Source organism: Pagrus major, chromosome 19 (genome assembly GCF_040436345.1).
Source record: "Pagrus major chromosome 19, Pma_NU_1.0".
NCBI classification, from domain to species: domain Eukaryota; kingdom Metazoa; phylum Chordata; class Actinopteri; order Spariformes; family Sparidae; genus Pagrus; species Pagrus major.
The window spans coordinates 19,421,887-19,538,464 of NC_133233.1; the positions used below are offsets into that span (position 1 = coordinate 19,421,887).

The 116,578-nt window shown below is 40.5% G+C and overlaps 7 protein-coding genes and 2 non-coding genes across 13 annotated transcripts; 5 read left to right on the plus strand and 4 right to left on the minus strand.

Annotated features, from left to right (window-relative positions):
• The first annotated feature begins 3,736 nt into the window (after positions 1-3,736).
• On the plus strand, positions 3,737-71,509 carry cacnb2a (calcium channel, voltage-dependent, beta 2a). The gene is made up of 14 exons (XM_073488168.1): positions 3,737-3,803; positions 6,478-6,570; positions 51,048-51,167; positions 58,149-58,271; positions 58,386-58,522; positions 58,625-58,701; positions 59,008-59,141; positions 62,596-62,676; positions 62,790-62,848; positions 64,495-64,604; positions 66,123-66,274; positions 68,741-68,836; positions 69,304-69,486; positions 70,454-71,509. Exons 1-14 carry the CDS (start codon positions 3,774-3,776, stop codon positions 71,225-71,227), a joined length of 2,169 nt encoding a protein of 722 aa, XP_073344269.1. The 5' UTR covers positions 3,737-3,773; the 3' UTR covers positions 71,228-71,509.
• trnae-uuc (transfer RNA glutamic acid (anticodon UUC)) lies at positions 7,426-7,497 on the minus strand. Its single transcript has one exon. It is a non-coding gene; the product is annotated as a tRNA-Glu (tRNA).
• Positions 71,510-75,047: 3,538 nt separating the features above from the next.
• nsun6 (NOP2/Sun RNA methyltransferase 6) lies at positions 75,048-81,341 on the minus strand. Of its 3 annotated transcripts, none has more exons than XM_073488172.1 (12): positions 81,313-81,341; positions 80,291-80,374; positions 79,939-80,094; positions 79,743-79,837; positions 79,330-79,436; positions 79,080-79,233; positions 78,210-78,291; positions 77,987-78,106; positions 76,950-77,094; positions 76,694-76,839; positions 75,409-75,534; positions 75,048-75,318 (listed from the first exon to the last, which is right to left on the minus strand). In XM_073488172.1, exons 1-12 carry the CDS (start codon positions 81,325-81,327, stop codon positions 75,139-75,141), a joined length of 1,410 nt encoding a protein of 469 aa, XP_073344273.1. In that variant the 5' UTR covers positions 81,328-81,341; the 3' UTR covers positions 75,048-75,138. The 3 variants fall into 3 exon arrangements, with proteins under 3 accessions (XP_073344273.1, XP_073344271.1, XP_073344270.1); XM_073488170.1 differs by having other exon boundaries at positions 79,743-79,840; XM_073488169.1 differs by having other exon boundaries at positions 79,743-79,843.
• An 877-nt stretch (positions 81,342-82,218) lies between these two features.
• arl8 (ADP-ribosylation factor-like 8) lies at positions 82,219-91,343 on the plus strand. Its single transcript, XM_073487880.1, has 6 exons — positions 82,219-82,638; positions 85,093-85,153; positions 85,242-85,389; positions 87,539-87,622; positions 87,775-87,926; positions 89,366-91,343. The coding sequence occupies exons 1-6, from the start codon at positions 82,593-82,595 to the stop codon at positions 89,412-89,414; spliced, it is 540 nt and encodes a 179-aa protein (XP_073343981.1). The 5' UTR covers positions 82,219-82,592; the 3' UTR covers positions 89,415-91,343.
• Positions 91,344-91,878: 535 nt separating this feature from the next.
• maf1b (MAF1 homolog, negative regulator of RNA polymerase III b) lies at positions 91,879-98,683 on the minus strand. Of its 2 annotated transcripts, none has more exons than XM_073487877.1 (8): positions 98,113-98,683; positions 97,682-97,770; positions 94,405-94,536; positions 94,149-94,311; positions 93,917-94,038; positions 93,686-93,805; positions 93,152-93,244; positions 91,879-93,036 (listed from the first exon to the last, which is right to left on the minus strand). In XM_073487877.1, exons 2-8 carry the CDS (start codon positions 97,762-97,764, stop codon positions 93,012-93,014), a joined length of 738 nt encoding a protein of 245 aa, XP_073343978.1. In that variant the 5' UTR covers positions 97,765-97,770; positions 98,113-98,683; the 3' UTR covers positions 91,879-93,011. The 2 variants fall into 2 exon arrangements, with proteins under 2 accessions (XP_073343978.1, XP_073343979.1); XM_073487878.1 differs by having other exon boundaries at positions 97,682-97,766; positions 98,113-98,194.
• A 744-nt stretch (positions 98,684-99,427) lies between these two features.
• Positions 99,428-99,500, plus strand: trnar-ccg (transfer RNA arginine (anticodon CCG)). The gene has a single exon. It is a non-coding gene; the product is annotated as a tRNA-Arg (tRNA).
• Positions 99,501-99,654: 154 nt separating this feature from the next.
• zfand1 (zinc finger, AN1-type domain 1) lies at positions 99,655-103,472 on the minus strand. The gene is made up of 8 exons (XM_073488412.1): positions 103,390-103,472; positions 102,883-102,925; positions 101,980-102,019; positions 101,733-101,860; positions 101,479-101,570; positions 101,163-101,281; positions 100,852-101,007; positions 99,655-99,914 (listed from the first exon to the last, which is right to left on the minus strand). Exons 1-8 carry the CDS (start codon positions 103,442-103,444, stop codon positions 99,738-99,740), a joined length of 810 nt encoding a protein of 269 aa, XP_073344513.1. The 5' UTR covers positions 103,445-103,472; the 3' UTR covers positions 99,655-99,737.
• A 356-nt stretch (positions 103,473-103,828) lies between these two features.
• On the plus strand, positions 103,829-106,325 carry chmp4c (charged multivesicular body protein 4C). The gene is made up of 5 exons (XM_073488445.1): positions 103,829-104,216; positions 104,716-104,893; positions 105,152-105,260; positions 105,425-105,551; positions 105,791-106,325. The coding sequence occupies exons 1-5, from the start codon at positions 103,994-103,996 to the stop codon at positions 105,853-105,855; spliced, it is 702 nt and encodes a 233-aa protein (XP_073344546.1). The 5' UTR covers positions 103,829-103,993; the 3' UTR covers positions 105,856-106,325.
• Positions 106,326-107,063: 738 nt separating this feature from the next.
• On the plus strand, positions 107,064-112,339 carry gimap4 (GTPase IMAP family member 4). 2 transcript variants are annotated; one of them, XM_073488775.1, is made up of 3 exons: positions 107,064-107,181; positions 108,332-109,099; positions 109,649-112,339. In XM_073488775.1, exons 1-3 carry the CDS (start codon positions 107,151-107,153, stop codon positions 109,651-109,653), a joined length of 804 nt encoding a protein of 267 aa, XP_073344876.1. In that variant the 5' UTR covers positions 107,064-107,150; the 3' UTR covers positions 109,654-112,339. The 2 variants fall into 2 exon arrangements, with proteins under 2 accessions (XP_073344876.1, XP_073344875.1); XM_073488774.1 differs by lacking the exon at positions 109,649-112,339 and having other exon boundaries at positions 108,332-109,107.
• Positions 112,340-116,578: the final 4,239 nt, after the last annotated feature.

Genomic DNA, 116,578 nt, shown 5'->3' on the forward strand with positions numbered 1-116,578 from the left:
TATCAACATATTTCTATAAATTTTGAACAAACAGCTGTCAAGCACTTGCCTTATTTGTGTTGGTGATTAGATGCATGTTGGTTATATTCATTTGCAATTCAGCGCTCACTATCCAAGTGCAAAGTCAGTCGTATTGACAGTGTCATGAGATTATTTGACTATCACATCAGAAAAAAGCTGACACCATTTATTGTGACTTCCCGAGTAATGTTCAAACAATAGCAGGAAGTCTGTGCGTTTTCTCTTATTCTAGCATTTTTGCTGTTTTTTTTGAAATGCCAACCCCCTTTGGCATTTCCAGGAAAGCTTCAGGCCTACTGGTTTGTGTGTGTAAATCTGCTCTTTTGCACCAAAGAGGCATTTTTTGGCACATGTGCGTCTTTTCAAGGCAACTGCTGCCAGGATGGAGGAAGGAAGGGCTCTTTATCTGGGCATGCTGGTGTGAACACTGAGTATCCTCATTTGCTCATCAGAGAGCTGTCAGAAGAAGAGTTCAGCTCCAGGGTCATCAGGGCAGCAGAACACACAGAAACAATGGGAGAAGACCAAACAGGAAATATAAAAGTGTTTTCCCTTTGATTCGACTGAAAATAATTCCATGCACCTGTTATTGTTGTCACACAAAACCACATGGGAGCAAATTATAGGTAATGGTAGTGTAGCATTTTTGTTACATTGCAATCAAAGTACTTGTGGTTTAACATACTCAATATTTCATTATGGAAAGCAGCAATCTTAAGTTCAAGTGAGTCTTGGTGAGTATTGGTGAGTATTATCTCTACTAAAAAACTGCTGCTCAGCTGGGCAGCCTTGTGCAATTAAGTCTCTAGTTAAAAGGGGAAGTTCATTAAATTAGGAACACTGGATCCTACATCTCCCATATCTCCCACAACATAAGACCATCCGTGCCTGGTGAATACCCACATCTTTCAAACTCCACATAGTCTGTAACATCAGCTTTCTGTAAAAAAAATGTACCTCCAACCCAAGATAAATCTGATGACATCAACATGACATCATCTGGGTTGATTTTTTTTTTCCAACTTTGGAGGGTCCCTCCAGAGCCATAGAGGAAACTATACCACTGTTTTCATAGGCTGAGAAGTACTAAGCTGTAAACTGACTTTGATGTGTGAAATCAGTGGATTGGCCCTATAAATGCAAATGCACACAAACCCACTAGAGGGCAATAATGAATAACAAACCTTTGGAGCTCTTTGTGGCTAAAACTGGTCTGAGGAAGGGGCTCACTTGAGCTGCAGCTTTGCATCAGAGCATGTAAAAATCAAAGTGGCTGTTCCTCGCTGCAGAGGACTATTTGCCTGAATGCCAAAGAAGCACTAAGTAGGTGCAGTACCTTTCATTCACCTCTGTGGTGAATTCACCTGAGGAGGTACAAACAGCCACCAGGAAGATATTCTGTTTTAGTAAATATCCCACTTTGATCTAGAGCCGAAACAATGAGCTGATTAATTGATTAGTTGACTGACAGAAAACAGTAAACTCATCCTGGTTGAATGTGAAGATTTGCTGTTTCGTTCTGCTTTATATCAGTATAAACAGAATGTCATTTGATTTGTGACTATCATAACAATCGTAAAACTATCTAGAATGATTAATAATGAAAATACGTCCTTTAATCCAGTGGTTTTCAAACTCTTTGTGTCCAAGGTACACCAGAGGGCAAGTCAAAATCTCAAGGCACACCTGTCTTCTTATCTGTGCAAAAATGCCTCTATAACACGTTATCCAATTTCTTTGTATATGTTTATTTTTAGTTTAGTTTAGGGTTTTTATAGGATTTAAAAGGGTATAGATTTTGCCTCTGTATTAGGAAGTGAATATGTACAAGAAAGGATATAGTAAACTAAATGCTCATTCATCACTTGCTGTATAGTTGTATATTTCAATAATAATCTATGGTTTTAACAAATTCCCGAGGCACACCTGGACAGTGTGCCTCGGCGCATCATATGGGAACCACTGCTATAATCCATTCATTCATAATGTAAATCAGTGTTTCGTAACCTTTTTCACATCAGGGACCCCTAAACTGACACACACATAGTCATATGTTCCACCTTTGCGTTACTCATGGATGGAATTATAGTGAAAACAAATTATTCCCCTTTATGCTTGGGACCCTGTCAGGGACCCCTAGGGGTCTCCAGACCGCCCCTTTGAGAACCACTGCTGTGATGACCCAGTTTGCAAACCGCCAAATGGTATACAGTCTAAAACTGTGTAGACGCATCAGGCTCAACAATAAAAAATATATCAAAGTGTACCAGTATCACTATCATCTTCAGCTGTTTTTTCTCAGCTCTTCTATACCTGGTTCACATTTTGACTTGTTGTAGTTGCACAGGTGTTACTACTTTTAATAACGGCTACAGTCACAAGTGTTCCAGTAAAAATAGTTTTCTCCTACAGTGAGATGTAAAACAAGCCCAGTATAGGAACCATCAAATGGTCAACATCTACCTGATTTATTTTAGCCTCAAAAGAGTTCCAGCTTCTCATTTTGGGTTTAAACGTCAGCCACAGATATTGACGATTTGGCAGCAGCCTCACTGTGATCCTTAAATGACAAAAAAATTAATTGGGTTCAATTTACACTTCAGTTCTTCATCAGTTTCTCAATTTGTATTAACTGATTCCAGAAAATTCTTGAAAAAAATTTGCAGTGGTGGAGGAAATTATTCAGATCCTTGACTTAAGTAAAAGTACAACTAACTTTTTCTTGACTAAAAGTAGGTATAAACAGGAAAATCTACCTAAAGTTATGAAAGTAAAATAACTCAGCGCATAATAATGTCCCCTTGGAGCTCATTTCAAACTACTTTGTACAGGATTTCCACTAAGAATTATTCTCATTATGGATTAATCTTAAATTATCTGAAAATATTGAGATGTGCGGTCACAATAACCCAGATCCCAAAGTGACGCCTTCATAATGTTTGTTTTGTCCAACTAATAGCCTAGAAGGGCCTCCAAAATTCAACATGATTGAAAAGAAAAGCAGCAAATCCTCACATATGTGGACAAATGAAATGTTTCTGGATGTAAAGTGCAAAAATAGCTTTTGGTCAATCGACTAATTATTTCAGCTGCGCTTGTATAAAACATTCCAGTTTACATGCTCTTCATATGTTTTGCATTATTTTTAAGTATTTTCCTACTTAGTTACATTCCACTACTGTAAATATATTCATGTTTGTCACCCTTAATGAGAAAAGGCTTTAAAACCCATCCATTTTTATTTTCAGACTGTTTATCTGCTGTGAAGCTGTTATTCATCTCCATCCTTTGTGCTGTGTGAAGGCAGAGGTGTTGGCGTTGGATGAGGGCGCATATGGAGCAGGAGAGCTCTCAGCCAGTGTGGGTAGGAGGGCACTGATGAGGAGGCTCTGTGATGCTGAAGGCTATAATATCCGAGAATACAAACTCATCATCATCTGAACTGGAGGAAAACTGCTTCACGAACCTCTTCCGCTCAGGCTCCTCCTTTAACGCTCCTGTCTCAAAACTTGAAGATTGGCGGTGCCGGCTGCCCCAGCAGCGGCTCCTCGCTCCTTCTTTCTTCTCACGTTAACCGGGTTAAAAAAAAACAAAAAACAAAAAAACAAAATGAGCTTCAGCTTCTATCTTCGACACAGGTGGAGCTCCTGTCCGAGCCGAGAGGTCTTGTTTAAGTTTTCCTTTTATAAAATGGTGTAATGTTCGTTGATAATACTCCAGAAACGAGAGAGACGGCACCTCCGGACAAACACATGGATTCGCTGGAACATCCGATGTTGCAAGTGAGTTGTTAACTTTAAATGACACCGACATGTTTTTTCTTGTCACAGCCTGTTATAGTCGAAGTTATAGTTATGTTATATAGCCAAAGAAACAGGTCTTCACCTTTAATCTGAACTCACCTGCCCTGAACCTGAACCTGTCCTCTTCCTCTTCCTCTTCCTCTTCCTCTCGGTGGCTGCTAGCTTAAATTAACGTCCGATTACGTCTACGTCACCAGCCCCGCGTGCGCCCCACAGCCACTTTTTGAATTTAAACGGTCGATTTTTGATCCAAAATGTCGTCGACGCTGTTTCCATTGAATGTTACTTCAGGTTGGTGTAAGTCAGGTTGTATCTCAATATTTTTGGTCTGGTTAGCCAGTTTTTTAATGTTTTAATCTTAAATCTGCCAAATTGCTCATGTGCAAACCAATAACGTTAATGTTACATCGATTATAAGAAAAGTTCTGTGGACTTTTTACGTTTTTTCACATGTAACGTCAACCATTTTGGTCCAGTCCAAGAAGTATTCAGTGTTGTACAAAGTACCCAACAGTCAGACATGAGTAAATGTAAAGATATTATGTTACAATATTACTTTGCTAAAAGAGTAAAAGTTTTAAGGTATCTGATTTTAAATGTACTCAAGTATCTCATTAGGCTACATCCTCTACACTATATTTTTTGGAAATGTAGTCAATAGTTACTTTGTCGATTCATATTATTTTATTGTTATTGTTGTTGTTGTTATTAATTGTGAAGTGTTACCAGTAGCACATTTTAAAATCAGTTTATTTTATTGGCAATCTGATAGAAAATCACCAATAATAGGAAAAATGCTGAATATCGGCCCCTATAATTGGCCAGGCAGATAATCGATCTACCCCAAGTGTGTATACACTATATACTATGTGTCGACTGATTATTGGCCCGGCTGATTATCGGATCCGATAATCATCATTATTCTGATCATCAGAATCAGTAGAAATACACCATTACAAGCAAACGCCTGTCTGTCATTCAAAATTGTTCTTACTCACCCATCAAAAAATGCATGAGGTATCAAAATTAAAAGCAGACTTTCTTCTTTCAGAGGTGTTATATTGTTAGTTATATATTGGATTATTGGTATTTTGACATGCAAACAGCTCCTTAATGATGTGACTGGTCAAAGAAACGCTAATTTTATATACTTTTGGGTAGTTTAAATTATAATAATACGTCAGATTTGAATAACTGGTCAGATATTTTGAATGAAAAATCATAATCTCCAAAGTAACTGTAGCTGTTTGCTAATGTAGTGGTGTAAAAAATAGCCTACTATATTCCCCTCTGAGATGCTGCGAAGTAGAGTAATGAACTAGCATAAAATATCAGTGAAGTACTTCAAAATGGCACCTGGGTAAAAAGTGTACGTAGTTACTTCCACTTGAATCATAATCTGCAAAGTAGCTGCTGCTAATACATGTAATAGAGTAAAAGTACTATACTGTATATCCCTCCAGAAGGGTAAAGACCAGAATTATAAAACTAGCATAAAATATAAATAAATTACTTAAAAATGGTATTTGGTGAATAAAAATGTACTTAGTTACTTCCACCACTGTGCCACTTCCAGTTCAGAAAGCCTCAGGTAAAATATTACAGAATGGATTATACATTATCTTTCTCATGCAGCGAAGTGTATTTGTCCAACATATTTCTGTTTGGCTTTATCGGGGTTAATTAAACCTCATCCTGTTCCTCCAGACTCTCTCTGGGCAGCTCAAACTGTTCTACATGACCGGCTCCTCAGAAACAGTCAGAATAGCGCTCTCTCTCTCTCTCTCTCTCTCTCTCTCTCTCTCTCTCTCTCTCTCTCTCTCTCTCTCTTTTTATATGCATGATTAACATGTCCCGAGGGAACGGGCTGGAATAAAAGGCAGATTTCAAATGAATTTCTGTTTTTCAGTTGCTACTGGCAACACATGCTGTATGAACACTTCAGCTAAGTACATTACTTTTCCAGCCCTACACCATATCAGCTTGCATATTCGAGACCACCCACATAATTATCATCGTTTTTCATGATACCTGTCATAATAATAGACTTCAAATAAAACACTGAAGGCTGTACTTAACTAATTGAACTAGCAGTCAGGCTCTGTGTCTACACTAAAAGGATAGCTTCATATTTTCATCAAACGTGTGTTTAAAAAATACTCACTTGCCTTACATCTTAATGCGATTACAATGTCAGAGATGGGGGACAGATCCACAGTGAAAAAAAACATGCATTTTAAAGATCAGCTTCAACAATGCATTGGAAAATATCTTTCAAATTATTTAGTGTTTTTAGTATGAAAATTCCAAAGGAAGCTTTCTGGGAAAGTGCAAAGGAGGTTTATATTAGATAAGACTCACTGAAAGTAGAGCTGAAAAACTTTCCTTTATTTGATTAGTGTGCTAACCGAAAATAATCCGTAACTATATTTGGTTGCTGATAAAGAAGTCAAACAAATGTCCATCAGATTTTCTCAGAGTCTTTGTTGAATGAACAGTCCACATAAACTCAGATTCTGGAGGCTGGTATGAAAATTGCTCTATCATTGTGAACTCAATATCTTTGTGTTTTAGACTGTTGGGAGGAACTAAAACGTACATATTGTTCATGCATGTATGGTAATATCACTCTTTCCTTTTTGGCTCTCTGCAGTCTCACGGCAAAGGAGCTCGAAGAAAAGGCAGATTTAAAGGTTCGGATGGCAGCACCTCCTCAGACACCACAACCAACAGCCTTGTTCGCCAGGTAGGGATCGCAGTTCACTTTTAACCACAAGTTGTCCTTGTTGAATCCGGACCTTCGTTCCATGTCACTCCCTGTCTCTCTCTTGCTTATTTATTGAAATATTTCTAGTATCAGTAGTCTGATAAATTTAAGGAAAAAATAGAGATCATCTTGTGATGGGATCACCCCAACCACAATGACCATCAACATGTTCACGTTCTGACCCATGACTACTAAGTAGTCATTTCTACATTAGTATATGAGTACTCAGTACTTGTGAGTTGGACACACCAATCTTCAGACTTGGCCCTCATTTATTTCTCAGTAACACAGCTGTAAAGTTTTGTGATTGCATCTTGCACAGTTGTGACAGTGTTGTGTCGACCAAATCTGTCCACAGACAGACAAATAGATGGACATATAAACACCTGGCAAAGTACTCGAAAAAGTGTTAGTTCCTGCAACAATATATGTCTGCATGGCCGTGAATGTGTGGGGGGGGGGGCACCCCTACTTCCGACCCCCTTGCTTGAACCATACCCATCTTTGAACTTGACCTTCATTTTGATCTCACATACACACCTGTGAAGTTTCATGACTGCATCATGGAAAGTTGTGACACTATCTATACTATACTATAATTCACAGACAGACAGATAAACACCTGGCAAAGTACTCAAATTCGCTTCTGTGGTACACCCCAACTACAATAGGTTTCTCCAGGACCACATTTTGCCATCATCACATATACACACACACAAGGTGAATACATCACCAGCCGACCCTCTCACAATTGAAGTTCTCTGTACTTAAGTACAGAGATAGAAGATTAGTAACTTTATTTACCCCCTATATGGGACAATCAATAAACAGTAATTCCCATACCGGGAGTTGAACCCGGGCCGCCTGGGTGAAAACCAGGAATCCTAACCGCTAGACCATATGGGATGTATCAGCACCTAGGGCTGAACTCACATCATTTTTTTCATCATTGATTCAACTGCAGATTATTTTTTTGATAATCATTTATTTATTAAAATGTGAAAAAAAATTGCTTATCATCACAGTTTTCCAGAGCCCAGAGTGACGTCCTCAAATTGCTTCTTTTGTTCAGAAAAAAACCCAAAACCAAAAAACACTATCATAAATGAAAAAAAAGCAGCAAATCCTTACATTTAAGAAGATGGAAAAAGAAAATGTTTGATAATCTTGCTTGAAAAATGATTACTCGATTGACAAAGTAGCTGGTGATTAATTCTCTTACGACTGACTCATCGATCAATTGACTGTTCGTTGCAGCTCTACTAGGAACGTAGTTCTGTTTATGACAAGGTACAAGGAAGATATATCTGATTATTTTGTGCACCATACAAGAATATCTTCAAGAGTTATTCCTGGATCCTGGCTTCAGTCGCTTCATTCAGGAATGTAACACTTTGTGTGTGTGTTTGTGTCTGTCTCTGTGTCTGTGTCTTGAGTGTATGTTAATCCCTGACAGTAAACGCAAACTGGCATAAGAGCCCAGCTTCAGTCATCATCATCCATCAGGGATGAGATGTGCATCGCAGTGAAAGCCGTCTGTAAACACTGTTGGGTACAGTATGTTAAGTGGAGCTGCATCCTCTGTTGTGAGTGCAGCAGCAACACAGTGGCCTTGTTATAAAGCAGACCCTGCAAGGTACAAACTCGACGTGTCTGGTCTTTGTTGAGCAGACCTGCGAGGGACAGGACAGGCCGGGTTAAGGATGCGCGCCCCTGCCTAAATGTTTCTGCCTTTTTTGGAGGAGGCACACATCACCTCGTCTTTGGCACGGCAGCGGCAGGGCGACGGGAAGCTGGATGAGATCAGAGCAAGACGGCACCTCCTGGCCTGCTGTCTGCGTCAAGGCCACGGAGAACTTCTGAATGAGCTGCTATTGTCAGTGTTAGAGCTCATTGGGAGCTGCTTAGTGAGAAATTGCCTGATTTTACCATCACCCTTGGGAGCTCATGCCCATTCCCACAGTCTTGTCCCCAAATGAGGAGTTCCCCTCCACTGAGTCATCACACATAAACTCAATAAGGCTGAGAGTGAGCATCTATCTGCAACATAACACCACATCGTACAGAAACGAGAGGCCATTAAAGTAAGGTTTTAGTAGAGGGATGTGGGGAGAGTGGAGGAGTGATGTGTTTCAGGGTCAGCGAGGCCCTTGCATGCCGAGCAGAAATATCTTCTTTGAGAAATTTGCCGCAAGAGGGCCCCAGGAATAGCAGACCTTCCAGTAACTTCTCCCCTGTTTGGAGACTAATGTAAATACTGTTTTTCATTTGTGTTATCATAACAGCAGTTTTGATCTGACCTTATTTTCTTCACCCTTGTGCTCAATCATCCTGCCTGTGATTATTTTCACTTATCACAGAAGAATGAGGACGTAGTATTGAGATGGCTAAACCAACACCATCCTGGGGAAAGTATGAAACTAATCTTTTGTGTGGTTATCTCAGTGCCTATTCATCAATCTGTCATCCAGTTTTCATGGTGTCCTCGGCTCTCTTTGTTTTAGCATTTCTCTCCCTGCCATCAACAGCCAAAGTTGCTGTTTACTGAAGAATGTTTGCATGACTGGATTTCACATTTTGAAATGATCCTTTGTATATTGTGCTTTGCTCTCCCTCTTGTCTGACCTGTTGTTTTAGTGCCTCATAGTCCTGGCATTTCTGTAGGCGCCTTAAGAATAACTAGTCAAGGTCACTCACTGTGTGATCGATCCACCACAGCTTTGAGCATCATAAAAATGACTTTCCAGTAACTGCATATAAACAGCTCCTAAAAGACAGAGTTACTCATGCTGCTACAGATAGAGGGGCAGAGGGCAGACAGTGAGTAGGTTGAGAGAGAAAGGATGAGAGACGTTCCCTGTGGTCATGGCCCGATGCCCGGGGGAGTATGGAGGAGGCTGGGAAGGGTGGAGGTCCAGGCCAGACCAGACCGCTCAGCCGTGGGAGTAGCGAAGTCAGTGTTGGAACCGGAGCTCAGCTCTCCATTGAGAAGGAAGAAGGGCAGAACTGTTAAAGATTTGTCGGCAAACTTCAACATCAGGTGGATGGTTTATTTTTATGTATGTGGAGGTGGTCTGGTTCTGCAGCGTAAGCAAAGAAAACATTTTGTGATTTGTGGTGCATCCTCCATCTGTCATGGTTTTGACCCTTTATCATTGTTTCAGCATTTCTTTTTACAGTCCAGACATTTACATCAAACCATTTCTCATGAGGTAGAAAAACAGATGTTTCAGCATCAAGCTGGACCTAGCAGCCGTTTAGTTTGCAGCATAAAGACTGACAATGGGGGGAAACGGCTGGTCTGGCTCAGGGCAAAGGTAGCAAAATCTGCTCACCAAACAGTCTTGGTTGGTCTTTCCACTTCACTGCTAACGGTACCTAGCTACAGCCAAGACTAGCTTGCAAAGTACTCTGTCACTATGGTGATATGCCACCCCCAATATTTTCGGAGCTACCATGAAATTATGCCAAAATTCTACAAATAGCACCTTTTATTGAAAGTGTAAATATGACAATTTGCATATTTTAGAGCTATTTCTTGGCCAGGAGCAGCTTCGACGTGACTGGTGGAGATTCCAAGAAGTTACTGCTCCTATCCAAGCACAAACCACCTGTAAGAATGGAAATTGCCATTTTTACACTTTGATTATGATTAAACAAAATCAATATATAACATGTTAGGTGATAGTCTGACTCACCATATGTAGACTGTGTGTATAAGCCTGCCACTGGCCGACTATTTCATTCAGCATTTTCCTCCCTTCTATCTGTGTTAGCGTTTTTTCAGAAACGGCTGTTCCCAAAAATGCAAATTAAGTGTATTTTCCCAAATTTTGAACAATATCTTTCAAGTTGTTTGTTTTCAATAGACAATATAGTCGTCTTTTAGTGTCCACAACTGTTTTTTGTTGAAACACACTACATGGAGCCTGGTGTCCTGTTTTTCCTGATCACAATGGAAACGGAAAACAGGCCATAGGTGTAAATGTGAGTGATTGTCCTTTCTTCGACTGGCAGTGTGTTTAGAGAGTCAGCCTCGTGCCTAATGCATCCTGGGAAACAATCCAGCCCCACATGACCCTGAATAATAATAAACTTTCTTTATATAGCCCTACTCTAAAAACAGAGTAACAAAGTGCTTTACAGAGAGTGAGAAACAAAGCTCAGAGCAAACAACAGGATTAAACACGAGGAGAAGAACTGCTCAAAAGCAAACCTACAAAAGTGGGTCCTAAGTGGTGGATTTAAAAAAAGACTGACTTTGCAAGCGTAATTTCTTCTGTCAGGCTGTTCTCAAAAGTAGAATCTCTAATGACGAATGTCTGATCATGTTTCCTTTTATTCATGGCTGAGTCTGATGAGCTCCGATTGAGGATGTCAGTTTGCCCTCTGGCTCTTGTAGAGATAGAAGATATGAAACACCAGGCGTACAGTAAATAGCCTTCAAAGTGTTCACTAAAGTCATGAAGTCATCTCTGTAACTGACAGGTAACACATTAAGAACAGCGAAGGAAACCAAATACAACAACAATGGAATAAGCGCGATCAATTTGATAACAAAAGACCTATTAAAAAAGGATTTCAGGCGCTCAGTGGAGGGTAACTAGAACGAGACTTTTGTTGAGATACAAGCAACATACAGTCACAAAGAGGATTTCATGTACAATAGTTCAAACTGTGGTTTTACATAACTCACGGGGCATTATGTCATAATTAACCTCCTGCTGCTTCCCACACTCGTTATGTTTATGTAAATGGTTGCACCAGGCTCTGTATCGCCCACCTCCCTCTGTCTCTTTCACCTCCATCTCTCTATAACACCGTCTCCCCCACTGCAGCAGCCGTTTTTTCCACGTCACATTCTTGCAGTTCGACCCTCTCTGTCTGCTCCGTCTGTATGTTCAGGCTGGAGAACTGGATTTGGTGATGAAAGGCTGTCTGAGAGGGCGTGGTGAGGGCAGGAAACCCCTTCTCACACTCTCCCTGATTGCAAATATTTTCCCTTTTCATCATCCTCGAGATTATTTTGTCCTCTGCTTAATGGAGTGTAGGGGTGACGCAGAGCGCTTATTACTGACTGTTATCAGATCTGGCAACTCTTGACTTTTTATGTAACAGATTCCAGTGCCATACTGTAGACGTATGGAGAAGCTGCCACTGGAAATGTTGGAGGGTGAAGTGTAAGATGAATCCTGCAGACCTTCATCTGAACTTTGAGCAACGTATGTCATAGTTTTCCAATAGTAGGTATTTCTGGAGAGCCATATGTGTTTTCTGGCATCAAACTGCAGTAATGATGCATGAGTTTGGATACTGTAAATGTGGAAGCCACTGCTGCTCTGTCAAGCATTATAGAAGCACCAGGCTGCCATCTAGTGGTGCAATGAATGAATACAGGTATTTAACCTGGTGGTAATTCATAGTATCTGTACCACAGTAACCACATCAATCTAGAGAATCTGCTTTTGGGCATTTTCAGAATTTGTACCTGTTATTTGACAAACCACCTAGGAAGTCTCTTCTTTCTACAGACGTATTATTGGTTTTCTTTTGTAGGTAAAAAACAAAAGTAAAAAATAAAGAGAGAAAAGCACATACAATAAAAAGGGTTTGCCAAAAAAACTCTTTGGCAGTGAATACATTGCATTCACAGTGACCTAATTCCAAGTTTCTCTGCCTTGATCATGAGTCCCACCCTGCTGTTTTACTGGCTAAATTAATTTGGCACTGTGTTGATGCACTACCCCCCTGGTGGACAAGGTCAATACGTGCTTTTATTATGAGAGTAATCAAAGTCTTCCCTCTGAAAATTGCCCATCAAAATGCTAAATCAGGCATCGTATGAGGTTATAAAGATGGATGCAGCATATCATAATCCTTTTCTAAACCACTAAATTGAAGAAAAGTGCTGCTGATAGTTCACACTTTGTGAATTTTTATTCATAATCACTCATATTTTCAGTAGTAGTAGTGTGTTAGCCAAACAATGAGATGCATACAAGTACTGCTGGGGACTTTATGGAGCTGTTTTGTTCATATATAGGGCTTCATAAAAGGGCTGGACAAAAATTTCTTTTTCATTATTGTTTGTTATCCATCAGAAGAGGCTTGTTTTGTCAATTTAAGACCACAGACAAACAAAAACAGGAAATCCTTACAGTGGGGATGCTGAAACTTTGCATTTTTGCCTTAAAAATGACTAATACAGTTATTCAGAATATTGCATTTTTTATTTTAATCAAGATTGATGCATTTAATTAGCTTCCTCTCATGCCTTGGAAGCTTGCTCTTGTCTGCAGGTTGATTGATAGTGTCTTCTTGGTAGTGATGGAGGCCCACGGAAAGAATGATAAAAACTCTGTTGCCTTTCTTGCTTTATCACACTTTTGCTTCTGGATTATATTATTGTGTGTGTGCTAATTTAGGTACAATAGCAAGAAGGCATGCAGTTTTTTTGACCTGAGTGACTTCAGGTGTAGCTTTGAAGGTGTGTTCAGAAAGCATAATGAACCAAAATTAGAAATGCAGCATTTGAGTTTCATTTTAGCGTGCAGACATGATCTCCTGCAATATTTTTCATGGCGTCAGCTGCTGCTGAGTGATGATTACTTCTCAAAGGGGAACAGGGTCTGACAGACCTGATTGATAGGACTCTCTTCTGACTGTAAGGTGCACCTCTCTCTGTTTATAATGATGCCTTTCCATCACAGCAGACACTTGTCAACTGGTGAATTATTGGCAGTAAACTAAAGAAGCTTCAGTGTTGATGAAAGATGGTGCCAGATTTACGTTGGGCAGAGTGTGTGTCAAGCCAGAGGAGGAGATATATGGATGCTGATACTATCACTGATGAGCACAACGCTTTACAACAGGTTACACACCACCTGTACAGGGCCACTTGAGTCCAGAAATGCTGCCTGTATCCACTAAATCAACACTGTGATCCATAGACCTTATACTAAATACTGCAGTATGGTGTGAGGGTGGGAAAAATAAAAAAGAGGCCTGTGGGGTGTTGTGGATGCACAAACAAAGTGTTTTGCTTGTAAGGCAGCTTTAGGACGACAGAACTTCCTTTTTTTGCGTGTTCGTCCGCTATGATGTTTTACAAAATGGAATCACATTACACACACACTCTCTCTCTCTCTCTGTAACATATTTAACATATTTTCAAACCTGCTGTTCTTATTTGGTTGGATTTGATTGTCGTGCTGCATAACATTGGAAGTAAGACTGGGGTTCATTAGCATTATACTGGTATTGAATCATCTGGTTTTGGTACAGATTGGTAAACAAACAAGATATAAGTGTCGTTTAGTGAACTTCAGAGGTGTAGGTAGTTGGATTTTGTCCGTCTCTTTGACTTTGCACAGAGCCAGGCTAGATGCTTCCCTCCTGTTTCAAGGCTCCATGTTAAGCTTAAAGTAGTAGGTGTAAAAATCTATGTCTAAGTTAAATCCTACAACATTGTGGTGCAGTTTAAAAAAAAAGGAATCAAATCGATGCAGCACGACCAGAGATTGCATCTTTATTATTCCATGCATTCTTCTTCCTTGTCAAAACCTGGAACCTGCATTACCCACAATGCAACTAGGCAGCTAATAGTTTGATCAGAGATTCAGGTGTGTTCTGCCTGCAGCAGCTAATGAGCAGCTAGGTTTAAATACAAATGTGGAGGCTGCAGAGGTCTGGTAAGATCACTTCTTTTAGCTTCACACACTCTCACCCCGGATTATTTTCATCTTTAGACTTGTAGCCCAACCGAGGCTGACTCAAGTAAAAACGCTTGAGTAAATTATTCAGATTTATCAGATCTACAAAACACTTACAACTTACTGTTGATACATGTAGAGTAGTGCTAAAAAAAAAAAACCCTGTAAACAGACTTTGATGTTTCCCTTAAGTGTAAGTTTTGACAAATTACATATTTAGTCAATGAATAACAAAATTAATTGTGTGATTCTCTTGTATAAAAAAAATAAAATACCATTTTTAAGACATTAATTTGACTCTAGTGCTAATTAATCCATATTAGTTGCTTGAAAACAGTTCATAAAAAGAGCCAGCTTTAGTTACCTCTTTGATATATCTTGCAATACCTTCTTATTAAATCCCTGTGTACTTAAAAATGTAATGTGATATACTGGACATTCTGTCTCCATAAAGACTGCCAATCTGCTTGGCAAACACAATGACTATCAATTCTGCAGAGACTGACAGTTGAGTTTGTCTTTATCTGAATATAGCTCTGTCTGACAGCAGAAATGATGTCGTTATTTTCCTGGTGGCAAACCACAGAGAAACAACACTGATAGAGTGCGTTGCTGCAGATGAGACAAGCTGCCCTTTGCTTTATGAGACAAGTTTGGATTCTCCAGCATCAAAGTCAGCTCGGCACAATATAAAGATGAAGTACACGCAACATGAAGCTGCAATAAAAGAGGGTGACAATAAGGGTGTTATGGAGCACAGAGAGATACCAATCATCAATATGACTTTTAAGCATTAATGTGCCACCTTTATCATGTTAATATCTCAACAACAGTCATTAATTTCAAATACCAAATGAAATGGCACTACTTAACATTTTGAGTAAATCCTTTAATAATAACTTGCTTAAAAAAATATTTCTAAGTTCTTATTTCTTAGTTTTTGAGTTATGCATATTTGATGAGCAGAATGTGAAGTCATTTTGATACTTTCATCTGCAATTTCCCCAGTGTCTGCACTGGTATGTTTTACTTATTGTGATGTCATTTTCTAGATGATTTTAAAATGCTTTATACCCATAAAATCTGCACAAGACAATAAGTCAATAAACAATATGTACTGATAGGATCGTTGGAACTGTGTTGTGAAAATCAACCTGCTCCTCTTCTCCTGGCGTCACTTTACTGTGCCACAGGTCCTTTTTCACAGGCATTTGGGAATATTGCCAGCTGTTTCGCCATCAAATTGTGCAGATTTTATTGAACTGAGTTAAATTAGGCTTCATGTTTAAAGCAACCCAACTGAATGATGCAGTTTGTGTTGATTGAAAGCCATGATGTGTTTACAGTGATGAGTCCTGATTAACTTCTGTCACAAACACCTGTAATTTCAACGACTGTTGACTATTATCTTGACATTCCTTCATCATTGACAAAATAAATTATAACCAGTTTGCAAGTGTTGCAGAAAAGAAATAAAGGGCACTGTTTAATCATTGAAATTCTGTGCATCACTCACGAATGTGTTCTCGTGCTGTCCTTGATGCCAGATTAGATTCGTCCACAGTCAAGCTGTGTGTACGAATATTACCTCTGCAGCTCCACCCACCACATGTGCATCTTTCATTGAACACAGAGCGAGAGAATACGTGCACTTCTGGCTGACACAGCAGTTACGACGCAGCAGTGAGGCTGCCTGTCGGTCTGGACTCAATCACCTGAACGCAATGGGGAAGGGCAAGACCATAGAGGAGGTGTGCGAGGGGAAGAAACAATCACACCAGCCCTGTGTTCACACTCGGCAGTCTAGCATGACCGAACTGTGCAAGCGACTTCCCTCTGCACCACGGGCAGAGTTGTGCTGCTGCTCGGCTCTCAGCACGAGACACACACTCTCTCTGTAACATTAAAGCAGAGTGCAGTCTCTTCAGCAACCAGTAGCTGTCTCAACCTCTGTCCTAACCACTCACACAGAGACAGTATGAAGGGTAATGCAATGCAAATGAGGAGTGAATCATAAGGAAAAAAATGAGGGAAAGAATGAAGAGACAATCAGGTCTGAGATAGAAGAGAGGGCAGAAAGTCAAGAAGAAAACCAGAGTGTGTGTGTGTGTGTGTGTGTGTGTGTGTGTGTGTGTGTGTGTGTGTATGTGTGTGTGTGTGACAGGCTTTTAGAGCAGATTGAACCTTGGATGACAGGAGGGGGAAGAGGCGGAGAGTATAAAGGCGGCGTCCTCCATTAAGAAGCAAGGGACAGCGGTCAATAAAGGACACTGAGAGCTCCACCTCCTTCCCATGCTGAGAGGGAACTTGAGTGTGATGATGAGTGTGTCTAAATCCACCAGCAGCTGAACCAGTGTGCCAGCCTGCAACTATTCCTCTCTGCCACAGCACACACAGCAGCACTGCAGAGGATTTGGCAGCCCAGAGGATCTGTCGGAGCGCTTACAGATTTCGGGGTGGGGTAAACAGTCAGCTCAGACGTGCACCTCACTGTCAGCTCGTGGACACTCTGCAACAGTCTGGAGATGGGTGAAAGATGAGGAGGAAGAGGGGGGTATCTAAATCTGACTTTTTGAATCCTGTGAGTTTCTGAGTCAGGGGGGGATTTGGCGTGCACGTGGGGGGTGGGTGGACAGAAGTAGGGGGCTGGTGTGGAAACGTCAGTCCTCCATCTAGGACCTCCGTCCTGTCATCTCCTCTGCGTCTTTTGGTGGTCTGCACCCGTGCGGGCCAAGTGTGCAGGCATGGACCGAGGCTGAACGGATGCTGCTGCCTGACAGGGAGCCTGTGAGACGGCCGTCCGTTCCTCCCCGCCCGGGTCCCCTTCATGCCGTGCTGTGGGCTGGGCCATCGCCGGAGAGCACAGCTTCCATATGTGAGTTTTTGGCTCTGATGCTGATTTATCACAGGGGTTAGAGGAGCGAATGTGCGTGAGTAGAGGGAGATTAAGAGGAGCTGATGGAGCAAACAGTCGGCAGCATGTGCAGACTAATGTGCTTTATTATAATTGTTTCATGATGGGATGAATAATTCAGAGACGATTTGTGCAGGTGTCACATCAAAACACGCACAACTTTACTGAAAATGTCTTTGTTGCTTCAAAGCAGCAGACTGAATGGTCAGTGGACACCTGCCAGCTTTCTTCCTCGATGTTGATCACTGTTCCCATCTAGATCTCTATCCAGAACCAATCCTGAATGCTGCAGGGTTTAGCTGAGATATTTCAGTTTCTCTGGCCTGGCAGTTTTCTGCAGAGCTCCGTTCTCGCCATGCATGCTGCCAGACACAATAAATCTTTAATTTCATATTTATTCCGGGTTTTGGACAGCGAGCTGAGGTTGTAATGTTTTTGAACACACTGCAGGCACATGCACGGTTGACACTTGACAGACTTTGTTGGGCTCTGCTGGTTTATCTCATATGTAATGAAATGCAGTGAGATGAAAATGTGAATGTATTTCTGCTAACAGGTATGGCTTCAGATGGGGAATTTGATGAGACATGCATTTTTTTGGGACTGTCCTTTTGCATCCTTGATTCTGTCATTCAGGTGTGGTTGGTTTCTGTAGACTCTCTTGTATATAGCTCAAAGGAAGGTGAATATTTTGGCTCTATTAAAGTGTTCACTAATAGAGCTGTGCAAAAAATATGGTTGTTTTTCCCTCATCTACACAGTCATCAAAGTACTGCAGATAAAGATGGTCCTCCCTAATTGAGTCTTACCACTAGATGGCCATGTTACACTTACTGTACTCTCACTCACACACAACCACACATACTCTCACATAAATGCATAAACGCACCATTTCTATGCAGAGAGAAAATGCTTTAATGCCCTCAAGGCTCAGAAATAAAGTTTTCATGAGGTGTGATTTTTCTTTTTTTATTTCATTGTCTAAAATGAGTTATGATGTCATTACCAAATGCAAGATGGAACGTCATTGGACAAAATGTTCTGAGCTCAGTGAGACACAGCAACTTTAGATCCAAAACAGTGATATCAATACAGAAAGGTCTGTGTATTTTAATAGCGTGGGGATTTATCTAATCTGAGATAACTACAGGTAGTATGGCTTGTTTAATGGTACATTTGCAGTCACCACTATGCAAACTTTGTATGAAGTGCAGCTAGAGCTCAAACCATTAGTCAATTAGAAGATTAATCAGCTTCTTTTGTGATAATTCAACAATCATTTCAGTAATTTTTTAAAGCAAAAATGCCAAACATTTGCTTCTTAATTGTGAGGATTTGCTGCTTTGTTTTATCTCAGGTGATTATACACTAAATATCGTCACAAAAAAGCCATTTAGGAAATTGTGATAGGAATTTTTTAAAACTATTTTCTTGAATGATTAATCGAAAGAATAATCAGCAGATTAATGACAAAAATAATCATTATTTGCAGCCCTAAGTGTAGCCTTGATGTACATTGTGATTTATGCTTCGCCCCAATTCAGCTGTTGGAACTTCCAAAAGACACGGACTGCTAACCTGGATCCCTTCCAAGACAAAAAGAGAAACTACATCAGCCCAATAAACATCAGTTGACCTGAAGGTTAGGCTGAACCTGTGCCACCTGCCTAAATGAGACTGTCTGCCCTCACCCTAAAACTAATGCTGTTTCAAAGCAGCCTGCTTCAATTTGTAAAGACAGACATTTCAAAATTCATCACCATGAAGTGGAACTATTAGTAGGAACTAATTCATGACATGTGAGTTTACTGTTGTGATATTTAAAGTGGCACTATGTAGTTTTTCCATAACTGAATAAACAAGCTGTTCTCAGAGGAAATTAAGGTCCCCATAACACTGTTTCAAGCTAGAAAGGTGGCAGGGTCCACCAAATATAAACAAATGAAAAGAGTACGAAAAACTACATAGTGCTCCTTTAACTTCAACACATGATGGACAACTTACAATTAATGTACTTGCAAATAATAATGATAACTAATGTCTTTTTTAATCAATTGATAGTTTGGTTTGTAGAATGTCATAAAATGGTTAAAAATATCCATCATAATCTCCTAAATGCCAAGATGGCATCATAAAATTTCTTCTTTTGTCCAACCCACAGTCTTAAACTGGAATATATTCAGTTTACCATCAAATTAGACAAAAAAAGAAGGGAAAAAAGGAGAAAATCCACACAATTTAGAAGCTGGAAACTGGGATGTTTGGCATTTATACTAAATCATAATATACGGACATCAGGCCACAACAAACAGCTTAAACCAACATGCTCATGTTAAGTTTCCTGACTTTATTAGATAACAAGGATCCCCTCAGAACAACTGATTATGTGATACTGAAGTCTACAAGTGGTACACCAGTTGTGTCCTACAAATTCAGCCAAAAGACGGCTGTTTTTCTTTGGAAGAGCCTTTGAAAAAGGACCAAGACTTGTGAGCCCATTATGACGTATTATGTCTAGAAATGTGGACTTTGGAGGGTCCAGCTTCTCAAATGGGACGCCAACTTTATCCCAGATGTTGTAGAGAAGAAAAAACACTAGCGCTCCTGTGTAGCCTGCTGTAGCTTGGTTACACAATCTGGTTTCGTGTGACACACGCTGCAGTAGGCTGAACCAACATTTACTGTACAACTGAGTAAGCTTTAATTTAACTGATGAGTGGATTAGTGGAGGACCAGCTGTTGATACTCCACACCGGACGATCTAAGCCCCATGTGTAAGGTGTTTGCATGAAAACAAACCATTCAGCGGGATGGAGTATCACTGGCAACATGTGTTTGTGTTTAATTACTGTGTGCAAACTCAGCATGCTGAAATTAATATAATGAGCACAGTTAAACCAGAGGAGAGTACAGTAACTATAGCCAGAGCTGACCTTGAGAGGACCCTAGCTGCCGTGACTCGCCACTCTCTCTATGACACTGCTCTCACATGTTTCCAATATGGAGCACCAAACCAGCGTTTTACGTCTGAAATGGGGCGGAACACAATTCCGCTCTGGATGGAATGTGGAGCACGGAGACCCGGCCGGATGGGACTCCGTCTGACAGACTGAGTGGCCAGTCTAAGACACTCCTCACGGAAACTCAGCTAATTGAAGACAGCAGGCCGTACTCCATTCCCCACTTTGTTTTCTTGGCTTCCCTGCTGTACTTGCCATGATGCAGCAGTAGTAGCCAGTTACTACCTGTGAACTCGGGGAAGTCAGTTAAGCCTCACAGCAGAGAGCTAAAGAAGTTTATGGTATAGAAGTCAGAAAACTCTTGGAATGCATCACAAAATGCAATACACTTAACGTTCTATGACCAGTAATATTTTGAAGATGGATTATAAATATGTGGTTTACCAATCAACTAATTGTTATTTACATTCAAAGCATTTAACCCTGCATATCCCCTAATATATATATTTTATGTACATGTGTACACAATGTAATGCCTCCTGAGGGACACATTAAAACCAATCTTATCTGATCTAAATATCTAGTTGTAGGCTGCAGTAAAAACAAGTCATGGCAGATCACAGCGAGGCGTGTCGCCAGCAAAACCATTGTTTTCCTACGGTATGGCTTGCGCTCCTCTCTTGTGTCATGCACAAGTTTTTTGAAGTTGAATTATTATCAACTTTTTAGCACACGGCTTAGAGTTGCACTGCTTTTTCCATTAATTACATTAAATGGCCAGTTCTTTCTTTTCTTCTTGCTATCGGCTATGCAAAACTTTACTTAGATGTAGTGGTGCTGTGAGCTGAATGCTAACGTTGCAAGCATTGACAATGCTCACATTCTCCATGTTTAGCAGGTACAACTTTTTACCATATTCACCATTTTAGTATAGAGTGTTGGCATGCTAACATTTGCTAATTAGCACCAAACTCAAATTGCAATTGAGGATGATGGGAGCAATTGAAATTTGCTGGTATTGGTCATAAACCAAAGTATAGACTGAATCACTGTGACATCGCGCTAACAACAGCAGTCTCTTCTGGGTAGACAGCTCACAGTTGTTATGCAACATTGTAAAGAGTTGCCAAATTGGCAGACTTGTTTATTTCTGTTGCCATATTCAGCTGTAACTGTAACATGTAAAGATATATAGTAAAACACAGTAGTCCTGACATTTTTGATGTGCTTATTTGTATGTGTAGTGTTGCTTTGCGAGTGTCTTTGATCAACCAAATCTACCCAACAATGACATCCCACCACCAGTCAACTGAGTTTTGAGCTGACATTTTCTTTAGTCTGTGGCCCAACAAGTAAATTAGGGCTCCAACCTAGATGTATACACTTTGAAATAACATCATGATAAAAGTTATTGTAAACAAACATTGTGATTAGTTCGATTAGATCTTTGAAATTATGACCTGATGGTGGCACAATGATAAGAATTCATCCTGAGGGGTACATGAATGTCTGTACCAAATTTAATGGCAAACCATTCCGAGAGGAAAAGTCAGAGGATCATCAAAACCAGTTGGATTGATCCTTTAAGGATCTTGAATATCTGCAGCAAATGTCGTGCCAATCTATTGATTAGATGTTGATGTTATTCTATGTGACAAGTGGAAACTTTGACCTGCTGTGGGGAGCTAAAGTTAACACACAAAGAATGAGAAATGGCAGACACTGGAGTATTACACAGAAGACTGTAATTATCCTCAGACAATACTGAGCTTTTGTGTGCTAGTGGTGAGCTAATTTCCCATGGTGAAAAGTGTGACCTGGAATTCCCAGTTTTCCAGGCTTCGGGATGCACGCCCAGGGAGGAGTGTCGGCCAGCGCAGAGCAGACTGGAGCAGGGTTTCCTTGGCAGCAGTTGTGCGTTCTTTTGCCTTTCCAGAGAATATGGAAATGTCCGGAAACTGAGCAGCTAATTGGCCACAGAGGCCCTTAGGAATGTCTCGGATTTAGGTGGATTTTTACTGCTTTTACATAATCCATCACCTCACCGTGGGACTGGAAAGTGTGATATATATCTGTGAAGGCCTATGTAGAGCATAGCTTCACTCCAGCCTGGAAACACTGATGTCAGTGACACTGTGTGCTGAATCTGTGCGCACTGACCCCGGATCAGTTACGACTGGGCTGCGACAGTCTTAAGTTTTAAAACCCTCGCTTGTCTGGAAATGGTGAAGTCATGGGGGGAAAGATGCTGCTCACTCCTCACAAAATATACAGATTATTATGTGGAAGGTGATTGATGAGGATATTCCATCATGTAATGTCATGCTACGATGAATCACTATATCACAACGGCTGTGCTCTCGGCTTCTTTGTGTGCTTGAATAAATCTCATGGTTACTAGACTTTCTCACCCAAATGTTCCTCCAAGTCTTTCAAAAACATCTGAAAATTCACAGTTAAAAAATATGATATCCATGACTCTTCAACTGTATTTCAAAATGAACAGCTACTTTATGGCCAGTGTCTGCAAATATATTTTGGGAAGAATCTTTAAGTGTCTGCGGTTTGCAGCTGGCTGCAGGAGACCCATACATATGAAGTAATTTGCTCCCTCTGGTGAATGTTAATTTTAGCCGTGTCTCACTCCTCCAGCACGTCATATTGGCTGCTTCACTACTATCAGTGGAAAGCAGCTGCTTTGAGGGCTGGAGTGCCGTCATCCATTTTTGTGAGGCTTGCAGTTTCTGGCACCATCTATTTAGTAATTCCATTTATTAGCGGTACGTTAGACTACAACACATGCTTTTAGGAAGAAATATGTATGTAGTAGATTCTCTGTGGTTGGTGGAGCTGTTGTATTTATTCGCTGTCTATGAGACATAAGGTTTAGGTTAAGGCTCACTTTAGTTCAATTTGACAACATAAATCCCCACATAATACTTTCACTCATCTTTATTTTCCACTGCGTCTCTAATACACCTCTTGCTGATTGTATATTGTGCCGGTTCCTTCCAGTAACAGCCTATACAAGGTATAACATCTGCGGAAAAAATGGACAATCATGCTATCATTAGCCAGATGAAGGAGCTGTGGGCTCGGCTCATGCCCATTAAACTGGCACCTCAGACAGCGAGGGCAGCCAGGCCAAACCAAGCATCACTTAAAACAGGAGCAGATGTTCTTTGAGGCCAATTAACAGGGGAGAGATGCAGACAACCTTGTGCACCAGAGGAGGGCTGCTGGCCCATATGGATACTAGAGACAATTAATTAGAGCGACAGACGTTAAAAATGGATCAGGAGCTGTATAAAGTCTTGCTTTAAATCCCTGAACTCCACAGATTGGGGTTTAATTATATGGTTGTTATTTGGTGGTTTGGAAGTTTAGAGCCGAAACGATAAGTGGATTGACAGAAAATTAATCAGCAACTGTTTTGATAATTGATTAATAGTTTGTCTTTTTTCAAGCCAAAATACCAGCAAACATTCAGTGGTTGCGGCTTCTTAAATGTGAGATTTTGCTGTTATTCTGTCTAAGATATGATAAGAAGTTGATATGTTAAGGTTTAAGACTGTCAGACAAAAAAAGCAAATCGAAGACATTGCCGGATGCCGTTTTTCACTATTTTTCAACATTTTACAAACTAATCAAGAAAGTAATAAGCAAATTAATGGATGATGAAAGTGATGTTAGTTCAGCCCTAATAAAATTGTTTGAACACTTAAGTTTTTCGGTCACCTGCTATAGATATTCGCCAAATCAACTGCTTTACAAAAGGACATAAACAACAAAAATTAGACCAAGTAAAATAAGATAAAATTGTAATAAATTTAAGGTATCATACGAGACACAAAAAATATAAATAACCACTGGTTGTTTGTGTACAGTCTAGTCTTTTCTGTTGGCTGATCTCGACATCTGTACCTTATCCGTGGTCCAATTCGACTTAAGTGCAGCCACTCAAATCAGCAAGGATAGCCTCAAAAGTCTTCACTGATCTTTTACAAGTAATCCGGATCAACTCATTCAAACAGACGGAAACAAGTAAAGGAGAAAGGAAGATAAGCGAAAAAGTGAGTTAGGTTGTGGAAGTTGAGAGTAAAAGGTGAGAAGGACAGGGCAACAATTAGAGGCTGAATTGTGGCCAGAGAGAGTAGATTTATTTTTGAGCCAGCGAGCAATGAATAAAAGAGATGAAAGAAAGAGAGAGAGATCTGTCACACCACTAGTCTCTTAGCAAAGAAGTGCCATGACAACAGGTACCAGCCGGGTGAGGAGACGCACCCCTGAGAGGGAGAAAGAGGGAGGGAGGGAGGGAGGGAAGAGTGTAGAGGAAGGAAAGTGAGATTAAGTGGGTGGAGAGGAAGGGAGAATAAATGGAACAGAGAAGTGGAGGAGACATCTACAGTAGATGAAGACGAGATCAGTTTAACTTTTCCTCTGCTACTCCGTGTTTTTGTGGTTTCTGGAGGTTTCAGTGACCTGTCAGTCAGAGGAAGCCCCGACCTCTCCTCCGGAGAATCAGTACGTTCATCCTAATGCTTCTATAAGCTCACCCTCGGGAGCCGGCCACAAAGATCTGTTTCGCGATTGGGTGCGCGCTGAGGCTCAGCAGGGCGGGGTTAAACCTGCTGGGATGTTTCATATTCATACTCAGCGTGAATACATAATCAGTCCATCAGGTCACTGTGTGCTGTCAGGAGGAAGAGACTCTGACTTTGCTCTGCTTGGATGAATCTTGTGTGACTTTTTCACCACGTGGAGGAAAACTTTGTCATCGTGAAGTGTGGTCCAATCCTGCTGACAGATGCTGGATTCAGTCAGAGCAGGTGATCTGGGCTCGCAGGTTTGCAGGGCAGATGATGACCTATGGCTGAGCGCAGCGTGCCCTCTGGCCATCACCCCTGATCCTGCTCTGACCTGCCCACACAACAGGCTGCGGGGCTGAAATCTGCTGAGGACGGAGCTCCTCACTCCACGCTACCGGCCTGCTCTCGTTGCCATGATCAAACACGCCAAGAATAAAAATGTCTCATGGGTAAGTGAGGCGTGTTGGTGGAGTTTTCTTACCTATTCTTCCTCCTTCATGTGCAGCTTTTGATATCTGTGCAGGACTCTTTGCAAAACAACTGGAAGCCATGTAACATTTTTACATCACTATTGATAAGATTTTCTGGTTTAACAGATTATGTAGAGACTATTATAGTGTATTCCCATTGGTTTTTGATGCTCCTGTGCCCAGTGGCTACTCCAAAGAGAGGCTTAGAGATTTAGGTATTATATAACTACAAGCTACTACATGCCCACTTTATGAAATCTGGTTATCAGTCTGCCAACTCTGCCTGTGTTACAAGGAATGTGACTCTTGTTGATGAGTTGAAATTATAGAAAAGGGCAAATCAAGGCTAAATCTCCAAGAAAATACATTGCTCTTTGATTATAATCATAATAATCACAGTAGGTAATTGTGTGTTTTCTGTTATGTTTTCCCAGGTTTTTCAATGTGTGTGAGTTTGATATCTGATTCTTTGCCAGTGCAGACGGATCAGGGGAGATTAGAGTGAGAGTGGCTTTGCGAGGATGAAATCAGCTACTTGGGGAAAAGGGGGGTGGGGCAGGGAGGAGGGGATGTGATGGAGTTATGGTTTACTATAGACTCTACTTTCTGTCTGTCTGTGGACTTTAAAACATTTTCTCTCTCTGACTTGCATGACCTCCAGCCAGTCAGCTCAGCCTCTTTGTTATGTAATCTATTAACTGGAGTTACTGTACATCAGGTGCAGGTGAGACAATCATGGTGTGATGAACCTGAGGCTTAATCATCCTCCATATACACCATATGTTCTGTTCTCGCTAAACAGGCATTCATTTTTGCCATAACTTTGTACTTTTGTCCGGTATATTGTACATGTGCACGTGTGCATAAACAGAGATGTACTTATGTGCTTCCCTCCGGAGGGAAACACTGCTCCACTTTTTCTCAACTCACCCATATGGTGCATATGTCACACTGCTGCTCTCTGTAGCCCCCCTCTATGTCTCTATGTCTCATAATGAACCTGATCATTCCTGCACACACAGAGCTGGAGAGAAGACTACCTTAAACTACCTTAGTGGCTGGTGAAACAATGTCACGGTGCTGCGTGTCAAATTTAGGCTAATTAAATGTAGCCTACTAAAATCAATAGAGCCTTAAAACAGTTGCAGAGTTTTAATTTAGATACATTTTAATTTCATGAATGCTGTTTTCGTACAAATACACGTGTATAACATTCAGATGATCTACAGATCAGCTGTGTAGATAATTAGAAAACGTGATTGATTCTGTAATGTCAGAAGGATCTAAACGGGTAGATGTTTAAGTCAGGTTGCTGCATGCTGGCAGTCACCCACTGAGAAAAAACATCCAAAAGACATCTTTTCAACATTCACTATTGAGGTCCAAGTGACCCCTGAATGAGGCATGCACTTTACCAGGAGAGCTATTTATCAGCTTTAATAAGAACCATGTTTTGGTCATCCAACCTTCATCAAGTAGGCAAATGTTCCCAGGTTGAATGACAAAATGTGGTGCGTAATATAGAGCTGATAAATAACTCTCCTGGTAAAGTGCGTGCCTCATGCAGGCTAATGAGGTTGAGGCTCAGGTTTCAAATCCACCCTGTAGCCTTTGGTGCATGGAGTTTTAGGTGCCAAGCTTACATGAAGGTGGCAATATAGAAGATATTTCGTCCAAAAGTGTCCTCTGGGGAGCCTGAGTGTGAATTGAATATTGATTTTGTGTGGAAGTGGAAAATAGACATGATGGTGGTACTGGTGGCAACATCAGGGTGTCATCAGAAACCTTCTGACTGTTGGTGCCATCATTTAAGGAACACTTTTTCAATGCTAGAGTTAGTTGCACTGCCTTGTTCTCATGTCAGTCTCCACAGTTACATTGTGGTTGAATGTAGAAGACCCGGATACAAGGGCGCTGCTCAGCCTACCTTCCAATTTTGCCTAGTGGCCACTCATGGTACTGCAGCACAAAATTCTATGTGTGGCCCATAAAGCATTTTCCCCATAGAGCACCATTATAAAAGAGACGTCTGTAAAACTCTTGACAAGACAGCTCGAACTGCAAACAAGGTTAATTATGAGTCATCCTATTATGAATTTATGATCCTTGCTGGTTATATATGAATACAACTTTCCTCTAGCTGAGGCTAGAAATCTTCTTTGGTATATGCTCCAGGTGAGCAATTCTCATTGGACTGAATGGGCGCCATCTTTGGATTCACAGTCTTGTCCTATTCAAAATCTATGGGCTTACAGCTGCACTGACAGCGTGCAGTTTCTTGTCGATGTTTGTCTTGTTCCTCTGCAGTACCTCGTTTCTGCCATTTTCTCCTACACCGCCTAACAAAACACACAGTCGGCTAGATAATGTATATTTAATGAAAGAATGAGGAAGCAAGTACAAAAAGAATGTTGATTTGCAGCCTCTGTGAAAGTTTTAACAGAAAAATGTGACATGCAACTTTTCCTGCTTCCTTCACTTCAACAGTCTTTACATGTGTGCTTGCCATAGATTTGTCCACAGCCCCCACTACAGTGTCGGAGAGCAATGACAACTCTCTAAAGCAGGAGAGTGCGACGTGCAAGAATGTGTACATATAGGTTGTGGCTGACAGATTGGGGCTTTGACGATTCTGGGACCTTTTAGATAACATCTGTGTGTCGACAAAACCTTTACAAATCATCCTGCTAGGATGATGTTGAGAGGCTTGAGAGAAGTGTTGGATGGAAACAGTTGCCATCGTCAGATCCTAGTAGAGTAAATGTCTCCATATACATTATGTTTCTTTATTCTTATCCATCTATTACAGAGATCAGTCTGCAGAAAATCCAGATTTGTTCGATGCAGTTGCAGTGCTTCTGCAGTCCACTGATCCCAGGTATCTATTTGTCTATCCAATAAGCCTAATGACTTTTGAGAGCCACATTCATAATCACAGAAGTGGGCAGTACCAGGCGGATTAGGACTCCAGATGGTGCTGTTACTGCCCGACTGTCTGTCTGGCCATGGACGTACAGCTGCAAGAGGTCACATGTTTTACTACAGCGGTCAGCTCTGACACTGCAGCCCGGCAGCTCCGCTTCACATAGACTCATCAGTAACACTAAAGCTGACTATCACAGCACCAAGTATCTGTTGCTGGAGTTTTAAGGTATGTTTGTGTATGCGGTGTGTATTTCCGTCCGCTTCTTTTACGTCATGTCGTAGAGTTGACCATGCAACAGATGTCACACTATCAAATTAAAGCTTAATGCCCGGCCAGCTGAAGAAAAACACTTCAGAGCTAACCATGACACCGCAGAGCTTAAACACTCAACTGTGTGTGTGTGTGTGTTCACTCGTGCATTTCGGCGTGTGTGATCTGCCGGAGAGACTCTTCACTCCACATGAGGCATGACACTTGCTGTTGGAAGAGCTCTTGAGAATGACCACATCTCATTTTTCCACTAGATATCTCCCTGGTAGTGACACCGGTTGTATTTAAGAGCAACTTGCCAGGTAGCACAGCAGTCAGTGTGATCCCTTTTTGACTGAGGCAGAGAGGTTGGCTTTTTTTTTTTTATGCCAGGCGTCAGCTGCTTGCACCCCTGGGTCATGGTACTCTGAACAAAACCAGGGGATTTGCATAATTCATTACAGTCGCTGTGGAACGGAGAGGCGACACAGGTGTCCCGGGCATTGTGGGAGAACGAGCATGTCTAAGAAGCCAAAGGTAAAAAAAGAACAACACACAACCTGTTCTTGTTTTTCTGTAAATCGGCAGCTTACCTCTCTATCCAGAGCTTGTTCTATTAGTTGTAGCAGTTGCTTGTTCTCTGAGTGCTTTTTGCCGTGTTTGTGGATTCTTTGCTGTGCACAATTCTGCTTGTGACAACATCAAGAGGGTCACGATCTATAGCCTGTCTGGGAGGTGTTTACATGGGCCTATACCGTCGGAAATGCACCTATAAGTAGAGCTTAGTTTTTAATCATGGATTCATGCAGGACTGTGTCTGCCTTTTAGTCCCGTAGAGAGGCATTGATGCCCACAGGGCTTTACAGTGGGTGAAAGACAATCTGCAGGGTCATCTTTCTCTTTCCACGTGTAGATGTATCCGACATGTCGAGTGAAAGATTCTGTTCATTTGGCTAAATCCTATAGTTGAAAACTGATTTTGAGCAGAATGATATAATCTTTGCCACGTTACACAATGCTGGGCAGTGTTCTCGAATCTCTTGACTTGTGATTCCTGTGTGACTAGTTAGACAAAAGTGACTTTATGTTTTCCTTTTTTATTCTAAGAATTAAATCTATCACAAAAATGCATTGTTTGTGTATATATGAAGCTTGACAAATGCGCTGAGTGCATTTCCATATCATCAAATACTGTTTGGGATTTTTTTTTAAAGGGACTCTGTGTAACAATTTGTATTAATTCACATGTATTGATCACTTTTTACAGTAGCTAACGTTTAGAAAGGGAGTCCGCTAACATAAACTAGCAACCGACTTCCAGAACAACACAGAAGTTTCACAGAGTGCCTTTAAACTGTGCATTGTTTCCATCCATGTTTACTAGCTAGCGGTCCTCTTCTTCACTGCCACTGTCGGTGTATATTTGTGAATAACAGCCAGAAACTGTCGATAGAAAAGTAGTGAGGAACATGTCTGTTCTCATGTGGATGCATGATATAACCTAAATAGGGACCCGCTTGTCAACACATTATTACATAGTGCTATTAGTGGTCAAAAACTCCACAGGGGACCTTTTAAGAGGTCTGATAATCCAGTAATACACAAGAGAAAAAGCAGAGATTAGAGGAAAGTGGAAAAATAAAGCCCCAGTTTTGCAACCGACGCTGTAGAGCAGTCTCCTTTTCATACTACCTTTGTGCTATAACATCCTCCTAGGTAAAAAAAAAAAAAAAACTGACTGTAATACTTTCCAACCACGTATCATGTCAGTCATTTCTTCTACTCTGAATCCTGGATTGGTTTAAAGTCCAACGTAGATTTAAATCTCCTTATTGAGAGAAGCAATCATTACAAAGTGAATCGGGGGATCAAGTGGGCACAAGCAATCGCCCCTGTGGGTGTTATTGTGTGCAGCGTGGATCGTTCCCTCCCTCCTGTAGAGATGTACAGTACACAGAGCAGCATGTGACCACGCAGCAGATGACTGTCTCTCGCTGAACTGCTCAAACAGTTGGACTGTGTTAAAATTAGGAGCCCATCAGCAATGTCAGAGCAGCACACAAAATTGGCTTTGTTAGTCCAAAAGTGTAAAAATAAAAAGGAAGGGGACTTGACAAAAAATGTAATGCATCATGATGTGTTCAGAAACGTAGGACTGAAAAGAAAACTTTTAGTACATAATGTGACTGCAAGCAGATAGTAGAAGATGGCAAGGAATTTAAAAACTAGACATTGTTTAGTGTTTTTTGTCTATAATTAGGTAAACATGATTATTTGATAAACAGAAATCAGTTTTGAGGAAATTCAGGCTAAAATCTTTAACTGTTCAGTGTTTTTTATTTATTTAGTCTGACTTAATGGTGCATAATAAGCAGCTTATTTGAGCTTCCTTCCCATTTTTATCTTAATTTACTACTACTGGAAGCATTTCCTGTAAGAAGACCTCCTTTACTGTAAATCAAAGGAAGCAAGAAAATAACAATGTGTGTGTGCGTGACATAAATTCTGGATGGAAATCGGCTCAAACTCTGTCTGAATGTCATTTTTAAAGAAATGATGATCCAGACAGTGGAAACAGACAACTTTTTAAATCCCCCCTCTCCCAGTGTTTCCCTGTGGCCTTACTATTTGCATCACTGCCACAAATACAGTGTGAGCAGTATGGCTAGCAGCCAGACTACTGTCCAAAGCAGAAAACCACCTAGAACACTGGATCTCAGTGCTTTAAAAGGGCTGAGTAAAACACTCAATTGTACAGTAAATTAGGCAGGCTTTGTTACTTACTGATCTAGTAGAAAGAATTCTGGTTTTGACCCATCTCAAGTCTCGCTGGTAAGAGGCAGCACATATCAGCGGGGGAACAGATTTTGTGAACACTGAACAAACAAGTTTTTCAAGCAAGTGTTTGTGAGTTAATGTGCATGTGTGTGCATGAGTAATGCAAAGCCTGATCACTAAATTACCAGATATAAAGTCGTCCACATAACTGATTAAAAATAACTGCCAAAACCCCCTCATATCTGTGTGTCACCAGAGTGTAGTGGGGAGTCACTGTATTCTGTGTGTGACATTGTGTTTGCATACAGTGTGTGATTGTATCGCCCTCTGCCTGCGTTTGCCTGACCCGTGCGTGACCGTATTGGTCACAACGGTCCCATTTTGCCGGCTGAAGAGTTTTTCCTATGACTCCATGTGGGACAGCCGATGTGTTGATGTGTTCAGAGAGCGTGAAGTGAGTCAGCACCACACATTGCACTGCGGCCGCCAAACGTTGTACACCGTTATACATGTCAGCGCTTCGGAAGTCATCAAGTCTTTTTTTCCACTCTCTGTCGAGCAACTCAGAGATGATCTTCATTCCCTTGGGCATGCTTGACAAGTTTCCCTTGTCTCCACTGACTAAACACATCTTGGGAAGGGTAAGCTTTACTCAACCTTAATTTCGGTCCAAACTAGAAATGTGCCACATAAATAAGCTTAGGCTCTGGACTTCACTACTCCGATATCAGTTATGCAGAAAAGTTTTAGCCCCATTTGGATGGTGTGTGTGCAGGTTCAGTGCTTTTCTGAGGTTTAGCACACATGCTAGCGGGATGCCCTTTGGTGGAGTGGAGGAAACTCTCGAGTCGCTCGGAGAGGCAGCAGGAAACTGAACAGCTGGGGCTTCTCTTCCTCTTTCCCATCCTCTATCTCCCTCTGTCTATCAGTCTCTCTCCCTCATTTTCACTGCTTCCCTTTCTCTCATTGTCTGTAATTAGAGATGGTCCTGGGGCTCAAGTGGCCTGGCTTGTGTTGTAGCTAGGTAACCTCAGTCAGATGCTGGCTGCCGGCCCTGGGGGTTTCATTAAATGTGAATCACAGCCACATCAGGCCCGGCGTGGATTCTCAAGCCTGATCTGGATATCATGCATCACGATAAGTATAGTCCTGCTTTAAATTCAAGCTTTATTCATTAGACCTGAACATGATTTTTTTTCTTTCTCTGTACTGTACGGGTTTTTTTTGTAAACAGTATGATAATCTTCAATTCCCATACGATAGTATGCCCTTAAAATGGTATATCGCTGCAACCCAAGCCACATTTTTTAATGTACAGATGTGAGAGTGATATCAAAGCTCTTATCACTCTCACCAAAAAGCCAAACAAGCCCCTTTTCTATAATGTAGAATTATTCCTTTAATTTAGTCTTAACATGAAACAGCTGAAAACTATCCCTTCAAAAATTCAGTCTAAGCTTGCAAAATTATGATTTATATGAAAATATCTGATCAAAGAAAAGGTCAGAAAAGACAAAGAAGCTAACCAAGCATTCAATGCCAACTGTCTGCACTTTGCAGTCTTTAATACTCAATGCTGCAGATACAAGTCAGTCAATACACAAAGAATTAGCTTAAACTAATTTTAGTGTTATTTACAGTGTGTGAGGGAAGATGATCTGTTGTCTTTTAATGTTCAGATTGTAATGAGTCATTTACAGGATCATCTAAATACAGTGCTGTACTTACTAAAAAACGTTTTAGACAACAAAACGTATTCCTACAGTGAATAGGGAACTTTTTTCCCTTCCAGGGAAATCTAAAAAGATTTATCCACCATCACTTGAAGTCCTCTTGGAGAGTTTAATTTGTGTAATAGCATTCTTGGCAAGGCAAAAGGCCTTTGGAGGAACCTTTCTGACGGATCTCCAATGATCTAATTGTGGTGTATCTTAGCCCATCAGTGATCTCCTTAAGTTTACTAAACATTCATAACAGCATTTGTGTGGATCATGGCCTGTTGTGAAAGCACATTTGACAGAAAACAAAACACTGTTGATGTTGTTGGATATTGTTCCTGTCTTTGGCACGATGCTCCGGGTCAGAATCAATCAATTATCTTCAGTATCTGTCATTGTTTTGTCTTGTGTTATGATGTCTTCGATGTTTTGATCTTGTACCGATGTAACACAGATTAACTCGTGATCCTGAGTGCTGTAACACTGAAAAGTGTGTTTTGGCAGAGTGGAGAGGTTTTGTTTAGGACTATTTATTTAATAGTGAGTGGTGGCCACTGTGGAATCACACCAGCATGCTCGTTGGACTCCCGTGTTCACTCCTGATATGGAGGCAGATGGAGATAGAAGAGTCTGGTGGCATGAGAGTGTGCTGTTACTAAAGCACATGGATGTGATCGACGCTATACTGTTTTGTGATTAATCCGACTCTGCACTTTTCCCTCTTGAAAACAGACTGATATGAAGTGATTTATAATATCTATTTAAAGCTAAAATGGCTGAAAGAATTAGTCAATTAATTTGTAGTCTATCATCACGTAATCAAGCAGCAAAAATGCCCCAAAATCCTGGTTCCACTCTCTTAAATGTGAATATTTGCATGTTTTTGCCATCTACAGTTTTGGTTTTGGACAAAACAATCAATTAAAACATGTCTCTGAGCAAGCCTCTGAGAACGTGTGCCAACTTTCTGAGATTTGATAGAACGTTCAGTCACTGAATTAGGGAAATAATCTACAGGTTCATTGAAAGTAATCATTAGTTTTGTAAACTTTAGGGATTCAGATTAATGAATAAGTGATTATCGCTCACCACCACTTCAAGTTTAAGCTTCAGGACTTAACAACCATTTACGGCATTATGATTTAAAAAATAAATAAAAACACATAAATGGTCTTGGTCTTTGTCATGGGATAATTGTTGATAATAACCAAAATATTGAATATGACCAGCCTTATCCTGTAAGCAGCATATATACAACAAATAATATTGTTGTTATACATTTAATATTCAGGGATTCCTTATTGTTTTATCTCAGTTACAAGTTCAATCACTAACACACAATGAACTGTAGATTGAACAGCTATATCTACAAATTGGAGAGAAATGCTGATCTGAGGTGAAATGAAAAAATATTTAGTTTGGCTAAAACATTAGCAACTGTGTTGTTGTGCTGTCAGCTGTACATAGTCAATGTATTGATTGCAGAGCTGCTGGAACCCTGATGCAGCTTATTTCACCTCTTTAAATAAGTCTATTTGCTGAACAATGTACACTCATTTGCCAGTTTTGTAGTTCATCTACAGTAGTTAAAATTCATATATAAATCTAATACAACAGCCATGCAATAAATCCTGCCTTGGGTTTATAATGTTTAGCTTTTGTTGAAACTGTCTTGATGACATGTTGACTCAACTCATTTTGGAGGATGTAGTAGACTGTTACACTGTTATACTGAGAGGTTTTTAGGTTTCAGTATGTAGAGTAAACATTATACACTTCACGATGGTAGTATTTATTTCAAACACAATGTAGGAGCAGCAGAATCAGAATGTAGTCTACCACCAGTCTCTTCACACTGTACAAGGTCACTCTTTAGTAACTACATAATGAAAGGCAACAACTGTTGGCAGTGTTATTTTTTTTTTTTTTTCTAACTGAAGCAGACTGGGATGTTATATCGATCGTGGTCCAATTACTGTATGCTGGTTTGTGAGCCATCCTTGTTGGCCTTTGTGTGCTTGTCAGAGTGAACGCCTGCTGACGTCATTGTGTGCATGTATACTGATCGATAAGCCAAAGGCAATGTCGGCACTCATTTCCCAGTGCTGAAAGAACTGGAAGACATTGATCCATCAAATCCCATTCAGAGAGCCCATTCAGAGAGAGCTGATAATTGCTGTCGGCAGTGAAGAATGCTATTGTATCATTACATTACAGGATTTAAACAAAATAGAGCAACTAAACTGGACAATAGCTTTTCTTGCTTTAGTTGATTTGACATATTGTATACAGTATGTGATTGTAGAGGCTTTTAGCTAAAACCCATTACACACATTAGACACAGTACATTTTATTATGGTTGGCCTCAGCATAAAATCCTGGCAGGGACACAGGGTCAGTAAACATACAGTGATTTTTAAGCATTATTTAATTAAGTGACATCTAAAAATCACCTTTCAAAGTGTTTCCTGATCATTATCATAAACTCCCTTTACACTCCTTTGATTTTCTTGCCGTGTGTTGCAGACACATGTATTCATTTTTAGTCATTCACTAAAGAAGACACCAGATCACACTTCTGATCAGCTGTCATCACGCTCAGCATGTCGAGGTTTTTTCCTCCAGGGCTGAACTTAATTAGAGTCTGCTTTTCACCTTCATTTACCTTGACCTCATGTTCCCAGTCTAGGGTTCAGATTGGGCTACAAACTGTGATTTATTTAAGGGTTAAAAAGCAAAAACAAAAATTTCACTCATTTCAGGTCAAATTTGAATATTTTTGAATTCTCTTAATAGTAAATCAAAATGAAGGACTGTAGTTGAAAATTAGCCAAGATAAATAAACTGGCACACTTACAGCAATGACAGAAATATGAATGTACGTTGTCCCTGTAGCTTTATAAATGAAATAAATAAATAGGTTTGGGACTGATAGTTGGACAAAACATTACATATTAAGACTAGATTATACTCCAGTTTTCTATGCTGTTCCAATCTGATCTCTGTAGCGGTACGTTCGTACCTTAGCTGTAGCTGTGAGTCAGGTTAGCTGTTTGCCCCTTTATCCAGCCTTTATGCTAAACTAGGCTAACCAGCTGCTGGCTGTAGCTTCTTACTTAATGGACAGACATCTAACTCTATACTTTTTTAGATTTCCACTTAGTTTTATGTGTTTTTTTTAAATATATGGCTACGTAATAATAATGTAACTTATTATTTGCCATATTTATTGCAACAAGACATAATATAAAACATTATAGGATGTTTTATACATGCCAATTGAATTTTCAATTTCTGATTTTGTTTTTCCAGACAAAAGTTTTATTTCAAACTGACGCACCAGGACTTGAAACCATTGTCCTGGTGTGATGAGGATAACTATCCCACAGTTTGTCACGTGCCGAGCACACGCCCTGGATGATAATCCTCAAAAAGGGGTTAACCCTGATCAAACACAATATAATCCAGGATTTAGGCTGGGCTGCCCAGAAAACATTTTCTCCCAACTGAAAAATACAAATCTGGGCTTTACTGGGATGTCGAATAAAGCTCAGGGCTTGTAGTCTTATACTTGAATGATCTTACAGGTTAGACATAAAATCATCTGTGCTGTTCAGTTGGATGTTTTTCCAGTGACCTCACTGCATTCCTCTGTTGTTGCTCCTTTATTTATTACACGGACATTTAAATGAGTTATGGTTTTATTTTGTGAACTCGTGACTCAGCCGTGGCAGTTTCCAGCTCATGTTTTGACTCACGTTTAACCGCTTTATTAGAATATTTACATGAGCTCTGACGTAGCAGCAGCTTGATTACAAAACACATCACAGCTTCAGAGTGTCTGATGTCAGATCACAGAGGTGGATCTGCTGGGAGTTCCTTTGAAGTGAATGTGTTTTTTATTTTACAGGAACCACCACAGTTCTCCACCAGCTGCATTACACTGGAGATGTGGCTGGTAGTAGAAATCTGTCACTTGATTACTAAACCAACTTTTATATGGCTTTAATTTTATAGATGTGAGAGTTTGTAGTGTGTTATGCTCTTATTCTACAAAGTAACTTCCCTTTTTTCCTTATGTTTTAATGTAAAAACAAACAAAACTATGTGCCATCAAATGACCGGAACGGAAAGTTTCAATGGCTTCGGTCCCCTTGATGATGAAAGCAAATATGGCATTTCGTCGATGTAGTGAAGATAATTACTTCCTGACGTTTTGGTCTCAGCAACATGTGCTGAGACTATACAGTGAGTTCAAATCCTTTAGCCTTCCTCTCGTCAGAGTGTAACCTCTTTAAGGCAAAGCGGAACACATGTAAACTCCCCCCAGATCACACACTCGCACACAGACATAAAAAGCTTCTGCAGCTGCTTTTGGTGCTTTCTGGAATTTTCAGGTCGGCCCTGTTGGCCAGAGATCTTACTTCCTAACTGGCTGTGTGTGTGTGAAACAGAGAGAGTGTATATATGTGTGTGTGGGAGGGAAGAGGGGCAGGGGGGCTTGTTTTTGGGGCTGGAGGACGGTCGCGGCGCTCTGAAGGAGTGTTCTCCCAGCGTGGGAAAGACGCTTGCCTTTTCTTTGCCTCTCAGGGACTAAAGTAGGCCAAAGAAGGGCTGAACTAACTTCTCTCCTCCGGCTCCAACTTTCTCTGCAAAGCTGTTTGCCTCTGGAGCTGGGACAAGAGGGTTTGTCGGAGCGAAGCAGTTGGGCTGGTAGGAGTTCCTGTGCCCTGAGAGGAGATGGGCAGCAGCTGAGGAGATTTTCTCCCAGCCGGGCTGAACACTCGTGTCGGGTAGGCTAGAAATGTATCACTCCGGCAGTGAGGAGTCAGATCTGGTAAGTTTGAGTAAACATGCTTTCTGCTTCTCAAACAGTATCCTTTCACACTTTTCTGAGCCTAACTCAGCTGTACCTCTCCGTCTACTTCTCTCTACCCTCTGAACAAAGAGGAATGGCTCAGACTGCAGGAGAATGGAGGTTATTAGTGCAGGATTTAAAGGGGCGTAATCATATACTTCCTATTTTTCTCCCTCGTCGCTTCGCCTCAAAGTTAGTGAGAGTCCCGCTCAAGATGCACACAGTGTCTCGATAGCAGTGTGCTGTTCTGAGACAAAAACGCTCGTTTATAACGCATCTTGTTTGAATTTGCAAGCACCGCTGCATGACCACTACTAGCTTAAAGTGGGGAGCTGAGACAGTGGTTAACAAGCAGAAAGAGGGAAAGAAAGTAAACATCTGGGCTTAGCTTGGTCCTTCATGTACAGAGACCGGTAAAGAGCACAAAACTTGGCGTCAACCCAGAGCAAAAGCCAAAGTTTTGTTTGTTCGCCACATGAGCCAAACAGAGAATCTCTGTAGTTTTTGTCTTTGTCGTTTTCAAGTCCTTTGTATAACTTTAGTACGTAATTTGAGCACCATGAATTTAAATGAGTGGATGTCACGTTCATGCAAGTTTCATGCAGGAGTCCAAATATTTTCCTCTGACAGTAATCAGTGTTCGTCATCAACCACACCCGTGTATTAATGTCTAATTAGTCTCCAAAAACAGAAGTTAACACAGAAAATCCTGTTTTAGCGGCAGAAGCTGAGTATAAATACTAGGTGACAAAGCAAATGTGCATAAAATGATATGCAAAACATCTTGAATAGTTACAGGTGATTTGATTGTACAGCCATAAGAATGATCTTGGATCTTTCTTGTTTGAAAATAATTTGAAAAACAGTGTAATGTAGACCTACAACGATTAGTCTGTGATTATTTTGAAGAAGAGTAATCGCATAATGTCTTGATAATGGATGAATAGTTGCTGGTTCCAGCTTCTTAAATGTTAGGATTTTATGATAGTGAATGAAGAGTCTTTGGGTTTTAGTTGCTGCCCTAGTGTAAACATTTCAAGGCTTCGTTGAAGACTTAAAACAGGTTGAAAGGGTATATTTTTGATACTGTCTGACAGTGTGGAATAAGACAAGTGAAAAAACAAAAAGCAAAAAAAAAAAGTGTGTTCACGGGCTAACCAGTCTGGTATAACATTTACTATATGAGTGACTAGGGTCAGATAAATTGAAGCTATTAAATCATACTCGTGCTACAGTGTTTCTGTAGTGTGTCCATGTCTCCATTCAGCAGATACTTCAGTCTATCTTGATTTAGTTGTGGGTATGAGAAACAACGTGACCAGCTGCTCTCTGTTGCTTAGTCTATAGCTGGTTCAGCTCATCAGCTCGTTTAGGTCTTCGAAAATCAATCATTCCCTCATGCAAGCTCTTTTTTGATTGATTCTGTTCAGGACTTGTAACCCGACGTATTCATGTAACCGATCGCCTCCCTTTGGTTTGGTGCTGAGCAAAACCTATTGTATCTTGAGTGCATTTAATTATCACTCTGTGAGTATCTTTGTCTGGGCTGTGAATAGTTAATGCAGCTGATTATGCAGAGGTTGTTAGGAAGCTGAATACTTGAATGATACATTTTTCAAGAGTATATAATACTTCACGCATTCAAGGTGAAGGTAGGATAAATGAAATCTTTCCTTTTGGTTCATATTTTGATCTCTTTGCTGCATCACTCCAATCAGTCTAATCAGCAAGAACAAAACCAAGAATATTATGGCTACAGTGAACGTATCGCATGTCTTATCATTGATGAGGGTTTCAATCATATCATCTTGATGATATTGATTGTTCAACAATATCAGCAAACAACACAAAAAAGGCCAAATCAAACGTATATTATATCTAATGTTGTAACATGGCTGATGTCTACATGAAAAGTGAATAACAGTGCAGCATTATTTTAAATAAGCTCCTAAAAACTACGTTGTCAAAAAGCTAAAGTTTTTTACTACAAGACAATAGTGGCTGCTCTTCAGGCCAGAATAAAAGAAGAATGTAATCAAGTAATTGCATTGAAATAGCACTGGGAGTTTTAGAGAATCTATACTTTAATGGTTAACACAAAAATCGTGGGCTTTGTTTCTTCAGATAGAGTTAGAATATTCTTAAGAGTAACCCAATTTAGAGAGAGCTTGTGGTTTCTTTTATTTATCTCTGAAATCTGGGAAATCCCCATTCCTCATGCTTTGGCAACAACATCCATTTTGCATAAATCACAAATTTAGCCAGGGAATTGCTCCAGAGTGTATAATTTATCTCTGTACGAAATAAAATAAATGAAGCTGAAATCATTTTACTCGAACACAGTCCCATTTGTAGGATGGTATGTTTTGCTCCACTGGAGATGGTTAGCAGCTCGTTCTGCTCTCTTAGCCAGTTCTCATCAATCATCCCCATAGCCCGCTTCCTACACTAGGAAACTGCCAGAATATTGACGACGCAAGCACAAAATAGCAGCGCAGAGCAGAGCAGCCCCTGGCCTCTCTTACTGTATCCCCTTGATCAGCCATCATCCTATTATGGTGCTGTGTTTCCACAGAGGGACCTGAGAGGGAAGGAGCTGTGAGATAAAGTAGATCTCGCTGTGAGGGGATTCACTGTTAACGAGAGCAATGTTCCTCAAGGGACTGCTGCTGCTGGTCGCAGGTAATACGTACTGGAGGGAAAGGATTAGCACATAATTTGCAGTTGTAGAGATCCCGTCACCCTGCATTTGTCTTGCTATAATGTTGGAGGGATTTGAACTGCTCTCTGTGAGGTGCAGCAGTAGTGAAGCAGAATTGAAACACACATCCAAATGTTTATTTTTAAGTCATATAGTCAGAACAGCTTAGCGCTGAACAGCACCTATCAGTACTTTTAGACTAAAGTCTCCAATATTTGGTGCCAGAATCTGAAATCTGTGAAGTTTATACATTTTTAGGCTCCAGCGGTGGCAGTGACAGTATCCAGACCAAATTATTTCAACAACTATTAGATGGATTGTGGTTCTCGTTGATGTTAGGATCATAAGGACGAATCCATTGTTGGTGACCTTTTGATAATACTTTTGTTTATGACTAAATCTGCAAAACTAATCACATCAGTCTCAGCTGTACTTTGTTGTTTCTGCTAATTAGCAAATTAAGATGGTCAACATGGTAAACATTATGCCTGCCAAACATCAGCGCGTTAGTATTCTCATTATGAACATGTTAGCATTGTCATTGTGCACATAGATACAGCCTCACTGAGCCACTAGCTTGGCTGTAGACTCTTGTCTTGTTTTAAGGAACGTTATAAGAATCTCAAATTGTAAAAGTCTTGGAGCCTTGGGCTTTTTTTTTTTTGGTTGAGCATTTTTTTACTTTTTTCTGGATTTTTATTTTTTTACGAAACGGATAATTGATAATTTAAACAAATATAGAAAGATTCAAAATGTACCGATAATGAAAGTCTGTGTTAGTTCCTGCGTTGTTTTTGACTTTACGTTTTTTTTAAGAATGAATTTCATTGCACTACTTTAAATGTAATCTGTGTTTAGGTCTTACTCTATGTGTGCAAAAAAGCTTGTAGATATCAGAACATTATTAGAATGAATATCTAGTTTTAAGCTCTCTTGCCATGTGATTGATTTCTAAGTTTCTAGCTAGCAACTGAGCGCTCTGGGATCATGTGATTGAGAGCCAGTGAGTCCATCACCTCGATGGGATGATGCACTTATCTAATGCACTGGCACATGGAATGCTGGGTAAACACTTTTTTCATAGGCCTGTCAGTGTCACCTTGACGTCTATGCAGCCAATCCCTCTTTTGTCACAACAGAGGGATCATTACTCCTCCCCCTCCTCTATCTCTCTCCCCATTTCTGTCTCTCACTCACTTTCTTTTTCTTTCACAGATGTGCCACCAATCTGTTTCTCTCTCACTTTCTTGCTAACGTGATGTTCATTCTTCTGTTCTGTGTTAAATATCAGCAACCATCCCTTGTAGCAGCAGTCTCACATCTCTAGCTGTTGGCTGTCATGTCTGCTCTCATTGTCTCTGTTTGATGGAGAAGATGCTGTTTGTGAACCGATGATTTAATTGACTTTGTGTTGCGCTGAGTGAAGTGGCAGTGATGGACAGATGGCTGGGAAAAGAGGCTTTGGTTCCAGCCAAGAATGAGTCACACCAAGCCTGAAACTGCTAGCACGCTCGCTCAGCCCATTGTCAGCCCCGCTGCAGTCAGCTACAGTCCGTCAGCCAGAACTGAACATGACTTGGCACGAGCAGTGATCCTCATTCTTCAATCATGATGCATGTGAGGTACACTGTGGAATCTGACCACGCTGGCCCATTTAATTCACTGCTGATGCTCGTCTGAGTTTTGCTTGTTTCGCTCATTTTGTTAGAAGGTCTGAATTTAGATGAACTTCACTCCTTCACACTTAGAGTTGAGATCGGGGTTTCTAGCGGGTAATGTTTACGAACTGCTGTGTAAACTGTTGGGTCATTCATGACTTATTAACCCCTTGAACCGCAGTCAATTTTTACTCCTTATTAATTAGGGATTATGGCATGTTGTCACTACATGTCTTAGCCACACATATAATTGTGCAGAAAGGTTATAATGCCATTTATAAGCATGTGTATGGCACTTTACATGTATTGGTATATGGAGGACTGAAACCAAAAGTAAAGCAAAAGGATTAAATGATGTAGTCTGCCATTAAATGCACCAAAAATGATTCTAAAAATGAATTCAGGGATCAATTAATCCCCAATACTTGGACACTACAGACACAATAGCAGCTCTTTGACTATATTGAGGAACGGGACTCCTGAGTCACACAGAGTCTCGTTTGCCTGATGCGTGTTCTCGTCGACTCGCATTTTGTGTCTCATCACCTGTAACGTCATGTAGAGATGATTTTCATTTTGATGATCATTGCTGCTCCTGTCTCGTGAAAAACTACTTCCATGCAGAATGTGAACTGTGGTCGACCACTCAAAAGTCATCTACCTTGTCCAATGGGTCAGCGCATCATTTCAATTACTGCATTATTAAGTACTTTTTTACTATATCAGCTAAAGACCTACCTATCTTAACGGTTTTCCAGCAGAAAACTTCTCATAAAGCCCCTGAAAAGTCAGGGAGGAACAACATTATGAAACGTCCTCTGGGGCCGTGAATGTTCTAACACAGAGCAAATATCTGTATATGAAGAGGATGGTGTCGCTGTCCCAGGGATACAAGAGCTGCATTGATGAGCCTCAGTATTCTCAGAAATGCATTGACAAAATCATTCTCACCTCAAGGTCCTCTCAGTATCTGTTCTGGAGCTTTGAAAAAAAAATCAAGTGATCCTTCTCACCAGATCGACCTGTTATAGTACTGTAGATGTTACATTTTTTTAAAAATTTTAATTACTGCCGTCCATGTCGTCCATGTTAGTTACAAAGTTGAGAATGAAAGTTGATCCTTGACCTTGGAAACAAGTTGACAACAGTCAACTAATGTTCCCAAGGTCACAAATTTACTTTAATTCTCGAACAATGCAATGATGGTATAAACTATCAGTGCATTGTTGTTTCCATTTTAGATAAATATTTTGCTTACAGTTTCCATCATGGTTTAGAAACTGTTAGCTAGTATTTTATGTTCAACATTTGCTTACATGTGAGAATTTGCTTCTTCATCGTATGTGATAGTAAATAAAGAATGTTTGGGTTTTGGACTGAAAAAGAAGCAGTTTTTCACAATTTTATTGAGATTTTATCAAATAAAACCATAACTCAATAAATAAAAAATGATGAAAATAATCATTAGTTGGCGCCCTACTTCATTGTTCTTGAGCTTTTGATGGTATCAGCAGTTGAAGTTTGCTCAGTTGCCATACAAGGATAGATGTCAACATCTGTGCATTTCAGTAGGACAAGAACGAGGGTGATTTTTGACGTAAAATGCATCAGCCACTTCAGTCTCAAGTGCCAGGGATTATTCCCTTGGAAAGCCAGAGATGCACGTAACCATCCCCCTCTATATTGAGCAAACCACAAAGGCAAGAAGGCCAAAGCCATTGGGAATTCTGAGAGAGATGGGAGATGAGTGCAGAAGAGTAAGGGGTCATATGGGATGGGAAGGAATGGAAAAAGGTGAAAAGAAGTGCAAATGTGAAAAAAGTCAGAACATTTGGGGAACAGCAAAGAGGGGGGACATGAATGAAAATACAATTGGGAACAATAAACAGTGTGAGTGAACATGCAGTGTGGCCTGAGTGGAAGGGAAGAGTCTTACTATATGTTAGAATTGAGATAAAACCAGCTAAACTTAGCAAAGATTCCTCGACCGTGAGAGCACTTTATAGCTCACATGCACACCCTTTATTTTCTGCATGACTACAGCTCTCCATTTTTATAGTGGACACATATGGACACATATAACTCCTATAGTGGCCAAAAATGAAAATGGAAGCTTTCAGATCACGAAGAGGTTCCTTGGTGTAACGGTTTCATCCACTGTAAGTGATTCTGTCACATTCAGGAGGCAGCAGTGGCTGACTCACAGCCTCCTGTTCCACTGTGGTAATAGCCACAATGATTTGTGATGTTGTAATGTAATGATTGGTGTGCCACTGCTGCATGTAGAGGTCATTGGTGGTCTTACAGCAAGGACCTCTGTCCAAATGAATCAATAAGTGCGGTATAGAGACCACAGGACAATTGCCCTTTCAATTCCCCCCTTGATCGCTCTTTCTCTGACCAATGCATGAAGACGGCCAACTCGCACACACATTGCTGTTTGTCAGTTCTGCCTCCCGAGACTGCCATTGCAGATTTGTTGCACAGTTTCCTTAGGAAGTAGAATTGATATTGGACATTTCTGCAGAACACTAGTAAGGTCCAGTACAAACCTGAAGTAGTCTGCCATTAATGTGGCGAGGTAAAGGGTGTAGAGGTCGTGGTAGAGGTTGGACTTGTGCTGCTGCATTGTGTCCAGTCTCAGACCAACATTTGATATGGTGTTTTTAAGAAAGAACTTAACCAACGAGGGACGTTTTCCAGGCGCCTAACAATTACTTTCATTATTGATTAATCTGCAGATTACTTTCATGATGAATCGATTGTTTAGTTCACAACTGCTCATCACAATTTCCCAGAACCCAAAGTGACGTCTTCAAGTAGCTTCATAGGTCCAACCAACAGTCATGCTGCTTGTATGAAAACACTGCCATCAAATGTAATGTAGGGTTGTTTTTTGCATTGACTGGTATCGACGCCTTGTTTGACGATGGTGGTCGAGTGGGAAAGTGAACAGGAAGAGTGTCCAGTAATCAGAAGATTTACAAGCTATTCAAGCAAGTGTGAAATTCCTGCTCCTTTGAATGGAGCTGTGACTCTCAGCCCGCTGGGTGAGCCCAACAAACCAATGCTTCTCCTCACGGATCAAAGCAGTATCATAGCGCTGTTAGATTATTATTAGTGGCCTGTGTGTGGGTGACACAGCGCTGTCAGTATCAGTGTGGCAGTGGGTCTAGAGGTCGGCAGTGTCAGGCAGCCGGAGGCTCGTTCTGTCGCTGCGACTCTTTGTCAGTGTTGCTATCAGAGCTCAGACTTCACAGCTCGACCACGCTCATCTCCGGGCTCCACGTTCATAGCATCTGTGCCCTGTGCCCTCTTGAGGCTAGTGTCAGCCCACCTCACTGAAACATATGTGACCATTGCACAATTTCTGGGATTCGGCCATTGTTTTCTTGCCTAAACTGCCGTTGTATCTGAGGTGATTTTATGATGGACAAGACATTTTTTCTTGTCCACCCTTCCCATCTAGCTCATCATTAAAACTTAATCTACCTCAGAAAATCAGGCTAATTGGTCTTAATGAGCTAAAATCACATTATTTTCCTCCTTCCTTTCCTTTCATATGTTTCATTTTTAAGTGTACGTGTCTTGTTGAAAGACCCTGAGCAGATGGAGGCGTGTCATTGATTGGTTATGATAAGCAGCACTGATTAGCATGTCAGCCTTTGATCTACAGTTAGTGCTCCTTGGGGAGTGACTGGTCTTATTTCAACCGCTGGTCCCACAGGCCCACCCGTGACTTCTCTGGCCTCACACAACCTCATGACAGGTCAGACCGAGGAGCATCATGCATCAGCAGTGCAAAAAACAGTTTGAATAATCCTTCTGCAGGCTTTAATTTCGGCTGTTTCTTTATGAGGATAGGAAAATTTTAATTAACGCTGTAATTATTCTCATTTGTCCTGTGTGGCTTTGCAATGCGCCGCTCAGTTGTAATGAATCACGGCTGATCTGACAGACGGATTTAGAGCAGCTTCACCTCAGAATCCCTAATGCTGAGACCCTTATGTTTCACTCTCGAGCTGCAACTAGCTATTATTGTTATTTTCTGATGATACATTCTGTGTACAGTCATACATGACAGAGAAATGCAGCAAATTGTTTCATTGAAGCTAAAACAAGAGATTTTCTTTTGCATTTTTGCTTGGAAAAAAAAAAAGTTGTCTGTTTTGTTTAGCATTTTGCACAGCAGTAATCATTTAGAAAAATGACAAGAAACATCCAGTCCATGTTCTTGATAACGTTTAAATAAATGTCAGCTCTGCTTGTCTCGTTGCTTTAGTTTCCCAAATGTTGATACAGATAAAGAATAAATTACAGGGGTAGGAGGAGGCGTGAACTATTTTCAGCTTTTAAAGGAAGGCATGTAAGGAAAAGTCTTAAGATCTGCTGCATGAATCAGTAATGAGAATAATGATTAGTTGCAGCTCTAATATAATGCGTGATAAAAGGGAGCTGATTAAGATTCCAGTTTTAGGATTTTATAGCATAAACAAGCTCCTCAGCTCTGAGAAGATGTCGACGTGACACCTATTTTTCAACTATAAACAGCTCAATTGTCGTGTGTTTACAGCTAAAAAGAACAAAACAGCATGAACATATGAACAGTTCCCATATTTCACATGCACTGCCCAGCACTGATCACTGCAGACGCACAACGAGCAGATGGACTGACTGTGAGGGGTAACTGAGGGAGAAAAAAAATGAGGGGAGTGACAGAGAAGGAGGAGAAGGAGGGGTGGGCAGAGACAGCGATAGAGAGGCAGAATCACTGAAGGAGTGTGCAGGACAAGCGCTGACAGGCTGAGACACAGCGCGAGAAGGAGGGAGCTTGCAGCACCTGAGAGGCAGCAGCTTCATTAGCATCAGGAGGAGAGTCAGTCACAGGCAGCCTCACCAGGACGCGTGTAGATAAACTGCTACAGCGGAGGAGGAGAGCGAGGCTGGAGCCAAATCTTGAATGAGAGGATGAGAAGCATCACTGCCACCTGACTCATACTGGGAGTCAGCCTCAGCACCTGCAGCGGCAGTCTGAGCACTCCGGCTATCAAGGAGACTGGGGCAGACGGGGAGAGAGCTGCTGAGATTATGCGCGGGGCAGAGAGCTCCTGTGGATTCCCCATCTTTGGCAACGGCAGGAGCAGCAGGAGCTGTGGCTCTACAGATAGCAGCAGAGCTAGCTGGAGCTGCAGCAAAACAAGGAGCGCTCACTCCAAATCTATTTATTTATCCAGAGATGAAGGTAGCATTCACAGCCAAGGTGTAACTGGAACCAGCTGCCGATGCTCCCACAGTGTTGAATGTACCTGTAGCCAGAGCAGCGATGGTCGCTGCAGCGCTGGTGTAAAGGTGACCACAGCAGTGCAGTTAGGTGTAGTTGTAGCAGCAGCAGGGGGGAGCAGTGGCTCAGGACACTGAATGACCAGTGTGGCTGATGAAGGCCACCTGGATCCGCTTGCTGAAACGAGCCAAGGGAGGTCGCGTCAAGAGCTCTGATGCCTGTGTAAGCAGATTTTGAGTGTGTTTACATTGTGAAAGCGTGTCCGTGTTTGTGTGTATGTGTATGTGTTGTGCAGTCTCCAGTCCATCCATCAGTCTGTAGTGTTGGGGTCAGCGTGGCACGGTTGTGTATTGCCTGGTGATGATGAGAAAGCTGGGTGTTGTTATCAGTTATGGCTGTCAGATTCTGGGCAGAGCTCCATATCACCTCCCTCTGACCCACTGGGAAGCCATTCTTGATCACGCCCCATCGTTAGACACAATGACATAATCATGCCAGGACAGGTATGTTCACCTGCAATTTCAAGGCCAAATGTAGCTCGTAAAAAGTGGAAAATGTGCATTAAAATGCCATTTTTGGGACATTTATATCTGAATATGTAAAATGCTGCAGATTGAAGCTCTGGCTCCAGCTGGAGCAGCGTCTGACACACACTTGAGCAGCTTGTTGTTGTTTTGAAAGCTACTGGGATATTACATTGATCATGAGCATGCATGATGACAGCGAAAGCAGCCCATGGATAGTTAATGAGGTTGCTGTCAGATGAGTAATTCATATCAGGTACAAAAGAGGGAGAATGACAGACACAGAGGCAATTGACGAGCAGCAGGTTTTCATGTTAGATGGAGGATATAAATAGATGAATGAATAACCTTGTATTATGTGCGGTAACAACACTTGTGTCGTCTCTATAAACATAAGTCAGGTAATGTAAGTGGAGAGATCCTCCTTTGTATGTATGTGACGGCTGGGTAATTCTAATCAGGCACAGAGTGAGGGAGGCTATTTTTAACTCAGACAGCAGAGTGTAATGGTGCAGTGAGATGAATGAAAGACCTTGTGTGGGTGGCATAGTAGTGTGCAGGTAAGGATAAGGCTCACGCTGCTTTCACTTGGTTAAAAATCCCTTATTTGGAGATTTTGGTTTATATTTAACTGAAACTGATGTGTGGCGCTGGGAATTTACTCCGTAGTGTATGTACAAATGTTGATATTCATTCCATCCTCCACAAATGAAATAATCAAACTTTTCCTCACATTTTTGTGTTTTTTCCAGTATGTAATTTTACTTCAGTTAGCTGTAGCTATCAATGCTGTCCCACTGAGCCAAAATGCAGTAAAACTACACATTTATGCCAGTCAAAATTTAGTTAAGATCAAAATCTTACTTCATAATTTTCATTATCGGGATAATCCTGAATATCATCACATGAATGACTGAAAAAAGCTGTCTAGCTCGCTGACATACAGTCACATATTGGTTTCCTGATTTATTTTGAATTGCCTAAGCCCGTCACCACGGCTGCAGGCATGGCTTACATGTTGTATCCCACACAAAAATAAGTCAAATGAGATGTTTGTCAATACTGCATATTCCAAACTAGAAAACAGGGAGATGGGGTTACCACTATTTATTTATCCTTTATTTGTGCCAGGGGACCTTATGATTTACGATTTCTTAGATTGATTGTCTTTTGCTATTTGCTGAATGCTATTTTAGTTTTTATGGAAGTTAAAGAATATTTTCATGACCATAAAATCGTGAATCACAATTATGTTTGACAGTACTGTATAATGGTGACATGAAATTTTGTATCGTAACATGCTTATATATGTGTGTGTATATATGTATGTGTATATATATATATATATATATATATATATATCCCAAGAAAACGGTAAAAGACAGTTCATAGCAAGAGAGCTTATTAAGCTAAGTTAGCTGGTGATGTATTTAATTCAATTTTTTTTTTTTTACCCCATACCTGTTTTCTGTCATTGAAATATATCAGTTTTTGCTGAAACTAACATCTTGCTTATTTGTTTGGTATCCCGCATGTTTGGTTGTAAACAAGTATGATCATAGAGAATAAAAACAGCTGACCAACCCATACTAACAATTGGCCAGCTAGCCTAGCTTAGCAGTGTATGAGTAACTGCAATGTTAGCTAGTGGGTGATTTGGTGTGGTTGAGCTACTTTTAACTTTTTAAATACAATTTTAGTCGTAAATTAACAAATTATATAGATTTCAAGGTAGATGAAAGCTTAAATCAAGTCATTTTTTATTTGTAAATTTATATAACCCAGAATCACAAATCGCAGATGCCTCAAGGGGCTGTAGCTTCTGTGCGGCATATAACACACTGTCCTAGACCCTTGATTCGGATCAAATATCCCCAAAAAACCCATTAACGAGAGGAAAAAAAGACAGAAAACTCTGGAAGGGATCCCTCTCCAAGGACGGAGAGACATGCAATAGACGTCGCATGTCTGGAATAGATGAGAGAAAAAAAATCATACACATTTTAGTAACAAAAATACATACAGATATGGATCCAGGAGGATGATCTGGAGCTTTGTTGTTGTCACATAGTTGGGACCTGAGCCACACAACTTCCTCTCAACCATGGAGATCTGGAAGGAGGACAGGCCACACAAACACAAAAGAGACAGCTTAAAGAACACATTTTCTTTGCCAACACTGTGTTTTCCCCTCATTCTTCTTAGCTTTCCAAGGAAAGCAGAATGCAGTTTTTAAGGTTGCAAAAAGATCGGTCTGTTTCAATTTACCAAGTCAGCCTGAACACTTTGAAACCTTTTGTCTCTTTTTGTCTTCAACTCTGTAGTGACTGCTCTCTATCTTTGTAAGGCAGAGTGCTTTAAGAACATATTGTGAGAACTATGTTCTATATAGCAAGAGCATGCAAGTATTCTTTTATCTACTGCAGCAATTATTTATGATCTGTTTTCATGTAGTATATGACAAGATGATGCAAGTTTGTCTGTGTTGTGGTGTGCACCAGTGCACTGTAGTCAGGAGTCTGTCTTAAGTTGAAATGTGTTTTGGTATATGTGAGTCTGCTTGTTTATGAGAAGATCTGTCACAACCACATATCACACAGACACACACTGGGACCTGGTGTTCTTCAGCAGTTTCCTCCAGTGTTTGTCTCAGAAGGATCACAACAAATCTGCAGGCGAGCAGCTGAGTGAGAGCTAAGGATAGAAGACGCTGGTGATGTGATTCTATGAAAAATGACTGTTTGTGTCCTTTGGCATCCTCTCCCAGAAAAAGAGGAAGTGTCCATAATTTGTTTCAGATTCAATCAGCTCTTGTGCTTTCCTCATGTTGTTGTAGCGATGTGATTGATAGTAGAGTTACATTTTTTGAGCATAGCTTCAACATTCATTATTTTGTGAAATCAGCTGAGACACCTTTGATGATAAGAGTTAACACTTCCGTCTGTGTGGGTGTGATGGCACATTTAAGTTGCACATCAGCTGCTCTCCTCCAAAGTTGAACATTTCTTTGAAGTTGCTGTGAAGCCCACAGCTTCTCTGTCATCTGTTATTTTTTGTGATTTTAAGTATGACTCTACATGGATGGAGTTGTGTTTTCAGTGTATGTTTGTCTCTGCAGGGTTCGGCCGACTCCTACACCAGCCGTCCATCAGACTCCGATGTGTCCTTGGAGGAGGATAAGGAGGCAGTGCGCAGAGAGGCAGAGCGACAGGCTCAGGCACAACTCGACAAGGCCAAGGTTGGTATCCAAAACCCAGCGGCACTAAGGTCACTCTGTCCAGTTTTTAACCTGCTGAAACATGTACTCTGTTGGCCCAAGATGTCTCCTGATGCCACGATATCACGGTACTTGGGTACTGATTCAGTATGTAATGCAATTCTTGAGATTTGCAATTCTGCAAGTATTGCAATTCAATATAACTTTTTTTTTTGCGAGTATAAAAATGCTGTAAAATGAAATGTATCATGATGTCTGTTACCTCCTGTTGTTTTCCCTCCTCTATTTAGAGTATATATCTGCAAGGAGGCTGCACTGCTGAGGGTGCAACTGTGTGTACACTTGCCAAAGATACATCATCGCGTTACAGTCAGCCAAATTTTTTGTTCACTTTTAGCGTTGTGCACCTGGAACGCCTCGAGGTCAGAGGTGTGCACACAGCAAACATAGCATTAGCATCGCATTAGTTATATAAAATCGATTTAGGAATAAAAGAATCGATTCAGGAATTGTGAAAAAAAGGAATCACGACTTTGAGAAGAGGGACCTGTGAACAATACGTCTGTGTTCTTATACTTTTTTGTGTGTTGGAGGCAAGAGTGTGTTTGCACAGACAAAAACTGGTTTATTATGCTTGAGTGAATGATGGCAGGCATCGCTCAAATGGTAATATAAACTTTACACTGGTTTGTTTGTTATTGGAAGATTAAAAGTTGCGTCTGCTTCCTTTTTGGTCTCATTTCTTAGGCCTTCATGTTTTTTTCTTAGCCTTCTTAGCTACCAATCTGGAGGGGTTTTGAGTGGGGAACAGGGTCACTTAAAGATTTCCAATATACTATATATATATATATATATATATATATATATATATATATATATATATATACAGCTTGTTTCTGACATGCTCACATTAAATAGAAAAGGTGAATTATATGGTGTTTTATTAAACCTGGGGCAAGTTTGGTGGACAAGGCTTCAGGACTGACTCGATGACTATGACAGCAGGATAGCTGAGCCAATTTCAGCTGGTTTCTCAGATGAAGACAGGGCTGTTAGGGGCTGCTGATGTGAGAGGTTAGGGGCCTCGGAGGACTCAGCGTCAGTGTTTATCAGAGCCAAGCCTCGCCTGCTCCGCTCTGCTCTAGGCCACAATTAGCAGCATATAAACAAACACACACAGCAGAGCAGACGTGCCTTTGTGCGACAGGAACTGCAATCAGAGCTGGCTTCCACAGAATCACTCAAATCACTGGCACTGTTGAGATTTACGGCTTTGATCTTTGAAATAATTTATCTATCGTCTGCTCACATTCTGTTTTCTTCCTACTTTACAGCTCACTGGATAGTTTTTGCATATGAATTCAAGCAAGTGTCTGAAAAATTGGTTTATTGTCTTTCACTGGATGTTCAGTCTCTGTAACAGTGAGTACATTCATTAGCTGTAAACTGTAAGCTCTTCTGCGATCCATCCATTCCAGCAGACATTTTCCTCCTGCTCTGAGTCTCAGGACCGCTCGTAGCTGGCAAAGACAGATCACTCAAGCAGATCTATGTTGTTATTTTCCAGAGCCGCCCTCTCTGGCTCACTAATTAAAAAGATAAGTTGGCTTTATAGATAACCTGGCATAGATTACCCCTGTTGGCATTTTACATGACAGATGACTAGTAAAAAATAGCCTCTCAGTTGTCTGGCCACCAGAGAGAGAGAGAGCCGGGGTCAGAGGAAGTGCAGACTCTCTGACTGTGAGCCTTTATGGGCAGTAATTCACAATGACTTCCTCAACATACCAATGATATTTGCAAGTAGTGGGGATAGAGTTGATGCCTAAAATGTTTCAAAAGATTTCACATTGCTCTGATGTATTTCTTTACATGTCATTCATTTGGTGGACAAAATTCAATTGCTTTTACAGACTAATTTGACTCTAATTGACCTTAAACAGGCACTCAATCAATTTTACGCATCAAAATTAGCCATGGGAGTAAAAGTCAACAACTGTAATATGTCTTCTGCAGCTCTAGAAATTACAATTTTTTTTATGGAAAGGCTGCGTAACAAACTTGGTGAGAGGAGGCTGAAATGCAATGGCATTTATCAAAATTTAACATGACAGTTATAATATATATATGTAGGATCAAGCTTTTTTTGGAGCTTGACTCATGTTAAGGATGAAAACTCAGGGTATCTTTGGGTGTATTCACACATAGCTCATTTGGAGCAGCTGTTTTGAAACCAGGAGCGTTTCCCTCCAAAGATGGGTTCGTTTCTGCATATGTGAACACAGCAATCGCACTCGAATGCGAGACAAAACAACAAGCCAAGATCGCTGAGATAGGGAGATCTCAGTCTGCTTCCAAGTAGGCTCTGGTGCGGATTGTTTATGGATTTTGTGGCAGCACATTTGTGATTTCAACACAATTTCAGAAACTAAACTACTAAAGAAATCCATCTGCTGATCGCGAAATCTGTTCAGGAATAGTGCAGGAATGTGCAGTACTTCATTTCTGCAGTATATCTAAATCCATGTCTGTGTATAGTCCAAATATATCTTCTATTGACTGTCTGATGGAAACAATTGTGGCCTTCCTTCATATTTTAACTTTACTCACAGTACAAATGAAAGGTTATCTGCCCTTATCTCTTAGGTTATCTGATTAGTGGCACATCTAGTCTGTTGTCATGAGACTGTAATCTGTTTCAAAGGCACTATTCAGGTCAGACCGTTCAAGGTGACTGGCTTTATAAGTATTTAAAGTATTTAACAATGGATGAAACAGCTACATGTATGTGAAAGGGGTCATTCATAGGGATGACAGTTCCACAGTTCTCCACAGCTCTATGGAGTGTTTCACCATCAATTAAGCTAATTGTTTTTTTTCAGTGTTTTCAGCTAAGTGGCTCTGGTAAACTCACTGTACACTGCAGGCTCAGCACCAAACAGCAGACATACAAAACGAGTCACTAGCTGGTGAACATAGTGGAGCATTCCTCAGGGGATGGTGACGACTCAAACAGAGTTAAAGTAAAGTGATAATGTGTCAAATATTGTGTTTACAGCTAGGGATGGGACAATATAAGCTTTTATCATGAATCACAATAAAAAACACTCAGTATTATCTAAGTCTGGGATGTTTTCCTTTATCGGGATAATCGTGAATAGCGTTTTAAGCAAATTTTTGATGATTATCGGAATAATATCGCAATTATTTAAGCCAGGATAATTGTGACACGAAATTTTCACATCATCCCATGCCAATTTACAGCTTGTCTCCACTGCCTCCAAGTCACCAAAGAGTAAATTAATGCAGGTCTCAATGTATGAATAATGAGCGTTTTCTTTAGTTTTTGTTGTACAAGGTTATAGATTAGGTAATGGGTGTAGATCGGAGTCAGAATTCATTAATCTCACTTTGTCTCCTAAGACACTTTCACTCACCGGTAACAATGGATATAATACAGAATGTGCAAGTTCAATTAGTGTGCACACATTGCAAGACAAACAATGACGAAAAGACTTGAGGTATGATAGAAAACAAAACATAATCTCACTTAAGCTATGCACTCCCGCCAAAAAAAGGAAACAATACCTGGTGGCTGCAATGGTTTAGTCAATAATAGCCTTAATTTATCATTACTTAGGGTGCGTAGCTACAAGATACTGAAGCAGCCTAGGATAATTATAGAAATCTTCCCTTGATAAATTAATGAAGGTTATGGTTCCCCTCATGCCTCATAATAATGCATTTTACAGGCTCTCCATACAGCCTAAAGGCCAGTGCGCACACACAGCTGAAGCATTTGAAATCGATCCCCAACATTCAAGGTGAAACAATGTGCGAATCTTGATTTATAGCTTGAGATCCTGCGTGTGCTGCTAATGGAGAGGCTGTGGCATGTTACACGGCAGATCTGCAGCAGCAAGAGCAAGTGTTCACTCAAGTGTCAGCACGGAGAGGACTGGGAGGTATTATCAGCAGAAATATTCATGGTGTGATGAGATATTGTGACGAGCGTCGTGTGGTGTTAATTGGCTGTGGTCCATAACTGTGCCTCCCAGGGTTCCCAGTTACAGATACGGCTTCTCTTGAACTGTGTCTTATCTCTGCTCCTCCTCTTATCTCCATGAATGTGTATCCTCTCACTTCCTGTCCTCTGCTTCCCTTTTTTTTTTGCACTTCATCTTGTCCTCTATCCTCCAGTCCATCTCCTTTCCCTTTGTCTCCCCCCCCGCTCCCATGCTTCTTACCCGGTCTCTAACCCTCCTTCTCCCTCCCTCACTGCAGTCAATATGGCATCCATAATGTAGACCTGTGTTATGTAAGAAGCAGCAGTATGGGCTCAGTCAGGAGATGTAGAGATACTATACACCATTAAAGGGGCCTGTATGTACAAATCCCGCAGTCACCTGTGATACAAGGTGGCATGTAGGACATGTATGTGTGTATAATTGCCTACAGGTCTGTAAAATGTCATTAAGCCTATGGAGAGCTTCATCTGTCAGCCGGCCATGATGGATAAAGGCGAGCAGAGCAGCTGGGGGGGAGGAAAGAGGCAGTGGTCCATGAGAGAACCGAGGGAGCACACATACCTACATACATATGTGTACTAATGGACCTTATACCTTCATGCAGCCATGTGACTCAACACCAAGGACGCTCTGTCCTCTGCGGGTCCCGACACTGCACACATTGGATTGATCTCCCCAATGGAGACACACACAGAGCGTACAACCATCACTCCGTGGAATATTTACATTGCTGTCAGCATGAGGAGGATGATTCCAGGAGGATTTCACTAATGTATTATTCCCATAATCCCTCGTAGTTCATCATAGTCACTTCACACCTGTTGTATTTCAATGAGGCATTAGTGGACAGTGAAAGTCATGATGGCGGAGAAATGTAAAGCAAGCATTTGTTGTTGTTGTAATTGTTCTTCTTGTATGCTTTTTTATAGTTATGTTACAGACTATACCTCTACCTCCCTATACTTGTATTTTGAGTTTAATTTATTTAAAAAATCTATTGTTTTATCTATTTGTAACACAATTATATCGTTATCTTGCGTCCAGGAAAATCTGATATTGTGACAGTTCTAATCAGCAGGGAAACAAGTGCTATCGGCAATTTTCTTCTTCAATCGACAAAAGCCAATTTAATCACCAATTGGTACAAGCATACTATGGATATATAAATATTGCATTGTAGGCTAAGACGTGCTATTACAACTTGTTGCAAGTGATTATATGTCACAGTCAACATGTGTTTTCCACTGTCTTCTATTCAACTTGAATTTTCTTTGATTAAGTCACAAAACTTGGTATTAATATAGAAATGTGCCTTGCTCCATTTACTGTATTGAAACTGTACTAAACTAGAATGGCACTCAGTAGAGTGCATACCTCTGCCAGGGTAGATCTGGACTTTAATTAGAATCTCCATCCATTTGTACTCACTCATAGATACCAGCCACCTTAATATGCCTACATTTTTTCATCAGGATCCATGCATTATTCCCCGAAAAATGAACAAATGTGTCCAAAAACTCCCTATCTTGTAAAAGAGAGTGACCCCCACCACAAGTTAATGCAGTTTATTCTGGGCAGAAACCCATCCTCCTTCCAAGTATTGTGGAAATCCGTTCAGTAGTATTTTGTGCTGCTGACAAACCAGCCAACAAAGGACAAGGGGGAAAACATAACCTCCTTGGCGCTGGTAAAAATTGGCTCAACCTGCTTGTATATTTTATTTTTTTTAGGTTGCTTCGTGGAAATCAGTTTGTAGGACTAGGAAAACAGTTATTTGGGTGCACTTTGAAAGCATTTTTTTTAGAGTCTGTATAAAGTCCAACTCAAGTTACATCATCAAAGCTCTGATTTAGTGGCTTCAATTTGGCTTCCAGCTGAACACCACACACCCCGTCCCCTCATCTTGCTCTCTTTCATCTGCAGGTAAATATTTAGCGTGTGAGTCTACGCAGGGAGATTACTCTAAGCTACATCCCTGTGCATTCGCTTTGGCCTTTCAGTCAACTTCAGTCATGCTTGTCACACAGTCAAAGGCAGAGCGAATGTAATCTGGTTGAGGGCATGACCGTGTTGCCAACTGTTGCTGCCATCGCCGCCAGGCCGGCTCCAAGATTATGTCCGAAAGCATTTTATGTAATTCTTAAAGGGATGTGTGTCTTTTGTGGGTTTATTCTAGTCTTGCAGAGATGTAGATTTAGAGGGTTTGTCTGTGAGCATATGTTTCTCTCATTACATTTTTTCATGACGTGACCTTATTAAATCTTATTCAAATCCCCTGTTGTAGCAAATGCAATGCGTCACTATGGGCAGAGGAGATTTGCTTTTGCTTTGAGCAAAAATGTGTGTCTGGAAAGAGAAAGTGTCTCTCATGTGGACAGTCAGCGGTGTTATATCATGTACAGGAAACATTTTGTTTGCTGTATGCATTATCTCAATGGACCGTTTGTCCCACAGAGGAAGGTCAGCAGTGATCCAATAGGAAGGTCAATATTGATTTAACTGTTGTTTAGATTGCAGGATTGATTTATGAACCATTTACACAAGTGCTCTTTGTGCTACTTCTAAGTAAGCACAAGACAAGAGTCTTGCTTTACTGTCGGTGTTGAAGTGGTGATTGCTACAGACGCTAACATGTTGCATCACTCTGAATTGTAAAGTGTAACAGAAAGACAGTGCAGCAGCCAAATCATTCATGTAGAGAGAGCTAAACTAAGTGTGGATGAGTCAGAGCCAGCCTGTATCCCTCACCCAGGGTTATTTTTACACCTCGCACAAAGACAAGAATCACAGCTCACCAAGAGTGCACGAAAATATCCAAATTTAAACATTTATCTACTCTCCTGAGGGTACTCTGAGGTAATGGGTCTGGGTTTTTACCAACTAGGATACAACTGCTGCCGTGTGAGGCAGTCATTTTTATCTTTTGCACGATCTGACATTTTCATTTATCTTCCTCCTTTGTTCCTCCTTGAAGACCAAACCAGTTGCATTTGCTGTTCGCACAAATGTCAACTACAGCCCGAGTCACGATGATGATGTCCCCGTGCCAGGCATGGCCATCTCCTTTGAGGCTAAAGACTTCCTCCATGTCAAAGAGGTGAGTTCTGATTTTTTAGGACCAATCAAGATAATGATGCTGAGGGAAATAAGGAAAATGATCAGAAGTTGAAGGAGGATGCTCAAGATAAGTGTCTTTAATGATTCTGCACAGAAATTCAACAACGACTGGTGGATAGGACGCCTGGTGAAGGAAGGCTGTGAAATCGGTTTCATCCCCAGTCCGGTGAAGATTGAAAACACTCGTATCCTCCAGGAGCAAAGAGCCAAACAGGGCAAGTTCCACTCCAGGTAAAAATCCTCATCTGCACCAAAGAACCTCAAAAACACATGAAATACTGTACCCACCCTTTAAGAGTTGGTGTTGTTCATTAACGCTTTCTCTCTTTTCAGTAAATTGGGAGCAAACTCATCTTCTAGTTTAGGTGAAGTGGTTCCTAACTCAAGGAAATCTACTCCTCCTTCGTCTGGTAAGTAGCTTGAAGGCAACTTTGCAACTCCAACTTCATATATAATCGTTTTTTTTATCTTTTAAACCAACTTTTAACCACTGAGTTCAAGTTTAAGGTAAGATGTACTGCTAAGAATATATATATTTAGAATTTGTAGCTGCAATAAAGTTGACCTTTCTTCTGTCAGTTATATGTTTTAATGGCCATAATTGTACTTTTATATGTTTCATTTGCTGTCTCTGTGTAGTAGCATACGTTGTGTGCTACTGTGACCTCCTGTCTTCACCTCTGTTTGACGGTGCTCTTGTCTGTCTGTGTGCGTAGCCATTGACATAGACGCCACAGACTTAGACCCCGAGGACAATGAGCTTCCAGTCAACCTGCGCTCCCCTAAAGCCAGTCCAAACACTGTCATGTCACCCCTAGCAAAAGAGAAACGAATGCCCTTCTTTAAGAAGGTAAACTTTGGACTACTCCACCTTCTCTTCTTCTCTGTCCGTCCGCACGGCTCAGACTAAATGCCTGTGGCTGCTCGGCCTCACTCAGCGCCCGTCCTGTGTCTTACACCACCGTCTTTGTCCCTCGACGTGCACCCGACCGTTAGCATGCATGCCTGTTCTTAACCTCTCTCTTTCTCCTCTTCCGTCTCACCACAGCTAAGCAGAAGCAGAAGTCGGTAAGTTGTGGCGTGCAGTGCACCAGCTAAGCAGCGGCTGGGGATGACCTCTGTGGTCTGAACTGTACAAATGCGCTATATGGTTCCTCTGCAGGGACTCAGCTCTTTCCTGACCTCTCACCCTACTCACTGCAATCCTCTGTGTTGTGTTTGTGATTGTTCATGTTTCTGCAAGTGAACTTGTGATCCTGATTGAGTGGGAGCTCAGTGCGAACAGCTTTTTGATAAGCTAGACAAAATCAGAGTCTGCTTTTGTATTTTTTAAGAGAAATTCAACATTTTGGGATTTATGCCTATTAACTTTCCTGCTAAAAGTGAGATGAGGAGATCAATACCATCATCAAATCCATGGTTAGAATGGAAACTGGGGTAAAACATCTACTCTGCCAAAATCTATTCCTGCACCTCTAAAGCTCTCTACGTAACAGTGCTGGGCAAGACTTCATTTTACAGGGGGTAAATTTAAAGACATTTCAAAAATATTATTTCGTAATTACCACCTACTTATCATGACATTTCCGGACCTGGAAAGACCATCCCAGTACAATAACCATGTCAGAAAATATCAAGGTTTCACAGTATTGCGGTATATGTTATTACAACGTTATTACAACGATTATCAGTTACAATGATCCTTAAAAGGATGGAAACAGAAGGGTTTTATTTGGTTGAACAAATGCTTTATTATGATATACTACAACACTACTTGATACCATTTTAAATCTTAATCATTGTTAAATCCGTACAAAAACTGAAAAAGCCTTTTAAAGAATTCACCACTCCCAACAAAGAAATAGTCCATCACGTAATGTTTTGCATGTTTTTGTACCGATTAAACAAACAAGATACATTGTGATGATTAGTGAGCTTTAAAGGTGCAAATCTCTTCATCAAACTCTTGTTAAGAAAGTGAACAAGCATATTTCCAAAAATAAATGAACTATTGCTTGAATTTGTTTGGTTGTTGCCATTTGACAGAGACACATTCATTGTAAGTAACATCCATTGTTTCCATTTGATGTGTCAGCCTTTCAAATATGACTGTAAAACTTTTTATTGATTTTATTGACAGCAGCAATAGATGCTGTTTTCTTATGACAGCATTCAAATTAATATTTTTCCTTTTATCAAAATATATTTACAGCATGCTAAATGTAGACAGAAGCACAACAAAAATCAAGCTCACACATCTTCAACCAAAACCACAGTTCAATGTGGAGAATTGTGATAATTTTGTCACAATAAAGCCACTGAACGTTTCCCATGACTATGCTGACGTTCAGCAAGTAATCCAGAGCTGAACTTAGGCTACCACAGAGCCACGTTGTCCATTAATACCCTTGTGTTAGTCAGCAGTAGTGTGCATCAGTTCCCACAATGTCCCGAGGGAAGCCCAATGACGACAGCAAATGTTAGACTGAAAGAAAGAAGTGGAAGTGGAGAGAAGAGGAAGACAAGGCGATACACCGCGACATTAAATCTACTAAAAGACTTGTAAAGACAACACAGACCGAGAGAGCAGATCAGCATCGGGACTAATACGGCAGGAAATGATTCAAAATAAATACAGTGTGGTGGTCCTTTTTAAGTAGTCAGCCCTCTCTGCTGTCTAACAGAGCTTCAGCTGAGAGCTTCTTCGAGAAAAAGAAAGAAAGAGAAAGTACTTACATTTCCCTCCAGTGTGCTGGCACATCCTTCAAACATGCAGCTCTGGCAGGCGCCTGGGACTCACAGCAGCCTCAGGTTCACTGCCTCGCTGTCAGATGCTGACAGAAGGCCACTTTCCTGAGAGAATGTACAAGCAGTGCACAAACAATTTGAAAAATATGAAAGGGGCGTTCTTTCCAAAATTGTACGAATGACTCTGAGTATCTAAATGCATTTCTAGCTGTAACAAGGTTAGCCAACCAGAAGTATATAATCTCCATCAGAGACTCTTTGTACTTGTCAATTCATTTTTTCTCTAGTACCACTCAGCAATTATTCAGATTTTAACATTTTCCTTTAAACCATCATATTAATTTGCCTTGGCAACACATTTGAAAAAGGACTGCGACTAATGACTATTATCAATCTGCAGAGTAGTTATATTTATTAACTGATGAATCATTTAGTCTATAAAATTACAGGAAAGTTTAATTCCTCAGAACAAAGCAGACATAGCTAAAGATCCCCAAAGAAGAAATATAAAAAATACTCTGCTTTGAATAATAATTTGACCAGATTGCTCGTATGAACCGATCTTAAAGTCAGATTTAAGGCGAGCACAGAGAAACTCTTCCCCTCCACCACATGAAAATGCAAACAGCCTTCTAGTGTCAAACTCTGCATGTACATCAAGACTGGCTTGACTGGGTTTGACTCAGCACGGCAGCCCAACGCAGCAGGGATTAGCATTTCCATTTTAACGGGGCTACACGCTTGAAGGTTTGTCTTAAACTGATGGCGTGCTTGTTTTGAGTAGCAGTCAAAGCAGCGGCTGCAAATACCCCAATCAAAGAAAAGCTGCTAACAAAACTCAACTTAATTGGTAACAAACATTTCATTTCCTATTAAATCTTCACAATAAAATATTTAGTTTTATTATGAAGCAGCAAAATCAGGAAACCAGCAGTAACTTAACACAACTCCCGAAACAGCTGAAAGCTACTCAGCGTGGTAAAAGCGGAGTAAATCTGATCAGTACATCCTTAATTCTGTCCATCAACTGCTCTAATTTTCAGACATCTTGTCAAAATCACCCCTATAATCTGATTTCAGACTGAGGCTGTTTCACAAGCTGAGCTTCCACTTTGTCTCCACAGCAAGTTTTTCTCTCTGCGTCCTGTTTTTTCCAAGTTTTTCGGTTGTAGCTTCAGTCAGTCGACTGTAGCTCTGTCTCCCCGTCTGACTAACCTTTCCTGTTACATAGTTTCCCCTTTCACTCAATGACATCAGAACCATGAAATGAGAGGATTTATCTAAAGATTGTTATCCATCATGAAATATTGTGGTTTACCGTAACCTGCTTTGAAATTCGGCCAACCAAAGTAAACTGCCAGATTTATTATAAATCAGAGCTAGCTCGTGTTTTGTCGGGCCGGCTGAGACGTCTTGTTTCATGGGTCGCAATGTTCCAGTGCTTTTAAATTGTCGAGTTCATTGTTGTTCCAACCCCTCAAGTGATTTGTGATGGTGAGCGTTTACTTTGTCTCCATAAATGTGTGCAACTGTTTTTCTTCTTCTCCTGTCTGAAGACGGAACACATTCCTCCGTACGACGTTGTGCCTTCTATGCGGCCCGTGGTTCTGGTGGGACCGTCACTGAAGGGCTACGAGGTACGTCAAAACTTCGACCTTTCAAACACAACACTTCTGGGAATTTATCAGCAGAGCATGCGTCACTTTTAACTGTTTCTTCTTCGTATTTCCCTCAAATTTCCTGTCCACAGGTGACCGACATGATGCAAAAAGCACTGTTTGACTTTTTGAAACACAGATTCGAGGGAAGGTAAGTTCCCTGTGACCTTTATAAAAAACACTCTCATCCTGCTTCCTCCCTCATTCTTCCTTTCTCTCTCCAGCTCTATAGGCTGGTATTTATCTGTCCCCTGAGGTTAGCCGAGGGAGTGTGTAACAAGTTTGTTTGGCCTGGAGATGTGTGTTGCTGCTTTAAATAGGCCCTCTCCATGTCCTTAATAGGCCATAATGGGCCCTAGAGCAGAGCAGGATTCTCCTTGCCCGATGTTGAGTCCATCCAACCATCTGAAGCAGAGAGGCCATGAAGTTACACGACATTTAGATCCACTCAGACCACCAGCAGCAGCTGCAGTGGATTTTGTTGAACTCCCTTTTGAGCCCTGCTCTTCAGACGTTGTTTAAATAATGCATGATGACGTGTCATCGAGCTGAAATGATTCTCAATGAGGTAGTTTGGACAGAGATTTGACGTGTTGGAATGCAGACTTATTTTAAAATCAAGGCAACATGAGCAGAGAGTGCGGATCATATGAGTGCACATGTATGATCGAGTATATGAAGTCAGTATGTAGGGAAGCCTCCCAGCAGCAGACCCATGTTTTTGTTCCTGGTGTTTTACGTATTGTGCTCCACGATTTTTTTCACTTAAATACAAAGTGATGTGAACTTTACAGTTATCTTAAACTCGGACTGTCACAGTTTCAGATTTTCACTAAATGATTATCATGGCCAAAAAAAAAATCACAAAAACAATATTATTACAATATCTAGCCGTATTGTTGGTAGAGTGTCGTCCATCATCTCCTTCGCCACGACATCACTAGCTAGGTAGTAACTGTCTTCTACTTCTTCTTCTTTTTGCAGCTTTATGGTGGTGGCAACCAGCGTTGGGGTGCATTACCACCACCCACTATGACAAAACGAGAACAGAAAGAAATGAAAATTATTTAAGAGACGCTGGATTATTAACACCATATCAACATTTCATTTTTTAACATCACAATGATCATTAATATCAGTATAATGCAACACTATAGTAGATTATTTTATGGGAAGTCTTCAGAACAGTGTTACAATCTAAGTACAAACATTTACAACTTATAGAGCTCAAATATCAAGTCTACATCATAAAGAGGATAAATGCCTTGTTTCTGTGGTTCCATTGGGAAACTTTTAGTCAAGTTTATCAACTAAAAGTAGCTTACATGTTCTCATTTAAAATTATATCACTATTTTTCATCAGACCTCTGGGAAAAGGAGTCGTTGTTATCAGGAAATGAGTTCATGTATTGGGTTCACCCTCAGTTGTCTTGGTCCTGGTCCAGCCCTCACTTGCTGCAAGGTTTGGTTTTAAGGACAAGCTGCTCTGATAGTTTTCTGTAAATTCAGGTCAAATTATCAATAATCAAATCATGCTAACTCCGTTACACATCTTCACGGAACGAGGAATGTCACATGACGGTATTAAATGTCTTTGGGAGCATCATCTACAATAGTGTGTGGACTATTTTTCTGTGATTTCTGTGAAACAGGACATGATCTACACGTATGTTCTTTATGCAGCTGTTTGCTTCCCATTTATTTTGGGTCAAGAATACGTGTTTGTCCTCCTATCTCATATCAAATGAAGTCCATGATATCTGGTTAACCGAGCATTTTTCTTGTCTCTTGTTTCAGAATATCAATCACCCGTGTCACAGCGGACATCTCTCTTGCCAAACGCTCGGTCTTGAACAATCCCAGCAAGCACGCCATCATCGAACGCTCCAACACACGCTCAAACTTGGGTACGTTCGGACCAGACATTACTGCATTTCCTGGGAACATCTGGTGTTTTGATTCATAATGTTTTCAAGGAGACCGCCTTATGTGGAAAAGGAAGGAAACGATTAAAGGAACTCTTGACAATGGCAATGATAACTCCTGACTGGCCTGAGTGGCCTTGGCCAGTTTTCTCTTGTTTGGAATGAAAGATAGAGCATAAACGCACGATAACAAGTTCAAGAACCGCTCTGATTTGACTGGGGTTGATTGGAGTTTAGATGTGATTAGAATGAAACAGATTCCTGAGTCAAACTGAGGTGACAAGGCTAATGTTTGCTACGTATCAACATATCAATCAGTCCGTGGCTGCAGCAGAGTGAAAAGTCTCAGGGAAAGTGTGTGCTGGGAGCAAAAAGTGTATTGTATCTAAATTTTTTATGATTACACGAAGCCACAACACTACAACTTGATCATGTTACTCCGGTCCTTCTCAACAGTGGTCCTAGAAATAAAAATATCCATCTTAACAAGACATTTTGTGCTCTATGGTGCCTGAAATCGACTCATTTCCAAAAAGAGCACGATTTGTAGATTTGTTTCTTATGCAGATGGACATTTTCATTAATTTTCTGCGTCAGAAACAAGTAAAATTATCCTACCCCTTTGGCATAATTTAGCCGGGAAATGAGAATTTGTGACTCAGGCGAAATCTAAATAAGCTGTTTGGTTGGAATGTGTTCATGTTATCAGTTAACTTCAGACTTTGTCGTGACTGGAAGTCATGAGGCTTGGCCATGACTCCTCTCAGATTGGGAATCGTGCCCTGCTGTGATATTTGTAGGATAGTTTCTGCAGTCACCGCGTCATCTGTTGGGGGCTGTGTGATGTAACAGTCGGATTTTGTTAGAGGTAACAGAACGTGGCTTGCTGTTTCTCTCAGTCATGATGCATTTTGAATATTTTAGTTTCTGTGAGACAGAATGGAGCCAAGATGTAGTGCAATCAAATTATTTGAACCGCATCCTGTTAGTCAAGTTTTATTCATAAAGCACTTTTCAAAAGAAAAGTTACGAAGAACTTTACAATAAAAACATTAAATAACAAACATGAAGGATAGTGATCACGGTAAGAGCAACAAAATAGAATTTACAAAGAAAAAATCTGACATCTGATCGATGAACACTTTTCCATTAAGAAACAACCTGGAAGTGATTGTACGTGTGGGCAGTTTGCAGTCAAAACATGAACTATATGGACAAGAAATGCTGAAAAATATGTAACAGTTTATTATAGATTATTACAAAGATTAAATAAAATAGTTAGCAAAATGGTAATGTTACACTCTAAAAACTTACTACACCTTTTAAGTGTGTTCTTACTCATTCTCATAGGATGTGGGATCTGTAATCTATAAAAGCATATGAAATCACATGTAAAATAATCAAACTATTGTTCAATGATACCCATCAAATCAGACAAATTTCTTCAACCAAAAACTTTAATTTTACAACCTCTGCACTGACTCTCTGTGTCTCTTTCAGCTGAAGTCCAGAGTGAGATCGAGCGAATCTTCGAACTGGCCCGGACGTTACAGCTGGTAGTTCTGGACGCCGACACCATCAACCACCCGTCACAACTGGGGAAGACGTCCCTCGCACCCATCATCGTCTACGTCAAGATCACCTCTCCCAAGGTGAGTAAAATAAACACGTTTGATCCGGCGACAGAGCCAGTCACTGGGGGATCAAAGGAGAAAGAGAACAGAAAATAAGCACATGGTGAAGTTCCCGCTACTTACGTAGATGTTTTAGTGAACTGGTTTGTCTCTCGTCGTTGTGTCTCATCACAGTCGTATTATGTTCCTGTAACTGATCTGCTCCTTAGCTGTGATGTTGTCTACGTGAAAGCACTTATTTGAAAGCGAGCAGTTGCGTGAGAGGACTGATTCATCACTCTGACCTTCAGCATGAGTAAAAAAAGGCTCATGATTCAGTGATCAATAAAAATAACAAACATTTGGGTAGCATCTAAAATGAGAAAAAGCATAGCTAAGGAGGCATGAGATCCACGCTTTAAATCAAAGTGACATCAGTGTGAATCACACTGGGGGCAAAAAATAAAACACTTCTACCACCTGTCTTCTCGATTACAGCCGGCTGCCATATTATTTACAGCTAAACTTCAAGGAATAATCACAGTACTTTTACAAGTTATGATATAACTGTACAAGCAGTGCTGGAAGAAATATTAAAGTAAAAATGCTCCATTACAAGTGAAGCTCCTACTTCAGTAAAATGAAAGAAGTACGAACAACAAAATGTTCTTAATGAATCGAATGTACGTAAAGGTCCCCTCTGACTACATGATTTTATGTTACATTATTAGATTGTTAAAGGGGTACTACACCAATCTCATACATCAGTCTGTTTACAGGACTTTGGAGAACGTCTACTAATTTTGTGACTTCAGATCAAATCATTTGTCTCAAGTGATGTCAATTAAATAAGCATTATTTGGAGCATGAAGAATACAAGCAGAAAAGAAAGAAGCGGGCATTGTTTGAGGCTAGCAGCTCCAGGCAGCATTAACAGCTACTAGCATTAGCACACTCGAGCTGCATTGTGGGTAATGTAGGCGCCAGGTTTTAAGAAGAATTTGAATAAAAAAACAACTTCTCTGGTTTTGCTACATCCATTTTAGTCCTTTTTTCCAAACTGTCCATCATGAGTCTCATGACGTTAGAAGAGAGCATTGCTAAAGTATTGGAGATACTCTTTTGATAATAATGCATCAATGCTTAAAGGAGCTCTGTGGTATTTCTGAGTTGGGCTGGAAGCCAGTCGTTAGCTTATGTTGGAGGACTCCGTTTCTAAACTAATGTTAGCTACTGTTACTCTCTATAAGCAGAGCGGAGAGAGGCTCTGAGAACATACATAAAGTCATATCCTTTGGACTCCGAGTCCTTCACAAAGAAGTCCACAGTCCAGCAGCATTAAACAAGTTAAACAAATCATCCACAGGCTTGTTGTAGCTGGTTGAGGTCGAGCTGGTTTAACGACTTAGTTACAGTTAGGTTGTTTTGCGCTTTGGTTTCCAGCCCGGGGATCCGTCCCCATCAGAGGGTCACAAGAGAAATCAGATGGTTTGTAAAATGAGGTGGTTGCAAAGAGAGAAAAAAAAGAGCTCTACTTCTTAAATCTTTTGGACTTTTCTCCTTTCTTCTTTAGAAATATTAATTATTCACCTCATAGACACCTGAAACATGACAAGGATCCTCAAGAACAAACAGTTTTTATCATAAGGAGTTAAAACCCAAAAGGTGGGAAACCACTGGTTTAATCTTTAACAATGTGTTTGTAATCTTATTATCACATGTTTTTTAATGTAACATCTTGATCGGAAAAGTAACCAAAACCACCAACAGGCCGCAAAATGTGAGCCGCACTGCTTTTTTTGTTGAAGCCTACAATTTAAAAAAGGAGCAGTGTTGTGCATGTTTGTTTTGTGTTTTTTTTGTTATATGAAGTAAACTTGCAGATCTGTACCTTTTTATTTTGGCTAGTTAGAAGTTAGTTAGTTAGATAGTTTGCCACCTCGAGAATAAACATCTGTAAAAACGAGCCTGAGCTCTGATTGAGGGTGAGAGCTTGTTCCCAAATGGAAATCCGAGGTGAATTCACAGGGAGTACCACCAGCTGTTCCAGGAGCTTCGCCTGGAAGACAGTCAGTTCAAGGCTAAATATTATACTTATTAGGATGAGTCGGGGACAATGTGACAATGACGTCAAAGCGCTTTTCTGCTCTGTGCTGACACTTTATCAACTTGAAGCATTCAGAGTGCTCCTGCAAAAACACAAGGTGCTCTAGACTTCTAGAAATGTGAGGCACCCAGGGCACATAAGCGGCAGGCAAAACGCTTCCTGCCTGTCAAAACAAAAGGAAAAAGATGCCTCTCACTGCAAAAACTGTGTTCTGTCTGATTTAACCCTGAAAAGTACAATCTTTCCCTCTGAACTGTAGCGGAGCTTCAAAAGCAGCTATCTACTTTCACAGTGTAAAGCTATTCAACTTTCAATTCTGCCCACATAAAGCTCATATTTAGTTGAGTTAAATAATATCACCCATGACCTTGTTGCCTTCTGTCCTCATTTGCCCTCAGGTGCTGCAGAGACTCATCAAGTCCAGAGGCAAGTCTCAGGCCAAACACCTCAATGTCCAGATGGTGGCCGCAGACAAGCTGGCTCAGTGCCCTCCTGTAAGTCTCCACAGTGGACTCTAATTATCACTGACTTGATTCCAGCGTTTAAAATAACCTAAAGTTTTGTCCTTTTAGAGATGTTTTGGCTCTGGTTGCAGTTTCATGCATATCTGAAGATTTTTTTTTTTTTAAAGCTTTATGATTCGTGCCAGTTCTATTTCTGCTCGTCTGTAATCTGCTTAGTTATTATTTTAGAAAATGAAGCAAGCACCCCAGGCTTGTGAAAGTGCAGACTTAATTTAATTCAGATAGCAGTTCAGTTCTTTAGGGAATTACTGTTAAAGAATTAATTCTAACATAGCTCTGACATCTTGTGTATATATAAAGATCAGTGTGATTTTCTTTAAGGATAATTTTAATTCTGTGGGTAAAAACAATCAGAGTCTTTTATTGTCCAAGTACACACCACCTCACCATGTCTCCATTTTCTTTATCGCTGTCTGCACCATTCGTCCCTCCTTCAGGAGATGTTTGACATCATCCTAGACGAGAACCAGCTGGAGGATGCATGTGAGCATATGGCTGATTACCTGGAGGCCTACTGGAAAAGCACTCACCCCACCAGCTGCAACCCGCCCAACCCACTGGTAACGAAGCTGCCCACGGCTGCCCTGCCCTCCAGCCCAGCCCCGGTCTCCGGCGTGCAGGTAACAAGTGCTGATCAAACTCAGGGTGGGGATACCTGAAGCAACGAGGACAGGAAGTGATAAAGAGAGTGTTAGATCCTCAAAAATGCTGCATTAATTTTTAATTAGAAGTTTACATAGAAAGAATAGTGACAGTTAATGTTACATTTTTTTATTGTCTTAATTAACCTAAAAAATCCTAAAAAAAAAACCTTTTATTTTATATTTAAAATTTTTACTGATATAGGCGATCATTAATCCTTTGCAACCCCTGTATTGTGATTCATATTGTATCACCAGATTCCCTACAATTAACAATAAGTAGGATCAACCATACAGTTTTTAAAATACAGTCACATACAAGAGCTGAGTAATGCAACTATTAAGCAATTGAATAATGTTATGTAGAAGCATGTCTAATTTACTAAAACTGAAACTGAACTGAACTAAACTGGAGTTTATTGTCCAGCTTAAAGGCACTTGACAGCTGGGATACACATCGTCTGAATAACAACAATTAAGAACGATGACTTTTCAGCTAATGTCACAAATCTGAGTGTGTAAATGCTGTAAATCCCTTAACTTCTACCCTCTCTCCATCCACTGCCATCACAATGGAAAAATGTGAGACTGAAAATGAGGTTTTCCTCATTCCTCCTGATTATGACGAGGAGCAGGAGTGAGCTTGACATGTGATTGCTAGTGTGGTGAGTCAGTGTGGAGACGCTCTGTAAATAAAAGTTTAGAGGCTTCAGGTGGCAGAAATCGATCCTGGACAATGAAAAAACAAACAGCTTCAACTTTGCATCTGCCTCCTCCAGGATCCATCAACCGTCAGTGGATGGTTGATGGATATTAAAGCAATGTGTGTGTTCAAGTGTGAGTTGTGTGAGAACACGTGAACATTAATCTGCATGAGTTTGTGTGTTTGCAGTGCATTTTCTTGTTTTCCGTCATCTTACTGACTGACACGTGTTATTGACCTCAGGGCGGCAGTGCAGAGCAGAGAGGAGACAAAGCATTAGTGGAGAGAAAGGGCTCCAGAGAGGATCACCAGCACCACCACCACCATCACCACCACCACCACCAACAGAGCCAGGACCAGGCTGATGCCGACGCAGAGGCCGAGGGGGAGGGCAATGAGGAGGAGAGGCCTCTGAGGACAGAGTCCTCCAGGAGAGCCCAGCACATCCACCACCGCTCGTCTTCCACCAGGACTGAGCACCACAACCACCATCACCACCATCACCACCACACCAGTCGAGCCCGGGGCCTCTCCCGGCAGGAGACTTTGGACTCGGAGACCCCCGAGAGCAGAGAGAGCCGAGAGAGCAAAGACTCGGCTTATATCGAGCCACGCACTCAGCTCCTCCACCAGGAGGAGGAGGAGGAGGAGGAGGAGGAGGAGGAGGAAGAAGAGGAGGAGGAGGAGGAGGATGAGGATGTAGGGGAGGGGCACCCCCAGCAGCAACAGCGTTATGAGCCACTGCCCCACCGGGACCACAACCACCATCACCACCACCACCATCACCGCACGGGGGCGGAGGAGGCCGGCCACAGCACGGGACACCACCGCTCAAAGGAGCGCGAGCAGGACCATAATGAACGGAACAAGCAGCGCTCCCACCACCACCGGCCGGCACGTGACCACCACCATCACTACTATGACCGGGACAGAGACAGGGACCGAGAGGGGGAGGTGGCTCCCAAAAAGAGGGGAGACGCAGGGGAATGGGCCAGAGACTCCTACATCCACCAGTGACAGACCAAATCCCTCCTGAAGCTCATTTTGGACCCATTCTGTTGTCCCATCGTGCTGCTATACCCTGAGACACAGCATCCTATTTATGTACACTTCCTTTGTAAATGCTGTTGCATCTTTTTCAATGGCAGGATTTTGATTACATAGATACAAATATAAATATATAAATATATGTATGTGTGTATCTATGCATAGACGTTGTTTATGTGTGGATATGCATGAATATTCTTAAATATGCATATTTTAAACCTGTGTTTGATAAAGCATGACACAAAAGCAGAATTTTTTTCTGTACTGAGCTGTGCTTTCTGTGACTAGCATTTAAATTTTTTTTATTATTTTAATTTTTTGGGGTTTTATTGCTTGCTACCACTTGAATAATTTGTTCCCTCAGACTACTGCTAGGGTTGACTGCAACGGTTGACTAACCAAGTTAGTGTGATGCTGTAATTGCAGAGGTCTTTTGTTCAGAAGAATTGTTTGACATTTTGGGAAAAACGTTTAATGTACTCGCTGTCTTGCTGAGAGTTGGGTGCCAGTTTATGAGGTAGCTAAAGCTCATGCTAATGCAACAGCAATACAATAAATGCTACCTTCATTAAGGTTCAAATTAGGACTGCAACTAATGAAAACTTCAACTGCTGTTGATATTGTTATACTGGCAGGTGTTCTTATTATTTTGACATTTATATCAATAAGGGTAGTCTAAATAACAAAAACCCCTTCCAGTTTTTACACAATACACTATCAGCATCACACACTACATCCTCCAAACTGACCAGAAAGTTGAATCAACACTTAACCTTCATGATTTATTGCAGGACTTTTGTATTAGACTGGATTAGTTTTAGCTAGCTGTACCTAATGAACTGGCAACTGAGTGTAGACGAGAAGATCAATAGCACTCATAGGTAAATATGAAGGCACAGCTAGCAGCCAGTTAGCTTAGCTTAGCTTGAAAAAAGATAGTTTGACTGTCTTAAAGTAAAAATAAATGAATAAATAACTCTACCAGCACTAATCAACACTTTATATCTCATTTGTTTACTTTGTACAAAAAACAAAATCTTAAAACGACAAGTTGCGGTTTTACAAAGAGGCTTAAGTTCAGTTTACTTGAGCTAACCAGCTGCTAATGCGAGCTCTAGCTTCATATTTAAGAGATATGAAAGTGGTCTCGGTCTTCTCTGAAATTGGTTTTGTCTGTACAAAAAACAAAGTCTAAAAACAATTTTACGAAGGGACTTAGGTTTAGTTAACTTAAGCTAACTGGCTGCTAGTTCTAACTGTAGCTTCATATTTAACAGAGATACGAAAGTGGTCTGTATATATTAAAAACAAATCTTGAAAACAACAAATTGTGGTTTTACAGTGGGGTTTAAGTTTGGCTAACTGAAGATAACCAGCTGCTAATGCTAGCTGAAGATTTATATTTAAGAGACTAATACAGAAGTGGTCTTGATCTTTTCTAAATTTGTTTAATCTGTACTAAAAACAAAGTCTAACAAAACAAAAAGTTGTGGATTAATGAAGGGGCTTAATTTTAGCTAACCTAAGCTGTCCGGCTGCTTATGGCAGCTGTAGCTTCATGATTAACGGACAGTTGCAAAAGTGGTCTTTTCTAACTCAGCAAGAAAGCTAATACATGTACTTCCCAAAATGTCCGACTCCTCACTTAATTTTATGTTCATCATTTGTTGCTTAGTTCCTTTTTTAATTCTGCGCCCATGGTTTTAAACATTTGGTTTGATGCCTCCCTCGAGGTGCACCTTAGTCTTGCCTTACAAGACGAACGACTTCTACAATAACTTCCTCTCTTACATGCAGTACTGTTCTCTTTGTATGGGTCCAGAAACATTTTATAACATTGATACACCCTTTATTCTGCACTTTTACTGATTCACATTGGTTTTAAGTGACAGCGATTTGATATGACATTACAACTTACCATACATCTACTACTAAAACTCCATCGAGGTTTCATCTTTTATTAAGTCCGACCCCCTTTTCTAATGAATGTTGTTTAATTCCCACTTTGACTCCCACTTCGTAGTATAAAGGAAGTTTATTTTAGGAGCTCTTCAGTATGTTCCTCACTAAAAATTAATGCAAAACCAACTCAAAAAATGTACAATGTTTACCAGATGAAGATGTTTTCTGTCTTTTACCGTTTATTCACTCCCCTAACTTGGATCTATTTAACGCAAACTGATGGTGTTTGGTGGTTTAAAAGCCTCCCATACCTTCATACGTTGAATCAACTCATATTTTCACAAAAGTCTATGGAAGCCCTTTTCTGCCTGTGAAAGAAAAAGTAAATAAGATGACTACTAAGCTTGATTAAAAAAACAACTCCTATGATAAGTCATAACTGTGAGATAAATCAAAATTATAAGTCACAATTATGGGGTAAAAACAGTTGAAATTATGGGTTAAATTTGGACTTTTTCTTATAAGTTCAGCTTATCACATATTAATGACTTTTCGTCCTCATAATTGTGACTTACCACAGAATTATTTTTTTTTCAAGGCTAAGTTTTAATACGTTTCCAGAAAAGGTCCTCCATAGATATCGTATTAATTCATGACACTGAAAATCTGAATTGAGCCCCTCTGTTTACAAAACCACCAACCCTGTCCCCTCACTTTCTTGTTTTTGCCTGACAATTGTAATTATATATATACATAAAAAAAACTACTCCATTTCTATGCTACATTGGTAGCATTACAGATTTTCTAACGGTGTACATGTGTATGTACATAATGCATAAATATAAAGAATAAAGTTGGAAACAAAGGACTGACGAGGGGGGGAGAAGAATTTGATGTGTGCTTTGTCAGAAGACCCAGACAGAGGAGGGAGAAGCTGCGTCTATAAATAGCCATCTGAAAAACTGAGGTAGACTCACCGGCATGCCTCTGTAGTCGTCTTGACTACCTCGACATGAATGACAATACTGAGGGGATGCACATGAAAAAAGGAAGCTGCTTCTCAGAAACTGACAAACAAGCGCTCCCAGAGATGTCAGAATTTTTAATGTTTCATTGCGTCAGTGAACAGAGCAGTCGACTCTGACGTGCATACATACAGGAAAATGCACAGATGCAGGAGGTGATGTGACTGATGAGAGTCTGATGGTATTCCCAGGATGAAGGGCTGAGCTGAGGTCACTGAAGGTCCTCAAAATGCTGCATGACAGAGGAACGGGCCAGATGTTTGTGCTCTGTAGGCACGAAACTATAAATCACATTCTGTGAGGATTTATTAGACGCGCTGAATAAATAAGTGATGAGTGGCGTAACCAGATAATGTGCAGCTCTTTTATGTATAATGAACACGCAGAGAGAAAGATCTTGTTTTAAAGAACTTTGATGATGATGAAATGAATGTGAAAACGTTCCTCTTCAGTCAGAGCGACACACACGAGCAGCTGAAGTACTAATGAGAGGTCCCAGTTGTCTCCACCACTACTAAAAGACACTAAATTGTTAATACCTCTCATGACCTCTTTCTGCACGCTACTTCCTGATCCGAGCTCTGACATCCAGCCAATCCGCTGTCACCATGGCAGCTGTGTCGTCACTGTTGTTATGGCGACGCTAGCACTGCTGCATTTGCCAACACTCATTCAGTCTCCATCCCCACGTGCCCCCCTCTCCTCTCCTCTCCCCTCCCTCCTCTCCCTCCTCTTCCTTGCCCTCGGTGTTTATAAAGCTTATCCCTATATGGCCCGCAGTTTCAGAGAGCAGCTGTTAAGAGGCAGATGCTGTAAACAGCGCAGCGAGCGTCTTTGTCAACACTGCCCCGTCAAAGCACACAGAGTGTCGTAATATAAACACTATTGTTCCCGTCTGCGAGTCTCTGCAGTGTGAGGGGCTGATGGTGCTGTGAGAGAAAACGTGCCCTCCGGTCAGTTTTTCAGGAACTTGGCAATAAAGAAGCCGATGGTGTCCCTGTCGGCTCTGCAGGGGAGGGGAGCTGCCGCTCCTGTCTGGTCCCAGCTCAGCTCGGGGCTGAACCTCTGGAGGAGCCGCAGCTGCTCAGGTGACAGGCCGGCTCCCAGCATGCCTTCTGCGCCGATGTGAGGCTCCTGAGGAAAACACAAGAGTGATTTGATGACGTTTCCTGACATCACTCTCTGTATTTGTGAGTCGGTCCACGTGGCTGACGTGTTTGTTACCTGAGGCTGAAGCGTGAGGCAGGGGAAGGTGTTGAGGGCCCAGGCTACCAGCTCCTCGTTCTCTGCTAGAGTCACTGTACAGGTGCTGTAGACAAGAACTCCGCCTTTCTTTAACAACCGCACTGCCTGCAAACACACACAGGATGTATGGATTCATGTACTTGGTTCAGAAATGCATAAAGACCTTTTATTAAAGCTGCTGCAAGAAGCTATTTTTTTGTTGATTCTGGCGTCCCCTGTGGACAAAAGTGGAACGAGCACATGTGCATTTGTTCTGGAGTGAATGAAAGAAAGACACCTTATTTTACTTATTTCTTTTTTAAACAGCTGTTTGCAGGTTGCGCGGCGATGTAGGATTAATAACTGTAATATGACGATGGTTAAAAAACACACAACCTGCTCAGCAACAAACGGCACACAGAGTTAGCTGGTGAACATAGTGGAGGGTTTAGCAGCTTAACAGCCACATATTTCCCTTGGGAAGTGGTGGAGACCAAAAATGGAGCAAAAAAAAGCAACTATTCGACTTAACATTACTTTAAATGAATGATAATGTTTCTCCGTAGCTGCCGGATGTGTAAATAAGCAGCTGCATGGTAACGATTTGTCATTGTTGCGTTTACAACTTGTGTCTGCCGCTCCCATGTGGCCAAAAAAACACTTATTTCTGGTTTAACTTCTGTAAAATCTGTATGAATGTGTCCCAGCCATAACACACATCTTCCATAAGGGCTGTGCTTTGATACTGAATAACCTTGAGGAAGTGCTGATGGAGCGCTTCATGTCACTAGAATAAATGATGTCCTCTGCATTGGACTCTAATCTTGGTCTAGTAATCCATCTGATAGCCATACTGGAAATAATTCCACACTAAAACAGATTTTCACATTTGCTTTAGTTCCAAAACATTTATGTACGTTTGCAAAAAACACCTAAACTACTTTTTTCCTTTAGAGTTGAAACCTGTGCCTGTATTCATGCTCATTTTTTATTGTAAATTTTTCTGTAAAATCCTAAAAAATATTCTAGTCTAACAATCTAAATGATCAGTATTACAGAATCAGTGCTTGATTAGATCAGAGAAATAGTTTAGTGCAGATTTCTAAGAAAAAAAAAGTATTTTTGAGGTGTATTTTCCCTTTATGATGTGAATTCAAGCTGCACATCACACATCAGTATGATAACTGTTCAATGCTGCCATCTACTGCTCAAAACGAGTTACTATAAGTGTAATGTGAGAGAAGGGATGTCACAGTTGTTGTGTCTGTGTGTGGTAGAGACCTACAGCGTGGAATAACTTGCGCTGCAGAGGCGGGTAGGAGCAGATCTCCTTCAGGCTCCAGGTGCTGCTCATGTTGGGTCTCTGTCCGAGTCCGCTGCAGGGAGCGTCCAGCAGAACCCTGTCGAAACTCTCGGGAGGGAACGGAGGTCCTGGAATACATTCAGAAACACAAGTGATACATACATATACAGAGTCCTGCTGTTATTTAACGACTTATATTAATGTGACACCTTCATGTGTCCTTGCTGTCCGTCTGTACCTTCAGATTCCTGCACCGGGTCACAGCTCACAGCCTGAGTGCTGTTGAAGCAAAACGCTTTGATGGAACGCAAATGCAACATTTGGGCGTTTTGACGAATTCGATCGATCTTATTTCGGATCCTTTCCAAGGCCACAACCTCGCCCTGTTTGAGATGGGAAGAGATGGAAATTCATTTAAAAAAGGCACAAAAGCATCAGTCATACAGTCTTCAGACCCTTACTGTAAAATAAAACTTATTCTTCTCAAACACTACTCAGAGTATTAGTTACTTTTTAACCGTTGATGTTTAATGCATTATGAAAAGCAGGTGTTCAATCAAAGAGGGTTTCTGTTTCTTCAGTCTAAATTCCTTTTAACTCCTGCTGTGTCCGGCTCAGTGGTCATGGTCACCTCACCAAACCTGCGCCTGCTGCACAGTTTTATGTTTTTGTCTGTATGTCAGGGTTTTCATTGGTCCCTTTGTGATCAGATGGCCTACAAAAATGCAGATGAAAGGTTTGGATATCAATTCAATTGTACCAGTACTCAATAATGATTCTAACAAGTAACTGAGTAGATTACATGGTGTAATGCATACTTAAATACGAGAAAAATAAGAAGAACTTACTTAATTACAGTAATTTGAGTAGTTGTAATTAGTTACTTCCACCCCTTGTTATAAGCTTCACGAATGTTGTCTTTATTTCAGGATTCTTCCTCAGTTTTCTACGTTTTGATGATGAAATTATGCAGTAAGAGTGAAAACTGTGGGAGTACAAGGAGCCTGAAGAGAATCTGTGTGTGATGTCACCAGCTGTAACTCTGAACATTCTGTTCATTCATTTCAATGTTGGAAAAAGTCCAAGAAATGTATTTCAAAGAACATTAAAAAGGTATGAACGCTAAAAGTCCATGTCCAATGTCCACGTTTGAGGTTTCTACGCAGAAGAAAGTTGAACTGGTGCCAACAAAAAGAGCAAACAGCACACAGACTGTGATCCCTGGAGCAGCGAACATCCGCAGCTGACTGTTCATGAACTCTGTACAACTTGTACCTGATCCTCCATCAGTGCAGCGATGTGGCAGGTCTTCCCTCCAGGTGCGGCGCACATATCCAGGATCCGCTCTCCAGGACGAGGCCCGAGCACGTGTCCGACGACTACAGAGGGAAGGTTCTGCAGAACACGGGATCAGAACAGTGTCTGTTCTCTATTCCTATTCATACACGACTCATTCATCATTCTGACTTTAATAAATGGGAAAACTACAGATAAATACCTGCAGGAATGCGAGGCTGGGTAGAACACCATCGAAGGAAGGACTCTGGTAAAGCGGCTCCACCATCCGAACACCTATTCCTCTAAAATAACCGACAGACAGTGAATTATTTTCCTTTTTCTTTCAACGTTTTTACCACTTTTTAAACAGGAAATACCAGTAACAGCTTCTCAGTTACGAGAATTTGTTAGATTTCTGTCTTATAAGTTATTAAATTGAATATCTGCAGGTTTTATTTACTACTACTGGTAGTATTTTACTATTTTCTGGAGCCGTGACATTGACAGAAAGTTAATCAGAAGCCATTTTGATAAACGATTCACAAATATTCTCTGGTTTTGGCTTCTCATGTGTTTGAATTCGCTGCTGTTCTTCATCACATACTGTTTATGTAGTCAAGTCACAATTATTTTGATTGTCGACTAATCTGTATTATTTTCTGGATCATCAATTAGTTGTTTGGTCTATAAAATGTCAGAAAATGGTGAAAAATGTCGATCATTGTTTCCAAAAGCCCAAGATGACGTCCTTAAATATCTTGTTGATAAGACATAGAGTTTACTGCAACAGAGGAGTAAGGAAACCAGAAAATATTCAAATTTAAGAAGCTAAAATGAGAGAATTTTGACTTTTATTGTCTTTAAAGAATTACTCAAACTCAATAATCTGTTATTAAAGCAGGTGGCGGTTCATTGTAATAGTTGACAACTGAATGATGAACCGATTATTTGTTGCAGCTTCACATTAATGACTTAATTCACACCGAAGGTAATAACTAATGCCACTCAGACGTCATGCCAGCTTTGACTACACATTGGCCAGATGTGCATTTAAGTCATGTATCTATAAAACAAAACAGAGTTTACTTACTTGGCAGGCTCGTCTGCGCAGAAGATGGCGGAGCGGTCCATCTGAGCGACTCCATTTCCCACAAACACTTTCTTTCCCTGGAAGCTCGTGGCTCCTCGGGTGCACTTGCCCTCCAAGTCAGAGAAGATGGACACCACGTCTCCAGCCTTCATGTCTAAGAACAGTGGAGAAGAAACTTTTTATTCAGCACACAACACAAAATATCTGTTTTAAGTGACTGTAATGGCATGTGTGTGCGTTTGAGTCTTACACTTGGGGCTGGCGATGATCCCCGGGGCGAAGACATGAGCGCCTCTCAGTACAGCGCTGCCACACTGGGCACCGACCACCACCTCTGAGCTGAGCTGCTTCACAGGCCTGAGAATACAAGAGAAAGGGAGGCCATACACCTCTACATCTGTCTCAAAATAAAATGTAAATGTGCAGATCTTTACTGTGTTGTTACTGTATTTTTTTTTTCATCTATTTGGGATCAAAATGCTCTTTGAATTGAACTTGGTGAACGAGAAGTGCTACGTGTTTCTTCTGTCGTCACGCCATGAAATTCCATGTGGGTTTTGTCCTCAGGAAACACCCGTCCAGCGGTCGCACACATAACTGCAATTTAAGCTCTAAGTGTGTACTTCCATAGAGCAGATTCGGATTCCAGCATTCCTCACATACCTCGGACCATCCACGGGAAGGAGCAGCACATCTGGAATTGTGGGGTGAGTAAGAATCTGAACGGAGATCTCCTCATCTGCTGACGAGCTGCACATCTGCTGCTTCAACAACAACAACAACAACAACAACATTACTGATTGATTAGGACTCCACTGACCACAACGGTAACAACATCTCAAAAGATATTTGGATTCACCTTCTTCAGCTCTTCTCCTAACTTGTGCCTGATTTCTTCCAGGGGAGCGAGATGAGTGCTGGCCCGAACACAAGTGTACGACGGAGGGTGAGACAGGCATGAGAGCAGCTTCTGGAAGCGACACTCTGCCTCCTGATGGCCCACTGCGGCTAACACCTGAACGCAACACGAACAGGACAGCGAAGGGGAAAAAAAAGACAGAAATGAGATCAAACAATTAGAAAACTTTCAAAAACTTTCACTTAAATAAGAATATAAGCCGTTTAAAGTTAACAGATTCACCTAAAACACCAAAGTGTTAATGACAAACTGCTGTGTGAATTACTTCCAAGAAATCCATATAGATTCTTACCTCCGTGTTTAAGAAGACACTCTTAAGAAATTCGGTCACTGCAGGCCTCAGATTAATTATTGGAAAGACAGACATTTCTTCAATCTGTGCAAAGAAAAGGATCCAATCAGTGACAGCGAGGGGAGTTAATCATTACTGATGAGCTGATGAGGACAGAGGACGTGTCTACGATGTGATTACAGTCTGGAGGGCTCAGATGTTGATTGGATAAGGCTGAAAACCCATCAGGGGTTAAGACTTGATTACATTCTGGTGGAAAATCAGAGTAGAACGACACTCCTCAGCATTGATTACTGTGGTTTATTCCCACAGTATAGATAAAGTAATACTCATAATAATAAAACTTTACCACACTTATTTCAAACTCAAGTTGAACAGTTTGTGGTCCTGATTAATCTGCTGCTTGTTGAGGTTTATGATTATTGTATTGCATCATCGTTTGTAAGTCGATAGCTTTGTGTACATCGTTGAGTCTTGTTCTGTTTTTAATGTGTTTTGCTCTTTTCTGCATATATTTTATTATTTGTTAAATTTTTTTTGCATTTGCAAATTACTTAGGCTCTATGCTGTAGTATGTGACACAGGTTCATGCTTAATCCCGGAATAATAAACATCAAATGAATTTATAATACCAGTGCAGTAGAATATAAATGATTACAATGAGAAAAAAAATAATGCCAGATTAAAACAAATACAGTAGGAGCACAGGATTGGATACATTGTAAAATAATGTGTTTTAATAGAGATTTAGCTAACTTAGCTTGCCTGATTCTAGTTTTAGTTTGTTTCCTTAACAAAATCAGTTCGTTGTGATGACAGGAGGAGGTTCATCCTCCCATCATTAAAAATACCTGTAAACAGACCAACTTTACGTTAAACACTGATCATATATATAACCTGGACGCTCGTAGTGAGTCCGATTCAACACATTTGCTTCTTACATTCATAAGTAATAACAGTTCAGTTACATTAGCAGTCTATTGTCAGTGTGAGAGCGATGTTTAGGCTGGTTTAATACTCACGTTGTGTCTCTGCATGCCCCTTGCAGTTACTTCCGCATACGTCACCAGCCTGGTCACATGACACTAGTTGAACGCACAAATAGAAGTAAAGTAATGCAGCCTGTTGATCAGACACACCTGTGGGATGTTTGTGTGTTTTCTTTAGATAAACAAGGTGGAAATGTTATTTTAAAATAAATAATAATAATAAAAAAAAATATTGAACACGTTTTCACACAAACAGTATTACATACAAGAAAATGTTTTCTTTTCTGGATGATACCGATGACATACATTACAACGGTAACACTTTCACTTAATTTAGGATCTATTCACAGGGTAGTTACATTCAATAAACGGTTTATTACACATTATAATGTATTTGTAAATAGATAAAGGGACCTTTTAAATCCTTATTAATGTAAAGTCAGAAAAGATAAACTATTCTATAATATCATATGATATTATCATATTATATAGATTTAGATTTTAGATTTTATTACTGCCATATTATTATTTATTATCTGTTTATAAGATAAGATAAGGAGTTATAGTTTTCGACAAATACATGAATATAAACTTATATCTGCTTACAATCACATCATCAAATGTTTATTAGTAGTGAAAAATAGTAGTAAACTAAACTATTTAAGACCTGAAATAAAATGTTGCCATTCTAACTAAATTAATAATAGTCAAATACCCAAGAACACAGAGTATAAATACTATTTGTTTAAATTTTTTTTAAAACTCTAAATTACTATAATAATAACTGCACTGTTTATATATGTTTTCTGGTGTGTATATTCCCTTTTAAAGCCTTGTCAAACTCTTTAAAAATGTGTTTTTGCTCAACAACAACAACAACAAAAAGAAAAAGGCCAGCGTGTCGACGTCATCACCTAACCGGAAGAACACTGAATAGCTGGGTTGCCTTTTTCACCGCAGCACCGCCAGCAGCAGCTAACGGGCAGGAGGAGCCGTGCGAGTGCACACAGCAGCGCGACACGACCTGCGGGGGCTTTAACGACACCCCGAGACACTCGACAACAAGTCACCACACTCATGCTACCTTAACACCATTTAATCCTCGTTCAGCTGCGTTTTACGTGTCGCGGGAGCGCATGGAGTCCGCGTTGAAAAGGTCGCTGAGGTGTTTTGCGGACAAGAGATCATCCAGCTAATGTTAGCTAGCCGCAGCCAGCCACGGATTGACCCGGTGTGGACCTGAGAGGGGAGAAGCTCGCCGCTGCTGCCCGCTCTGCTGACAAGACTCACGGACATCGGTATCGACCTAAACGATGGGCCTCATATTCGCCAAACTGTGGAGCTTCTTCTGTAACCAAGGTGGGTGTCGCTGAGATTGTCACGGCTCACTAACCTCACCGCTAGCTGCTCAGCCGAGGATAACGCGAGCTGTTAGCGCGTTAGCACAAAGTGAGCAGCGAGACCCACAATAACAGATGGGGGCGAATTATCTCGACTTCAACACCCAGGCTGAGCTGCCTTTGTTCAGCATGCAAGCTAAAAAAAAAAAAGTAAACTACGGCTCACCATCTAATACTTAATCTGCTCATCAGTGTGTCAACATGATTACCTTAAGTCACATTAAGCCCCGCAAGAGCGTATTCATCGAGTTGTCAATCAGCTTTAGCTCACTTTCCAGGACACATCACATCACATTACATAACTTTCTCCTGACTTTCTACACAGCTGTTCAATGTACATATTCTCCTCCAGGTTAGGTTTTCCAGTCAGAAAGTCGGGAGGGGGGGAAAGCACCAGTAGTAAGAACAAAAATAATCTGAGGAGACAAAGGAGACCACCCTTTCACTCGTGTGTGTGTGTGTGTTTAAACGCAGTTTTTGTGAAGCTGCAGGGCGCGTGGTGAAGGAGTGATTTGTTTAATTATCTTAAAAGTACTACTCCTATTCCATTTTACTGGTTGGTACTGTAGTTTTGATCCTTTATGTGAGTGTAAGAGGAAGTTTTCAAGCTGAGGTCATGCTCAGCTGAGGATGATTAATAAAAGATCAAGCTCTTTTTTTTTTTTAGGGCCCAGCAAGGGGAAAACTTTTCATATCCCCTCCAACTCCAAATTATTATCATTTCATAGTACATGAATCACTCTGGTCTTAATTCCTTTGGCCTGAGGAGAGCAGAGAAGGGCTCTTATTTTCATTCCCTAATTCTGGATTGCACTGTTCCCAGGCAGTGTCAAGTTTCCCCTCACTTTAAAGAGATTACAGGCGAGGTCTGAGAGGAATTGTGAGCAAGAGAGTAGTAGCTAATTACATGTAATCAACACTGTGTAATTAGATTACCTGAAATGCTGGTAGCAGCAATTATGTGATTGCACTCTTTTTATTGCTTTATTCCGTCTGTTTTACTGTATATTGAAAAGTGCACCGTTTTGTTGTAGAAGACCAAAAGATAGTTGTTGCAGCCGGTGTAAATCTGCATTTTATTGTCAGTGTCTTTTCTTATAAATCTGAAATCTAAAGGAGCATTTCACCTAGCTAAGTATGTTTAGGTAATCCTCTGGAATAAATCATTGATTGGTAATATGGACATTATCAGTTTGTTCTCAGTAAAACAACACATTTCAGAGGAATCTGATCCAACCTGTGCAACACAATTTTTTTCTCAGCGTTGTTTATTTTAGATTGTTAACTGAAGAGTTGTTTGCGGGTCGAAAAGGGCCCTTTATCTACGATAATATTGGCACGTAAGCGTAGGGTCTTGTAATACATTGATGTAATATCGTTATCCTGATATCAGACTATATATTGCTACATCGTGATATGACATAAGTGGTGTCTTTTCCTGGTTTTAAAGGCTGCATTACAGTGAAGTGCTGTAGTTGTCTGAACTTTCCAGACTGCTCGACTTGTTCTAATACGACTCAGGCGTGGCCATTATATCCACATTATTGATGATCATTTATTAAAAATGTCTTTGTGTTAATGTTCTCTGAAAGAATTTGCTCAAAAACATTGTGATATGTGATTTTGTTGTCCAGTCTCGGCATTTATGAAGTGCTTTTGAGGAGATTTCACTCATATCTGAAAAATCCAGTATTGTACGTCCTTATTTTTCAACATTTGAAATTCAGGTATGATGATGATGATGATGATGATGGTACAGCCTGACAGATACTTGTTTTTTGGGGCTGATACAGATGTTAAACTATCAACTTTATTGTCCATAATTTAATCAGTGCACTGAAACAGTAAACATAACTGGAAATAAGTACGAATAAGCTGATACCAATATATCTTTGATAGGATAATACCAGCTAACTGATATATCGGTCAAGCTCTAGATGACCGTGGCGACAGTCAGTATAGTTGTCCTGTCAGGATCGTCACTGGGTGGCTTCTCTTTTAGGAAGCAATAGACATTCAGCATCTTCCTAAACCCCGTGTGGTGCTCTGAGAGAGACAGTAGGAGCTGCGAGCCCTCCGACCAGACTTCCTTCCTCCCGGCAGCCAGAGGCCTCAAAAGTCAAAACACTAACGTGGGATATTTTGGCACGTCTGTGTCAGCTCTGATTCTGCATTTAGTCTGTTTGTCCGCTCGACAGCCGTCAAAGCCTTTAGTGTGAGCTGTTCTTTATGAATGGAAGGGGGTTGCTTGGGAAAATTAGGTCAGGAAGTTTTGAGGAAGGAAATAAGTCCAGCTTTATGATTTTTAAGGGGCAGTAATGAATGAAAGGAATGCACTGTACAGGCTGAAGCTATATATATTTTATGATGCACTCATTGCTCCCAGAGTTAATATGCTGTTTGTCTTTTGCAGAGCACAAGGTGATAATCGTTGGACTAGATAATGCAGGGAAAACCACTATTCTCTACCAGTTGTAAGTAGTTTTATTTCACATTTCTAGTAGGAAACTTCTTCTTTACAGCATCTAAACTTGATAAAAACTTGGTTCTGTTTCTATCAAGCCTGATGAATGAGGTGGTCCACACGTCGCCCACCATCGGGAGCAACGTGGAGGAAATCGTGGTGAAGAACACTCACTTCCTGATGTGGGATATAGGAGGGCAGGAGTCTCTCAGGTCCTCGTGGAACACCTACTACTCCAACACAGAGGTGAGTGGCACATTTTAAACACCAATCTCTAGCAGCGGTATTGTCCAGCAGCAGGTTTTTTTTTCCCTCTGGCAGCTGGTGTGTTTGTTCAGAGCACAGACGGCAGCAGGGGCCGCCCAAGTCAGAGGTCAGCCTTTCAAAAAGAGGCCCGTCTGAAAAGAAAAGCGTGGGTCAGCCGCCGCAGTGAAGGAGAACAGGGAGAGTCGTGGCAGATGTGTAGGAGTGAGCTCTACACTCTCATGAAACATCTGTCACACACACTCTTTTTTTTCTTTTCTTTTACTGTAGCTTCACAGGCAGCAGGCTTCACTCATTCATACCTCTTTCACACACAGACCCAGCACATGACATGTGATATTCAGCATGGGGTGAACCCGCATTCATGCCACACAACAGGTCACAGGCTACATCCATTCAGTCATGATCCGACTGCTGGACTCCTGCTCTCTGACACGTCTCTGCTAAAGAGCGTTGTTAAAGTTCATCTAGAGCTGAAAGGAAAAGGTTTATTCAGCAACTATTCTGATAAATGACTAGCTGTTTTTATGATTTTTCAAGAAAAAACTACCAGCTGTCCAACGTGATAGTCAACTGAATCTTTAGGGTTTATGGACACTACTGGTGGTATTTTACTATATTACTTTTGGCAATACTCCTCTGGTTTTCGTTTCTTACGTGTTTGAATTTGCTGCTGTTCTTTGTCATTTGTGTATGTAAATTTAACTACATTTATTATCCTCAGCACAGGTTGGATGTTGTTGGGCCATATTCTGGCTTTTGCGAAAGACAGTATTCTTACTAAGCCATTTACATGGCTAATGCAAATTAATATTACGCTAATATTCCTGTTTACATGCAGCTGTGAATACTCTGATTAATGTGCCCTAACATGCGAACACAGCCTCCGCCTTTCATTCATTCAATCCCATTAAAATGGTCGGTGTTGTGATATTTATGCATATCCAAAACTTGTTGAGTAGGTTTCTTTCTCCTTCCGACCAGAAATGTGAGCTTTTTTGCATCTTTACCTCGGCCTTACAAAGCTGTTGGCAAGGCAACCCACAGAGCCGACCATGTGTTGCATGGATCTTTTCATAAACCGACCAGAATAAAAACTCTCCCATTTAAATGTTATAACCTGACTATTATCCAGCTGCGTTCTTTGTGCACATGCTCACCATCTTATTGTACATGCATAGTGACGTACGTTTCTTCTTCTTCTTCAAGATGGCGGCTTCTAAGGTGAACTCACCTACTGCCAAGTTGTTTTTTTAATACAAACTCTTGGGGAAACTTAACACAGACTACAGTAGATGTTCATCAGGGAGCTGCTCAGACAAATGCCAAGGGAGATAAAATACCCAATGAGGACGAGGAATGCATGCTGTAACATCACTTTTGTGGATCTCATACAGCTGTTCTGATTAAATGCGTTATTGTATATAAACGCCAGACTCTATTCATCCCATCCCATGTGAACAGTTGACCCGAAATCTTCCCTTGGAATGAAGAAATGTTGTCCATGTAAACCTAGCTTCTGCTTTGTAACGTTTATGGACAGTTCAAAGGCTAAACAAAAAATCAGTTTATTTTGGTCGATGACCAATCATTGTTAGTTGCGACCATAGTTTCAGCAGTATTACAAGTGGTCAGTTAGGCGTGGAAATCAATGATGTTTATTACTTAAAGATACAATAAGGATGGGGCTCTGTAATTTATTGCATTTTATGTGACTTTAAATACCAATAAAAAACAGCACAAAGTTATGAGGATTCCTACGGGCACTGTAGGAGTGACTTCAGCCTTCCATTGAAGCAGACTCAAGCAGACCTCTGGCTGTGATTTGGGTCACAATCATGTTGAATGACGCGTGTTCTTAAAACGCTGCTTTTTACCAGGTCGTTTGGTTTAAATGGCGTCTCTCACATCTCAAAGTTAACAGGCTTTGAGTCTTTTGTCATACAGGCTCGCTCTCTCTCTTTCTCGCCTCTCTCTCTGTCATTCAAAAGGGCTATTAGCATAGCAGTCACCAGTTTCCATTGTGAGGCCCTTGGCCCCGGAAATGTCCCCCCGCTGTGCGGCATTTGATTGCTGTAAATGTCTTTTGAAAAGAGGTCACTCAGTGTGATTTTTGCCTCCCACTCTGCAGTTCATCATCCTGGTGGTGGACAGCACGGACAGAGAGAGGCTGGCCATCTCTAAAGAGGAGCTCTACAGGATGTTGGCTCACGAGGTAACATCTTCACACATCTCTGTACGGCCGTGAGGAAACAGTCTACACAGAACTGACTGTTTTCATAATGGGCATTGATTTTTCCACCAAGGTCAGCCCATTCTACCCCGCTATGTTGTTTATGGTCTCATTGTTCACTTGCCTCCCCTCAGGACCTGCGGAAAGCAGCTGTGTTGATATTTGCCAATAAGCAGGATATGAAGGACTGTATGTCTGCAGCAGAGATCTCCAAATACCTCACCCTGAGCTCCATCAAAGACCACCCCTGGCACATACAGTCCTGCTGTGCACTTACAGGAGAGGGGTAAGACATATATGTTGACTTGGAGTCATAATCAGTGTACACATGTTTTAAAAATGAACATATGAAATGTGTTACAAGGAACTTTTAACTGGTAGTGAAACAGTCTCACTTTAATACTGATTTGATACTCTCTATGACCTGCATAAGCAAACAAGAAGATCGACTATGTCTGCATAGTTGTTTTTTTCCCCCAAATATGATAACATTACATGGGAATGTTGAACTTTACGACATGCAGCTGAATGCACAATGGGTGTGTCAACTCCAACACAAAGAGCAGAGGAGAGAAGCAGATAGAGATCTAGAGAGATGAATGACATCAAAACTTATCATAGTCTTCATAACACAAGGTGTGGGCTAAGTCCAGACTGATCTGCTGTCGGTCTGGATGCAGACCTGAGTCCAGACTTTCAGGAGCCCTGTGATTGAGGAGTACAGATAGTATTTTAGTACATTTGACATGGCTTGTGATTGGAGAAATGATACCCATTATCATTTCTCTAATCACAAGCCATGTCAAATGTCACCAGTAAGGTATATTTACAGAATAATTCATAAAAACGATAGAGATGCAATTATTAGTCAATCAAGAGAGAAGCAGTTGGCAGCTATTTTGATAATCAATTAAACCTTTTTAGTCATCTTAAGCAAAAAATGTCAAAATATTGGCTGCTTCCAGCTTCTTAAATCTCAGGATCTGCTGCTTTTCGTTGTCCCTTTATGATAATAGATGAAGAGTATTTGGGTTTTGGACTGTTGGTTGAACAAAAGAAGGAATTTGAAGAAGCTCTGGGAAATTAGTTGTTATTTTACAGCGGTGGTGCATTTACTGCACTATTTCTGAACAAAAGTATAAAAGATTTAAGAAGAAATGTGGATTTTTATTGCAAAAATGCCAGATAGAAACTACTGTAGGTGTTGGAACCGGTCTTGAAGAGGTGCTATGAGTTCTGCTAACCACCAGGTGTCACTGTGGGAACTGAGTTCAAAGCCCTGAACAGGCATAAGCAAACATTTAAGAAAGCTTCATGAAGCTTCCTCATATTTCTTGCAGCCAGGGGAGGAACTGCCTTGTATTAAAGCTGGAATGCAGGACTTTAACATACAAATGAAAGTCAAATAAGTTCACACATTGCAAATTAAGCATATATCCTTTTTAAAAATATACCAGAGTTTTTAAATGTTGTGTCTGTGGAGAACCCCTGCTCTGACACACCTGTAGCTGCATTTTTCATCAAAAGTCTAGAAATAATGACAAGAGTGACCCTTGTTAAGGTTGCTACAGCAACTATGTGGAGCTTATGGTAGAGAAACGTGCCACAAGAGGGAGACAAAAGATCCACACCGCAGGTTTAAGTAAATTATTACCACGACAGTCACTGAAGCACTAAATGATGTAGATTTCTCCCTCCGCTGACACTTCTTCATTGTTCCTCCAGTTTATGCCAAGGACTGGAGTGGATGACTTCGCGGGCTGGACTCAGATAGCCCCTCCCACAGCCGTCGACGGCCTGACTACCTGCACCACCCACACGGTGGCACAACAGCTTGTCCTTACTGGCTTCTTGTTATTACTTTTTATTTTTTTAATGATGAATTTTAATGTACTTTGACCTCTGGAGACGGCACAGGACGGGATCATTGACCCCTATGCGGCTTTAGTGTTACAGCAGAGCGGGTAGAGACGTGACCAGGACTGATGAACTGATCTGGTTGCTGAATAAGACGTCACTTTTTACAGAAGAAGAGCCGGAGGAGGAGGAGGAGGAGGAGGAAGAATCAATTTCAGCAAGTTAAGAGTTTGTCCAAGTGCAAAGCCGGGCTGCACTGGACACTCATTTACACCACATACATATCATGTTACATGACACTACATCACATCAAGACCATGCCATAAACATCACGTTGGTGCCCAGCTTTGGGAGAATATGGTGCAGCTCTATAATTATTATTATTTTGCCTCTGTATAAGTTTGTTCAGGTGATAATTGAGGGATTATGAGCAGTATTGATGGGACACTTAATGTGTTTGAGGAGTTTTTCTCAATAATGTTCTCATATTTGTTTTGGTTCTCATTGTTAGCACAGCCATTAATATCTGTTACACATTGTTTCAGTTTCATAAGCTACACTGTCGGTGGTTATTCTCACAATAGGACTTACTGGTGCCGTGACGAAATGTGGTCAAACATGAACCTCCCTTCTTATTATTACCTTTGAGCCTGTGCTTGTTTATTGAGCCAAAATTGTGTAAATTCAGAGTGTTGGCATGCAAACTTTTCTTAAAACTGACCCTCTGGAACATTTATTTAAAGAATTAGTTCACCCAAAAATGGAAATTCAGTCATTATCCTCTCACCCGCATGCTGATGAGAAGTCAGGTGTCCACAAAATATTTCTGGCCAACCGCCGTAGATGGGGACTTAACACCACATACACAACTTCACCCCACCATCCATCGGCATGAGGGTGAGTAGATAATGACTAATTTTCCATTTTTGGGTGAACTTATCCTTTAATTTAGCAAACATTGAATGACTACAATGTCATTATTTCAAATGCAGGTACAAAGCTCAGTTTGATTAACAGTATTTTCAATTTAAACACTATGTTTTGTCGATGATGCATTATGATTTTTATTTAATTTTATTCATTTTATTTTTGCTTTTATTTACTTTTTTTGCTCATGGCAACTTACAGCATCTAGACCTGTTTTGTATTAACAGATGATCTTTGGTGCTCTGCAAGCGTGTGTCTGATCCATCCTCATATCAACACCTGCAGCCATTTTGGCGCATATTCCTCTTTAAGCATTTTGTACTTTTACAAACAAAGGGATCAGAATAAGCCACCGCCAAACAGGTGCCACACATTCATGGGAAGTTGTTACTCATTAACTGTCTGGACTTGAGTTCAGTGGTTCAGTAGCATTAAGCTGATCTAGACTCAATATTTTGGCCATCATACAGTTAAAATACTTGATCCTCAGCCTTAACCACGCTGATCTGAGTGTCTGGAGGAGCGTGTGTGTGTGTGTGCCCATGATCTTTACCCTTTTTGAACCTGTATAGAAATCCCTCGGGAACAGATCTATGCACGTGTCACTTTGAAACCATGTAAACCTTTAGCAAGTTCCACAGTGGCCAAAAAGGAGGAGGTGCATGAGTTTCATTGAAGTGGTGTCCATCTCAGTCAGGGAGGTGCCTCTGGGTCTCTAGAATATACTGTGTTTTTTTTGTTGGTATTTTTACACAGAACAGGATAAAGGGTGAACTGTGCAGCCCCCCCAGACTCTTTGCAGCATCAAGGTTTACAGCTTTGATCTCACAAAGCAAGGGAACTGATCATGTACTCTGTGTGGTGGTGTCTAGTCTGGGTCATGTACTGTATTTCAATAAAAGTTTGTTTTGAACTTTGAGCTTCGCTAGTTTTATGGTTTTCACTATATTTGAAATCAAAGTGTAGACATGTACTCAGGCAAGTGTCTACAGGTATCAGACACTTAAATTAATACCTTTATGACCTTTTGGAGATAATTTTTAACCACATTTATGATTTTATTTTTATTTTTCAAGCACTGCATGCAAGTATGAAGGTTTGTAGTATTCAGTAATGGAAGTAACTAGATATTTACTAAAAAAATTTTTTGCCGTTTAAAAAAAAAAAAAAAAAAAAGTACATGTAGTTGAGTCCATTTTCTGCTACTTCATTACCATCTAGAATTAAACTAATTACTGTTGTGGAGTGGAAGTAGAAAGTAGAAACTAAAGAAACTAGTAACTTAAATACATGTAGTGGAGAGCAAGTATTAAGTAGCAGAAAATATATAGGAAATACCAGTTAAGCACCTCAAATGTATTTAAGCACAGTACTTGAGTAAATTGCACTTAATTTAAATTCTGACACCAAGATTTTCCTTTTTACTGCCGTTTTGACAGAAGAACAAACTTAAGTCTGATTCAAACACCAGTTTATTCACATCTGCAATATATGGGCCAATTAAACGAAGCACAGAGCGGTCAAGAAAAGTCACAGAACTCCTACCCACTTGGAAGGAACGTAAAGAGGAGCTTCTTCTAAAAAATAATGTAAAACATATCGGCCACTTTTCTGTATCGTTTATCCTCTAAACTTTACTATACATTCACTTTTCAATGAAACCTTTGCACTGAGGTAATGAGCAAAGAAAGACAACGGCAAGACCGACATTTAGAAATAGAAACAGGTTAGAGGGGGGGGGACAGTAAAAAACACGTAAGAGCACATACGATGAATCATGGAGCAGGAGAATGGACTGATAGAAAACAATGGGACATCTGTTAAATGCTGATATGTTTTCTAAGCTGCAACCCAGGTGCCAATGGTTTCCTTGGCAATGCCCTACTGTCTAAAGTACAGACGAGCGTTCGCAGTAATAAGATTCAATAATACAAGAGTCAGTTATAAATGCAGGTGTCAAACTCAGTGCTAAAAACATCCTCACAGTAACGTCACTGTCAAAGCAACACACGAAAACAGCGAACAATGATGAACAGATGAGTCGTCAGCTGATCAGTGAGTCAGTCTCAACCCAGCTCAGCCCCTTCCCCTGCTTATCAGGAATCTGTGTCAGTTCTCATTGATGCTGGTGTTATCTGGACTCCTTCTTTTTGACACCACGTGCAGTCTTTGTTGGCCACTCAATCCAATAACAAGACCTTCATCTTATCAAGCGTCCGTGAAGTGGTCTCTTTGGAAAAGTGGCGGTGTAGAAAAAGCTTGTGTGTGTCTATATGTGTGCTTGTTTGGATCCAAAAAAAAAAACAAAAATCAAAACATACTGGAGAATGAAGGAGCTTAAAGTTACCGCGGGGTCTCAATAAAATGTCCACCGCCTCACGGTTCACAGTTCACTGCCAGCAGAAGAGAAGCCGTCGAACATGCACGGGGGTATAATGTGTGAAATGGCTTTGGATGATGCAGCGAAATCCAAAAAATAAAACAAACCAAAAGGAAAAAAAAAAAAAAAGGTACATGGGGTGAAAAACAGGAGGAGAGGAGGAAAAGCCGAGATATTCTTTGGCCGAGGCGTGTCCGACGGGGGAGTTCACACACACAGAGCTCTGGGGAACCTGCGACAAGGAAAGAAAAATATATAAATGTAAATTCTTCTAATGAATCTTAGCCAAATCCAATCACCTTAATGTTGTAAACTAAAGAAAAGCAGAGGATGATAATGAGTCTAACCTGTCCTCAGTGAAGCCGTCCATCTCCTCCTCGTCATCCAGCTCCATGTCCAGCTCGTTGTCCAGACAATCACGTCCATAACCACTCAACACGCTGCAGGAGTGACAGATTTACAGTTGATCAGACATGGACAACTTTTTGGACTTTTCCCTTTTATCATCTTTTTGAAACTGGTTACAACAACTGTTACGATCGATTAATTGACTAATTGTTGCAGCTTTATATTATGTACGACCAGAATGCAGGGCTGCCTCAAGTCAGGCCCACAGGCCAAATTCAGCCCACCATGAGGTTTGGTTTTCTCTTGGAAAAAAGTTTTTTTAATTGAATTAAACTATAATATGATTGGCTGATTATGCAGTTTAATTTTTTGTGAGGCAAAAATGCTCTTTCAGTATCAAGGATCCAAAATGATTTATTCGTTTTTAGATTGACATGGGAAGTTGGTCAACAAGGGAACTTTGGATCCTAGGCACCATTTTTGCACTACAAGAGGTCTTTGCTTTAAGTGTCAGTTTGGGTACCTGCACTGACCTGACTGAGCGACACGTGAAGAAAACAATCCTCTTCAGTTTCTTGTTGTAGAAGAAGTAGTTGAAAGACCAGAGGCTCCCCTCCTCGCCAAAAGGGTCTGAGTCCAGATCAGGGTTGTAGCTGTGAACAAATATCAAAACAATAAGCTTAAAAACAGCTCAGCTCCACACCAAAGGAATTTCCAGGAGTATAAATTACTGGCTATAAAACACACGTGCATGCGTCACCTACCTGTAAATGTCACAGCCCTGCAGGTTGATCTCTTGGTCGATGGCGTTCCACAGCTCGGGCCCCACAGAGTTGAACTCCTCGCCCACGGCTGAGAACAAGCTGCCATTTACTGCATTAGCCACCTGCAGAGAAACCACAGTCCAATAATTACTCCACACAGCCTTTTCATTCATCTGTGTCATCAAAACCATCTGCTGTTCCCCAGAGGTCAGTTACAGAGCAGCACACTCACCCAGTTGAGGCTGGGCTCTCGGCTGAACTCGTGGGCCCGCGCCGCGCTGAAGTCATAGTCCGGCCTGAAGGACTCGTTGAGCGTCGTGATGAGGTAGAAAAGAGTCTTCCTGCAACACTTGTCACTCAGGGGGTTCTCCCCGTCCTCGCTGCTCTTCCCCAGCCTGGAGATCAAAACACAGAGAGGGACATTAAAAAAGGAAACGCTTCATTATCCCGTCTAACCATTCTGAGCCACACTGGACTGCAGTACTCACTGTGAGGGGCTGGTGGCGCTGGTGGACTGAGGGGGAGAGAGGGCCTCCAGGACATGTGGCTCCCCCTCCTGGCAGAACTGCTTGAACATATGTTTGTCGTCGCCTGCCATCTTACAGGAGTAGCTCTCGATCCTACGGGGCAAAAATAAGACTGTGACCGACATTCATGTCCTGGGAACATAATGGAGGACATTCAGATTGTTTGCTAATCCCTTAAAATCACTTTAACTACCCATTAGGCTTAAACACAGCATTACACAACACATTTGGGGCACTTCAGGGTACTCTTTTAGCTAAGTGTGCACTTTCTGCAGCTTTATTGTTGTGCAGAATGTAATTTTCCACAGTGCTCTTTTGTGTTTCTGGGTCAGACAACTGTACACAGATATGCGAACGAAGCAGACTGGTGTTCGGTTGTTTATTTTGCCCCCTCCCACCTTGGAGTTATGTAAGAGCAAAAGGTTGTGCAACTTAAGATATACTACTGAGACCCTCGCTGGCCCTGTCAGCCTAATTATAGGGACACTCTGAGGCAGCGGACACCGCGGTGGAAATAACTGGCCTGGTTTTCCATCACAACACAGCTGACCTGCCGACCAAACACTGTGGGTAACCAGATGACACGGCAGACACTGGAGCTGAGCAAGGATTATCAACACGAAAAGATAGAAGCTACAACAGAATCCAGCTCTGTTACCATCTGTACACAACTCTAACCACAGCTTCCACACATATGTATGCGTTTTAATGTATTCAGACATTATTGGATTGTATCTGCACCAAACACATGACCTTTACACAGAGCAACAGCTGTGCTCTCTCTTTAAGTTTTGTGTATCTTGTGAGGCTTTACGTAACTTATAATTGAAGTACAAATATGCACTTCTCTCATGTCCAAAGTATGTTCAGATAATGGAAACATATTACCCTGAATTTTCAAAAATATTCATGCATTTTAGCCCCCTTTCAGAAGCACAAAATGTCCAAATTATTCTTGGAAAGACTATTTTCAGAAAAATAAGTAACAGCATACCACAGAATAATAATAGACTGAGGTCTTGTAGTATATTAAACCATGATGACTGGTATTGTGCTGGTTGTATGTCACATATCTGAGGTAATTCAACCATCATGAATAGAATTATATTTTGTTATGTGTCTGCTATCTTGTAATATATTTATTGTTGCACATGTTTCAAATGATCATTGTTATTTTTATGATTTACTGATCTGTTGGTTTGTTTTATTATTCGTTATCTGGTTTGAAATGCTTTGGCAACACGAATCTATATTATCCTGCCAATAAAGCTACTTTGAATATAAAATAAAAGTTGATTATCACCGTTTTATGATATTTAAAATAAATTCCTGCATGTTATGGAATCAAGAGCTCATTTGGTGGGTGCATTTTTAGTCTGCAGTTCACAAGTCCTGCTGCTATGATGGGCTGCTTCACTAATCCACTAAGCAGCCTAAACACCAACAGCCTTGACAGCTCTGGCAGCACTCGGCTATCATGCTGTACTGCTGTATGTGTTTATCAGTGCACGTACATGCCGCACTTCACAACAGCCTCAGAAATAGCCACAGAGTGGTGGTGTGAGAGGACACCGTGCTGTGCGTCACTCTAGGTCACAAACAGTGCAGAAGCTCAGTTTCGCCACCCACACTCCAAAAACTCTGCTCTCACACTGCATATCTCCACAACCCACTGCCCTTTATGTAACTGCACTGTCACTGGATGGCCTTACATAACCCAAAACACACAGTAGTGCTTTGAGTTTCCAAGTTAAAAACCTGCACTGCAAGTTAGCTATTAACTTTTAGTATCAGCCGCAGAAGTAGGCTTTTAGTTGAGCAGTCTGTTATCACAATATTGCATAATTTGTAGATACTTGTTTGCTCCACTACCCCGTTTACGAGGAGTGACTGTGATCTCTGGACCAGCCGCACCTTTCATACACTGATGATGACATCCTGTCAGACAAGATTCTTCCTGGGAAACTTCAGCCATACCACAAATGCTCTGCACTCCAATGACTTTTACTTTCTCTGACTTTGTGATAAACTGAAAGTATTACGGTTGTGTTAATGCTCCTGTTGAGCCATTACTCAAATAGAAGCAGTAACGATATTTGCACAAAGTCACCTAAAGATCTCCCCAGGGCTAATGGGGTCTGTGCAACAGAGATGTGGACTCCTATATATAAAATTATATAATATATAATTTCCTTATTTTCACCAAAAAAAAGATGTGCGTCTTATCTGTGATGCAATAAAAATATTTGTTTCCTCACAAAATATAAGATTAAAGTGATTCCACAATGTCTTAATACATTTTCAGTTTTGATTTTAAAGTTTTAGTAATACATTTATGATTATTGGGATACTAATGTGAATTACAATTAGGTTGGATAGGGTAATCTTGACAAGACATTTGCATATTGTCCCACGTCTATTTGGGACTTGTCTTGAATGTTGTCTGGTAATATTTTGTTATCCAAAACAAAGAGTTTGAATTTCTGTGTAATAATATTTTGATAACAGGTAAATCTTATATTCACAAATGTAGATCCTTTAAAGTTGCTCCAAATTTCAATCACTTAAAAGTTTATCTGAAATACTTGAGTTATATATTGATTATATCCCCCTAACTACACTTATTTTACTCTTCTTTCACTGTTGTTTTTGTTTTCATTCCCTCATTCAAGTGTACTGATTGGAAATACTTTGAGGTATGTTCAAAAATAATAACACTTCTTTGTTATTTGAAAATGCTGAATGAAAATAACAGTTGTAGTAGTGCAGTAACACATGAAGTGCAGCTGAAGTTACCTCACTATTAGCTAATAATGCATCCCATAAAGTCTGATATTAAAAAATGTTTGTTTGTTCCTTAAAAGGGGCTCTAGATAGTTTGAGGGAAAAAAAACAACTCAGAATTTTAAAATGTATAATATTGAGGTAATAATACAAACTTTGTCAACATTTTTTAATAAATGCTGTTCTCAGAACACTGTTTTGAATCTAGAAAGGTGGCAGGGTCCGCCACATATAAACAAAGCAAAACAGTACGAAACTGTTGTCCTTTAAGGTCAATTTGTTTATTCAGTCATGGAAAGGAAGAGTTTGTTTACTTATTTTGATAAAAAAAAGTCAATGAAGCTGATGAAAACTCTTTCCCCAAAACTACACAGTGCACCTTTAAAGGTGTAACAATAGATGTGACAGCAGTGAGCTCAGGTGTTCATGCTGCTGAGGCTAACGTGACTCTTACCTGCCAAGGATGCGAGACTCTCCGGTTTCAACACACAGCCGGGAGCTGAGGGCTTCAAAGCTGGAGTTTTCCAACAGTTTCATCACTGTCTGAAGAGAAAGAAACAAGTTTGATGTCACACTTGTGCAATGTCCTCTATTATTATTATTATGTTGTTTACATACACAAGAAGACGTGTGGCGTTACCAAGGCAACGGCATTTTTTTTTTTTTAAACGTGAAATCTGCTCAGTGTCACTCAACACCACATTGTTAAATAAATGCTAATTAAATAAATAATTAGCACGGTGGAGCTACAGCGCCCCGTGAGGGCAGAATTTAGGTCAAATCACAATTTCCTCATTCTGTGTACCACTGCCCCTCCCCCACCATGTTCAATCCAAGTTGACAAATCGTCTTCCTGGTTTGAATATTGCACAACGATTCACTCACCGAGCTGTATTTCCAACACGGGCAGAAAACGGCGGGTTTAAAAAGGGTCAAGCCGTGTGCTGTGGAGACTCGTCCTCGGAACCGAGCCGCTCACTCGCCGAAGCAAAAGATTAACGACCCCCGCTTTGTTGTTGACCAGCTAACGTTAGCTAGCGGCTAGCTCACTGACTATCAGCGCTCCGCTCGTCTGTCAATTCACAGCTGGGCTTCTTTAATTCGCACTCGAGCTTAAGCATCTTACAAAAGCACTCGGTCGAGAATGAGTTATTCTGAGGCCTTTTAAATTTATAGAAAAGCTGCTCTTCCCGATTAAATGCGATGAGATTAAATCCAAAGACTGCTGGCGTCCGTCGGAGTCTGTCTGCAGCGGCATCCCTTTCGACCTGATTTTACAAAGAGCGCTCGTACGGCTAAATCAAGTCGCCTTTTTCTAAGCGACTCGATCCGAGAAGTAGCAGCTAACGAGCTACCGAGCTTAATAATTCACCGAGGTGGCTCAAGGTTTCTGCAAAATCGTCGATTACCTCAACAACACATCTATTCTCGTCAAAACAACGGACTCTACTGTGTCGTGAAGCCCAGCCCCTTTTCATTTATATACGCTCGGGAGACGCACACGCCCACTTTTATCCAAGCGCTCTCCTGATTGGATGTATCTCTTGTCGATATGACTGACAGCTGATGTGATTGGTTGAACCTTGCTCGGTCAATCCCTAGGCTGGAACTGTGTCAAATTTCTGGACTGGGCTTGTTATCTTTCAGCAGCAACTGCTGAGACAAGAATCGCAAATTCATCGCTGTTTGCTTACACCTTGAAGCTATTTATGTTCAGCATTCATCTTCTATGCAAGTAGGCTTACAAGCAGTCACTTTAAACCTTTAGAAATACGTATTAAGACGTATACATGCATATAATCTCAGTTTGGCTCTGCAAAAAAATACAGTTTAAATAGCTACCTTAACTTGTTCTGGATCTACTGTTTTCATTACTTAATGGTCCAATTCTGTCTTTGCACACCAGTTTTCTAGATTTTATTTGTGCTGAAATAGATTTAATCTATTTTTGTTTGCACTGTCCTGCAACTGTCCAATTCTGACCTCTTCCATGTTGTAAAACAATCTGCAATGCAATACATTTGCTGACAGATTTAATTAAAGACTTAGCCTCAAGCATGCAGCATCAGCATAATGATCTGATAAAAATAAAATCCATTAAAAAAAGCTTTACAGATTGGACCCAAATAAAAATGATACACGTCTCACCTATCTGATTGCTGAAATTGAAAATAAAACCATATATTTCTTATGTTTCATTGGCCCAGTGGCCTAATGGATAAGGCATCAGCCTCCGGAGCTGGGGATTGTGGGTTCAAGTCCCACCTGGGTCGTATAATCTCATGTCTGATAACATGTATTATACTGCAGCAATATAAGGTAGCAGATATTACTAGATATCTGAATTTGTACAAAGCATGTAATGTGAATTAAATATGCTTCTACTTTTTATAACCTAATAGTTACAACAATACAACACACAGCAAGTTAAAAATGTCAATATAACATTTTATTGACAGAAATACAAATGGCACACACAAAACACTCATGCTGTAGTTGGGGTTGGTCTGTCAGGTCCGTGTAATGTAGTCAGAAACATCCTCGAGGCCTGTGCACTCATTATCCAGGTACTCCAGGATCACATTACCCCCATTGTACAGGGGAGTTTCAGGGTGGGCCAGCAGCGAGAGCAGGGTGTCATCCATCTTGAAAGCTTCACCTGTCTGAGGGTGACACAAACGCAGCTTCTGCAAATGGACAGCATAGAGCAGACTGTTAGGGTCTACTCAAGAAATATATATACACTAAGCTGTTTTTCCCAGAATATTTAAATGTAAGTTTTTAGTGTAATTACGTTTGGCCTGTTAAATTAGAAAATATGTTCAATATTGAATTATTTTATGTTAAAAAACAAAGAAAATGTAAATGGTGACAGTGGTTTAATGAGTTTTAAAAGAGAGACAATGGTACAATAGAGGAAAGCAGATAAAACGTCTATTTTGTGATAAACCCAATTAAAGCATCACTAAAGCCTCCACACTGAGATGTGCACGATTAGCTGACTAGTCAATTAAACAGCGCTACCCTCGTCACCAATACGAGTTGATTTAACTTTATTTTGGTAATGTAAACATCTAAATTACATATTGACTGAAACATCATGTCTACTACGTCAAATGTTGCTATATAAATAAACGAGCATGTTAACAACACTGGTCAAACTGTTGCGTCTACACAGCAAATATTGCTACACAATATTTTTTAGGACAATGTTTAACTTTATAGATTTAATTGTGCTAAAGTTTGAAATTAGTCGTTAGGAAACCCAGAAATAATGTACTGTAACATTAGTTTTGATTCATGCTTACAACTGTCAGCTGATACAAAAAACATTGACATGCAGCACATTTATCCCTGGTTGACCCAGCTTCCTGTAAACAGAGTTCTCTCGCGCTGCTGTCACATACTGTGGGCAGGAAATGTTCATACCTAACACCTGCATTTCACATCCTCTTTTTTGTTTTTAAACTGTATTTTAAAAAGTGGATGTTACGAAGAAAACAAGAACAATTTGTTCAAGAGACAAGAAAACAGGCTGAGAGGCGAAGGAAGCAGATCGGTCATTTAGTGGTAGTGGTGTAAAATTTCTTGTGATTATTGATGACTACTCTTGCCATCTGTTACCTTTGCTGTCAGGACGTTATTGTTGTTCTTGAGGCTAGCTAAAGACGCTGCATAATCCACCACTTTGCCCACACTCCATTTGGAACAGAAGAACATGGGTTGGCTCGAGTCTTTGGATTCTTTAGGAAGATACACCTGAAAATATGTTCTTTCTGTCTGGAAAGCCAAAACAGGGGAGGAAATGCTCAGTTGGACAAAATAATAAACACAGAATTACACATAGAGGTACACTGTAGATAATATATATGGTTTAATTATGTTAATTCCACATTACTCTCTATTAATATAATCAAGACAGCTATGATTTTTACCTGTGGCAGTCCCTTGTCTCCGGCAGCATGCAGCTTCAGTTTCATTAATGCTACCTTTGCTGCAGTCGCACTGTTCTTTGCTCCTCTGCGTCCTTTACTTTTGGATCCATCCTTTGACTCTGCATGGTCACAAGACAGCAACACAAACACTCCAAATGTAAGTAAGTTGAGGAATACAAACACATGAACATTAGTTATGACAAAGATGAGAGCATTTGGTTTAACACTGATCCCATGTGGACGACTAAGGAATGACACAGGTAATTCTGTCCGTCTGTAAGGAACTTGTCAAGATACTAAAGAAGCTGTAACTAACCAACGATCTTTTGCACCAGCTCTTTTGTGGCTGCCATTCGAGGCTTTTGAACCTCCAACTTCTCACACTTGTGATCATCTTGATGACGATGGCTAGAACACATAAACAAAAGAAAAACAAACCTTTCAGTTTCAATTCACCCGTTACACTGATAAATGAAGTCTGTGAGCTAGAATGCACCCTACACTTCAACACAAGTTATGCTGTTTTATAAAAAAAAAGTTACTGAAAGAGAGAAAAAACTGTTAACCTACGCCAAACAGAAATGCTTTTCACACTGCGGACAGATTACTGGCAGCAATTCCTTTCCCTTGCAGTCTTGAAATGAACATGGATAGCTTGTGCTGCCACCCTCGGTCCGGGATTCCCTTTTCACTGGCTCCTGAAGACAAATATAAGAATATAAGAACAAAACTACCAGAAAATAAGTACCAGGAAAGACGAACAATGTTCCAGTGGTATTCTTTATTTATGAAACATGTAATCAAAAACATAGTGTACCTCTGGACATAAATGGGCCTCTCTGCTTCTGTGATCAAGGCTGTAAGAGACAAATGCAAATATTTAATCATAAAAAAAACATATGTGGATTACTGTGAGGTCAAAGTATAAAAGCACATTTATGATGTACTTTATTGGACCATTTCTAATGTTGTGCAACATTATATTATATCATTTTCTTTCCCTATACTGCTTGTACTTGACACCTGTAACTGCTAGAGCCTGAATGATACTGAACTTTTGAAGTTGATACAAATATGATACAATATGTTTGAAAGATAAAACTTGTTAATGATCTCTCTCTGGCATTCACACTATTTAATATGCCTATGTGCACTAGGGTTGCAGCGATATATCGTTTTTAAGGTATACAGTGGTATGAAACCTGACAGGTATCATACTGTGTACATATGGTTATATACTGTATCTAATCTAACATGTTATTGTTATTAAAAATATAAATACAGGATCTTACAAGTTTTCATCACATTTCATTACAGTCCATTTTGTGAGATCATAATGCAGCACTTGTTTAACCATAAAAACTTTCTGTTTTCATCTTCATAATCATAATTATTATCATAATAACAATTACGTATTACCATATACCGTGATCATTTCTGAGATGTTAACATCCTGTGAAAATCTCATACCCTTGCAAACCGAATATACACCAATATACCATGAAAGTAAAACAATATATCGGTGATGAGCCAAAATGAGCTGATAGTAACAGATCCTAGTAACTAGTTATTTTACAAACGGTGATTTCTTTTTAAGAAAGTAGAATTTTGTCTTTCTTCAGGTTGAGTGTGTATACATTGTGGTATGACTGCATTATTACTTAGAGTTAGGGATATGAACCATTGCTCTAACTTTGGAGAGTATATGATGAATGCTTACCAGAAAACCCCACTGCAGCAATCACAAACAAATGGAAGAAAATCTAAGAGAAGAATGTGGAGAACAAAGTCAGTTAGTCTCAGTGCTGACACCTCATTGATTGCCCATTCTGTCAAAATCTTTCTAATAGGTACAACATATTGGGTTGAGGTCTGAGATGTATCAATGCTAAGTATACTGTGATTTCTTTGAGCCTGAGCAGAAACTTTAAGTAGCTAATGAGTCACTTAGGAGCCAACAATAATTTATCCCCAATGACCTGTTGCACATGCGAAACTTTCCATTGTTTATAAGAACTTTACACTGTTTTCCGACCATTCTCACAACTGCTTGGTTAGCTGTTAGCTTGCGAGCTACCAGCTCCTGACAGTCAAATCACGCTAACGCCAGCTAGCTAGCTAACAGGCTAAAGAGGCGCTCGGCGAGTTTCATACGAACAAATACGGCGGAATAACGTCATACTTTAATATTTCAGTTTAATGCGAATTAAGTGGAGGTGAAACGGACCTTTCTGACAACAGGAATCGATCTGACAATGCTTCCCAATGTCTAATTCAGCCATTAGTTAGCCGTGAGTCTGCGGATGTCAACACGAACTCTGACCCCGGAAGTGACGTCACGCAACTGTGTGACTTTATTTTATTTTATTTTTTTTAGTTTCACTCGGTTTATTTACGAAAAAGTCATCTAAATTGTTAACCTGACTGTTTAGGTTTAATTATGCAGCATTTATTTATTTATTTGTTCGCCTTTCACTAAACACATCTGATATGATTCAACACACGATAAAAAAAAAGAAAAGAAAAATAAAGTTAATATTTAACTTCAACCGAGACGGAAAAAAGGCTCAGTGTGAAAAAAGGGAGGGAGGACGTCAGGTGTCATTACGTCACGCAGGTAATGGTGAAAGGTGTGGTGAAAGAGGTGCATTCACTGGCTGGTTTGAATTGAAAGCACGAAGCTGTCGAGCTGGAAAATCTGCCCGAAACACACCCGCCTGTGGAAACACAGTGAAGTTGGACGGATATCAACGCAGTCTGGAAGAGCTCCTGTAGGCCTTTGCTTTTATTTGTTGTCTCACCTGCGCAGTTTACACCGAAAACTGCGAAACATGAGCAAAATCTCGAAACTTTTCAAGGGGAGCTCGAGCTCGAGCTCGTCGAGCTCGTCGAAGTCCAAACACCACCGGTCGCGCGGAGGACCTTCACCCCAGGAGGCCATCCACAAGCTGAGGGAGACGGAGGAGATGTTGACCAAGAAACAAGACTACCTGGAGAAGAGGATAGAGCAGGAACTCATGATAGCCAAGAAGAATGGCACCAAAAACAAACGTGGTGAGTTTCTGATCTGGGTCTGAAAAGAGGCCTGTTGATGCACCTGTACTTCCTAGGCCTTGAAGTTAAGTATGGCTAACTTTTGATGGGTTTTAAGATAAATATCACAGTCAAACTCTTTAAAAGTATTAAAGAAGGAGGTCTAAATGATGTTAAAATACTTTTAAGGTACATTAAGGCCCATAAACTCTCAGCAACATATTTCATATAAGATGCAGTAATTGTTTTGAAGGCAGCAGGTGTAACAGGTTTGTTACAAGTGACTGTCAAAACAAAAGTTTTTCCTATTAAACCTGAATGAATGTTTATATCCCTTCATAAGTGTTCAGTCTTCTCTAGTGAAATCCTGAGGTGCTGCATTGCTCGTTGAATCACCTCACTAAAAATAAACAATGGGAGGAATCTTGTATCTATTATTTGTCAACGCCCTAGCTCTCAAACAAATGGTGATAAGCTGGAGGACAGTTGCGATCATCGGTGTGAAATCTTTCTGTTTCAGCTGCCCTGCAGGCCCTGAAGAGGAAGAAGCGCTTGGAGCAGCAGCTCACCCAGATCGATGGCACGCTGTCCACCATCGAGTTTCAGAGGGAAGCTCTGGAGAACTCGCACACCAACACAGAGGTCCTGAAGAACATGGGCTTTGCTGCCAAGGCCATGAAGCAGGTCCACGAGAACATGTAAGAACACGGCCCTAGAAGCTGCACGTCTTCTTATGTGAAAAATGTAAAATTAATTAAAGCTGTCGTTACTAATACTAAACCTTATACCTTTGGGGTTTTTGACTGGCTACATCATGTCAGAAATGTATATTTAGACAAAATGTTTAATAAATGAAAGGGAAATCCTCTTAAAGTGAGCAAAACATTTCAAATTTAAGTTTGAACTTGAGTTTACAGTGCTGTTTAATCTTTATCCCTCTCTTGTCTCTTGTTCAGGGACATTGACAAGATAGATGATCTGATGGCTGATATCACAGAGCAGCAGGACGTGGCCCATGAGATCAGCGACGCTATCTCCAGACCTTTCGGCGACCAGTTTGATGAGGTTGATACCTTTTTCATTCCACCTTTTGTCAACATCAGTTTTAGTGGCATTCACTCTCTCTTTCGCTGCATTTTTATCTGTCAACCACCAATCTGTAATTCTCTTTCCTGTCACAACGCCTCTGACAGATCTCTAAGCCCTGTGTGCTTTGTGTGTTTTCTTAGGATGAGCTGCTGGCCGAGCTGGCTGAGCTGGAAGAGGAGGAGCTTGAGGAGAGCATGGACAGAATGGGCGGACTACCCAGCGTGCCCAGCTCCAGGCTGCCTTCAGCACGGCCCAGTCAGCGCGCATGTAAGTGCAACGGGCAAACGAATGAATGTCTTAATCACTTTGACTTCTTCAGAATCATCAGTTTAAAGAAATTGCGTTGGAATTAAATACCTAATGATGCCCATGTATCATTTTCAAAGGTGTATATATGTTTGTAATTGTTTTAGCGGCATTTTTATGCTTTTATTTGATGAATCCTGATAAATCGTTCATAATAGTGTGATAATATTCATTGTTTACCGTTTCCTTCTTTTCCACAGCGACCAAGAAAAGGGCGGAAGAAGAAGACAACGACATGCGTGCGCTGGCATCGTGGGCGATCTAACTACATTAAAGCAGCCTCTCACCTGGAGAAACAAACACTCAAAAAATATAGGAGGAGGTCTTTATTTTTTTTAGCTTTTTAAACTAATCTTGAAGGTTTTTAGGGAAAATGAAGAGCATTATATTATTTTTAGAATAAGCTTTTTGCTTCTCAGCTCATAATGACACTTTACAGATTATATTTATCAAGAAATTAAAGTTTTTTTTCTTTAAGTGAAGGTATTGACAAAACTTTTATTTTCTGTTTTCCTTTCTTTGCTGTAATCATTCTCTTAGCCTGTACATAGTGCACTACTTTAAAAGGACTAATGAAGAAATAAGGAGGATATGAAGTCATGTTAAACACATGAAACAGAATGCTTTACTGTATTTCATACAGCTGTAAATAAAGTCTGATTTTAGCATTGACGTTGTAAATATATTGTTTATCAACATTTAACAATAAAAAGGCTCCCTGTGTGTTGTCTAATAGTATGTCTTAATTACTATATTCATGTGCTGTTCTGTGTGTATGGAGTTTTTGCAAAACAGACCATCATTGTTTGTTCTTTGTGCCAAGACACAAGTTTCAAGTGATTACTGACGTTTCAGTTAAAAAAATAAAAATTATTAGCAAACCAAACAAAATACAAAACACAAAAATAAAATGGTAATGGCACAGACACAAGTCATAAATCAGTTCATTAAGATTTTATGTAGGTACATAGTTTCAATGATTTGATAGCTTTTCTATTTTTGGAGTATTGGATTGATGTAATGTATTGTTGGCTTCATTTTTAAAAAAATAACGATGTTTATGAGAATTTTGATTTATGAATGTGATTTTGCAAATAATAGGATCAAACTGATATTACTGATTGGTTGGGTAAGTTAGTAGAGAAGCCAAACAGCACATTTCATATGAGAGGGAAAATGTAAATGTAAAAGAAAATAAAGATATCTTGGCAAAAAATATGAGAGTGGGATAAGACTCTAAGCAGTCCACATCAATGTCCTATTTTATCTCTGTAAAAATACCATAGAAGGGGTTAAAACGATGAATCATTTTTAAAGTTACTTCCTCAACCTTACTGGTTACCAGATTTCTTGTTTTTCAAGATTTCTAATTTTCAAACATTTCAGTTTACTTCTTCCGTTTTGCCAGGCCTTTACTTTGAAAGGTCAGACCGGAATCGACGCCATTACAGTCCGGTGGGCTTGTCCCTCTGACGTCAGGTAGGAGGAAGCAGTCCTCGAGCTAGCCTCCCAAAGACAAACAACACCTGATTGAAACCTCGACCAGGGATAAAACTGAGTATGGCAGAGAAAACACCACTTCAGACGACAGGTGAGCCAGTAACTTTACCATCTTTTTAAGACTGTTTAATGTCGTTAACTTGGGAGTTTTCAAACAAACACGGGGAGTTTCCGCGGCTAATAAAACGAGCGCTAACTGAAGTTAGCAGCGCTAACATTTCCTCCTGAGCCGGAATGTGACACGTTTCACATGTATCCGTGAAGTTATGACGTTAAGAGGGCTTTCATGTTGCTATTACAGTCTTATTAATCATTACTTATGCTGATATTTTTATACAACTTTAGTAGTGTTTTGTGGTTATTACATTGAAAAGCCACGCTCTCACTGGATGCTAACTTGGCGAAAGTTTTATTGTCAATGTTGGTACCCAATAGAAATAGACAAACTGTGGTTTATGAACAGTATTGTGTAATTAAATGTATATACATTCGTTTTGCATTAACAACATATAGCAAACAGATCAGACAATTGAATTGAATTGAATTAAGTAAAGTATATGTTGATGAAGGTTCTCAGTCATCCAGGTCATGCTAGCTCTAGGTGCTGTATTGTAGGCTACTGGACTTGTTTCGGTTTCTGTAAGACGTGTCACCTCTCATCCACGAGGCTTCTTCATTTCTAACTAACTGGGGGAGTTAGCTGGCTTTTAAACTCTGTGTGTGGGTTTGTTCTTACAGGGGTGTTAAGGACACATGTGAGCTCTGAGTTTCAGAGTGGTTAGGGCCACTTGTGGGTATTTGGTCCAACCAGCCCATTTTTCTCCTTCAGATGTAAGTGGACAGCATAGTCCTCAGGTCAAGACTCTGCTGTCCTCTTACATCTGAAGGGGAAAAAATCATTCCTCTCCCAGAGAAGACAGATGCTTTGAAAGAGGAGTAAAGGAATCCATCTATGTCAAACTGGAACGACCGCCTTTGAACAGAGGAGGTGGCCTAAGACATTACTTATCACCCACCTACAATGTAGCACTGAGTTCTCTCCCCAGACAGCTTAACAACCATTCACACCTGGGCTCAGCTAGCCTTAGAAACCCACAGGAAGGCCGGTTGGACCAACGACCCACAAGTGGTCCTAAGGACTCTGAGAATTGATAATGAAAATAATCGTAATTATTGTATAAAATTTGAATCTCTATGATAACTGATTCTAATACTGAAATATATAAATTTGACGACCACAGGCAGTGATGGACCAGAGGAAGAAGCCAAAAAGGCGGCGATAGCAGCAGCCAAGGCGGCTATCCGCCTGCCTGAAGTCCGTCTGGTGGTGCTGGGCTGGAGGTGGCCGGGGAAGAGCCTGACTGGAAACACCATCTTAGGACGGGAGGAGTTTCGCTTGGAGCGAGCAGCTGAGTTCTGTGTGAAGAGACAGACGGAGGTGCAGGACCGCCAGGTGACTGTGGTGGACACTCCAGGCTGGTTCTCCGCTCAGGATACACCACTTTCATATAAACAGGAGCTAGTGAGGGGAGCATCTCTTTGTCCTCCAGGTCCACACGCCTTCCTGCTCGTCATCCCCGTGGGCATGTTCACAGAGGTGGACCGCACTCGCATCGAGGAGCACGTGAGTCTCTTTGGTGAGCGTGTGTGGGAGCATACGATTGTGGTTTTCAGCTGGGCAGAGGTGTTGAGGAACATTTCAATCGAGAGGTACATTCGCAGGGAGGGAAAGGAGCTGCAGTGGGTGATGGAGAAGTGTAAGCGAAGGTACTTTGTTATAAACAACTGCATATTCGGGGAGCATCCCCAGGTGGGACGCTTGCTGGAGAGAGTGGACAAGCTGGTGGCAGACGAGGGAGGCTTCTACAACCCAGAGCAGGTGGAGAAAGAGAAGAAACCCCTGGATGAGAACCAGAATCCAGCCAGGGATGTGCGAGAGCTGGGAGCACGGCCCAAACAGAACTCTGGGCTGAGTTTGTCTAAAGCCATGGAGGTGGAGCCGCTTGCCAGTGAGTGATGCACTTATCTTGGCTCATAAGAAAGTTTAAGTGAAGTATCAGGAGGACATGTATGTTAATTAATGACCCTATGAAATTAATTGAAGACTTCAAAGTGGCTATAATAAACATTTTTATGTCAGCAGTGGATTACATGACATCTTGTATGGAAAGGGTGTCTTGTAGTGATGAACTCAATAATTATTATCAATTAATTCCTTGTGGGTCTGCCACTATACTTCACTCCTTTCTTCACATTCCACGTAGTTATTTAAAGGTCCAGTGTGTCAGATTTAGGAGCAGAAATGGCAACTAATATTTATAATTATGTTTTCATGATTACATGTAAACATAGATTACAGTGACACTTTTCATAATATTTTCTTGCACCCACATCTCCTCTGATTTGTCACTTTGTCATTTCCCTCTATGACAAACCAAGAAACAAAACAATGCATAATTACTTTCTCTCTAACTACATAATAATGGTGATATCACAGTAGTTTATGCTTGTATTAATGTAAAATGGAGCCTTGTTAATAATGCACTGTTTGCCTTTAGATTAACAAGCCACTCATGGCCGAGGAACCCTCGAAACCACAGCGAACGGAGCCTTACTGCGCTGACGGCAAAGCTGCTTATCTGACAAGAAAGAAGGGTAAACGACCGAAATGTTACTGAATGTCCAAGAAAGTGTGATTCATTTTATTTATTTTTTCAATCAGACATATTTCTGTGTGTTGTAGTTGGGTGTGTTCTTTATGATGCATTATCTTCTCACTGTGATGAAATTGGTGGCCTTTGACACATAAATGACCTTTTTGTTTTACTGCTGTCCAAAGATTTATTCCCCCCTGTTCTAAATTTAATGTTATTTTAAACTTCATGAGAAGTTCTGTGGTTTATAAGAGTGTCTTGAGGGTTTTGTGAAGGGACAAATTTAATTTAATCTGAAACAAGGAAGCACACGCTGTTACACAGGTATCTGTTATCATTTGTAAACACTCCTGTATTGTCTTTAGTCATGGAGGATACCAGTGGCAGAACTGCACTACTAAATCATCACTATAATATTCTGTCAGTGACTGTCGAGGGAATTTAACAATTCCCATTTGTTGTGACCAAACTGTAAATGCTCTTCTTATGTTGTGTTGTTTATTACTCTCAGTGTAAAGTTATAAAGCACTTGAGCAGTTATTGATCTTTGTCTGTTGTGTGTTCCCTTAAAGGTATGAATTTGTTTCCCTGAAATTGATCTTTCAGATGTTTGTATCACTTTGTGGCAGAGGGATGTGTTCGAGGCAAAGATCTTCTACCAGTTCAATCAGTAACTATTTTGATTAACGATTAGTCGTTTCATTTATTCTCAAAGATGCCGAATATTCAGTAGTTCATGCTTCTCCACTGTCAATTTTTGATAGTAAACTAAATATTATTGAGTTGTGGCATCTATTTCTAGAGGACGTGAGCAATTTCTCGGGAATAAAGAGAGGGACTATTAAACTAGAAACTAGCTGTACACAAGGACATCGGCATTGTGTTGTTTCCTTTATAAAACCACCCTTGAACTGCTTGAAGTGCATCTCTATAAAAATCCACTGTCTTATTAACTCACACCAAGACAGTTGGTGAGTTCTCAGAGAGCACTGAGTTATTGTAGACAGTTACAGATCTGAGCAGTGGGACTTTCCAATCAAATCCTTATGTTATCTTATGTTAAATCCCTTTGTGTAGACTTTTGATGTGATTAAGACATCTTTAAAATAAGTCTGTGGTGTTTTGTGAGCACTTGCAGCGCTACAGAGAAATGCCTGTATGAGTTGGTCACTGTTTTGTTGTTATGGTGCTCACCAAGGACGTTACATTATATCTGGACACACCGTCTGAGCCGGCTTCCAGTTTAGCGCCCAATTTCGTCTTGCAGCTCTTCTAGCTTTCTAAATTTTATTGGACCAAATGGCTCAAATTCTGACAGTGAAATGAGTCATTTGTGACACGCAAAAAATGTGTCCACCATTTTACAGATGTAAACTTATGGGAAGACTTTTTGGGCCCCAGTGCATCACTTGACAATGTAGTTATACGATTTGGCAGCTACTGGTTTCAAAGCCTGGCACTGTTCCTGGGGGCTGGGTGCACGCTCATGAGGAAATACATGCACGTAAGTTATTAATATCCTGCGGTGAGGTCTAATGTGTTTTTAGCTGATAGACATTTGGCAGTGGTAACGCGTTAACAAACAAGGAAATGTGCCAAGAAACAGAGTCAGGAGTAGGCTGGCTAGCAAACAAACAGGTTTGAGCTAACATTTTACAAGACTTTAAAGAAACTTAATAACACTCTGAAACTCTCTGATGTACAGGTGTATTCCAGGATTCTGTGACATCACTGTTGGGGTGTGGTTACAGGTGCCACGGGACATTTCTAACCACACCAACCTGTCACCCTGGGTGTCGTCAGAGGTTAAAGAATGTTTTTCAGTCACGTGTTAAGTTGCTCTGTAGAAAAACTAGAATCTTGGTGAAAACTGGTGAATTCTTTGGCTTCCAGCAGGTTTTACAAGACTCTCAAGCTGTTATCGCTGGATAGTGTTGAGTCTGAGGTCAGTGAAATAGTGGGATATTCTCCAGGGGAAAAGCCTTCGGTAGGCTCATGTAGCTCCTTTCGTCCTAACGGACTAGAGTCAGCTGCTCTGGACAGACACTCTTGTTTTTTTCTATAGGCTTTTAATAGCTCAGGTAGTGTTACACCACCAAAACAATGGAAACATACTGTAGTTAATCATTGTTGTGTGACCCAGTTTAATCACTCCAGTGCTGCCTGTGTCTGTGTTTATGGTACTGACCTTGCTGCATAAAGCACAAACAGGTGAACACAGTAGTGAATCTTTGCCTTGAACACATCCCTCTGCTGCAGATCACAAATTATTATCATCAGTTTTTCTTGGGACTCATATAGTTTTAGTTACCTGGTGAAACAAAGGTGTGAATCAGGCATTTGCCTCAGGAGCCACATCAGCTGGCAACCAAATCACCAACGAGGCTCTGATTTAAAATGACTGACATAAAGCCTTCTATGCTGTAAATACTGCACATCTGTTGGTCTTTTGCTTGATTGTGTTTATAAACTCAACGCTGTTAACTGTAGACATGCACTGTGACTGTTTCGCCCCATGTTGACATTTAACACAGAAATATGAGACGGGAAACAGGCCTGCTGCGGACCTCTTGTACAATAAAGGACTCAATATAACTGGTATTTTATTTTAGATTAGTGGGTTTGAGAAAAACATGTCGTGAAAAAGGACTTTAACTCTGGATATTGATGATTGTAAACACTGCTACTGTTGGGATTCATACTGTATTTTGTTTAAATGTCACTTGGCAATGTTTTCACCAGACACAGCTGAATTATTTGAAAGAGAAAGAGGGAAGTGTCTTGAAAATTAAGACAAAATGCCAAACACACACACTGCAGAAAGTCACAGAATGAGGTCACGATACAGCAGACACGCAGGCACGCAACCTAATACAGCCCACCTCTGTAGCAGTGTTTGTAATGGTAATTTAGTTACAGCCTGCGAATCAAGTTACTGTTAAGAATGTAATGAAAGAAGAGTCGTCTCTTTGTGGGCCTGGCTGACACCATTTACTGGAGATGTTCTTGTTAAAGATGGAATGGCTTTATTTTAACAGGAGCTGCATTGTGCTGTTTTTCTTATACCTCCAAATAAATGTATATTTTGATCAAACTCTGGTGAAGACTCGTGAGAATGTGCTTCTTTAATCTGTTAGATTACGTGTCATCTGCAATCACAAATCCTTTAATCAATCAGTCGATCAAAAGAAAATTATTTGCTGGGTATTTTGATAATCAGTCGTTTCATTTTTTAAGCAAAAATGTCAAAGATTTTCTGGTTCCAGCTTCTTTTGCTGCTGCAAGATTTGATAGGAAATGAAGAGTCTTTGGGTTCTGGATGGTTGGTCTAAAATAAGCAATTTTCTTCACATTTTTATAGACTAAACCATTAATCGATTAATCAGAAATGAGGAAAGTAATTGTTACTTGCAGCCTTACTTCATTATTCTTGAGCTTGGGCTACCTTTTATATGTCTAATTGAATAATTGTGAAAATAATTGGCAGATGATTCAATCAAATAAAAATATTTGTTTTGGAGCAGTAACTACAGGCGAGTAGTTTATATAAATTAAAGCTACTCACTAGGCTGCAGCTTGCTTCCTTTTTTAAAATCACATATTAAGCTTCAGATTCCTTGATGTCTTGATTAATCAACTAATTGTTAAGTGTATGAAATGTCAACATAATTCCTCACAGCTCACATGGTGATGTCTTCAAATTAGTCATTTATCTGGTTAAAAAAGATTTATTTTCATAACTGACCAGTAAAATCAGCTGGAATCAGTGTTAAAAAAGTTGCAGAACATCTGATTACTCAACTAATTTCTCATCTTACAAACTAATCTTGTGTGAGGAAACTACATCATCTTGTTGTGTAAACAGAAAGGAAATAACCAGATGTCATAAAGTATGAGATTTATTCTGTAATGTACCAATTCAGAGGAAGTAAATCACTGAAATGTGACGCATCTCACTTGTTTTTGTTCCTCTGTGGAGAGAGCAGTTCTGTAGTTTGACCACTAGAAGGCAGTAAAACCTCAAAGATGATGAGTCGCAGCACTGCAACAACACTTACCTGCAATAGATGCATTAACTTGATTTAGGTAATGTTATATCACCCACTTATTATTGTTTACAGGCAAAATGTTCAGCGCCTGTGTTTATATCATTACATCCTCACTCTCTCCTTGAGCTGTAAACATTACAGAAGTTTAATTCTGGTTTTGTCCTTCGTGCTGTTAAACCAATCTTGTGGGAAAAAAAAAAGAAGAAGAAAACTGGCTCTGTCAGTAATATTTCCCTCCTTCCTCATACCTCCCAGCTTGCTGAGCTCCCCTCTGCTGTCTTGTTTACTCAGCTTTTCTCTGTGCTGCTGCTGTAGGGCTCTATCTCCTCGATCTGCAGGGGAGGCTGTTCCACTATCTACCTGATCCGAGGATTTCACATAAGCCAGGCAGCATTTTTCACTGTCATGCTCTCTTTAGGGCCGATGCAGATGGTGTAAAGTAGAAAATGATGCTCTTTATATGCAGAAATCTCACAGTGAAGTGATTGACTCGGAGAATGAGCGTTGACAGGAAGTGCTCGGCCTTCTGTCGGTCAAACGTTGGCTTTCCTCCAAATTAATCTGCCCCATTGAAATTTTTTGGCATGCATGTTTAAATTAATTACGCTGGCATTTAAGCTGCAATAATGCAAAAGTGCTTCAGTTTTCCAGCTGCTCAGTGTTTGTCTGTGTTTATGCTTTGAATGTACACTAATTAAATTCACTCTCTTAGAAATATAGCCAAGTGCACGCTTAAATGCAAAACAAGCAGCGACAGGAGTGAAAAAGAAATATATTCAGAGGATGTTTTTGTATCTTAACAACATTGTTTATTATTTCAAATGTAATCAAAACAACAGCAGTTACAGAAATTACAGACAGCTATGATACTGTGAGTCTCATGGTGTGCTATGGAGTCATGATAAGATAAAAACAAGGTCACAGGTTTTGTTTATCTGGAAATCGTCGTTGAATCTGTGTAATTAACATCATTCGACCCAACTCATGAGTCAAGAGATTAAAATAATAGCACACAGCTATCTCAAAAACACCACTATGCTGCTTTTCGTCGTCTAGAATATCATCGTTAAAGAAAAGTGGGAGCGAAAGTGATTAGTCGAGTCCAGTGAAGCAAGTGAAGACTTTGCTGCGAGACAGCCCCAAAGTGTTTTTCTAAACAAGTGAGCCACCTTCTTTTCTCTCTGTCTGCACTTTGACAGTGGTTATAAAAAACACTTGCAGTTTCAGGTGGCAGTGTACAACGAGCAGATGTTACAAGCACTTGCAAAGAGCGTTTTCTCTCCACGGGGATCAAACTAGCAAAATTGAAACAAAAAAATCTGTATGCATGAAAAAGCCTGTTAAACTCAACCCTCCATCTCTCTCCTGTTGTGGAAAGGAGATATGAGGAGGCATAAAAAGCAGACGTTTGTACTCTGTGGTCGACACCAGTGAGACCTCATCAGAACTCAGTGTAGCTGTAGCAGGAGTGTGAGTGTGAAGGTTTATAACAGCCGGTGAGTCCTTAATTTGGTATTTGTGCATGACTCTTTGGGTGTGTAGGTGGTGTGATGAGTATGAAATGGCTACATCGTCCGTTAGCTAAGCCCCGCCTCCTCAGTAACTGTTGCTATGTCAAGCGTTAGCTACGTTCTGAACTCGTGTGTGAACCCTCACTTTACAATGATAATTTGGCAGATTTGACATAAAAATTCAAAGTAGTTTTTGAAACAATATGTACTTGATTTCAGACGTTGGCAGATGGTTCTCATTTTTAGCCAAATGACTGCTGCAGACTTTATCAGCTGTAGCATGCTAGCTAATTAAGCTAACGTTAGCTTCATGAGTTGGTTGAAAATGCGATCTCTGGCTGACTTTTTGTTTTAAACTGACTTGTTTGGAAACATGAATCTTAAAAGTGGCTTTAAATGTGCACATGATGGCCTCATACATGATGTAATGCTAAACGACTAAAGGCTAAAGCTGTACAAGCTAGAGCCAGTTCGTCCTCTCTATACATGAGTAACCATCGGTGCCGCTAGGATGTAGTTTAAAAACACTTGCCGCTGGTCTGACTCTTTTAACCACATGGCTTAACAATATTCTGTCCAGTGCACAGTAACTACGACTTTTCACCTGTTACCCAAGTTGCCATGTTGTTTCCTATCTAGGCAGTCAACAGGCACCATCCTTATTTTCATTCGTTAGCTAGCATCAATAGGGTCATTCCAGTGTTCCCAGGTACCTATATGTTCCCATGGTCCTGTGTTCCAAAGCTTTATATGGCACGTAATGGTGACATAGCAATGGGTCCTATGTTCCCAGGGTCCTATGTTGCCCAGATTTATATGGCACATAATGGTAACATGAGAAAGGGTCCTATGTTTCCTAGATTTATATGGCACATTATGGGAACATGACAAAGGGTTCTACGGTCTAGGGTCCTATGTTCCCAAGATTTATATGGCACATTATGGGAACATGACAAAGGGTCATGTGTTATACAGTCCTATGTTCCCAGGGTCCTTTGTTTCCCAGATTTACATGAAACATAATGGGAACATGTTCCTCAGATTTATATGGCACGTAACGGATGATGACAAAGGATTCTATATGTTCCAGAGTCCAGATGTTCCCAGATTCATATAAACATAATGGGAACATGACACAGGGTCCTGTGTTCCCAATATTCTATGTTCCCACGGTTAGGGTAACCACAGTTGCTCAGCTATGATTTGACAAATGCTGTTAGGGGGAGGGGTTTAGAGAACGATCAATTGTATTGCAGTTTTATCTTGTAAATGTT

What these genes read in the sequence shown, in the direction of transcription:
- zfand1 (XM_073488412.1), bottom strand. Translation starts at nt 103,444, where the DNA reads ATGGCTGAATTAGACATTGGGAAGCATTGTCAGATCGATTCCTGTTGT. An exon ending in CGATTCCTGTTGTCAGAAAG is followed by an intron (nt 102,926 to 103,389) that starts GTCCGTTTCACC and finishes TTCTTCTCTTAG; the next exon opens with ATTTTCTTCCATTTGTTTGT. An exon ending in AGGCCCATTTATGTCCAGAG is followed by an intron (nt 101,861 to 101,979) that starts GTACACTATGTT and finishes ATTTGTCTTCAG; the next exon opens with GAGCCAGTGAAAAGGGAATC.
- arl8 (XM_073487880.1), top strand. Translation starts at nt 82,593, where the DNA reads ATGGGCCTCATATTCGCCAAACTGTGGAGCTTCTTCTGTAACCAAG. An exon ending in ACCACTATTCTCTACCAGTT is followed by an intron (nt 85,154 to 85,241) that starts GTAAGTAGTTTT and finishes GTTTCTATCAAG; the next exon opens with CCTGATGAATGAGGTGGTCC. An exon ending in CCTACTACTCCAACACAGAG is followed by an intron (nt 85,390 to 87,538) that starts GTGAGTGGCACA and finishes CCCACTCTGCAG; the next exon opens with TTCATCATCCTGGTGGTGGA.
- nsun6 (XM_073488169.1), bottom strand. An exon ending in TAGGAGAAGAGCTGAAGAAG is followed by an intron (nt 79,844 to 79,938) that starts GTGAATCCAAAT and finishes TTGTTGTTGAAG; the next exon opens with CAGCAGATGTGCAGCTCGTC. An exon ending in TGCGCAGACGAGCCTGCCAA is followed by an intron (nt 78,292 to 79,079) that starts GTAAGTAAACTC and finishes CGGTTATTTTAG; the next exon opens with AGGAATAGGTGTTCGGATGG.
- cacnb2a (XM_073488168.1), top strand. Translation starts at nt 3,774, where the DNA reads ATGGATTCGCTGGAACATCCGATGTTGCAA. An exon ending in CGTCACTGAAGGGCTACGAG is followed by an intron (nt 62,677 to 62,789) that starts GTACGTCAAAAC and finishes TCCTGTCCACAG; the next exon opens with GTGACCGACATGATGCAAAA. An exon ending in AGCTGGCTCAGTGCCCTCCT is followed by an intron (nt 68,837 to 69,303) that starts GTAAGTCTCCAC and finishes TCCCTCCTTCAG; the next exon opens with GAGATGTTTGACATCATCCT.
- chmp4c (XM_073488445.1), top strand. Translation starts at nt 103,994, where the DNA reads ATGAGCAAAATCTCGAAACTTTTCAAGGGGAGCTCGAGCTCGAGCTCG. An exon ending in AAGCAGGTCCACGAGAACAT is followed by an intron (nt 104,894 to 105,151) that starts GTAAGAACACGG and finishes TCTCTTGTTCAG; the next exon opens with GGACATTGACAAGATAGATG. An exon ending in TCGGCGACCAGTTTGATGAG is followed by an intron (nt 105,261 to 105,424) that starts GTTGATACCTTT and finishes GTGTTTTCTTAG; the next exon opens with GATGAGCTGCTGGCCGAGCT.
- gimap4 (XM_073488774.1), top strand. Translation starts at nt 107,151, where the DNA reads ATGGCAGAGAAAACACCACTTCAGACGACAG. An exon ending in AACACCACTTCAGACGACAG is followed by an intron (nt 107,182 to 108,331) that starts GTGAGCCAGTAA and finishes TGACGACCACAG; the next exon opens with GCAGTGATGGACCAGAGGAA.
- maf1b (XM_073487877.1), bottom strand. Translation starts at nt 97,764, where the DNA reads ATGAAACTGTTGGAAAACTCCAGCTTTGAAGCCCTCAGCTCCCGGCTG. An exon ending in AGCGCCACCAGCCCCTCACA is followed by an intron (nt 94,312 to 94,404) that starts GTGAGTACTGCA and finishes TTTGATCTCCAG; the next exon opens with GCTGGGGAAGAGCAGCGAGG. An exon ending in GAGAGCCCAGCCTCAACTGG is followed by an intron (nt 94,039 to 94,148) that starts GTGAGTGTGCTG and finishes GTTTCTCTGCAG; the next exon opens with GTGGCTAATGCAGTAAATGG.